This window comes from Lemur catta, chromosome 13 (genome assembly GCF_020740605.2).
Source record: "Lemur catta isolate mLemCat1 chromosome 13, mLemCat1.pri, whole genome shotgun sequence".
NCBI lineage: Eukaryota > Metazoa > Chordata > Mammalia > Primates > Lemuridae > Lemur > Lemur catta.
The window spans coordinates 19,819,462-19,963,640 of NC_059140.1; the positions used below are offsets into that span (position 1 = coordinate 19,819,462).

At 37.3% G+C, this 144,179-nt stretch overlaps 2 protein-coding genes and 1 long non-coding RNA gene across 6 annotated transcripts in view; 1 reads left to right on the plus strand and 2 right to left on the minus strand.

Moving 5' to 3' along the window:
• LOC123649180 overlaps positions 1-6,233 on the minus strand; it is an 11,511-nt gene extending 5,278 nt beyond the window's left edge. Inside the window, exon 1 of the long non-coding RNA XR_006738889.1 lies at positions 6,029-6,233. This is a non-coding gene — a long non-coding RNA (uncharacterized LOC123649180). The remainder of the gene's footprint in view (positions 1-6,028) is intronic.
• A 2,751-nt stretch (positions 6,234-8,984) lies between these two features.
• On the plus strand, positions 8,985-16,862 carry METTL21C (methyltransferase 21C, AARS1 lysine). Its single transcript, XM_045566906.1, has 4 exons — positions 8,985-9,120; positions 12,200-12,351; positions 15,460-15,577; positions 16,444-16,862. The coding sequence occupies exons 1-4, from the start codon at positions 8,991-8,993 to the stop codon at positions 16,836-16,838; spliced, it is 795 nt and encodes a 264-aa protein (XP_045422862.1). The 5' UTR covers positions 8,985-8,990; the 3' UTR covers positions 16,839-16,862.
• Positions 16,863-22,606: 5,744 nt separating this feature from the next.
• Positions 22,607-95,415, minus strand: TPP2 (tripeptidyl peptidase 2). Of its 4 annotated transcripts, XM_045567543.1 has the most exons (30): positions 95,149-95,415; positions 88,332-88,460; positions 79,963-80,058; positions 78,196-78,300; positions 74,841-74,965; positions 69,230-69,393; positions 67,512-67,666; positions 66,771-66,847; positions 64,817-64,944; positions 64,244-64,343; positions 60,363-60,511; positions 58,627-58,742; positions 57,944-58,112; positions 57,096-57,253; positions 56,015-56,091; positions 53,881-53,987; positions 51,206-51,360; positions 49,967-50,083; positions 49,725-49,825; positions 48,339-48,435; positions 47,080-47,217; positions 45,113-45,357; positions 44,802-44,880; positions 42,905-42,943; positions 37,412-37,563; positions 34,112-34,208; positions 32,944-33,074; positions 28,409-28,616; positions 25,365-25,484; positions 22,607-23,540 (listed from the first exon to the last, which is right to left on the minus strand). In XM_045567543.1, exons 1-30 carry the CDS (start codon positions 95,311-95,313, stop codon positions 23,451-23,453), a joined length of 3,789 nt encoding a protein of 1,262 aa, XP_045423499.1. In that variant the 5' UTR covers positions 95,314-95,415; the 3' UTR covers positions 22,607-23,450. The 4 variants fall into 4 exon arrangements, with proteins under 4 accessions (XP_045423499.1, XP_045423500.1, XP_045423501.1 ...); XM_045567544.1 differs by lacking the exon at positions 42,905-42,943 and having other exon boundaries at positions 95,149-95,391; XM_045567545.1 differs by lacking the exon at positions 95,149-95,415 and having other exon boundaries at positions 78,192-78,300; positions 88,332-88,416.
• Between the last annotated feature and the right edge of the window lie 48,764 nt (positions 95,416-144,179).

Below are 144,179 nucleotides of genomic sequence, written 5' to 3' on the forward strand. Positions count from 1 at the left end.
CCCCACAGGGGACACCCTTGGGAACCTGCTGATTCTTACGCATGCACAACCCAGAAAAGCCATGGCGTTATGCTCACAGGGTCACCTGTGACCAACGGCAAACAGGAACACATGGAAGCTGTTCCCCCCTTTGGTCCTCTGGGTGAGTAATTCTGAGATGCATTTCATGAAGCTCCTCAGAAGGCCCCACAGAATTGAGTTTCAGTTACCTGCAGCAGTGAGCAACTGAAAAATGCATCTTTAGCCAGGTGTGGTGACACACACCACGTCTGTAGTCCCAACTACTTGGGAGGCTGAGGCTGGAGGATCTCTTGAGCCCAGGAATTCTAGACCAGCCTGGGGAACATGGTGAGACCCTGCCTCAAGAAAAGCCAGGCATCCTTATATCGGCTTTTCTTTCTTCCTTGTTTCTCTTTCTGTTCCCTGGCATCACTTCTAAGTGAACCTCTCTGGAGGAACCCAGATTAACACAGGGTGTGATGAAGCAGAAAAACTACCCAAATACAACCATCCAGATATATTAAATAATTACCATTAACATTTTGCTTTTCTATTCATGCATGGGATCATAGCACGAGTGATTTTTAAAATCAAGCCTTTATTATTATTAATTTATGTCTTCCTTACTTCCATCTAACTCCCTCTTCATCAATTCCCATGAATATCTCAGGATATGTCCTGTACTTTTCTTCATGCTCGTGAACCCTCACCATCTGACAAGAGCACATGCGCGCACACACACACACACACACACACACACACACGATCAGTTGGGCGAGACTGGAAGTATGTGTGGTAACAAAACCTCAACATCTCAGTGGTTTGTTTATCCCATGGAGTTTTGTCTTGAGCACATAAGATATGCTGGGCACAGGGCAATGGCACCAGGCAGCAGTTGTCCATGAGATGACTCAGCTATCAAGGCAGCTTCATTGAAAGGCTCCCTCATTTCTCTACCCAAAGCTTCTGCTTTTACTAGGGCACAGGAAAGAAACAGGTTGAAGAACTAACTGCCCAGAAGCTTTTCCTTCGAGAACCCTGGTGGAGTAGGTATGTTAAAGGTATTAATTTTTCTAAATAGGTGAAGGAAACAGAACCTCGGAGATTGAATGACTCATCTGAGGCCACAGAGTTGGCAAGTGGGAGAGCTAAGCTTCCAAGGAACAGCCAGCTCCTCTCTGTCCCTTTTCACTTGGGTGGATATTTAAATAATTCAGCATATTTCTCCCAAACCTTGACAGCACAGCCTCATGGGAGAACATCTTTCTCAATTTGAGTCTAGAATGGGGGAAAGAATGAAAGGAATTCCCCACTGTGGCACATCTCAGAATAGCTCCACCAGGTAAACACATTCTTTCCTAAGAGAAATCTGTCGGGAAAAAATGATCTTTCTGAACAGTGGTCAACTGCTGTTGCTAAAATAGGAGCATGATTAGTTACAACTAAGTCTCCTCTAAAAAGTGCCATATCCCAGCAGCGGATGGTGACATGGAAAGAGCAAATGGTGTTGGAGGCATTTGCGTCTGGCTGAGACGTAGGGTGTCGGAGGTGTTGTGCAGTCTGTTCTTTCTGCTCCACAGGTCTCACAATAAAACTAGAACCGAGGGATCATCTCCCATCCTCATCCTCAAAACTGAATTACCATGAAGAGATGCTGTTTCCATACTGATACATTTATTTGGCTCCATTTATCCTAGGATTAAGGTGAGCTTCAGAAAGCTATCATTTGTTACAGTTAAAAATAAAAAGAATGTTACGAAACTATTTGCTATTCCAAAGATATTTTCTATGTCAGAATTTCTCATCCAAACCTATTTTGCAAGCATGACCTTCCTCCGTGATCACTATCACAGGCTTACCGGTCAGCCTCCAGACATTCTTGGCTATTTTGATAACATGAAACCTGGCAGTTGCTCGTTGTGATTTGCACATGGTTGCAGTTGGAGATTTTTCATAAATTATAATAAAATTTCTTTGAGGGGAAATCTGCTTTAAGCACTGGATTGGGGAAAAAAAATAAAAATAGAAACAAACAACTGAGTACATCTATTCTCCAAAATGCATGTTAGTCCGTCAAGGCAACTCACTGGTTCTCTGTCACAGTCACTTTATAAGGCGGATAATTTATGGACAGCCACACGGGTCCACGAGGTTAACTATGAGACTCAAATGCCCAGGAACAGGCATGTGCTATTTTTAAAATGAAGTGACTATAACTTCACCTGCTATTTCCAAACCTATTGGATTATTTCACTCAGAGCATTTCCCTCCTTCTTCACTGGTAATGTTTGTCATTATATAAAGAGCACTTAAGATGAAACAGAAGTACATTCTTCCACGTCCACAAATCTGACAAATTTTAGTTTACAGAACTCCTTTCTTTGCAGGGGGAGATTTAACACTGCAGCCAGTACGTGCGGGCTTTGATTGTTACCACAGCCAAAACCAAGGCAAGAAGAGTCCATTTTAAGATCCAGCCGCACAGGCTGTGTCTGATGGCTTGTACAGAGCTGGGTGGTCCCAGTCTTGCCATCCCACACAGAAGCATCAACAGACCCTTTTCTCTGCATTCCTAGGAGCTGCCCCCAGAAGTCTGGTCCATGAAGGGGCATTGTAGCAGCCCGGGGTCATTTGACAGAGGACGTTCTGACCTTCGGGCCACTGTGTTAGCAGCTAATTGAGGGACTAGAAGTTAGGAGATTGCATGATTTCACTGTGGCCAAATATTTTCTGCATAATGCACTGAAAAGCACTCTTGACGTTCATGGTTCCCAGGGTTCTTAAAGAAAGTCTAGTTCTCCAGTGAAACCCTTGCCTCTCTGGGAGTGAATTGCCAGCACAGTCTCCCTTATAAGTCAGTATGGTGGATACGTCTTATATTTGTGTGCTCAGCATCCCTTCCTTTTTGGAACTCTTGGGGACGATCATGTGAAAAGCAACGAGCCTCTTATTCCTGCTCTGGGATGGGAGCAGGAGGAGCAGCCTGTGATCAGCAGTGGTGAAATGGCCAATCAAGTTGTCATCCGTGGCCACCTGGGATCAACGTGCCTATTGAGGACGAAGCAACGGAACCAGGGCAGAAACAGACATCATCTAGTGGTTTGGACTTGCAGAAGAGATGGCTCCTTTCCTTGTGGTTGCAGTAGCTGAATGAGATGTTAGGTCGTCTCCTGTTGTACAGAGGGTGGGTCTCCATTTGGAAACTGTATTTCTGGAAATAAGAAAGTGTGGGTGGCTGGGGGAGCCATGAAGGGGAGGAGGGCCACACTGAACTCTTGCCTTCTATGGGCCCAGTGTCCTTTGACCTGTCAGCCTGCGTGTCATCATTTGGTGGGTGCTTCTCACCCCACCCAGCCCTGACAGCAATGGTGAGCTTATGACGAGTTAGACCAGTAGAATCTTCTTCCCCAGACCCTGAATCTTGACCACAGGCACACGGGGCGATGGTGACTGCAGTTGAGGCCTCCGACAGAATGTTTAAAGAGGCTGTCCATGAACCGCTGCTGCTGAGATCCCTAGAGCCAGAGCAGCGCTGGGTCCTTCATTTCTCATGGCCATGTGCTCAGCTTTTCTGTCTGATTCACTGAGTGACCCAGAATCCTTCCAAAGAACCCTGCTGATTCCATCCTCTGCTTAAATGACATACAATAGAGCACAAGACATTTATTTATCGATGACCTTGTGGGCACCAGGCACTGTGCCAAATTCTTTCAGACGTATAAAATTTCAATTACTTGGTATGATTGTGTAAAGGAATGATGGCATTTTGGGGGCTGCAGCAGATGCTGTCACAGCCTCGCTCGCCTCTCGCAGACACATCTGAGTCCCCAGCTGCTGGTCTCTGCATTTGGGCCTGAGGTATTGGTGTAAAAATGCCCCAGAAGCTCTCTGCACCTGGACTGGGATAGTTCTGAAGTGTGTGTTTTGCCTCATTTCCCAGCGTTTGCCCACGAGTTTAAGCTCCCATCGCCTAATGCAGCCGCTGGCTTCACCTGTTCCCTGGATCACGTCCATCTTCCCGGCTGTGTTGCTCATATTTCACGAATAAAATACCTTCACTGAAATTCTTGTCTTTGTGTCTGCTTCTGGGGCTAAGACTAAGTAAGACAGAGGCTGCTGGGATGCTTGGAAGATGTAGCCCAGCACTGGCCTTGTGTTAATCCCTCGATAAGGGGGCGGCGCTGAGAGACAGAGGGGGCAGGGAACTTACCCAAGGTCCCCCGGCTGGTGGACACCTAGGATGGCAGCTAGAATTCATCTCACATCACAGCTCTGACCCGTTGCCTGGCCCACGGTTGTTCCACCTCCGCACTGTCGACGTTTTGAGCTGGTGATTCTTGGTTGTGGGGGGCCGTCCTGTGCGTGGTAGGATGGTTAGCAGCCTCCCTGGCCTCTGTGCACTGGATCCCAGCAACACTCCATCCCCTATTGTGACAACCAAAAATGCCCCCTCCCCCAAATTGCCAAATGTCCCCTGGGAGGAGGGGCGGGCTCCCCCATGAGAACCACAGCCCGAGAGAGCCAGGTTCCGTCAGCAGCAGCACCGTGGCCTGGGCTGACAGAGAGGGCCAGAGTGACAGCCCACGCGTGGCCTATTTACTGACCCTTATAAGCCTTTGATCCAATCTTGCGTCTCCTGACTGCAGATCTGGCCCACTTTCCATTATGCGAGGCCTCCTGAGATCAATTGTTCCATTGCTCTACCTGTTAGAAAGTTCTTTCCTATTGAGCCCAAATCTGCGTCCCGGGAACTGACTTCATCAGCGTGCCTTCCAGGGCCACGCAGAGGCCTAATCCTTCTTCAGGGGCTGGCACTTCAGCTATTTGAAAACAACTCCCGTGTCCCTGCCTCGTCCCCTCCCCACCAGGCCCTCCCTGAACCTCTTGGATCTTCCCGTGGCTGCTCAGGCCCTCAGGGGTCACGCTCAACAACACGGTCCGCAGCTGTAACACCTACTGTGTGCCAGGCACTGCAACGTGTCAAAGAACAGTTCTCGGATGAGGAATTCAAACTTCTAGGTTCCTACTCACACATTTGAACAAGAATTTCCAGGGGCCTAGAGTTTATGTATTCTAAAGCTTCCAGGTCATTCTGCGGTAGCCCACCTACAGCCCCGTATTTGAGTACTTCTGATCTAACGTATTCCAGCTGCAGGCAATAGAGTTCTCATTTATTTCTTAAAGCAGCTACCTAAAAGATGACTTCTGAAGAAAATATTAAAAGGAAACTCTTAAACTGATAGGATACTAGGTCAAAGAGGTACATGTTTCTCAGTAAAATATTATTTTTAAAATTTATACCAAAAAAACCTAGGAGTTGACACAAAAAAATGCTAACTAGGTTTATTTCTCTAGAGGGTGGAATTAAATGAGATTTAAATTTTTTCCTTTGTTCTCTTCATTTTAAAGCTTGTGGAATGAATATATGTGTATATATGTGTGTGTGTGTATATAAAAATATGCATGCAAATATTCATATATGTTGTAATCAGTTTTTAATTATTTATAAAACTGTAACAATGACTACCTTTTTAGTACTTCTTATAGGGATGATGGCACCTGGTGGAAATAAGTGACAGAGAAGCAGAATGCAGTCATAGAATTGGACCCATTTTGGGACTAGGAAAGCATTAGAAAGATAGAGTTGAAAAGCTCCAGGTCATCTCCCTTCACGTGCGGATGCGGGAAAGGAGACTTAATAGTTATGGGACCATTACACATCCAGATAAAGATCCTGAGTGAAAAGAAACTGACATAAAGAACAAAAAATGGTGACGGCAGAGAAGCAAGTATCAAGGATGGATAAAAACATAAAAATAGGCGCTTATATCTACTCAAGACGCAACACCATTCATCCAGCTCACTGGTTAAATAATCATAAATGATTATTTCCCATTTGCCTAAGGCTTTACTTTACATGACCTAAAGCCTTATAAATGTTTCCAAGCTTCATAAATGAGCACATGATTTTCCTCCTTTCCTTTTGACTGTCCCTTATTTCAATTAAGTAAATATTACAATGGCTTACTTTTTTCTTGGAAGAGTTTCTCTGATTTCCTATTCTTGCTGCTCCTCCTAAACACCCATATGCAACTTTAAACCTTTGACTCACGTCGCTTCTTATGGATAGGTGGTCTCCTTTCTTCCTCCCACAAGTGCACCCTCTCGGGAGATTCCCGTGTTATTTCTGGCTGCCAGGATCAGGGTCCTGGGCAGAAGCCGGGGCAGGCACGTCCTCCCTGCAGCCACAGGAGTTTGGCGAATGAGCACAGAGTTTGTGCGTCTGTACAAAACCCCAACTACCCAACCCCCACTTCTTTTTAAAGTGAACCGAAGTCTGCATTTCAAATCATGCCACAGCAACTAGATACCACGGGGGACAGCCTCTGTTTTGCTGGAATGATATTTCTGGATCTTTCCAGGGCAATTCCATTTCACATTGCCAGGACTGTGTGTGTGTGTGTGTGTGTGTGTGTGTGAGAATGTGTGTGTGTGAGAGAGAGAGAGAATTCTACTTTGCTAGCAAAGTAACGTGTCTATGAGTACTGGTGGGTAATGCTACCCTAAATAACTTGGGCTTCCACTGGCTGGCTTTTGTTCCTAAAATGCTAATCCTTTCAGGTGTAGACCTATATAAAACATTGGGGATTATAGGTGCACAGAAACCTCAAATCTCTTCTGCTGCATAAGGTAAAGATACGTTTAAACTAACAGTTCAAAAGTATTTTGAGGGTACTAGCAAGGAGTTTAAGATTCTTCCAAAGTCCTTATTAAATACTAACATGTGAGGGAGATGAACTAATAACACTGAATTAATAACAGGCACTAGGTAGATTACTGTAGTTATCGTCTAGATTGCTTTTCATGCACAGCTGTCTTTGGGAAAAAATTAATTTCTCATATCAACTAAAATGATGGGGAGGGAGTCACCTCATTTCACAAAGAAAATTATCACCTGGTATTCGAATGAAAATAGTTCCCCTTTTCCTGCATGCAAAATGAAGAAGGGTCTTAGATTTAATGTGCAGCATCCCATGGTGACGGGTTGGAATTCTACATACGGTGTCGACACTGTGCTTCGACTCCATAGCTTTGGGGATACTAACCACAGTGGGTATTGTATGTGTGAGGGACTTTGCACAGGTCACCTCTCTTCCTTCCCACAACCACCATATTCAGTAGGTGTCATTATCTACATTTTCAACATGGATTCTACAAGGCAGAGCTAAGGTTTAAATGCAGGTTCCTCACTACGCTGCTGAGACGTCTACACTGAGGACCCGCTATGGACTTTTCAACAACCACTCTGCTATTTCCTAGGGGGAACAATTAACTTCCTGGAGTTGGGGGAAAGCTGAAGAGAAGGAGCAAGTAAGTATTTGCAAGAGGAAAAAAAAAAAATCTGCTGTGAACCACAGACTGGTAGAGCACTCTTGGCTGGTTTGGTGAGTTGGAAAATTGGGGTAAATATGTGATTCTAGAGCCAGTGAAAATGCCACATTCCTTCCACGACAGTCTCATTTCCTTGAAATCTGTTGCGTAGAGATGTGAAGGACACACAGCCTCTCCAGGTGTGTGCTGGGATTACAGACACCGCAGGGGGTGCTCTTTCTGGTGCTGTCTTTGTTCACGGAGGGCGATCCTCAGCAGAATGGCTGGATTCAGTGTTGGGTGTAGGTGAGCCGGTTAGTAACGCACGGCTGGTGTGTCCAGTTGCCATCCTCGGTTGGCTGAAACAATGTGATGGGGCAACTTGTGTGGAGAGTAAACCCAAGAGGGTAAAAGCACAGAGGAGGAAAATCATTTACTTTTTATAAAAAAGGAAACAAAAAACAAAGACCGGAAGATGTCACTATGATAGAATGGATTTATGACAAGCTAAATATTACGAGTCATTTCACAGCAAACAGGGCAAGGAAAACCAAAGTGGCACCAAGGCAACTCAGGCTGTGTCCTGTCTGGTGGGCAAGATTGGAGACTCTGCAGCTGGACGTCCCAGCTTTCATTCTTGGCTCCATCCCTAGCCAGCTGCATCTGGTCTTGGGCTGGTTTTTGAATCTCTCTGTGCCTGAATGTCTGTCATCTGCTTCATTGGGTTGTTGTGAGGATTCAGTGACTCCACTTAAAGGACTAGAGCCGTGCTCAGTGCCAGTGTGGCAAGTCCTCCAGCGGGGTCAGGCGTTATTGTTTTGATGCTACTCAATGATCCCAATAGCCAGGTCTCTAGTTCTGAATCAGGTATAATTTTTGTCCTCCTTTAATAACCCCTTTTTTGCTCTTCTGTTTCTCACCGCAGCCCTATGAGGTAGGCAGATATTATTATTCCCTTTCTGCTGATGAGGAAATGGGCACTGAGGGGATTAAGTGAGTTGCCAAGTGTTAGAGAAGGAGCCAAATCAGGCTCCTGGCCCAGCCCCAGCGCTTTCTACTATCTTGCAATGGAGCTTCAGATGAAAGGAGGGCAGCCTCGTGTTTGCTCCAAATCCCAGCTTCTCATCCGTGACGTCATTAACCCCATAATCCACAAGTTCCCCCAATGGTATGCAATCTGGGCAGGTTTTTGTTATTAATATTCAGTTCCAAAGGTTATTAGAAATACATGTGAGACTCCCAGAACTTAGTGATGTGCTACAATACTTGGGAGGTGGGGGTGGCGAGGATGGCAAGGAATAAATTTGCAAAATAACAACAACTTGCCATAGCCTCCTGAGCAACATGGTGCCTGTTCTCAGGCTACCATTGCTGTTTCTGCATTTCTTCATGCAGATGCGTTTGGGAATGTTTAATGGTCTCCCTGGACCGTGCTCTGCAAAACCAGGATGGCAGCTCCTTGGGTGGCTGCTTTGCTCACCCAGGGAACAGAGCTGAAAAGCAGGCGTTCTTTTGGCTTGGATAAGCTATACCTTTGGAGCCCTCCAGGAATGTCAGACTTGACTTGGGCCGAGTGACTCCGGTCTTGTCCAGTTCTTTCCTCCCAGCAGGCTCCGGTTATGGACGTGTGTCTGAGCTCCGTGCAGCAGCCCGGGTGCGTGGGGGGAGAACCGAGCTCCCCAGCTGGCTGGTTGGAGGCTGAGAAGGAGGGGGCTCTCCAGAAAGATGGCGCCGGGGGACCCCCGGGAGGTAAAGCCTTTCTCATCACCTCAACAGTTTTCCTCAGTTGCTTTCCTGGTGGTGACATTTTCAAGTAAACTTCAGTGACAGGAATTTCCATTTTCTTTTAACTCTAAATTTTTACTGTAATGAAACTTAGTAGAAAAATGCCTTTATGTGATCACAAACATAGCACTAAAAGTAATCTCTGTTTTTTCATTTACTTATCAAAGTCCACAAATTTGTTTTATCTTATGTATAAATCTAAAATAGCTATATTTTTGTAACAAGAACTTTTTAAAAAGCCTAGATTCATTTCTGTTTTTCACCAAAATGCATTCCTGGCAGCTTCGTCATACAGTGGATCCTTGTAAATCAAAGCATATTTTCCCATTAGGATAATTTAGCAGTTTAGGGTTGCATTTCTGGGCATGGATTCAGTAGTAAATAAACAACAGACATTAACAAATGAAGTCATAAAAGCCAAGATACAGCATTTAAAATGTTTACAATCACTTAAAGTTGTAAAAATATATCGCGATTCTATCAGGATGTTATTTGATTGAATTGTTTACATAAAAATGCAACTCTCCTTTACTTCTAAAGTCTGATCTCTCTAAAATCTGTTCTCTCCAAAACCATTGGCCAGCACAAATAGAATAAATGAAAATATTTAAAGTGCAATACACATCCATCTCTCTGTCTTTGTAGAACTTCAAAGAGTCTGTGAGAGAACAGTCGTACGTCCACATTGCTCACAGTGTCGACTGGGGAAGTGTAACTGTCAAGCTTAATATTTGTCAGTTATTTACTCGTGAAAGGATGAGCCATTGAAATCAGTCCACCAACTTTTCCTACAGTCTTGGGATAAAAATAAGTCCCCACGCAGTGATATGTGGGAGCATGGGCAGAAGGCACACTCCAGGTGATGGCGGGTAGGAGGGGGTGCAGGCCGGGCCGGCATGTCCCCGACGCTCTGAGCCACCCGCCCGGTGGTGTGCTGGAGGTGGCATGTATCGGTGCCTGAATTTTGAATGTTAAACATGGCCATTATTAAAATGTAAGCTATATAATCTTATGATTAAATAGGTTATATTAAAGACAAAGGTATATTAAAAAGCTAAGGTAATAAGTACTCAAAACTGATTATTTTACATTTTACTGCTATCTATGCTCTTGAGGTGATTTTTGTCTATTGTGCCCATGTGCTACTGCACATCTGCTCCCAGGGATGCCATGCTGGTGGGAGTACTTGCACCGGGCAATTGTCAAACCCTCCAAATCAGCGTTCTTCCCGGATCCTCGCCCCGCAGACTGGTTGTTGAACATTCAGCAGCATACCAGTGTCTACTCCTCTGCCTTTTTCAGTCTCCCAACCTGAGTTCAAAGTCAGCCTCTCAGCTCTAAAGTAGAAGCTAGGGCTTCTTGGGTCACACGTCAATACTGGGTTCGTGGTGTTAGATGTCAGTGGCCTCCTGTCATAAGGGGCAGGCGAAGGCTACAGGTGTCCCTCCCTCCCCTCCCACGTAACAGTAACGGGCAGTCTCAGGACTGAATTGGCTACTGTTTATTGGCAGGTTCTTGTGAGTTCGGTGAAGTCTCAGGTCTCTGGAAGATCACCCCGTTTTGGTCAGGGCAGAGAATTCACCTTTAAGTGGCGAACACACTAAATCAGAACTGTGGCCAAAAGCAACACCTGAAGAGCTAAGGGCGTCCATCATGCTAACTTACAAATGACTCGCTTCACTCACACTGTGGTCAAGGGCCATTTCCTAGTGTGCTGCGTGCTGATACTTTCGTCACACACAACAAAAGTGAATTTCTAGAAAAACAAAATGAAAATATACAGACATAAAATGTAAGCCCCATTTTTGGGTAATTAGATTCAACTGACATTGTCAAATTATTGTAAATATTTCTAAGTGCTTACTCCAAATTTCTGTACTTACTGTGAACCCGTTACACAGGGCCTGTAGACCAGCAGCACAGAACTGCTCTAGCGTGTATTGAAATCAGCGATACTTGAAACAGCTTGTAGGGCCTGCCCCTGCCCCTGCCCCTGCCCCTGCGGGTGCACTGCTGAGTAGATTTCTTCCAAGGGCCACTTCCCTTTGCCTGTATTCACTTTCCCTTCCCATGCCCCTCCTCTTGCACCCTGAGAGCATTTTTTCTGAGTAGAGCACTTCAAATGTTGACTTGCTCCTTCCAGTTTTTTCCCAAAGCCCACATTCCAGCCCCAGTTAAACATTTTCCAGTCATATCCCAGGCAACAAAGGCAGATTTCATGCAAATAAAACTGACCTTCCCAGACTCTGCAGTGTTAATTCTTTCCCACTGCTGGTGCCAACACCTTTTCCTCTGCTCCTGACGGCCACTAATATGTGTTCGAGCAGCATCCTCCTTCCTGACACTTACTCACCACTCTTTTTATCCTTAAACACTCTGGAAACCTGCAATGATTTGTGATTCCATGATGTCAGCCCAATCAGGTGTTCTGTACCTCTCATTTTATATGATATTTTAGAGCTGCTAGAGTGGGTCGTGGGTTTAGAGGAGTATTTAAAGCAGTAGTAACTTAATAGCCAGAGCTCATCTGACAGCCCCCCACCCCCTCCCCCCACAGGGCTGTAGAGCTGGCTGGGCTTTGGGTGGCCTGGACCTTTTGAGGAGCAGTTGTAGGAAGGATTTAAGGAACATGCCCCAGCCAACACGTGGGAATGTTACATCACTTCAAGACCTAAAAATAGCCAGGTCCATGTTTACCTAGTTCCTCCTTATCCAGATAGCTCATTTGTGCCGGTGTGCTGAAGCTAGCTTCTTCCCATCAGCAAAACATAGGTGGATCAACACCTCTTCCGTCTTCTCCTAAATAAAGGAAAGACCCGGGGCATACTTGGGCATGTTGTTGTCTTATTAAAAGGTCACATCTGAATTTCATGTCCCTGTCATCCCATATAATTCAGTTTTGTGCTAATTTGCAGGCATTGTCATTGATAGACTCACCCCTCTGTTTGTGGGACAGCCTATTCTCATCTCACCAATTGTACCAAGTGTGTATTTGCACTGGATGAACAAATCATGAAACCTATTTTATTTTTCTGCTTCACAGGTTCTAACAAGATAGAGCCAACTCTTCATAGCCTCCAGAAATTTGTTCCTACAGATTATGCCAGCTACACTCAGGAGTATTATCGGTTTGCAGGCAAGAAGATAGTCATTCAAGAATCCATAGAGAGTTATGGAGCAGTGGTGTGGCCAGGGGTGAGAGAACTGTTATATTTGTGATGTCAGGATTTCTGGAAATAATTTCGTACGTCTGTGTTGCCTTGGATAATTTGTCAAGTGCTTGAACATTGTGTGCTTCTCAAATTGAAGTTCAATTGCCCGGCCCCCTGAGGCGTGGTAGAATCAGCAAAAAATAGTACTTGCCCCAGAACCATTGGTTTTGCTTTAAGCTATGTTTCTTGAAAAATTATTTTTATATTACATAAACTTGACTATATCAGGAAGTAGGATGCAAAATCCATATGAATTGTTAAGCAAAAACCCCAGGTAAATTAGAGTTTAGTTGCAGTAGGCACCTTTGGGCCACACCCACTGACCTTCGGCCATTCATACCACTACAGGGTGGATATTTTAGCAGAAACGTTTAGGAAGCATTACTTCATCTCATGTTAGCCCTGCAATACCCCTGGAAGAATGGCATTCAAAGGGGGGACATATTCTGGGTTTAGAGCCAGAAACCCTGCCATTTCCATGCAGTGGGGTCAGCAATGTTCACTTCACCTCCATTTGCCTTCACTTCCATATTTAAAACGTGGGGTGTTGGTGATGTCTAGTGCCTGCCACGGTGGACGGAATTGTGAGAATTGAATTCGGGTTGTGAGAACTAAATGAAGTGCTACACATAAGTTCATATTAGCTGTAGTCATTGATGTTGTATCATTTCCACCTTATAGCTGAGGAAATGGGGGCTGGGACGGTTCACTGGTTTGTGAAAGCCACTCTGCTGGGGGCTCGTGCAGCGCCGGCTGGCACCTGTGCTCTTTCCACTGCAGAGGCTGTCAGTGCGTAGAAAGGCTCCAGATCAGAACTCCCTGATGGTTGGCAGGTGTGTGAATCATACTGCGATTCTGGTAAAATGCAGATTTCGACTCAAGAGATCTGGGGGTGGAGGGTGGCTGTGACCGCTTTTCTTGCAAGCTCCCAGGTGATGTGCATCTGCTGGTCCAGGGACCCGCGTCGAGCAGTCACGCTCAGAGGGGCCATGGGGCTCCCTCAGGAGGTCTAGGGGGTGGTGGCAAGTCAGGGGGAGGGGGAGCCAGAGGGCTCAAGGCTCTTAGGGCTCCCCACTTCCAAACAAGGAGGCTGTATACTTAGTCCTTATGCATAGAAATATGATTTCCTTCAAACAAAGGCTTTTCTTTGCCTTAACACAAGTTTGAAAGCCACCAAATGACTCCACAGCTTCCCATTATAATACTTTTGGCAAATAAACAACTATGGCAGTGCTATAGCCGCATAGCAGTAGAGTGAGAGATTAGAAATGGGAAAAAGAGTATTGGTCCACTTGACTGTTTCACCCTCAACAAGGCGTCAGTCAGCCTTTCACGCACCCAGCACTGGCCTCTCTTGAAACCTGTTTCCTGAAAGCTGCAGGAGGGTACACAAAGTGGGAAGACACCCTTTTCTCGTGTGGCTTGAAGTGCAACTCTGTGAAAAGATCACTTCAGAGTTCTCCGCCAGGACTGAGGGGCCTATCTTGCAATGTCAAAAGACACGGCTGTTCCTGGGAGAGCTCTGTCTCTATGTGACACACGGCTCGAGCCAGCCCTCCCAGGACAGGGCTCGGAACGGGGAGGCCGACAGCCATCTCCAGGAAGTCCCTCGACGCTTGTCCACTGCACACCTGTCCTCTGGATCACTCTAGGTGACCCTCTGTCCCTAATATGGAATAACCCCTTACAGCAAATACTTACCGTCTCTCCTTAAGAACTCCTTTCTGCAAAACTTTCTTCCAGTTCTGGAGCTCCTTGCAATGTGCTGCCAGTTCACCTGCCGCCCGGCCTGCAGCACCTCTCGTGCTAGGATGCCGGGCTCACTTCTCCCAGGCCCCAGGAAGTTGGTCTGACTCCTCAGTGGCTCCATTGCCCCCCATCCCTGCAACCAGTATATGCCTCCTTTATGCCGCTAACCTCCCAGGGACACGATTTATAACTGGTTTACGTGTCCCTCAGCCCCACCACTGAGTCCCTGGACAGTGGACGTGACTGTCACATTCACCTTTGCACGTGCCTGTTCAATATGAACAGATGAGGATGGAATGGAGTGACTTATGGGGTCAGGTCCTGGCCACCCCCACTCCAACATGGGCCCAAAATAGAAAGTGGAGCCTGGAGGAAGATGAGGGCATATCTTTAGCCAGGGCTAAGCCTATAAGCAAATTATAGAGCTCATTAAAAAAAACAAAAAACAAAAAACAAAAAATGCTCAGTGTTCACATTCCCAACTCTAGGCTATTTATACTCAAATTTAAGCCACTTTCTCATGCATAACTCTTCCTAACCTCTCTACTCCAAGGCACGGCTGGCTGGGCCTCACCGGCATAAATGTAAACACCTCATGAATCAGTGCAGATCGAATACCCTTTACTCTTTGGAGAAAGGTTAGGGGAAGGCAGAGGGACAGAATGAATAAAGAAGGAAAGGGACATTTGATTTCCTGTATAGAAGTCTGTATAGAAGATTTATTCACACATAGAACATTTAAAAAAAGTTTCCTTGCCACGACTGCTCAGTGTGGTCTATGGTCCAGCAGACTGCGTCACTTGGGGCTTGTTTAGAAATGCAGGCTGTTAAGCCCCACCCCAGACCTACTGAATGAGGATGCGTGTCTTTAACAAAATAAAATAACTGCCTAGTTGTCCAATACAGCAGGTAAATTCCTAACCAACCTGAATTTTGAAAGAGGAGTCAGAAGAGAGTGTTCAAGTTTACACAACATTCTTAAAGCAAGCTGGACACCCAACGTGATTAAACCAGCAGAAGGTGCTGTTTTTCAGCCTGATTTTTAAGAGCTGAGCTGATTTGCTGATCTTCCTCTTCTTTGGAGATTGGTCAAATCTGATGAAGGCAATAAAACAAATCTGTTTCTCCAGTTCCTTAGATGCAATTTATTATAATTTTTATATTCCAGAGGTCTAAATATGGCATTGAATGTATATAAATACATTCAATAAACTCAATCATGAATAAGCTGTAAATATTTAATCACATGTATTTTAGTATTTAACTGGAGGTGGCAGAAGGGGTCACGGCTGGTTTCCAATGTTCCAATGCCCAGGTGAAGACTGTAATAAATGTTTTTTAGGCTACAGCTTTGTGTCACTATTTGGAGGAACATACAGATGAACTGAATCTCCAAGATGCTAAAATACTTGAAATTGGCGCCGGACCAGGCCTTGTTTCCATCGTGGCCAGTATTTTAGGTTTGTTTGTTTATTCCTGACCTTGTTTCAAAAGACCTTTCCTGTGACATGATAGCAAGTGCTTCCTGTATGACAGGCCATGGTGTAGGCTCTTGGCCATGACTTCACTCAGTGAATGTCCCCACAATGTCATGCAGCAGCGATTACTACTGTTATGCACGGAGATAAAATAACTGAGTCTTAGAGAGGTTCATGAACTTCTCCAGTCCACCCAGTTTCCACGTAAAGGAAGTGAGCATCTAGAAGCCCGACTCTGAATCCCATCCCTGTTGATGGTCACTACCCAGGTGGGGTGAGCTGGGGTTCTCTTGACATCTGGTGGGTGGAGACCGGTGGGGGGGGGGGGGGCTACTAATCATCTCACAGCACACAGGACTGGACCACCCGCAAGAAAGAACTATCCAGCCCAAATTACACCAAATATGTCCAGCCTACATGCCAACAGGGCCCGGGTTGAGACATCTAGTACTATTAAATATTTCTGGCCGGGCAAGGTGGCTCATGCCTATCTGTAATTCTAGCACTCTTGGAGACCGAGGCGGGAGGATTACTTGAGCTCAGGAGTTTGAGACCAGCATGAGCAAGAGTGAGTTCCGGTCTTTACTAAAAATAGAAAAAATTAGCCTGGAGTAGTGGCACGTGCTTGTAGTTCCAGCCACTCAAGAGGCTGAGGCAGGAGGATCGCTTGAGCCTAGGAGTTTGAGGTTGCTGTGAGCTAGGCTGACACCACTGCACTCTAGTCTGGACAACAGAATGAGACTGTCTCAATCAATCAATATTTCTTGTGTTCCTCCCTGAGTATATGCATGCTATGGCTGCCCAAATGTTTCCAGGTAATTATTACAATTTTTCTCTTTTTCTCTTAGGAGCTCAAGTCACAGCAACGGATCTGCCTGATGTCTTAGGAAACCTTCAATATAATCTTTTAAAAAACACACTGAAATGTACAGCACACCTGCCTGAAGTGAAAGAACTGGTATGGGGGGAAAACCTGGAACAAAACTTCCCCAAGTCAACTTTTTATTATGATTATGTTCTGGCCTCGGATGTAGTCTACCACCATTACTTCCTGGACAAGCTGCTCACCACCATGGTGTACTTTTCCCAGCCAGGGACTGTGCTGCTTTGGGCAAACAAGTTCAGATTCAGCACAGATTATGAATTTTTGGATAAATTCAATCAAGTTTTTGATACGACACTCTTGGCTGAATATCCAGAGTCATCTATCAAACTTTTTAAGGGGATACTAAAATGGGACTAAATCAAACAAAATGCCGTTCAAAACACTAGTGTGTCTTTTGAGCTGTTAGAAACTGCATTAGCAATTAATGATTTCTTTTATAAGAATGAGGCAGTGGTGCATAAGAAATGCCTATACCTAGAACAAATGTAACTTAGTGCAGATATTTTCTAAAATAAGATTATCTGGCTAATCTAAATATCTACAAGTGATAATGTGAAAACACAAAAGTAGCTTTGTTGACATCCAAAAGTCTCAATTACGGTCAATGAATTTTACATGAATAAATTAATAAACAAGTGGATTTCCTCCTTGTTACTTCTGTTGCAGAACACAGTTTTAAACTTGTCAATAGTTTTGTCACATGATTTTTGAAACTGGGCTCGACAGGGTCACTATAGCTTAGTTTGAAGAATCCACTTACATAGATTTTTAACTGTAGCAAAAAGAGAGGATATTCAGTGACAGAAAATAGTTAATAGGCTTAACACTGATTAAAAGTGAGAAAACTGCTGGATGAAAAACATGCATGCTGTTCTACGGACTTCTTAAGAGAGTTTACAAATACTCTCCCTCTGTGTCAATCACCTGTGATAATGTGATAAGTTCAAGTTAAATTTCTGCACTGCCTGCTTTTCTCACAATAAATACTTTACACTTTGCAGGCCACATACTGTTTTTGCAAAATATTCTTTGGGGTTTTTGTGTGTGTGTGTGGTTTTGTTTTTTTGCTTTTACAGCCATCTATAAAAAGGTAAGAACCATTCTTAGCCCACAAAAACAGGCCCTGGATTAGATGTGGCCTGCAGGTCAGATTGTCAGCCCCTGGAACCACAGGCAATCTACAGTAAAATTACTGGAATTCATAAGAGTTTAGCAAGGTTGCCAAATGTCAATATCCAAAACTCAATTTTATTTATAAATTCTAACTACAAATAATTAGAATATGAAATTTATATAAAGATACCACTTAATTATAGCAATATCAAATACTTAGGAATAAATGTAACAAAAGATGTATAAAACTTCTACACAAATTTATAGCATTATTGAGACAAATTAAAGATAACCTAAGTAAATGGGGAGGCATGCCAAGTTCATGCAATGGAAGACACCGTAAAGATGTCAATTTTCTCCAAATTGATCAGTACCTTATGTGAAGTCATAGTCAAAAACCCCAATATGAATTCTTGTGGAATTTGTCAAGCTAGTTCTAAAATCCTATGAAAATGAAAAGGCTAATAAGAGTCAAGACACTCCTGAAGAACCAAGTAGGAAGATGTGCTTTACAAGTACTTTAAAGATGTAGTAATTGAGATAGCAATTAGTATTAGTTGCTGATACTAATATATATTGGTATCTATTTTTTTTTTTTAAGACAGAATCTTGCTCTGTCACCAGGGCTAGAGTGCAGTCGCGTCACCATAGCTCACAGCAATCTCCTGGGCTTAGGCGATCCTTCTGCCTCAGCCTCCCAAGTAGCTGGGACTACAGGCACTTGCAACGATGCCCGGCTAATTTTTTCTGTTTTTAGTTGCCCACCTAATTTTTCTTCCATTTTTAGTAGAGATGAGGTCTCGCTCTTGCTCAGGCTGGTCTTGAACTCCTGAGCTCAAGGCCTCGGGTATTTCTTAATACATGTACATACATACTGATATTTTTTTAAGTAAACTTTAAAGTCCTCTGCAAAAAATTAGTAATAAGTATCTAAGTTTAAGGGCCAAATGAATATTCTAGACATAATTGGAAAGATTTAATTGCATCTATTTTCTCCTTTATTGATACTGTCTATTAAGAACACGAGTAAGGTATTTGGTGATGAATGTTTCTAAATACTTTCAATTCCTCTGGATGGTGATTAAAATTTCTTCTTTTAAAATAAGTGAAAGTGTATCAATCAACTAACAGCAAGGCCTATGTGACAAAAACCTATTTCCAAGGTTTTAAGACTAAATTTAAACAAAATAAAAAGAGGAAATTATGACGTGTTCCCTAACCTCACCAGAAAAAAAAAAAGTTGACTAAAGCAGTAGCCTTAATTTCCTTCTCTTAAGCAAAGGGAAGGAAAATAAACACGCCATTTGCTACGTTCTCCCTTAGGATACAGAACTTACAAAATCAGGCCCCCAAATGTGGAAGAAAAGTAGGAAAAGATAGGATGTCTTTTATATCCAGATAATGTGTGGCAAGCACAGGATGTTCACCTGGTGATTCCTCATTATTTGACCCAGTTTTACTTGCTGCTGCTTCTCTCTCATGTGAAAAAGGGTGGGAAAGATAAGTCAATCTGGAAATCCTTGGTTTGTCAGTATGAAGCTCTGTAATCAAGTCAGTCGATTTCAGCATAAAAATAGAGACATATAGTAATGGAATAGAAGAGAGTACCAAAATGGACCCACATATATGTGGTCAATTGATTTTTGGCAAAGGTAATTCAATGGGAAAGTATGGTCTTTTAAACCAGTGGTGCTAGAACAATTACCCACGTACACACAGAGAACTCTGAACCTTCTCTCATACCATACACAAAAATTAAATTGAAATTGATCATGGACCTAAATACAAGAGTTAAAGTTATAAAAACTACAAAACTACTAGAAAAAGGATAAAATCTGTGTTACCTTGGGTTAGACCAAGATATCTTAGATATGACACCAAGTATAAATCATCAATGGAAAAAATGTTGAGAAAATATTTGCAAAATACATAGCTGAAAAAGGGCTTGTATACAAAATATATAAAGAACTTTCACAACTCAGTAAGACAGACATCCATCTGAAAAAATTGGCAAAAAAATTGAAATAGAAATTTTACCAAAGAAGATACACAAATGTCTAACAAGCTCATTATTTATTAGGGAAATGCAAATTAAAATCATGAGATACACAACCAGTAAAATGGCCAAAGTTAAAAAAGTGACAATATCAAGTGTTGATGAGGATGTGCAAAACCTACAACACTCACACACTGCTCGTGGGAATGTAAAATGGTACAGTCACTTTGGAAAACAGTTTGCTAGTTTCTTACTATGTTAAAAAGAAACATATCACATGACTCAGCCATTTCAGTCCTACATACCTACCCAAGATAAATTTAAAATATATGCCCCCACAAAAGACTTGTAAACAAATGTTCACAGCAGCATTATTTATATAGCCTCAAATATAAACAATCCAAATATTATAAACTGGTAAATGGACAAAATCACACAATGCAGTTTTTACTCAGAAGTAAAAAGGAATGAATGGATATACTCAACATGGGTGAAACTCAAGAACATTATGCTTAGTGAAAGAAGGCATAAAAGATATATCGTATGATTCCATTTATATGAAATTTCTGGAAAAGTCAAAACTTTAGAGATGGAAAGCAGATCACTGGTTGTCTGGGGCGAGCAGTGAGAATGGAGATTGACTACACATGGGCAGAAGGGAACTCTTTCAGACGAATGGAATTGTTGTAAAACTAGATTGGGCTGATGGTTGCACTAGAGACGTTAGACCGTACACTTAAAATGCTTAAATTTTATAGTATGTAAATTACACCTCAATAAAGTTAAAAAATCCCCCCCATGGTTTTTCCCAAATATAACACAAATTCTCTCTCAAATCCTCTACTTTTCATGTATACAGCACACCGGGAACTACCAAGAAAATTTTAGCAATGGGACGCTGCCTCCTAAGTCTCTTCTTAGACTTACAAATGCATTTCTTTCACAGTCCCAGGGCAAAGGGATATGATCATACACTTATTTTGTAAATGCACAGAATTCTGCCCTTTTAGAAAAGTTGGACTGATTGCAGTTATAAGAATCTTTTTCTTCCAATTTTTTAATTAAAGAAAAATTTAATTATGTGAAAAGTAGAGAAATTATACTTTAAATATGTGCAGTTTATTGTACAGCAACTAGAGCTCAATAATCTGCTAAATAAGTAGATGAGTATTGTGAACCCCTCCATCCTCTCATGAATTTTCAACTCACAAAAAATTTTGCATCACCTAAACCTCCTGGGAGAGGCCCAAGAACCTTTCATGTTAGAGCAGCACTAACATCTCCTTTTTCTAGATTCTAGGAATTTATTGTTTCCTTTTTTCAATTTATTACCCATTACTACCAATGCAGTTTTCTCCTCTTAGTTTACTGTGTTTGGACTCAAAGTTCAGAATTTCTTTCTTATTCCTCAAAAAAAATTCTTTCCATTCAAGAGACTTTTTTCCCCCCTTTTGTTGGGGGAGGGAAAGGATCCTATCCATCTGCCTACACAGGCTTCGCTGAGTTAAAGCCTGCAGGGAAAGACAAGACACATATATTCTTAATGCTGGGGTGTTGGGAATACAGAAAATGAAACATTGCTGAGGAGAAGCCTTGGTTAAATAATTTTTGAGTTGTAACAGACACATTGAATCCAACACCATAATTTTCTAGATGGGATCCATGGGGGTCAAGTGATTTGGCTTGTCAGTGCCTGAACCAGGACTAGACAGCTAAGACCCAGGATAGGGTTTCCAGCCTATGGACATGCCACCAAAGCTAGGATGGAGTGAGAAGGGGTTTGAGGTTTGTGGTACCTAAGAAAAGGACAAGCCTGGGCTCTTCTGGTGTAAAGAGAAGTTATACTAGGAAGCAGGTCAATATTAGTAAGGAGTGAGAAATCCCATGAGACGGCAAAACTACCAGTAACAACCAGGAACTACCTTTTATCATTGGAAAGGGGCCACAGAACCAATATTGACCACCTTCTGTTTACCTAGCTCTTTCAGTTGTCTTCGGTGGGTGTGTGCAAACATTGGCCACTATGACCGAAACAGGAAAACTGTCACCTGACTTTTTAAAGCACCATCTTACCGCCTGAATTATTTTTAATCACATAGAGACAAACAATAATGATTTTACTGAGGATACCTTCTAAAGCTTACCTGGGTCCAGCTGTTACCATGGAAGCCCAGTATAATGCAGACAAAAAGCAGCGGGTGACAGCAGCCTTGTATAACTGCTTCCAATTATAGGAGTCATAAACAGATGGGTATGGCTCTGTTCCAATAAAACAATTTACAAAAACAGGCAGCAGTACAGTTTTGGCTTGTGGGCCACAGTTTACTGATTCCTATTCCTTGAAATGGAAACACCTGGGCTGTGAAATAGGTTTCTGTAATCAATAATCAATCAGCAGTATGATCTTGGGAAGTCATCCTACCCTTTCTGAGCTTCTGGATTCCCTCACTGGACTAAATAAACCTGTATACATGGAGACCTGTACCTGTGCAGGTGAAAGTATGCATATGTGTACAAGAAAGCAAATGTGGTTGTTCATGGATGGTCTTTAGACTCTAGATGCCCCAGAAATTGTGTGCGGTTTATATGCATATTTCTATTTTCTCATAAAGGTTCTAATGCTTTCATGAGATGAAACAAAAATAGTTATGAATGACCAGACAAGATTATCAGTAGGTCTTTTGCAGTGGTAAATTTTAAGGAAACAAGATTAAAAAACCATACACACACCATTCCAATTAGATAAGTAACTATAGACTTTTTAATATGATTTACGTGTGTGTTTATTTCATGCATTAATGATGAGAGAAGCAGGTATTATAGCCAAAAGGATAAAAATAATAAAAAGTTAAACATACACAAAAGTTAATCACACAATAAGAACTGGAAATATACTCAAATAATTATAAGCCTATAAGAAACATTATAAAATAAATTATCTTATGTTTAATTTTTTGTCTGTGATTTAATATATTGTTATAACCCCAAATTTTATTTATGAAAAATTAAGACCAACTTTAAGAAGCTTCAATATTCACTTTTATTATTTATTAAAAAAAATTAAGGTATAGAGTGCGTATGGTGTACTGTGATCTTGGTTTTGCACATTTATTCACGTGTTTTACATTATTTCAACTTTAATAAACATACCATATGTGTATCTTTACAATACCTGATAAAGATTTAGCTGTCTGGCACTTATACATGTATTATTAGTTCATTCTGATGCTCTGCACTTCAAGAGGATGTTCAAATGACTTGCCTGTAATAATCCCAAGATGAAGATTTATGGAAACAGTTATGCTCCAGCAACTGCCAGGGATTTGTGCCATTTCCCCCCTGTAATTCAGTGTAAACGTTTGCCAAAAGACAAGAAAAAAAAAAATCTGGAAATGAAGTTCTTTTAATTTTTAGTCCAATAAATAATTTTAGCTACGCTTAATGTAGCTTTTTTAAGGCCTTCATACAATTGAAAAAAAAAGTTGAGCATGTTAAAACCCTGTTCTCATTTATAAAATAAAAAATAGAATTTTACAGGTTTGCAGTTAAAAGTTACTGTTCAAAACCTATCATGCATGTGTAAGCTGCAACCCAACTCAAAGGCCTGGGTGCTGGCAGGCAGGGCATATCCCTGAGCCAGCAATGGTGAGGCAGTAAGAAAACACCATGATGTCAGAGGTCTAGATTTACATGTATTAAGCCACACGCCAATGAATTCTCTCATAAATACACATCATTTTAATAATCAGTATTTGATAGTGGATGAAAACATGCATTAGACTAAAAATGCCACAAATTTGTTTTTATATCCATTCACTATAAAACTTCCTTTTTAAAAATTTAAAGTCTTGGTTTCTATTTTAGAATACACAATAATCAGGAGGATACATGATGGGGAGCCAGTTTTCAGTAAAAGATGCACAATGAGTCCATCCAAGTAACTTCATCAGCTACAACAAAACACAGTAACATATTACTAAGGGAAATGACAGATTTTCAAGCTCAATATTGAGGGTAAATTCTGTATTAAATATTCAGTAATAAAAAAGTAGTAGCATATAGAATCTTCCTTCCATCAGCCAACCATCAACCCACCCACCCACTCATTGTCCGTCCTTCCTACCAATCAACTTTTCTTAACTAACAACTAATCAACCAACTTTCTGCCTGATTATTATCTCTACCAAGTTTCCTTCTTTCCCTCTTTCCTACTAACCTTTCTGTCTTCCTTTCTTCCTTCCAGCTTAACCTACTTGTTCCGTTCCTTCCTACCAATCTAACTTCCTTTCATTTTTTCTGAGTGCCCACTATTAAGTCAAATCATCTTCTAAGCATCAGGAAAACAGCACCAAACAAACTCAACTCCCACTTTCAGGAAAAAAAAATAATAATAAGCAAATTAATAAATGGATGAATAAAGAAGTAAATAATATATTTATCAGGCATATAGTAAAAATAATACCTGATACAATACAAAGTAACTGGGCAGTTAGATAGTCAAGAAAGGATCTCTGAGAAGGTGACATTTAAGCTGAATTTGAATGACAAGAAAAAAAATCTCTGAAAATCTAGGGGAAGAGCTTTCCATATAGTTGTAACAGTTAGTGCTAAAATCCTTCTGGGAAAGGGTGTGGCTGCTTTAGCCAAGCAGAGAGAGGCTGCTGTGGCAGAGGCAGAATTTATAAGGGCAAATGTGGTATGAGACAGGGCTGGAGAGGTAGGCGGGAGCCTTCTAGGCCACAGGGGGAGTTTGGATCTTATTACAAATGTGATGGAAAATCACCAGTCATCTTTTCTGGCTGCTGTGTGGAAAATAGACAGTAGCGGGGCAGAGTAGAGGGGAGACAAGTTCTAAAACACCCCTGATGTGAGGGTCTGCGGGGAGATCATTGGCTTCTCAGACATAAGTACTCAGATTATATTTTATGTGATGAGAATCACACAAGACATATCAACAACTGGCTCCAGAAAGAATTTTCTTGATCTCATCAAAGATGTGAAGGAGCCAATTTTAAATGTTTTACAATTTGGACTGACTGGTGAAGGTAAACAGAAAAAGTTCTAAGAGCAAAGATAACTTATACCTTACTCTAATTATCAAAAGTTTTCAGAGGAACCTCCCAGTCCGTTTTACATCCCAAGCATACTTTGAATATAGAGTGTAAGTAACCCAGCTCAGCCCCTTCGGTGCATCTGGCACCACCAAAATCCCCTGCCTTCATACATGCAAACCAACTGGCCAAAGACAAGGTAAGACTACAGTAATGAGAAGCTTATAAAAAACTTGACAATTTCACACTTGACAATTAACTTGTGCAGAAAACTCAACTATAGAATTTCTCTGCCTATTTGATATATGATAAAATAATTAACAAAAATGGCCTATCATCTCAAATGAAGAATAAAACTCAATATAAACTTTAAAAGTCCACCATTTTAGAACTGATGTAACATGTATTTAAAAGGAATTGGTTCCTTCAAAAAGGAAAACTGTCTTCTAATTATACAAGATTCAAAATGCATTTTGTCCTTGCTGAAAACATTTGAGGCTAAATATACATTTTATGGATAGGAGTAAAAAATGTTCTTAAAATTCAAATAGTTTATTGACTGTCTCTCATGTATTTTATAGTTCAGATTACATTACTGAAAGTATAACTGGTCATGATAAAAATCAGTATTCTTATATATTTCTACCCCAAACTTTTCTAGTTATCTTGTTACTATGCAATATTGAAGTGACAGTTAACAGTGACATTTTAAAAATCACTTACTTGAATACAATTTTTCCAGTTTTCTTTTGTTGGTTTTTCTTCCACAAGTTTAGTTGCAAATTTAAGGCCTCTCCCATACATTTTATTTACTAATGCATGCTTATATGCAAATGTCAAAACCTAGAATATGAAAAAAGATAAAGCTTACTTACGATATGTTTACATTTTAAGGCACATAGCTTTAATAATAAAAAAATTAAGGTTTTAACAGAAGTATAGCTTTTAAAATGAATATGTTACATCAAGTAAATTTTTTAAAACTTTTTTTTTTTGAGATAAGTGTCTTACTTTGTCACCCTGGATGGAGTGCAGTGACATCATTGTAGCTCACTGCAACTTCAAGCTCCTGGGCTCAAGCGATCCTCCTGCCTCAGCCTCCCAAGTAGCTGGGACTACAGGCATGCACCACGATGCCTGGCTAATTTTTCTATTTTTAGTAGAGACAGGATCTCACTGTTACTCAGGCTGGTCTTAAACTCCTGAGATCAAGCAGTCCTCCCGCCTTGGCCTCTCAGAGTGCTAGAATTACAGGCGTGAGCCACTGTGCCTGGCCTTTAAAATTTTTTTAAAGAATAATTAATTAATGTCTTCAGAAGAGCCAGGTATTCCTCAGAACAGATCATTTATTTTGGGGAAGAAAACTAATATTATAAGAAATCACTAGCTCTTGAAATGCATTTTAAAATAACCTCTTCATGCAAAAGAAACCAGAGCTAACAAAAATAATTACAAAAACTGCAAATTGGGATAGGAATCCAAAAATGTAGTCACTACAAATCAGCAGTCCCAAACCTTTTGGCACCACAGACTGGTTTTATGAAAGATAATTTTTCCATGGACCCAGAGGTGGGTGGCGAATGGTTTCGGGATGAGTCAAGTGCATTACATTTATTGTGCACTTTATTTCTATTATTATTACATTGTCACCTGCCACTCACTGATAGGGTTTTGATATGAGTCTGCAAGCAATTGATTTATTACGGTCTCTGTGCAGTCATCTCTCTGCTAATGATAATCTGTATTTGCAGCCGCTCCCCAGTGCTAACATCACCGCTTCAATTCCACCTCAGATCATCAGGTATTAGATTCTCACAAGGAGCATGCAACCTAGATCCCCTGCATGTGCAGTTTACAGTAGGGTTCACAATCCTGTGAGAATCTTATGTCACTGCAGATCTGACAGGAGGCAGCGCTCAGGCGGTGATGCAAGCGATGGGGAGTGGCTGTAAATACAGATGAAGCTTCACTCCCTTGCCTGCTGCTCACCTCCTGCTGTGTGGCCCGCACATCAGGAGTTGGAGACTGCAGGTATAAATTACCAAAACCGCAAGTGAGGAAAAAAGTAAAACAAACAAACAAACAAACAAACAAACAAAAAGCATTAGATTATATGAACATGTTCCTTTTGTACAAGTTTTATACCTGTCAAATATACTTGTAATCATTTATTTATATTTCTGGTCTCCACTTTAGAATGTGGAGAATGTACTCAAGGAAAGGAATCCTGTTACATCTTCGGTCCCCAATACCTGGGCCTTGGATCTGTACCAGTCCATGGCCTTTTAGGAACCAGGCAGCACAGCAGGTGAGCAGCACATGAGTGAAGCTTCATCTGTATTTACAGCTGCTCCCTGTTGCTCTCATCACCACCTGACTCCGCCTCTCCCCCCACCCCCAATCTGTGGAAAAATTGTCTTCCATGAAATCGGTCCCTGGTGGCAAAAAGGTTGGGCACTGCTGTGTTACACTGATTTGTACTCTAAAGCCAAGTAAAGTGTTGAACAATTGTTGCCATAATGTAGTACACAGATAATATAATGCAAAGCTCCCAATATAGTAGTACTATTGCAAAAACAGAATTATCTATGACAATTTTATTATGATGGTCACCAAATGTTTATCGATCTCTGTTACATTCCTCAAAGACAGGGACCAGGTTATTATTGGTCTTTATGTTTCCAGCAGCCAGCAGTGTTTGGCACATAGCAGGCCCTCAGTAACTGTTAACAGTAACAGCAAACATTGTTGGGGACCTTCCAAGTGCTTAATACTCATTCATAACGGCTATATGGTAGGTAGTGTAATAACAAAGTGAGGCATCAAAATTTAGTAACCTGCCTGAGGTCATGGATAAAAGTGGTTAGAGGGAAACTGAAGGGGTCTAATTTCAGATCCAAATCTTAATCTCTCGTGCAATACTGACTCCTTCAGTTTCATGAATATGACTGAGTACCTGCCATAAAGTACCACTGTTCTGTAGTGGGAAAATTTGAAGCATATAGGAAGAATTTTTTCCTACTTCCTCAGTTCTTTACTGCAAATTATCATAATTAATCCTGAGAACAAACATCTATCTACTAAAACAAAATGATTTTTTCTCCTCTGGGCTGGGTGAGGAGAATCCTACTGATTTCACTTATTTTATTTCCTTTATCTCCATAGGAAAGAAAGATTGATAAAAACTTGTAGTTATATAACTTCTACTGCTAAGAATTATAGTGGAGAGCTAAAAGGATTTGAAATGTTTGTATAACTAAAATCCAAATAAGTTCATCAATGTTACTTTTACCAAAACTGGGTTTTAAAACTGATTAGCTACAAATCAAGATGAACAGTTATTTGGAAGTTAACGAGTTTTGAGGAAAATAAAGAATACCTAAACAAACAAGTATACTTCCCCCTCCCCCTCCTAATCTTCTACCACCAACAAATTAGCACATGAATAGATGTGGGGAGGCCTGAAGACAATTTCTATAAGACTTTATTTTAGCTTTACACATAACTGGTTTAACTAAAAGACTACTACATATATTCTCAAAGTGTTTTCAAAATTATCGTCGTTAAACAGCCACTTTGCACTCAGATAAAATAATGGTTAAATGTTTTTAAAACAGGTAAGACACATGTGGTATCAGGCTAAACAGAAAGTCTTCTTCAGCTTCTTCAGAGATGAGCCGCCTCCTCTTCTGGCAAGCAATGAAGCACAAGAGAAGTTTGTCAGGTAACTCCAAGAACCGTTGTAAAACAAGAAGCAGAAAGATTACCTTATTGTCAAAAAGATCAGTCCATTTTGTAGTTTCCCAAAATGTTTCTGCCAGAGAATCCAAAGTACTTTCCCCCTCCTCTTCTTTTCCTTCTATATCACTTGAAACAGCCCCATCGGGAGCCTGTGTGTGAAGCAGATGGTCTGCCAGTGCACATCCTTTCCTACAAAGGGCATCTACCAGGGTAGATTTTTGTTTGTCCATATCGCTGTATAGCAAATCAAAAAATATGTCACATATCAGTAAAATGTCTTTAAAAGAGTCTTATCTGAAATTAAATTCATGCATTCTTTTGCCGAAGATTTACAATGCAGAAATATTATATATTCATGTGAATATATTTGCACTGTTCATCAAATAAAATGCCTTATTATTAATAAACATCAAATGAGCCACTATAATACACACATGATTAAGTGAGTTACCATAGCTGTACCTGCTTGAAACAGAATGTCATAAGCAACAGAGTTGAAAGATTAATCGTTATTCTAAATTCTGTTAGCTACATATCTCTTAATCAAGCCAATATCTTTTAAGTCCTTAGATTTCTTATAAATGCAATTACTGTATTACATATTAGCCCATGTGTAGGCACAGAGGTTATTCTAGCCAAGAACTTTCATGACTAGAGCAAACAAATATAATGCTTACTTTGAATGAGTCAGCAACTGTCTTAGCATTTTAACTTATTAATTCACTCACACTCAAAACAATTCTATTAAGATACTGTTAATTACTGCCATTTTACAAAGGAGTAAATTGACTTCCAAAGAGATGAGAGGAAATTTGTTCAAAGTCCTCCAGTTAGGAAGTGGCAGATCTAGGCTTCTAAGCTCAGCAGTCTGGTTCTGGAATCTGTGCTCTTAATCTTAACCGTAAACTGCCTTGCTTTGGGGCATCCATCTTTGTTTTCCCCCAGTGCATTCCAAGTGCCTAGGAAAATGCCCAGCACAGAACAGACACTCAACAAATCATTTCACTGCTGAATGAAACAAAGTAACAACGTATACCCCAGGAAAAAGCCTCAGTCTCTGGAATGTTTATTTGAAACATTCTGTTCAACTCAACACATGTGAAGACAATGAGGACTAAAAGTGCTGAGGAAATGACAATGAGGCACTTAGATGTGGGATGAGTTGTCTAATAGTAAGAGTGGTTCTGAAGGAACCAGAGTGAAATGTGCAACCCGTGAAATCTGCTAGGATTATACAATCAACAAAATCAGGAGGAAAGACAATTATCAAACCAACAATTTGACGGCTGAAGGGCTCAGCCACTAATCCTGCATGCCTAGGAGTCCCGTTAACTGAAGAGGCTACATGGTAGGGAACATGAAGGCTAAGTATCATGGAAAATGCTGCTTCTGAAATGCTTCCCAAGACTGGGGCATTCTCAGAGGTTCAAAGCCCATTTGATCCTGTACCTTGAAAGCGAGTGGGGAGGCAGTGTGGATACTAGAGCTGCCAAATTCTTTCACATTTGCAGAGTTCATCTAAGAGGGCAGTTACCAACCTCAATACATTTGCAATGTAGATGAAACTATGCCTAAAAGATGCCTAAGTGTTTATCAGCAAAGTTTCAAAGCTTTAAAGAACCAACTTTCACTCCCTTTTTGTGGAAATGTGTCTGGAGACTGCTTGGTTACTCTGGACTGAAGAATCAAAGGATTTACGAATAGCTTTTTAGGATTTAAACGCTGTGGGGCATTGACAGAGCTTCTGATTTACTGAGCCTCACACCCCTCAGATGCCAGGTGCCATCCTTCATGTCTTCCTAGCAGTACTTCACTTATGCTTTACAACCACCCCAGGAGTCAGGCACAATTATTATCCCTATTTTGTGAAGAGAAAGGGGACCCTGGAACAGAAGTGGACTGATGGGCAAATTTCCTGATCCATGATAACACTGACTGATGGGTCCTGGCTGCCAAGAGAAGGGCTGGAAGGATGCAGAATTCAGAAGGCAAGCTGGAGATGACACAGGTGTTCTGTTCTCATCAAAGCCTGATTAAATTACCTGTGAAATCCCTTTCTATTTTAGCACCCTCTGGTCCAATAATCTAAATTCTCCAAACCTGGAATATTCCTTTACTACCTTCTTGTAACTTAGTACTGACTGGCTAAGGTTGAATGCCTTGTTAATGTATGAGGCTTTCCCCACTCAGAAGAAAGTTGGCTTTCTTTCCTATAGGCTTTTTACATTTTAAAATATTTATTATATTTCATGTATCTCTTAATCACTTCCTATTTGGCAATTTCATCTTCTGGATTATAAATTTTCTAAGATTAGAGAGGGTCTGCCTTGTTCATTTCTTAAGTCCCTCTCAGTGATGCCTTGCATGTAATATTTGCTCAGTAAACATCTTTTGGATTAAATCTAATTAGGTACCCATCAAGGTGATAACAGGTACATTTTGGGAAGCAACTTAATTTGAATCAGATACTTTAATGCTTAAGTATGTAAAGTGCGGTTTCAATTTACCTAAAACAGATGAGCAACAAAAGTTATCATTTTTAAGACTATAAAATGGCTATAATTTTTGACATGAGTAATTTAAGTGAAAGCAATTTTGCACAGAAATGAGAAATCAATGTTTAAGTCTGCTGCTACTTGCCAAAAGATAACACTTATATGAAATATTAAATATTTTCTGATAGCATCTTATCTTGAAAGCAATGGATTTCAAGTCTGGATGTGGTACTCTGTTCAAAAACAAATAACCTGGTCAGAATCCATTTCAGTCAGGCCAAAGCAAAGGCCTAGAGAAAAATACCTTAATTAGAAGGATGGACAAGCTGATCCAATGCTACTAAAACTTAAAGTAGCTTCACTCTTTGCATTTTTACAAGGTTTTATGGCTCCTTTCTAGTTTTATGCCAGTTTATTTCTGATAGCCATTGGAGTCAATGCCCAGCATTCTCCAAAGAGTAGAATTTTTATAAAAAATTGAGATTTAAAAAATAGTGAGAAAGAAAGACTAATAAGAAAACAAAACTAATATTGTATTTCTGCCTCACTTAAATATGGAATTTAATTTCCTCTGTGGATGGTAAAATTTAGAAAACATGGACCTTAATATTTACTGAAATTTTAAAATGAGCCATAACATCCTTTATTAAAAGGATTTGTTCTGTAAAATTTGGATTTGGACAAAAGGCTGCACTCAAGGATCCAGAAGGCCACATGTGGCCCCAAGGCTGCAGGTTCTCCCACCCCTGCCAGACAGAGTCTTCTCACCCCAAAAGGGAAGGAAAGCAACAAGGATGGGGAGGCAGGGTGGTGATATGCCTGTTTTTTTCCTATGAGAATTTTTGAGGTTATGTTCATTTTCTCAAGAAGGGAGTAGGAATTTAAGGAGAAATGAAAGGGACAGGCTTTGGAGACAGACAGACACTGGTTTGACTACTGGGTTTCCCACTTCCTAGCACTGGAACCTTAGCCAAGTCATCTAATCTCTCTGAACTTCAGTTTCCTCTTCTATAAAAGAGGGTTAAAAATATCCCTATTTCACATGTTGTCTGGAAGACTAAATTTAAATGAGACAATGTATTTAAAATGCCCCAAATAGTCACTTGTACATAACTGTCACTTAATAAATGGTGGCTACACCATTATTTATTATTACCATTAACAAAAACAAAATGGCAATGTTTTAAGATTCTTTTGGAAAATATAGAAGAGTACTAACAATGACCAAATAACCAATTTTAAATAAATTTTATTCTACTTGAAAATTACTGCTTGTAAGAGTTGTAAGATCCTATAATATCAATATAAACAAAATAATGGCAAGAGTTCTAGCAGTGTAGAATCCAAATGTTTTATGGAGAATGAAATACTGAAACTGGTAAAATTTTTTAAAGAAAATTACAGTACTTTCAGGCAACTGCAACAGTTTTAATTTATCAGTTTAAATGGCAGCTTGGTTCAAATGGCAGTTTGTTCACACCAACATATGGAAATGACACTCTTAGATGGAAGCAACCATACCAATCATGCACAAACCCTGGTAAGCTTCTCTACATACATATAGATAACATTAGGTGTTATGAACTATAAATTCTCCCCACATCATACTGTAAAGTCAATTCATAACACTAAAGTTGCCAGATAATAATTTTAACCTGATTTTATTTTTTATCATTTATTTCACTAAGCATTATAAACTAAATTTTAGGTTTATCATGCTATTGGTCAATAAATAGTTTAAAAATTAATTTTATTGTGTGGCATGCTTTTGCCTTCTCTATATGGTCCAGTTCACACAAATCCTCAATGGCTGGACTGTCTGATCACAGCTATTCAAGTCCCTCTACCTCAACAGCAAACGGTAGAGAAAGCAAACTACTTTTCTTGGGCTTAGTCTTAAAATTATTACAAAATTTCTAGGGAGGGACTATCCAAATACTGATAATCCCAATTATAAAGATACAACAAACATTGGAAGAGCATTATCTTCCATAACATTAGTCCCTACTTTTTAAACAAGTAACTAAGAAATGAGATGCAAGGAAGATTATTTACTGGTTAGGTACTTTTTTATAGTAGCTGCATCAGGCCTGGGATCAGTCTTCATTGCAATATAAACTGCGAGGGCTGTCTGATCTATATGAGAAATAACAGCATTTGCAGCTTCAACAATTTCATTAAGTCTTTTCATTCGTTCCTGGGGAGGAAAAACGAAATAACAAAAAATCAGTATATCAATCAGTACATGAAAGAATTTTCACTTCTGTAGAGTTGCAACTGAATTGTGAGAGGACTAAGTCATCCACTTGCAGCCTAGGGGCTCTGTGCCACCTCCTAATGTGGTTTTTGTAATTGCCAACATCTCTAGAAAGCTGGAGGTCAGATGTGAAAATACCTAATTTACATTCCCTGCTGGAGCTCAATGGTGATAGTAAGCAAAATATAAAGCTCATAAAAATGTAAAGTGTTTTTTTTTTTTTTTTTACCAAAGGCAACTCTTTTTCTGTGTATCTTAAGATTCTAGAAATGTGACTGGATACGTTATTACTCTGGTCCCACACTACATAAAAACAGAAGAAAAAAAAAGGACTAGCTGATGAAACAAATCCTTTCTAATCCATCATTAAAAACACAAAGATAAGAGTAAACAAAATTATAACCAACAGGGTCTACATGTGATTATCAGGGTGTTCTCAGAAATCTGCTTCTCTCTTGTTGAAGTCTTTTAAGAAGTCTCCTTTGAACACTTTCTAGTTCACTCTAAACCCTTAACGATTTTTAATTGATTATGGCTAGCACCTTCCTAACTGCCTTGACTACTAATGAAAGCTGGTCCATGTTAGGACAGTCTGGAACTATGGCCAATTCTCACAAACGAGAATCACTAACAAAATTAATGCAAAGTAGGAATAATTCTTTCAGTGAAATTGTTTAGATTTCCAACTGGCCAGGACCACTGCTTTCTGCACCTTGCCCTGTAGGTTAAGGTCACAAAAGCAATCCTTAGGGTGTCCTCTCTATAACTCTCACTAACCAAACATGTACAAGAACGCTAAACTAAACTCATAGTAGTGGTCAGGTTCTGTAATTACCTTAATGAAAACAGCTTAATACAACATTAAGTTTGAGAAAACACGTCTTTAATCAGTAAGAATAAAAGACTGATGTACTTTTATTCAAAACACAATCGTTATCTAATATTCCAACAAGATATAAAGAATGAACATGTCCAACCTTTTCAGCATCCAACTGATGAAGTCGTGCAACGTACAGAGGAAGATAATTAGGGTATGTTTCTTTCAATTCATTATAAATGTCACTAGAATCCAGCCTATGTATGTAAGAAAGAGAGAAACATTCACTTTTTTCTTTAAAAAGAAAATTTCTGTCTTCTGTCTTATTTAACATTGTTTGGAAATTTCCAGTCAATAAAATATGGTATCAATTTGAAATATAAGTATAGTGGTTGATAAGAATTATCATTTTGACAAGGATTTCATTATTGGCAGGTAGTATAAATGCTTACCTAGAAAACCAAGAAAATCAAACTGAAAATTATTTAAATCAAGAGTTCAATATGATGTTCAGATAAAAACATGCATCAATAGCTTTCTTACATACTAGCTGTAATTATATTTGTTAAAAAGGAGGAAAAACATTCACAAATAGCACGAAAGATTAAAAGATTTGGAAATATCTAAGATCTACAAGAAGAAAATTTTAAACTTTTCTGAAAATTCTAAAGTCTTGAATGGATAAAAAGGATATTCTATGTTCCCAGATGGGGAACCTGAATCAAACTATGGCAATTCTTCCACAGGGTTAAAACAATCCAAATTAATATCCAAATGGTAAATAACTAGCATCAGAGATGGTCACTTACATTAAATTCACTTAAAATATTATCAAAACTGCATAGTAATAGTATGAAAATCAGGTTAACTGGGATTTTGATAGTGGAACTTTTTATGAAAATAAATTTAACTTACACAACAAAATCTGTACCAATTCTTAGTACAAAATCAAGTTGTTTTTTTCTTTCTACCCCCTCCAACAATTATACAACAGCAAAACCAACATTTTCACTTTACACTTAAAACTACTACAGCTTAATTATAGAGAGGGTTTTTTTTTCCAAAAAATATTCTAAGGCTTCATAAATTCTAAAAAGGATCTCTAAATTCTTTGCTGTTTTCTTCTAAAATACCTATTGGGTCAAGAACCTTTTCAGTTTTTCTCCTTGATATTTCTGAATAGTCTAATCACATTTGTTATGCCTTTGTGAATAATTAGTCTTACTCTCTAACATCATTTGCATTAATTTCACTAACTCATGCATGTTTTACAAGATTTGCAATTTCGTTTTTTAAAAACAGATATATTTCACATATCATATAATTCATCCATTTTAAAAGTATATATTTCAATGGTTTTTAGTATATTAACAGATATATGCAACCATCACCACAGTCAACATTAAAACATCTTCATTAACACAAAAAGAAACTCCCATACCCTTTAGCTATCAACTCCTCCCCAGCCCCCACAGCCCTCATCAAGCACTAATCTACTTCCTGTCTCTAAAGAATTCCCTATTCAGGACATTTAATATGAATGGAAACATATAAATATGTGGTTTTTTTGTGACTGGCTACTTCTACTTAGCATACTGTTTTCAAGGTTTACTCATGCTGTAGCATGCATCAGTCTTTTTTTTGGCTGAATAGTATTTGAGGGTATGGCTATACCACATTTGTTTATCTATTCATCAGCTAATGGACATTTGGGTTGTTTCTACCTTTTGGCCTTTAATAATGCTGCTATCAACTTTCATGTGTAAGTTTTTGTGTGAATATAGGTTTTTATTTTTCTTGGGTATATAAAGGGGAGTGGAACCGATGGGGCACATGGAAACTATGCTTAATCATTTGAAGAACAACAAGATTGTTTTCCAAAAAGGCTTCACCATTTTGCAATTCTACCAGTAATGTCTGAGGATTCTGCTTTCTCCCTATACTTGCCAAAACTTATCTGACTTTGATTCTAGCTAACCCAGTGAACGTGAAGTGGTATTTCATTGCGGGTTTTATGTGCACTTTCCTGAAGACTAATGATGTTGAGCATCTTTTCATGAGCTTATTGGCCATTTGTATATTTTCTTTATAGAAATGACTATTCAGATTCTTTGCTCATTTTTAAAATTGGGACATTTGCCTTTGTATTACTGATTTGTAAGAGACTTTATAAATTCTGGATATAAGCTTCTTAGAGGTATATGATTTGCAAATATTTTCTCTCATTTTATAGATTGTTCTTTTCACTTTCTTCATGTTTACAAAATCCTACAATCAGCTAGAGACAGACCTAAAGACTTTTACTTCTGGTAGAGATACAACCTAGTTTTACCTGGAAAGGTAATTTCAATGTGAACTGACATTATGATGGTTCAATCTTTGAAAATTATTTTCACATTATGATGATTTTTGTTCCTTCTAAGACCATATAACTTGAATACATAGCTAAAGGCGACTCCCACAGAAAATTAGTGGTAAAAGAAATATTGCATAACAAATGGAAAAAGCAATTGATTCAGCCACATAGAAAAAATTTCTATTATGTAAAAAGTAAACTAAAAGTCAAAGAATAAGCTGGGGGAAAATCTGTGACAAGTATAGAAAAACATTAATATCTTTTATATTAAAAAGTTTAAATTGACAAGAAAACTCCAATGTCTCCATAGAAAAATGGGCAAAGAATATGTTCAATTGACAGAAACTATACAGTGAAGGATAACATCAAAAGAGCTCACCTTTGATAATAATTAAAGAAATGTAATTTAAGAGAACCAATAATGGCTTTTTTTGCATCCTGTGGTGGCATACATATACACTGCTAGATGGAGTATAAATTATTATAATCAATCTAAGAAAGCAATTTGACAAAACATCAAGATGACTTTTAAAAATTACCACTTGATTCAATAATTATACTTTTAAGATGCAATCAAAATTTTTAAAAACATCTTTATGTATAAAAATGCTCATCACAGCATTATAGAGAAAAGCTATGAACATATACCAAATAAAATGCTTAAATCAATAACACTGCATACATAGACCCAGTCATTAAAAATGGTATTTTACAGAGCTATTAAATAATAAAAAAGTAATTAAAGAACTAGGATACACTTTGTTATACTGCTACATGTACAAATACAAAGAAAAATAATAATAGGACAATGACAATCTTTGGAGTGTGGGCCAAGGTGATTTTTATTTGCTCTTTTTATACCTTCCAATAAAATTCTCTTCTAAGACAAAATTAGAATAAGTTATTAAAATAAAAATTTAAAAAATTTCTTATCACAAAAGGTAATTACAAAAATATAAATACAAGAAAATTTAAAAGCACCTGTAATCCTACTATCTACTGTTAACATTTTTGAAGACAGTCTATGCATATATACACAATACTGTTTTAAGTGGGAAAATAAAACTAAACATTTGAAGAATTAAAATACACTGAAAAACCTACTTTGTCATCCATTGAATTTTAAGATCTCGTAATGCTTCAGTAAACTCTTCTTTTAAATCTTTCTCTTTTTCTGCATCTTTTTCCTTATCTTTGCTGCCATTCTTAGTCTTTGTGGGTAGAGGTATTAGGTAGTAATGAACAGGGATTACATCCTATGAATGTGGAGAGAGTTTCTTAGATTAATATGCTTAATTTTACATACTTGAAAACCATCTTCAATAGCTAAATATCATGTAACAAGGGCTGCATCTAAGTTGTAGTACATTGTATTTCAGATTCTAAGGGTCACAATGTATCAAAAATTCCAATCTGCAATCTCAGTAATTTCCTAACAAACTCTAAAGTACTGATACTTCTAATGTCTCCCTTAAAATAAAAAAGAACAAATTTTTCTCCGTTTGAACGTACTTGGTATTCTTAGCATTACTTCACAGACTGATGACAAAAGTACACTGACCTTTCACATTTTAAATCTGAGAAGCAAAGGAAGTAAGTTAAAACTAAAAGGGGAAAAAATTATCTTTTCTAACTAAATTTAAGGGGACATTTATTCCTTTGTCCCATCAACAGGACTTACTGAACCCCTCTGATATGCCAGGTAATGCTCTAACAAGTGAAGAACAGAGCACACAAAGCCCTTTCTTGCTGTTACGAACATACATTCTAACTGGGGAAATTAGACAATAAACAATAAATCATTTCTGATATGACATGTGATATAAAGAAAATAAAACAGAATAAAGGCTAGAGTGACTGTTAAGGTAAGGGGAGGGAAGCAGTGTATACGAAGTGGTTATGGAAAACCACGCTGAAGAAATATCTGACCTAAATGACCCTATCTGACCAGTAGAAGATGAGCAACTGCAAAACCCTGAACATGGTATATAGTATAGCTCTATGTGCTAAGAAAGCAGGCAGCAGCCAAATTAAGTAGGGCTTGATAGAGGTAAACAAACAAACAAACAACAAAAACAAACATTTTACTCAAAGTGCACTAAGAAGTCTACCAGAAAGAGTTTTATGCAAGGCAGTGACATGGTTAAAGATTTTTGCTTTTTGTTTAACTCTGGATCCTATGTGGATTAAAATTCTTATTTTGTTTTTAATAATTCTAGATATTATGTGGAAAATGGATCCTAGAGCGTAAAAATGGAAGCAGGAAAATAAGTTAGGAAGCTCAAGAAACCCTACACTGCTTTGGATTAAAGAACACGCTGTAGAAATGGAAGAAAATGAATAGATTTGAGATACTCTTTGAAGGTAGAACTAATGTGTTTGCTGACAGTACAGTCAAATATGGGATAGAGAATAGAAAACGAGTAAGTCTAGGACTTGGTGCTAAGCATTCTATTACCCAGATGCTCTGTAAGTGAGAAAGGTAGGAAGCAAAAAAAATCTGGGGTCATGGAAGCCTTTAGGAAAACCCACTGTGAACCAAGAGGTAGCGGTCAACTGACCATGTAGCTGAGAGGTGGTGTACGATGGGGAAGGACATAATTGGAAAACCCAGCAGCACAGAGCCTGTTCATCACTGTGACAAGAGCAGTATCACGGGACAGTGGAGGCATAAGGCCCGATGAAGACAGACATGAAGAGAGAATGGGAAGTAAGTATATCTACAGTTTGAGAAGCAGAGAAATGGAATGTAACTAAATCTATTTTATTAGCACATTAAATCTTTAGTTATGAAAAGTAAACAATTATTTGGAAAATGAAATCACATGTTATACCTGCTAAATTTGTTTCTGATACAATAACTGGGTGCCCTTAATTAAATCATTATTTATTAAATCAATCTCTCAAACTCTATCTTCAGGTTTGTATTAAGGCTGCTAAATGAAAATATTATATTCATTTTAATTAACAAAGTTTCTAAAATTAGAATAAATTATGTTACCAAAAAGACTTTTATTGCCCTAATCACGGTAATTTCAGAAGAAACATTGCACAAGTTGAGTCCAAAACAGTATTGCAAGCCCCCACCTTCCCCAAAATAGGATTTATAGGTGTATATGTAAATATTCCCATTTTTAACAATTTTCACAATTAAACTCAATTTGGGGGTATAAAATGAGATAATGGTAAATATGAACTACTGTTGTAGTATTCCAACACAAAGTAACAACTATCTCCACATGACTCATTTAAAACACAGAAAACCACCTGACGTGAGATAACCATATAAATCCATTTGTACCCATTCAGTATCACTCTCCCCCTGAGGTCAGGGAGCCACAGCCTGTAAACAAATGCCTTATGTGAAATGTGGGACTGGGAAAAAGGAGGAGGTCTACTGCTCGGGCTAGCTTTCAGGGCCTGGCCACCCATCCTTCTCTCCATCTTGAGGTTCACTCTCCAGGGTGGGCACTACCCTGAGCAAAGCCAAAGTAAGGTGTCTGCAAAATTCTAAGCTGATTGATTACCTACCACCAATTTCATATAGAAACAGACTTTCTCAGTGTCATCTGTATAGCATAGACAACATATCTAAGAATTAAAAGTCTAAGTGATCTCCAATATTTAGTCAACATAGTTCTATTCTTTTTGGAATCAAGCTTCTTTATTTACTCTCCAGTGTGCTAGAATGTCAATGCCACTTGCCTGGCAGCCCCCATTCACTCTAACATAAATGTGTTCTCATGCCTCCTTGCCCTATCAGGGAGAGAAGTATGACCCTTCAAGGCAGGAAGCTTATGTGAGGCAATTCCTCCTCTGAAATTCTCAGGTGAGTTATTTGCTATTTTTGTTTTAGTACAGAAGAGAGAAAATAGAATTGAACTTAAAAATGAACAATCCATTAAAACTAATTTATGATTAACAATGAATTCTACTGAAGACCTGTAAGAAGTAGGAAGAAATCATATATGCGGGCAATCTTGAACTATCACTAAAAGCACAGAGACATGGAAAGTTTATGATGAATTATCTCAGGAAAAAAATCAAGGTTTTGTAATCAGCATTTTATATAAATATATCAAATTAGCAATTATAAATGTTAGTATAATCCTATAAAATATTTTAGGACAGGAACTTTTTATTATTTAAAACCATGAACCTAGTAGGTTTCGTTTCTAATCAAAAGAAAAATGGCGCTATTTTTCATTTGTTTTATCATGGTCATTTGTTCTTTTTGCCAATAAGCATTTTTACAACTTATTTCTCAAGGGCTTAACGTAGGGTCAATTTAACAGAAATGAATGAATTTGTACCATAAATCTTGAGAAATGTTGATTATGGCTTAAAAAGACAGTCAACAAGAAATCTTCAGGGGGGCTGTGGTGGCTCATGTCAGTAATCCTAGCACTCTGGGAGGCTGAGGCAGGAGGACTGCTTGAGGGCAGAAGTTGAGGCCCCATCTCTACTAAAAATAGAAAAAATTATCTGGGCATGGTGGCATGCACCTATAGTCCCAGCTACTTGGGAGGCTGAGGCAGGAGGATTGCTTGAGCCCAGGAGTTTGAGGTTGCTGTGAGCTAGGCTGACGCCACAGCACTCTAGCTTGGGCAACAGAGCAAGACTCTTTTTCAAAAAAAAAAAAAAGAAATCTGCAGAGCAGAGTAGAAAGGATATGAACAGTTCTCTATAACATATATTTAATAGTAAGTTAAAAAAAATCATTTCACATTCCAGCTATTCACCATTGAAAGCATCTCAATAGTGTGCAAACTGAATATTTTCTAGAGTCAGATTAATCCACCAAACCAGTAACTACTCTTTAAGCAACATAACTGACCATCATTTAAGTTGGTTTAAAGATTGTAATTTCTTTAGTTTCTACATTATTAATAACTACACATTCAAAAACTTAAAAGCTTTACACAAACTATTTTAAAGATTTATATCACCTTTGAATGCTATTTATGACCTGCTAAAAGTAACTATACTCTTTTCATATTACAATAAACTTAAAAAAGGGCAAGGTATTTTTTCAAATCAAGTCACAAACTCAGAGAACAAATCCATTAAGGATTATGTGCAAAATGTTATTTGGTATTTTCATCAACTAAAAATTATACGTATTTCCTTTGTAATGTGACTATAAAACTCTTAATACTGATTAATTTTAAAATAAAGCTTTACTGTGTACTTGCACTGGAGATAGGGAGGAATAAGCAGAGGTATCTCTAGTTGCCCAGTTCTTCATATGAAGCTTTACTAACCATCAAGTAATAACCTTCCTACTCATTGACACTTTCCTACCTCATACAACTCCATCCAAGTAAAAATCCAGGAAAACTCCCAAAAGGTCAACCATAACATATAAAAGGAAGAAAAAAAATTGGCCATGGCTCTTGTGTACCTATCTTCTATTTTTAATGAGTTCCTAGGATACCTTTTCCTCATTCTCTAAAGCAGTGGCTTTCAAACTATTTTCACAATGAGCCAAAGATACACACATCAATACATAAAATGCAATTACAGTTTAAGGAGTCTGATGAACTAACATTTCCTACTTTTTAAAAAAATGCTGGTAATATTCCATTAAATAAATTTACATGGCCCCAAACAGGTCAAGACACCCAGTTGAGAAATACTGGTCTTCAGTCATTTATCTTGAAAAATGATTCCTAGTGGTGCATTTTGTTTGAACAAAATGTTTACCATTATGTAATAATATGGACTTTCAGAAGACATTTTAATAAAGGAATTTTAGCTACTATAAAATGGTGACCCCCCCCCAGTCCCACATCATTATAAATTAAAAAAACAAAGTTATTTTTTGTTTACACCTTAGAACTCTGATTCTCCCACTGCAATACTTTCTGCTTGAAGAAATCACTAAAATACGATGTCAGCAGGTCTTCACCAGAGAGCTCATCAAGTGTGTCTCTTTCTTTAGAAAGTAGACATTTTCTAAATAGTCTAATGTAGAAATTTTCTTTTTTGAGTTAAATTTGGCTCTCATAGTCAATCAAAGATTGCCTAATAAACTACAGGAAAGTCAATCAGACCACTTATAAGTATGGTCTTAAAATCTCTTTGCACTCTCACTGTGAGCTTTAATTTTTGGTCAGCAGTCCTTCCTTCTGTTCCTTCTATGTCCATTGCTCTGCCCTTCCAGAACTAGGATAGGTGCAAGAGCAAGGAATAAAGTTCACTTTAAAGAGCTGCAATATATTATAAATCATATCATCCACTTTAAAAATGCTTTTAGATTTAAAATTTACACTCATCTCTCTGTAGGATTTTAGATATGCAAAATTTCAAATAGTTACTAGGCATCATATTTGAAGCAAGAAATGAATAGCATTAAAATTTTTCTATACACAGTAAACAGGGGTCTTCCAGGAATTTATGGTTGAAAAATAAAACCTTTAGAAAAGCAGTATGTCAGCATTGCTTGCAGGGATAGCTAAGAGCACTATACTGCAGAATGTAAAGAAAGGAAACTAAGGGAGATATTTAAAAAAAAATTTGTAATAGTGACAGAAAAAAGGTTTAATATGCAAATAAGGCTTTAAGACATCTTTTTTAAGAACTGGCAATCAGTACCTTTTTAAATTTTCCTTGTCGTTTTGCTGCAGACTGCCCCTGGGAGTTAGAACGACATTCTGTAAGAAAACATGCATAATCTACACAGGATGGAGACACCACCTCTGTCTAATTTTCTTCCAGTTTACGTTCCACCTGTGTCACAGCACTTAGAAGGGTCAGGTCTCTGATCAAAATGGCATGCTTTTAAGGAAAGCAACACTGCCACTTTAATTTTTTAAATAAAAATGCACTCGAACATGTTATTCCTAAGAGTAAATCTTTTTCAACTTTTTATTTGAAAAATTTAGATCAAAATCCATTAGTGATGAAAACGTTTTTTAAAATATTAAATTTAGCTGATGGTCTACAGACTCTGATTTTAAAGGATGTCATGACAATCACACAAGCCTATGCATTCTTACAAAAAGCATCATTCAAAGTTACTGTGAAAGTCAAAGCTAAGTAAAAATCAACAGTTACTTTCCCAACTACCAAAAACAAGAAACACAAAAATACTGAGGAAAGATTAAATAAACAATGTGATAGAAATTATAACAAACTCAATAGCTTTAGATTATTGCTCTCTCTCAAGAAAATCTACCCTGATAATAATAATTATAGTTAATACCACATGTTTATAATTTAATATCACAACTGTCTCTGAAACAATTTAGGTAGGAAGTAGTCACTATTTCTGAATTGCTAAAAGCATACCTCTACTAACAATGCTCTTTTATTATACTCTTTACAAGGAAGAGGACTCTTTGTAATAGTCATCTGTCATGTGAATGAAAAATTCATAGCTGAAGCAGCTATGCTTCTGGTGATATGAAATCCATCAAAAATGACTACCAGGATTTCTTAAATCAGTGCATATATGAATTCCAATATCATTAACAATTGACTTACTTTAAATTATACTGAAGTATGCATGTATAAAAAGTATAAACTGAAATGAGAACCAAGAAATGTCAGAGTAGGCAACTTTTTCTAAGCACAAAATTCCCCATTTATGCTTCAATGACAGTAGATTAATAGCCTTGGGTTCAACAGCAGTAAGAAATAAATATAATTTTTAAGATGTATGAGAGATCTACTAATTTTGATAATAGCATTTATAGATTCCGCATTAGGTGGTAGACTGACTTAGCTTCGTAAGAACTAATACTAAAGAGAAATGCAAACATGTAAGAATGACAACTTTTACTGCACTGAGCTAAAATGATTTTACAAAAAAGGGGATACATCTATATAAACACCATTCTCACAATAAATTTGTAATGAAAACACAGACAAAAAAAGAAAAACAGGCACCTGTAAAATTGTAACATTTATCTCCAAACTACAATCAGCATCATGTTTCTAATAAAAAGCATAATTTTGAAACTAAAAGGCAATGCCAAAATAAATATCTCATATTTTCTATTATGCAAAACGCCAACAAGAAAAAGGTCTGTACATGTGTGAAAAATACCATTCCTTAGTAATAATTATTCTAATTTTTAGAAGCAATCCAAGAGAATTTTATTTATTCCTATATCCATAATATTATGTTGGTTAAAATTCTATAACATTTTAATTTTGAACATCCCATTTACTTAAGCAAAGTTTGATTTGGATCTACATGTTTCACAGGAAGTTTGTGTGTATTAGCCACATGAGCTAGGACAGGTTCAGGGCTCAAGTATTTAGGCTCGTGAAAAACAACAATAAATATTTGAATATATGACTCAATTTAAAAGATAACCAAATATTAATTGACCTTCACTAGTAACTTGAGGGAAAAAGCTATTAGAATTTTCTTTCCAGGGATATCTTCTCTTTTATCCATTCTGAAATATGGAATTAATTCCCATCTTCAAAGAAATGGAAATTTTGGAATAGGTAATTTCAGTGTAAATAAACTAATACTTACAGCTTTCTTTCCAAGTTCAGTCTTTGACAATGTTAAGGATCCTGCAAGGTAGCATCCAGGTCCTGCCCCTTTAGGTATTCTAGTAAGAGAATTCAAAGAGGGGGAAATAAAGCAACAAAAGAGAAAGTTTCACAAAGATAATTAAGGGGAAAAACATCAAAACAATTGAGTGAATTCCCATAGCTAAGATTTCAAGAATCAAAAAGGAGAAATAACATCAGCCTAAAATGATAAATGACAACATACTATAAATTTAGCCTAATGTATTGTGTATAAGATGGGCAGTAGGTATAAGCAATGTTATCACTTACTTATCATCAGGTAAGGAAGTAACAAAGAATGGCTGGTTATATTTGGGTGGTAATGTCAAATTGCTTGATTTCTTCTTTCCCAGAAGCGCAAGACTATGATTTTCATGAATATCTAAGCTCAAGGTATTAGACAATCTATGAGAAACAATAAATGGAAGATCTTTAAGACGTTCCAAATCACTGATTTGCTCATGGCGAATCTGTAGCCGAATTGTATAATCTCCTTTCTCCAGTTTCAAAGAATACTAAAAATAAAAAACAATATTTGGGTAAATTAAGTTTAACCAAGTAAACTGAAATCACAGTTAAGAGGATAAGTGAAACAGTTACCACTTTCAGACTGCTTCAGTATGTGAGGTACAGTGCAAGCCACTATACAAACATCTACCTATACACAAAGACCCTAGTGTGCTGGTGAGCAGACAGGCTCAGGGACATCAAGTGAGTTGCCTACACAATACAAAAGTATAAAGGAGTTGGAGTCGGGTCTAACTCCAAAGCCCTTAATTCCTTCCACAACAACAGAACACTCCCGTATTTTTACCAAAAATCAGTGTCTGCTTAATACCGATAAGACCCATGATTTTCTAGTTCATGCGTCCTCAGAGATGTGTATGAAACAATGCCAAAAAGTTCACAAAATTGTGGTGGGTCACGCCTGTAATCCTAGCACTCTGGGAGGCTGAGGCAGGAGGATCCCTTGAGCCCAGGAGTTCGAGTGAGACCCCATCTCTACTAAAAATACAAAGAAATTAGCCAGGCAACTAAAAAAAAAAAAATTAGAAAAAATTTGCTGGGTGTGGTGGTGCGTGCTTATAACACACATGTGTATACATATGATGGTTGGTTGGTTTGGTATATATGTCTGTGTATATATGTCTGTATGTATCTATTTATTTAATTAATTTATTTGAGATGGGGTCTCTCCATGTTGCCCAGGTTGAAGTGCAGTGGCTATTCACGGGTGCAATCATAACACACTACAGTCTCAAAATCCCAGGCTCCGGCTGTCCTCTTGCCTCAGCCTCCTGAGAAGCTGGGACTACAGGTATGTGTCACTGTGCCCAGCTCATCTTTATAATATAACCAAAATGCCATCACAGACAGGAAAAACAGGAAGTCAACAGAGATCAAAAAATAACAAATCTACTATGCTCCATACCAAGTTAACATGTACAAAAGAACAGGATGCTATACTCTACAGCAGCAGTTTCTTCTGAGATTTAAAAAGTGACCGAAGTAATGGCACTGCAATAATCCAGTCTATAATGAGATGTGGCTGCTGCTTGCTTTGAAGGAAAAAAGGATGCCATTCCTTGAATGACTAACTGGAAAAAAACCTTCATAAATTATTTTCATCATTCAGCATAAAATTATAAATGATACAGGAACTATTTCATTTCTTTGTAAAAATATTTAGGTGTAAAATTTCTATAAATTACATGATTACAAGATTTTTTCTCTTCAATGTGACAGCACAAAGCATGGTGCCTCACACATAGTAAGTGTGCAATACACAGCTGTCCAAGGAAGAAGTAAATTTGAAAGTACTAATAAACTGAAGACACAGGGCCACTGCTATAGTGTTCTCTTTATCCTATTCAGACCTGGGATCATTTCAAGGTGCTCACATCTGTCTGATGATTTGCTTTCCACCTTCAGACAGGTGGAAGCAATACATGTAGGAAGGAGAAAAGCTATAAACAAAAAGCCATCCTGATCAGTGTCTGCAAGCATTCTTTGTCCTCTTCCCCAAAACATGATTCATCACAACTACATGACAGAAAAAGTTGTCACAATCTGTTCAACAACTACAATAAATAACAAATATTCTGATGTTTAAAAAGTACTAAATGTAAAACTATGGCATTTAAAAAAATATGAATATTACTATAACAAGAAATTAGAGTTTCATTAGTTCAGGAAACAGCTTCTGTTAATTCTAAAAATTTCAGAGAATCTTATACCTGATGTGGATAGGCATCGCCTGAGCCCATCTGTCTTTTGTTCTGGTCAAAAATAATCCACAGCTGGCTGTCAAATTCTGATTCATACAATAATTCACAAAGTAGTGGGCAGCTTGGAGTTACTTCTCCACTCTTAGGCTATAAAAAAAAATAAGAATGATTACTTGACATGGTATGAACTGTTTTTTGTTTTTTTTTTTTTTGAGACAGAGTCTTGCTCTGTTGCCCAAGCTAAAGTGCCTAGCTCACAGCAACCTCAAACTCCTGGGCTCAAGCAATCCTTCTGCCTCGGCCTCCCAAGTAGCTGGGACTATAGGTGTGCATCACCACACCCAGCTAATTTTTTCTATTTTTAGTAGAGACACGGTCTCACTCTTGCTCAGGCTGGTCTTGAACTCCTGAGCTCAAGCAATCCTCCTGCCTCGGCCTCCCAGAGTGCTAGGATTACAGGTGTGAGCCACCACACCCGGCCGGGTAACACATGATTTCTAAAACAGATTTTCAATACTGTTATTGACATCAGACTTTTTCATTTAAAAATATTAAAAATACTTTCTCATGCTAAAAAAATTGTGAAATGTAGAACATCTAGTATTTTGGCACTAATAAAAGACACTTTTATAGAGTTTTAAAAATACAAATCTAGCTATCTTTATTCATTAATAAGTAATATATATTTATTAGGACCTCTAATGACTTCATAAATTTGAAATGTGACAATTTATTGAAATCAATCATCTCCCTAACATTAAAACCAAATTGATACTATGTTTCAACAACAGTTTTATTGAAGTCTCATCAGTCCTACAAAATTCTTCCATCCAGCATTTCCACTGGTCTCAATTACTTTTACCACTCTTCCCACCTAGGAGCTATTCTGATCTTTCCCTGTCCTGATGCCTGCTTCACAGAAAGCAGGCAGGCCCAGCACCATGACCAAAAGGCATGTGGTATTTCTGAGACATCTAACTGTCCCTGGATCAGATGGCACCTCTGGCCAGGTATCAGTATTAGTGATTATAAAAACTAAGGCTCAAAGCCAGGTCACCACTAAATTATACTTTGTGACTTCACACCTGAATGGTACTTAGATAATCATAAATTATAATTTCCTAAAGAGTAAGATCAAATTAATTCCATATTAATTACTTGATTCCACTTACTTATGTATCTCATATATATACTTTCTACTTCTGATTTTATGAACCATAAACACAGAAATTCATCATAAGGGTATACTTTATTAGGTAAACACTTACCTGATGAAAGTTGTATGTCAGGACCATCTCATAAAGTTGACGATTATTTGGCAAAACATCCCTTGATCCTAAAGGTTTTGTTTTTGCACTCACTGGCCTGTAATGAGGGAATCACATAACTGATTTAACAGTTCATTGAATTAGACAAATAAAAGCGTAAGTAACAAAATTTATAAAATGACAGATGAGCATTTCTGAAAATTGTCCTTTTCAGTATACTTCATAATATTTTAATTAGTAACATATAATTCTTTATTGACTGAACCATAGCAATACAGTTTAAACCTCACAATAAATATTACAAAGGTAATCTTTTCATGATAAAAACATTTTCAAGTGCCAACAAATAGCTCTTAACACAACCAAATCCCAACATTAGGGTGACAATCTCTAACAGCGTTGAAGGACAAGTTTTGATCTGAACCTTTCTATCTAAACTGCTGACAGCACTACCCATGCACAACATAGCCCACCCCAGCTAGGCCACCCTAGCTCCCTGGTGCTGCTCACCACACACCAGGGACCACACTCAGCCCTCATCTTGACTGAGTGAATGGTATTTATTTACTTTTAGGAGTCCTCTGAAGCAAGTTATTAAGGTACAGATTTTATAAAGGAAAACACTGAGACTGGGAAAATAAGTTTTAAATACAGTTTGAAATGTTGATAAAACTTAATAGTCTACTTTAAATTTAGCTCTAATTTTGAGATTTTGGGGGAAAACATTAAGATGACAGAAACTGGATATACCTGCTTCAAAAGTTGAAGTCTTAAGTTTTATTGCTAATTCTAGAAGGCAGTATATCTTTACACATTATTGTGTCACTGACTACTATCCTGAATTGGTTATCTTAATGTACTTATTACTAGGCTTCATGCTGATATGAGTTAAGGTCAAATTAAACAATAAAAATCAGGTATCTTTCTACCATAGTGAGTGTGTGAACATAGGTCAAGGTGCCTTGCTTTCATAAAGGGGGCTGCTGAGGCACCAACAGCAGACTACAGTACTTAAGTTTCTACCATTCAATAAAACTTTTTAGTACTGCAGTTTCTGAAAAGGACTGGACAAAGATTCAGAAAGTAATGTCACAGGGAATGTTAACTGGTTATTTTCTGGCAAGAAATAAAAAGGTTAATGCCCACTGATCCTAAGTAGGCTTGACTGGGATGGACTATCTATCCATTATACTTAACCAGCTTGTGCTGGTCAGGTGGGACAGTGAGGCTAGAAGTTGCTCCTGGGGCTGCCTCCCAGAGACCTGCAAAGATACATTCTCATCTCCAACATTCAGATGGATTTAAAAAAAACTCTTTTCAAAAAGTGTAAGAGATTCCCCTCAATCAATATTCACTATTTGTAGCCCCTAAAATATGGAATGGTACCGTAGTGTTTGGACCCAGCTCTTCAAGGTTATGCAGGGAGCCAGATCTTCATATTTCAAGGAGGACTGAACATCAAAACGGTTGATTCCTTCAGATGCATGCTACAAAGGATATTTATCACATTACTTTCTTAAACTTTTAAAAAAGATTTCCCCATTACAGTTTAAATCAAACCAATGAAATTACTTGTCAATAATAAAAATAGTTGACATTAAATATGATGTAAATGTTGTAGAACTTACAATGTTTAACTGAGGAGCAGTACACACTATCCCATGGAAAGAAATGGTATAATCAATATTGACATCACTGAGACTTGCCCACCAGCGAGCAATGCAAAATTCAATTGCTTTACCACCCTGCAAAAAAATAAATTATAAAATATGGAATATAAATATTAGCTGTTTTAGAGCAATTCTATGCTTTTAAACTTTCCTATTTGTAGTAAGAAAATGCAAAGAACTTTTATCAGCTATGCTAAGAGACAAATCACAGTTGCATAGATAGGATGTAGGTATTTAACTATATATTTGCCCATAATCTTATACTTTTTGTCATGAAAGATCTGAGGCAGCTTTTGAAAGCACAATAAAATAATGGTGAAAAATAAGATGGAATAAAAAATTAAGACCAAGAGAAAAATAATTAAGAATAATGACAAGAGAAAGGGTACTGTAACTCTGTAAGTTATATTCAATAGCCACAGTTGAGTTTTGGGCTCAGAGATGACTGCATGGTCACATTATTCTTATTAAAAAATAAAAATAATAAAATAAGGACAAACTGTTTTAAAAATCACTAAGTGTTTTAGCACTAAGTTTTAAATCAAATTTTCTAGTAATCAGTGAATTAGAAAGTTTAAAAAGATGAATCATGTAACAACGATCCATAGAAGAACACAAATGAAAGTAACCAGAAACACAAGAGATAAAGGGAAAAAAATCACACAACCAACAGAAAACAAAAAGTAGAAGTTTAGGAAAGAACATCAGTACCTTCACCTTCTGTGGAAAAAAGGCTAGTCATCACTTCTAGCACCAGAAATAAGAGGGAGATCTCACATTATTTGAGATTAAACTTAGACATGAAACAGCAGCAACTTATCCTCATAGATTCTTAACAACAGAGTATTATAAAATAACTGACATACAGAAAAGTCTTAAAGAACGAAATAATCTATTTTGCAATGAGGAAGCAATCTAAATCAGGGTCTAAATTATGAGGTATCACAATCTACCAGACTAGCACTTTTCTTTGACTAAATTATTCAAAAATTAAAGAGATGAATATTTACCTTCAACAGGTTTCAAGTACCCTAATTAGACTTCCTATCTTCCTACTTCATTTTTGGACATTAACAAAACATACAGTTCCAATGTGCTCTGAATAGAAACTATAAAATCAAATTCAAATACTTAGTCTTAGCCCGTATCAAAAAGGAAAATAATTATTTTAGAATTTCAAATTGTAATTAAACTTACTAGGACAGGAAAAGCTTCAGTCAGTGTTCCTTTTTCTGGGAGGGAACAAAACTTATAGAATTCATGACTTCGATATGCTCTTTGCTTCACAAGCTGTACTGCATGAAGAACAAACTTGGCTGACACCTCAGAAGAACATGAACACACTGTAACTTCTAAAATAACAGGGAAAGAAGCAAAGTTTTAAACTGTTAAGACTTAAAATGGACATACAGTAGTTTTAATAATTTCTACTTGATTAGGGAACATTATATCAAAAATAAAAGGGTATTCAAAGGAAATACGAAAACTTCCTTTAAAAGAATCAACAGAATATTAATAAAGCTAGAAAGGTATAAGATTTTCTTTGGGAAATAAATTGGTATAAAAATGAACCACCACCATGCTACAAACACCAGGAAACAGCAGCTGTCCACAGATGCACACAGTATTATCTTAAATAGGTACCTTTTAAAATCCCTTCTTGTTTTAACTGAAAACCAATCAATTCCTGATATAGAGGATTATAATGTGTTGTCATGCCTCAATTCCATTAGTACCTATTTATTCAACTTCATTAATAACTTTTCCTAGTGTCTCCCTCTTGTGTCCTGTTTGCATCTAGAAAGTATGACCATGAGAATTACATGTGCTTAGCTTTACTCTGAGACAGAGCTGGAAAGAAGCCAAAATCATTGTGAAGCAAGATCAGCAACTTATCTAAAGAATACCTGCTTTAATTCAAGGGAACTGAAGCAAGGCTCAATCCACTGGTTCACAAAGCCAAGTGGGCACAGAGCTTTTGAAATCTCGTCAGTTGCTAAGAATACAAAATCTAATCTAATGTTACCACACTATTTCTAATTATTTGAAACAGAAATCATCTGTGGATTTCTAATCTAAGACTGTTAAATGCTCTAAGCTACTTCCATTCTAGATCATTTGATAAATTATTTAAAAAACTATTTTCAATACTTACCTAAATAAATCATAATTAGGGTATCATAATTACTGACATTTACCACTAAACAATTTCAATTCACCATTAACCACAGATTTTTATTCTTTAGTATTAATTACCCATGTACATTTTACCAGAACCTTGAGCTATAAAACTTCAAGGGGCCCTGTGTGAATGACACCACAGAGATGTTCAATGCAGCACTTTCGACTGTAGCCCTTTGAAAAACTGTCAAGTGTATGAATATAATCTCAACATGGATGAGCTATGAACCAAGGACTTTATAAAATCTCTAATCCTTTCAACAGGAGAATAAACAGTATTTATAGTTCAAACAGAAGTTCAGATAATTAAGAAACTGGCCCCAGGTAATCATTAGTGTATGGCAGAGTCTGGATTGGAACCTAGACTTGTCAGTGTCCACAGCCCATGCCTCACTACTACTCCATGGTGCCTTCCTGTATTCCAGGCTCTCTTAACTGCAAAATAAGTAAGCGGTTTGGATTAGATGCTCCTCAGGCACTTCCTAGGAGAAGAGGTCTCTAGAAGCAGGGTTCTTTTCTATGTAGCTCACCATCATAGCCCTTTGAAAAGGGCCTGGCACACAGATGGTACATATAAAGATGTTTAACAAGTGAGTCCAGATTATCCACAGAAGGCTATCAGCTTCAACAGCTCCATTGTTACCCAGTGTGCATATTAACAGGCTATACTGGACCCTGTTCAATTTGTTGATTTAACTCTCAGCTTTTGCTATTCATTATTTTGCCCTTACCCAGTTGTACACAACAAGAATAGTCTTCCATTTCCTGTGCTATCAAGTGACGGACAGACGGACTGCATATAGACAGATGGCCAGAAGACGGTATGGGGAACCACAAAGACAATTAGCTCTTCCCAAACTAGCTCTCGTATGATTTCATTATTTCATTTTTAATAAGCTCTTAGATGTAAATACATCTGTATTTGCATATGAGTATAAAAATACATTCCTAAGTCAAATATGAGCCATTTTTACTAATGGCACCTATCTACCTCATAGATTCTGATGGGACTAGATGAGATATAATCTGTGTAAAGCGCCTAGCAGAGGGCCCCAACCCAAGAAGTATCGATAAGGTTGGCTACTAATTTAAATTGGGTGACACTTTTTTGATTGCCCACATTTCTTTCTTTCTATCAATGTGAGTGAGCTCTGACAGCTTACATTCCCCACCCCCAACACTGACTTCTGAATTACATAATTAGGACATAGAACTTGTGAAGGAAAATATGGTATATCCATACCCTTTTATAAAAGCATGACATGATTACTTTCATAGGACTGTAATGTATAATTCAATAGCATTATTTTAACTAATCATTTACTCTCAAAATTTCAGAGACACGAAAGTGAAAATCTTTTATGAACTTTCAATTTGTTTACAGAGCTTCAAAGATTGAAACTCCATTTCTAAAATTCTAGAAGTTTGACAGTTTCATGTTTAAGCAACAGCTGTTCTGGTTAAATAGATTTGTAGCATTTTTAAAAAAAAACAAATCTTAAGATGGCCTAGATAATATGCTGTATGAGCCAATGCAAAATAATACTAGATTTAAAAAAAAATTTAAATCTAACAGTAAATCCAAGGTATGAGAAAAGTATGTGTTGCTAATGAATAAACTTCACATAAATCTTCATACAGATAGAATGTACATGGAGATAAGTGGTCAAGACAGACTTTATTTTACTTACCAGCCCATGTTGCACCCTCAGGAACCTCAATAAAATGCCTTCGAATTTGACCAGGTTTAAAGTGTACATCTGTAAAGGCTACATCATAATGTGATGATTCATTTACTCTGAAAATAAAAATAAATTATTAAATGTGATTCTCTCATAAAACAGCTTTATATTTATAGTAAGCCCACTGGTACTCTAGATTTTATTGAATAAATATAAAAGAACAGTTCACTAGAATAAACACGGGGACTTAAAGGCTGGTTACAAAACCGTATGCACAAACATCCAGTTTTTGCAACATGCTAACAAAGATAACCTCTTGATATTAGATAATTCTTTCTACTTGTCTATTTTATAATTTGTAAGATACATACATACACACACACTATAAAAAAAGCTCTTTTTTGTTAAAGGAATTTTATAACATTCACAGAATTTTCCAATTACCAGATTCCGAATGATAGTGAGTCCTAGATATTAAAATCAAGGGTAATGTTTTGTGTCACTGATACTGTCTTACTGCTATAAGACTGGTTTTAAATTAAGTCCCTCTTGTAGCTTCAAAATGCTCCCATGCTGTAAAATAGTAAAGAAGAAAGACAAACTACTTTCGAAGCATTTTTGTAAGCAATCAATGAAACATAAAGGTCAAATGTATAACCACATGCCATGGAAACTAAGTAGATTCTAGAGACAAATTCTTGCCTGTATGACAAACGTTTAATGAGTGCCTACTATACAGGAGGCACTGTTATCGGGAGCTACAAATATAACAATGAAGAAAACCTGAGCCTTTGCCCTAGACAACCTAGTGGGGAGAGAAAAACCATCAGAGGCATTTAACATAAGATGCTGCTGGTAGACAGTAAGCATTAGGGGGAAATGGGTGAAGAATATACTTGTTCATTCAAAAGGAACCTAGGAATGCTTTCTGAAGGAGATGATATATCAGCTGATTCCTGAAGGTCTTATAAATTACCTTGTCTAAATTCCTACTGGGCTTTGAGGGAATATATGGCTGAGAATTTAACTGTTGTGCAATTTTTCCATGTGTATGCCACCTTTTAAGTTTAATGTACTCAATTTCAACCTATGTTTCTCATGGGCTTAGACCTGTTACATACTTAGTATTTGCCCAAATAACAAATTCAACAGAAATTGTTAACTTAGAACTTTCACTTGTTTCCAGTACTCTCATACTTCCAATCTCACCATTCATCTACTAAACAATTTGCTTTGCTTTGTACATACTGTATAACAGGCTCCATGTAGGAAGGAGTAAAATACAGACCCTGTGTCTTCAGTGGTCGCACAATCAAATGGCATAAATTAATTAAAAAGTTATAACATATTAGCTAATGTCTGTTCAGGGGCATGTAGAAAATGCCACGAGGCAGAAAGAAGAGACTCCCTTTATCCAGGGTGGAACAGGAATGTGCCTGGTCAGTGAGTTAAAAGACAGGCAATCAAAGCCAAGGAATCAGCTGTACAAATGCACAAATCCCAAGGAAACTTGGAGTATCAGAATCAGTGAGTTGGTTAAAATGTGTAATTTGTTGCATGGAATGACAGGAAACACTGGCTGGGGCTATAATTACAAGGGATCATTGTTAACTATTTTAAGAAGCTTGAATCTGATCCTTGGAAGTGCTACTGAAATATTTTAAGCAGGAAGTAAAATGATCAGATTTCATGGCCCCAGGGTGGATAAGATGGAAACTTAGAAGCCTAGAAACATTAAATGCCTAGAAAAGTGGAAGAACCAGGAGAAAAGAATAACCCCAGACACACTGAAACAAAAAAAGCAGGGATGGAAGGGGATAAAGTAATATTGTCAAACCCTGCAGAGGAACTGGGTAAGATGAAAGCTGAGCTATCCTCTCAATTGGGCAATGAAGAGGTCATCAGTAACCCTGACAGTTTTGATGGAAGAGCAGGGCAGATGCCAAGTGCCATCACTCGTTCTCACAGTTAACAAGGAATGATATGGCTGACTCACACCACCTGAAAATGCTAGCCAGTAGCAGAATTAAGACTACATCCCAGATACTTAGTTCTGGACCAGTGATCCATTAAAAGTCTATACTACTCCATAGCCATTGAAAACTGCAATGTAACAGTAAACTGTGAATAACCCGTTACTTACTTTGCTGCTATAACTGCGGTGATCGGAACTCTGAACAGAGGACCTGCATTAGGGGATGCTATATCATAGCCACATACCTCGAAAAAAGAAATGTACCTTTCAATATCCATAAACAAACTTTTAAAAGAGGGGAAAAAAAAGTATAATCTTTTCACAGAATAAATTAATTCAATCTTAAAAGTTAAAGGTCCTAAGTACAAGATGATACCAATTTCCCAACACTAAATCACACAACAGCAAACAGACCAAACAAATACATGTATAACAATCTCTAATTCAGACTAAAGGGGAAATGAGGCATCAAATACAAAATAAATAATTTTAATTACTCTCAACTGAAAATCAGCTCAAATTAGTATTACAGACAACTTTGGAGGTAGACATACTGTTCTATGCTTACTTAAAACTACTGTTTAATAGATGCTTTAGACATCTGAGTATTTAAAGGTAACTGCAGCCAGGATTAGCTGACTAAACAATGACCTAAGTAAAAAGGTTCTGCTGTACCAATTCTCTCTCCCTTTGCTGCCTCACAAAAGGACATGACATTTTTATTTATTTATTTATTTTTGAGACAGAGTCTACGCTCTGCCCAGGCTAGAGTGTCGTGGCATCAGACTAGCTCACAGCAACCTCAAACTCCTGGGCTCAAGCAATCCTCCTGTCTCAGCCTCCTGAGTAGCTGGGACTACAGGCATGCGCCACCATGCCCGGCTAATTTTTTCTATATATTTTTAGTTGTCCAGCTAATTTCTTTCTATCTTTAGTAGAGACGGGGGTCTTGCTCTTGCTCAGGCTGGTCTCGAACTCCTGAGCTCAAACGATCCACCCGCCTCGGCCTCCCAGAGTGCTAGGATTACAGGCGTGAGCCACTGCGCCTGGCCGACATGACATTCTTAATGTACTTCACTGCTTAAATGGATACAGACATACCAGAAGAGCAGTAAAATTTTGGAAGTAAAAAGGTCTAGCTGTTTCTTAACAAGAAAGCAATACATTATAAATATACTTGGGATAGTTTATTTTTAACTTTTAAACATTTTAAAGAGTAAAGAAAGTAAAAGTGAAGACATGTCAATACCTCTGTATAATGCAATCCTTCTCTTAAGCCCCTGGGATCCACACGTATGTTTATGTGTCTACATTGATTCATGAGTTCCAAATGGCTGGGACACTGAACCCAAGATGAATTTGAAGTTAAAGCTAAATGAAGCTGAAGGGATATTTTTTCAGAGTTTTCTGGCATTAAAAAGACCAAAAGTTAAAAATTAGTATTTTTTTCCTTTTCTTCCATTTTAAAAAGTTGTCGTCTCTCAAAAACATTCAGCAACTTAGTTTAATTGACTGTAAAAGTACCCAAAACATGGCTTAAATAAAACAGTCACAGAATCTTCCTTACGTTTCAGTACAATCATGATCCAATCATACTTTCACCAAACACTGGTATGACCTTAAAATACATTTTAGTGGATATTTTTCATTACTGTGTGCAGATAATAGCATTCGACTGAATGAAGACTACCAAATACAAAGTGAAGACTACTTTTGTTTATACCTAATTGAGCTGCAATTCTCCCTGGCTGCTTCTACTTTCCACTTTCCAACTGAAAGCTCTATCTTCTACCCAAGCAGTTGAGTGGGAAAGAAAAATAATTTGATGTCTTATTATCTACAATGTAATAAAAATATAGGTTACTGAAGGCCCACTCTACAGTTTTTCCTCAGTAGTCAAGATGTTAATTGCACTGCTATTGAACTGGGACCCCAAACTGCTCTACTATTTTCCCTTGAATCTATAAGATTTAAAATAGTCATATTGTAAATTCATGCTTTCTTTTCAGAACACTGGCCCAAACAGCATTTCCCTATTGTGATTATCATTCAAACCACAAATGTGAATCTTTCAGCTTATCGCAGCCTATATCTGACCTGTGTTCTCTGGAAATACAGGTTCAATGCCAACACCGTGATCTGAAGGTGCAGCCACCTGGACAGGATCTCGGAGGTAGATGCCACGGTTGTTTCCAACAGTAACAGTGAAACCTAATTTATTAGCGAATGATGTATTCTGAACGAGGTAGTCATAGGCTTTATCAACCTAATTAAGAGAATATAAATGGCTGAAGTCAAGAAAATATTTTGTTGCAATTTTTCAATCCACTTGATTTCAGTTCAAGCAAGTGCAAACAAAAAGTTTCCACACCCAACCTCTCTAAACCACCCATTACCCCAACTAAGAGGACAATTTTATATTTTTAGACACCAGTTGCATCTTCCACTCTGCTCTTTAGTCACACTGTTCTCACGATCAAATTTAAGAACTGATGATCCCTGTGACCATTATGACTGACCAGTTTTTGACCTTCTCTCCTTTGAATTTCCAACCTCTACATGGCCTCCATCTGTTATATTTCTCCATCTTAGTGCAACGAATTTATCTGTAACTATAAAGTTTGCTTTTGTATCCTTTCTACTTATAGTTCTACTATGGCCATAGAATCTACAATTTAGATACACTGAATCACTGCTATAATAGAAAATATTATTCAGTAACATCTAAGACATTATCTTAATGATGTTTTCCAACCCATTTTTCATACAAGCAACAATACCTGAATAATACCATGTCCTTGGGCAAATACTTCTATATTGTCAGCTTTCACTGCAGTGTTTTCTAGAGCTCTTCTGACTGAGTGCACTGTATAGTCAACATTATTAGCTTTCAGACCTAAAATTAAAAAACAAAAACAAGAAAAGCAGTGATAGAGAATTCACTATCTGAAACTCTAGTTCCCCCGAACCAGTATGATGACATGCAGACTCTCTGGTTTTAATGTCTTGTGTTTCAACACTCATTTTTTAATCTCTTTTCAAAGTGACCTGAACAGTCTGAGTCAAACTGCTTGCATCACACTGAGACTTCACTCCACAAAAGTCACTCCATGTCCATTTTGCAGTGGCATTAACGCAGGTTATGCAGAGGTAATATAAATGTACAATCACACACCTAAAGGCACTGGACTGACATTTTTCTTTAAAAACATTTTCTTTAAAAGAACATGGTTGTTGGCAGTCAGTGGTCTTCAACACAATTGCACATTATAAACACCTGGGTGACTTAAGCAAAAAGGATGCTGAGATCTCATGACAGACCAATTAAAGCAGAACCTTCGAGGACTGGATCCCAGGAATTCCTGTTTATTACAAGCTTCCCAGGTGATTCTAGGATACAGCCAGGTTGGGAAAAACATGGAGGCCATCAATTTGTAAGCCTTGTTATCTTGACTGTTGTTAGAGATAAAAGATGATTACTATACCATTCTTCTCTCCAGAACTCATCAAACTAAACTATGATATTTTAAGAAATAAACAACACAAGCATGGAAACAATGATGCTAAAAGAGCAAATCAAGAAAGTGACCAATTTTGTCAGTGAGAAACTTAAAAAAGTGAAGCTCCATCAGAGGAAATGACAGATGAGTTGGGTTTTATAGAACGTATAGGAGTTTGCAAGGCCAAAAAAATGACAGAAAGGACTTCCAAGCAGAGAAAGCAGTATACCCAAAGATGGAGGCACGAGAGACCTTAAGATATTTGGTGAGGTTGAATAGGACTAGACACTGGGTAGAGTCACATCAGGGATTATTATCCTAAGAGTTTGGACTCAATCTGGTAAATGATGTGGAATTGACAAGGGCTTCTAAGTAAGTGGTATATAATCACTGGCTTGTGTTGGTAGTTCTGTGGCACCAGCGTGAATGGACCACTTTGGGGAGATGTGGTGAGCAGAGGAGAGAGCTATGATGGTTAAGGAAAGGGGTGAATAAAGGAGGCAGGGGAGAGACAACTGGAAGAGGGACATTTTTGAGGTGGGAGCTTCACAACAGCTTGGCTATCCTGACTCTGAGTCCTAGGTTGACCCCGATGACACCCTATTTAATACTGCACACCACCCTAAAAATCCCTACTTCCCTTTGTACTTCATTTTGCTCCACAGCATTTGACTTCTGATGTGTAACATAACGGTTATTTATTTTGTTCAAAGTCTGTCTCCCTTAACTATAATAAACTCCACGTGGGCAGTTTTTTGATGTTTTATACAATAATTTAGTCCCAGAGCTAAAATACTGCTTGATAGTCATTAAGAGTAGACAGCCAATAAATATATTGCTGAATGAATGAAGACAGATTCAAACTGTCATTATTATATTAATTACTTTCTACCTTAAACTTTACTTTGTGCCCTAGGACATTACCAATTCTACCACATGTTTTTCCCTAGAGAACTTCAGAAAACAAAAATATTGGTCTGCAATAAGGTAAGAGAATAATAAGCAACTGTCCTTACCTGAAAGTATCAGGGCAATACCTCCACACGCATTAGGGGAAGACATAGACGTCCCATTCATTAGCTGAGTCCCCCTCAATGTCCAGTTAGGAACAGAGGCAATGGCTCCTCCTGGTGCACTGATACTCACGCCAAGGGCCCCATCAGCACTAAAAAGAAAGCCATTGAAGTTTGCGTATGGTGGTGAAAGTTGGGGACACTTGAACATTCTTAAGGCGGCTACTGGTCAAATCAATTATAGTACAATACTATGGACCATTTGCAGTCATTACAAATAATGACAAAGATACTATTATGGAAAATCAATGAGGAAAACGTACCCACTATAGCTATTTCCCCATATGCAGCATTTATTTTTTTCCTTATAAGTGAACAGAAATCTGTGTGTCTGGGCTTACGTGTGTGACAGGTCAAAGGGTGTCAGATATATTTACAGAGAGAAAATAAATGAGTGTCATTGCTCAGACTCCTTAATTAAAGTACTTCTCTCTTATCTGTAATAAGTAGACTTCCCTTTAAATTTAATATAGCATTGTACAACAGAAATATAATGTAGGCCACATAATGTAATTTTAAACTTTCTAAAGCCACACTTTGAAAAACAAGATTTTAAATAATACATTTTATTTAACCAGACACATCTGAAATATTATTTCAACACATAATTGATAGGAAAAAAAGAGTTTACATCCTTTTCTGTACTAAACCTTCAAAATCTGGTGTACATTTTATACTTAAAGCACATCTCAATTCAGACTAACCTCATGTGAATGGTGGCTGGCATACTAGACAACTCAAGTCTAACAGGACTGCCTAATTAAGGGCTTCGGCTAAGCAAAGTCTAATGAGATAAAGCCCTCAAGGTTCGTGATCACATTCTCATCCAACACAAGCTCTGTCCTCTGTCCTAAGTAAAGAAATAACATATCAGCATACTTTCTCCTCCCTGGAAAAGTGGCCATAAATTCCCTAGAGGTTGCTAGACTCTCCCTCAATCATTTTTCCCCTAACTGAGTGAACTATTTTTGTTCCTGACTAGGAATCAATCCTAGGGCAATTAATTTGGTTTCACATTTTTTACAGAGAGCTGACAACAATGCAATTTGAAATGGGTTGGTGGCACCCCTTTTAGTGAAGATCTTAGAACCAATATTAGGTAAAAAAACCTGTTGACCTGTAAAGATGTTCACGACGTATTGCTGAGTGACAAAAGTAGGTTATAAAAGTGCCTAAATAGTGAGATCTCCCATTTATGCACACGAGAATGACAAAAAAGATGTTCATCAAAACGTCACCCATACGTATCACAGATAATGAGATTTAGGGTGATTTTTACTTTCTTGTTTGCACCATCTATATTGCTTAATGATGTTCATAATGAGAAATGGGTATTTTATAATTGGAAAAAAATAACTAGAAGAGTCATGAATTCTTTTTTTTTTTCACATGGCAAACTTCATAAAGAGAGACATGAATTCGAACTGACCAATTCCTATTGCTCTTTATTAATTTTCTACTAGACTGTTAAAGTGGCAAATCAAAGTATTTCTAGGTATTTAAATCAGTGCTAGAAAAATGAGTTGGATGAAATGTAAATAAGTGTTTCCTTAAAATTTAAAAACACCAGTGATATTTTCTTCTAAATTACAATATACAATTCAAAAACATCAAATTCAAAATCTGTTTATGTAGACATTATTTGGTAATATGTCATTAAGAAATATGCTATAAATATATGTAATTTAAACATTTGTACTCCCATAATATGCTGAAATTTAAAAAAATTAAAAAAAAAAAAAAAGAAAAAGAAATATGCCACACTTGCAGACACCTGGATGTAAATGCTGCATGTCTGACAGTCAGTGCAGGCCAAGAGGCAGTGTTTTTCAAAGAGTACAGAACACACTGTGCAGTGATCATTAGTCAATGTTTTACATATTTTATACTGTATAATAATTAAACCAAACAGTTCGCAATAATTCATGTTTCAAATATAGTAAACATGAAATAAATTCTCCCAATTCTGAGAACATTTGGTTTGTGAATCATTATCTGCTTTAATCCCAGCTTCTCCCATAATTTATGAACTCCTTGGTGTTTTCTTAACATAATTCTTTAAATGTTCTACGGCAAATAAGATTGGCAAACGCTGGTTTAAACATTCTCTAATACTTTGTTCTTCATTAACTATAAGACAAAACTTAAAATTTCAAAATCAATTTTAGAAGAGAATTAAGTTTAGTTTTTATTTTATTTTTTTGTGACAGAGTCTTACTCTGTTGCCTAGGCTACAGTGCCATGCCATCAGCCTAGTTCACAGCAACCTCAAACTCCTGGGCTCAAGCAATCCTTCTGCTTCAGCCTCCCGAGTAGCTCGGACTACAGGCATGCGCCACAATGTCCAGCTAATTTTTTTATATATTTTTAGTTGTCCAGCTAATTTCTTTCTATTTTTAGTAGAGACAGGGTCTCTCTCTTGCTCAGGCTGGACTCGAACTCCTGAACTCAAACGATCCTCCCACCTGGGCCTCCCAGAGTGCTAGGATTAAAGGTATGAGCCACCGTGCCCGGCCGAGAATTAAGTTTATTAATTTGATACTTTTATTAACTGAACATAAAACAAATTTTTGCTAATTTTCCACTCTCCTTCCCAGTCACTCTTATCCAGCGATGTTAGCTGGGCTGACAAGGGTGGTCTATGGAGATGGTATAAGGCGAAGCTTTCTGATCAACCACGGCCTTATTGTTTTCAATGACAGTTTATAAAAAACTGCAAATTTATTCTTTAAAAAGCAAATTACCTTAGAGAAGACTAGGAAAGTATTTGTAATTCATAGAATTGAATATAACATTATCACATCTGATCTGATCCCAACCAATTTTCCTCATTTTATCTTCCAATATTCCCTACTACCTCTTTTATACTTACACACACCCAACTCCTAGTTATTTCCTCCAAAACTTTACACTAAAACCTGCTTATCTTTGGTTTCATGTTAATTCTTAGCATATCTGTCTCTCAACATCCTATCCATCCTTCAAGACCAACTTGAATACCATCTCCTCCATGAAGGGTCCAAGTGATTGCTCCTACCTCTGTAGTCTCATCATCCCAAAATGACATTTTGAATTCAGATCACAAACTGTTCATTTATGCCTTGCCTGCTGCAGGCACTAAAGTATCTGCTGAACTGAATTCAAAGTCTATTCTTTTTCTAAATTAACTCCAAAGAAGTAGAGATGAATTAAAATAGGCTTTATTTTTCACAAGGTGCCTGTACCACTGATGTCATAATGAGGGATTATATAAATTCGGACTTAATATACCTCGAGAAAGATAACCAATTCCTGGAATCAGATAAATATAGTTCATAGAAGGTTTTAGGGAACCAAAACAGATGAACTTCATTTGCCAATCAGAATTTGCTTACTTAGCAATTTGCTTACAATTTTGCTCACCCAAAATTGTTCAAAGCAGGTCATAACTTAAAAACATGAACACTGGTATGCAGGCCCTATACTGTGATGCTTTACAAAAGCTTAGGGATTTTGTTACCAACTAAGTTCAAATATCAAAATTATTTAAAACAAGGCCATCACTACTTTTTAAGGATTCCTGACTTTTTCTTTAGATCCTCATAAATAAAGGATTATGAATACAGCCATAAGAATCTATACTCAGAATAGTTATGTTATCCACCTAACAATGAAGCAATTATTTTATTTAATTATCTGTCCCTGAGATGAGACTGCTAATCAAAATGAAGATATTGAAAAAATTAAAAGCCAATAGAAGGAAACATCATCTAAAATTCTGCCCTTCCCAATAATGTAAAGTTTAACCAAATACATGTAATGGTCCTTGTACTACTTGCACCTACCTCGGCCCCCTAGAAGACCATGTATATTGATTTGCAGGCAATTTCTCTCTCAACGAATACTCAGCAACCATCATATCAGGAGAAACATAAGCACCAACACCTGTGGAATGAATTTTATCATTAACAAAAGAAAGCCAAATGTGTATCTTAATTCTAAATCTACTGTTCACTGGGGTAAATTGCTTAACCTCTCTACGCTAGTCCTGTTTTATAAAACAGAAAGATGAAATTTAATAAGGAAACAAGGAAGTTTACTATGTACCAGACTTTATACTAAGTACTTTGCTTTTGGGTATAAAAATAACTATCTTCCAAAATTATTTAGTGTATTAAATATAATAACGTATCTAAAAGTATCATCTGTACCGCTATTAAACTACTTTCTCCAGTCTACTTTAAATTACAATAAACTCGAGATATTCTGGTTCCCATACGAGACTGTAAATTTCCTGAGGACACAGTTAAGGTCTACCAGTATCTTACATGCAGTGGAAATAAAATTAACATTTGTTTAACTGTCATTTTTTGTTTGCTTGTTTTTAAACAAATCTATTTCTAAAACAGGAAACTAACCTATCACACTTGATGTAGTTCCACCTGGACAACCGACTGTAGAAAGGCATGGACCGTTATTTCCAGCACTTGAAACATAAATTATATTATGCTTCCACACTGCTTCATTAATTACTTCACAAATTCTCCTGAAAAAGAGAGAATTCCTTTGAACATATAAACTGTCTCATTTTTCAAGAAATACATTATAATATATAATATAATGTGAAAAAATTTTCAAATATAGTTTATCTCATAAAACAAACTAAAATATGGGTTCTAAATTGTAGAACTGAACAGTAACTATAAATAAAGGAGTGTACATTAGAATCGCTCAGCAGACATACTCAAACTATAAACATTCTGCCGCTATTCCCAAAGTGTTTATAGTACCAAAATCTTGTTCAAATATACGAGTACATAAATTTTGGCACTTACACCCTTGGTGGAACATGATACAGCCATTCTAAGTGATACACTCCAGATGGGTTTTAGCATAGAGGAGTCATGAGGACAGATTAAATGTGGGAAAAACGCTAGATGCCAAATTTAATATATACGGGAAAATATACTACAATACTAAAATCTTAGCAGTGACTGTGGCAATAGGTGTTTCATTTCCATACCCCACTTAACATAAAGTATTCAGAAGAAACTCCTCAGATGATTACTCTACATATTTGTGAGTAGGAATTGTCTGACTAAAAGAACAACCTTTAGGGCAACAGTAAATTAGAACACTAGGAAAAACCTAGGAATAAGATTTTCAAATATAAGAAATCTGGTTAGAGCTTGACAGTAAACTAGAAAAACTATTCGATATTAAAAGAGATGAAGTTAGATAACAATGAAGAAGAAAATGGAGCTAATATAAAAAAGGTGTAGGGCCACAGGACTCTTCCAAATTATAAGCTTGAATATCCGGGCAAGGAAAACATATTAGAGAAAGAAGAATTTAAAAGGATGAATAACAAAGAAGGAGAGAAAGAAATACATGTACGTAACTAAGACAATAAAGTGACAGATGTGGCAAGATTGCATTAAAGAATGAAATGACTGAGGATGATAGGGTGCATGTTACAACATCAGTAAGGTGATGTCTCCCAAGAAACCCAGTACCAGTTATTTGAGAAAATTAAGTAATTTGATAACAGCAAACTACAGGGTCTGGCTTGGTAAAATTTCCACTCTAATAAGACATTCTTCAGAAAGCAGATAATGGGTATATTTGCATGGTTTGGTGGTGGGAGTAGGGGAGAGACTGTCAATAAGTAAGTAAATACTAGAGATAAAGTAATTTCAAATAGTTATTACCATGAAGAAAAAAGGCAAAGTAACATAATGTCAAGGTCACAATGCTGGGTTTGGCAGAGAAAGACACTGAAGATAAGACAAAGAAGAAGAGGGGTGTGTGAGATACACTGGGATGTATCAAGGAGACATGGACACTGAAGATGTGGAGACAGTGAATATACACAACCAACAGAAGTTTTGTAGATCAGGTGCAAGGTCACTGTAGGGTACAGCAAGTCTGGGGGTCTGTCAGGTATGTAGCTTCAGGGTGCTAATAAAATGAATAATTATAATGATGGAAGGACCATCAGATCTAATCTGGCTGGGAAGGAGGTGAAGATGCAGTGGATTAACAGTGAAAAAGTACCAGGGAGGGTCTGTGGGTTGCAAGTCTCAGAAGAAGGGTTAGGGTGGAGTAATCAAGTAAGAGCTACAATGGACAGCAAAGGAATGCTTGCAATCAAAATTTCAGGCACGGTGCAATGAATGGCACTAAACAACATCAAAGATATGACCACAGGAATGGGGGCAGGGGAGCCTGAGGCCCAGGAGACATACAGTTATTATCTAAGCACTGCGACTGTTCTTTTTTCCATCATGACATTTAATCCATTTATGAAAAACATTTAAAACTCCTTACCAGCTAAGTTTCTATGGCTAACGACTAGGAAAAAACACTCACCCAGAATTTGGCCAGTGAGTTGCTTCTCCATAGCTGTAGTTGACAAGATCACACTTATGATTTATAACTTCTATCATCTATTAAACAGATTAAGAGTTTAGACAGCAATTTACAGAAACAGACTAGGCAGTAGAATAAAGGTATATATATAATCCTACAGTTTCTGAGACAATCTCATTCTAATTATAAATTACTTCCAGGCATATCACTATGTGTTTGAACATTATAAACAAACAGAAACAAAAGTAAGAGGAGATACATAATAGTCAAAAAATAAAAACTAACATTTCCAGAATGGAGTGGGTGGAGTTAGAGGTAGAAGGAATAGAACGGTCCTTACTAGATTCTAAAATCACTCAAGTTGAAGTAAAAATAGAATTTGTGTGTTAAAATGAAGTACTAGTTGAGGTTTTACATTCCCCTTAGTCTGATGAAACAAGCTGGGTAAGAGGTACTTCTAATTTTTTTGTAACAAGTATCTCAAAATTGCTTAGTAGGGGATTTACTAGAAATGACAAGTATAAAATAATTTTTTCACAAAGGTTAAGCCAAAAAACCTTATCCTAATAGTTTTTAATAAAAATGATTTTGAAATAAATACATTTTTTTCTTTTTAAAACAAAGTCCTGTACACAAAATATAGTTCAGTGTATTCTCAGTAAACCAGGAGTACTTTATAAACCTAAAAATATCCAAGATCATTAATCATTAATCTTCTAAATCAACAACTCAAATACTCACAGCTCTTATGAGGCCTGTGCCTGTTTCCATTGTGCTTAACCTTGTATCACCAATCTTGATGGAAAGAATTTGAGCACCAGGAGCTATCCCATTCCTTTCAGGTTCTTCTGGAAAATGCCCAGCAGCTATACTAGCTACGTGTGTCCCATGAGCTCCTAGAGACAAGAGTGGGGGTGGGTGACAAATATTCTCACAGACTGAAAGTTTTAACCATTTGATTCAATCTGCATATTATTTACCATGATAAAAATAATCAAACATATACTCTGATCTATATATCTTAAGATAGATTATCTTAAATGTCTTGCCAATAATTGAAAAAAAAATCCTTGAATTACACCCACTATACTGCTACCCTGATCATTGAAAGCAAAAATGCAAGTAAGAAAGGAGAGAAAGTATTTGCAATATACATGAAAAAAGCTTATATCCAGAAATATAAAGAATCATTAAGATTGAAAAGAAAAAAAAGAGAGATTACTTTAAATGTTTACATTTGAAAAAGCATTTCAAAGAAGAGGATATCCATATAGCAAATAAACATATGAAAAGATGTTCAATTTCATTAGTAATCTGGGAAACATAAATTAAAGCCACAATGAGATGCCTCTACATATCTTTCAGACTGGCTAAAATTTTAAAGACTGACAACAGCAAGTGTGGATGGGGGTGTGTGCATCAAACATTGCTGGTGGCAGTGAAAGCTGAACACAGCCACACCCTATGACCCAGCAGTCCCACATCTAGCTACATAGCCCCCAAAATGCACGTACATGTAACTAAGACATCCACAAAAATGTTCATGGCAGCATTGTTTATAACATAAATTCAAAAACTTAAAATAACCTCAAGATCCATTACTAGTAAATGGTTACATGGCATACTAATTCATAGAACTGAGCAATACATATGAATTACCACTAGGAGATGAAGCTCACAAAAGTCACACACAAAAGCACATATACTGAATTAATTCCATTTATGTAAATGAAAAAAGGCTACACATGTGAAAGTGTCACTATTTTATCATTTCTGACCACAAAAACAGCAACATCACATGGTACAAACTAATGCGGTGACAGCAATCAGGATAGTAGTTAACTTTGGGAGGAGGGGTAGGTTACTGATTAGGGAAAAGCATGATGAGGACTTTCATACTGGGGCATGTGCACAGGTTACATGCAAATATGCCACTTATATCAGGGACTGGAGCATCTTCAGATTTTGATATCTGAGGGAGGCCCTGGAACCCATTCCCCACAGATACCAAGGGACAACCATGTTTCATTGTAAGAATAACATACAATTTTTTAAAAAAAATATTCTTTTGGTTAATGGTATTTAGGTAGTTTCCAACTTTTTGGAATTTGCACAGAACACTGTTAATGAGGATCCTTTTATCTGAATCTCTGTACTCATGGGTGAAATTCTGAAGGGTTAATATTTGGAAGTGAAATTACTGCTCATATGATGAATTATCTTAATGGATTTTCTGATGTTGGACCATGCTTGTATTTTTGGAATGGATCCTACATGGTTATGGCTTTAAAAAAACAATATCTTAATAGTGAATCAAATCACATCTATGATTCCAGACCCAGTCCTTTAGTTAGGATCTCTAGATTAAAATTTTCTCTAAGGTTGCTCTGGGCTGTAGGAATTAATCATCTTACCACCTCATAAATATATCTCTCATTAGTGAATCTGAAAGAGAATACCTCCACTGGTTACAATGGAGAGCAGGTTTCCATCATCATATATATTAACAGAGTAATTCAACATCTCAGCTGTGCCAAAAGAGCCATATTCTTGGGCCTCTTTGTAGTTTCTCAATACAGTAGATTTACTCAAGTCTCCATCTTCATTAGAATCAATGCAGGCTCTGTTAATCAAAAAGAAAAGGGGATATCAAAATTTATCAATTTTCTTACCTTCCTAAAAATCATGTTAACAGTTTTGCTCTGCTACCTTCTTACTATCCTACAACTTCTACCACAACAAATAACTGCCTGGTTTAGACTGTTTCATAGAGTCAGCAGCACACATTAGGTAACACAGCTTACAGGAATCAGTCCTTACACCATGCACAAAGGGCTTTAAGAATACTGTCCTTCCCAAAATCTTAGGTAGAAAACCATCTGGTCACTTAAGAAATCAGAATCAAAACTTGGGCTAGAGTTTTAGAGCAGTTTAGGATGGTTTAGACACATAGCACAGGCTTTACTTCCCGCTGCTTCTGTTAGTACTGGCTTCATGAATCTAACAGCTTACACGTGCTCCTTGACACTAATGAACTTCACTGAGCTTTAGACCTATAGTTACAATAGACTTAGGCAAGTGTTTATTTCTTACAAAAAGCATTTTCTACATAATCTGATGCCTGTCTTCCTGTTTGCTCTTTTCTCATTTTATTAACATTTTAATTTAAAAAATATATATATTCCAAATATATATATATTCCAAAAACTTTAGAAGATAGTCTGATTAAACCTAAATAAATTTAAAAAGTCATAAATTAAATGCACACTGTTTAAGGCAATATTATGTTTTTAGCTGTTAGACCTTAGTACATATTTTTTAAAGTAAGAATTGTGTTTTAACAAGCTAAGAAAGTCAGCCAAAATTGCTAAAATGAATTATTGGAAGCCCACGTACAACACAGAGAGGGCATTTAACATAAATAATGAAGCATATGTTCCATTAACAAACTACAGGAGTTTGGAAAGACAGATCCCTGAAAGTTTGTTTTTATGCATACCTTAATGTGGTATCTTAAAATGACTGACGGTGTTCTAAAGACATAGAATATACCAAGGTATAAGAAACTAATCACTTATGGGAAAAATGAGGCAAAGAGAAAACAAGTAGCGTAGCAAATGCAATCAGGACTGAGGTTAATAGGTAAAAATGCCACCAAATCTTCCATATGCTATAGCGAGTAGCATATATGGCTTTAAAATGTATATAATTGGCCAGCATCCATCCTGGAGGCATCTATGATGTCTTGTCTCCCCTTAACCCATCTAACCACATAGTCTCATGTCCCAAAGATCTTTCAATGGCTCTTGGCATTGAAACTCCACGGCAAGTTCCCTCACGATCTACTTACTTCCCTCACCTCCTCTTCCCATCATACCCTCTGTGGCCAAAACAAACTTCTCCCAGTTCCATTAATGGTCTCTGGATCTTTTCCCTAAACCTTCCACACCCTTTCCTACCCTCTTTGCTTAGCTAACTGCACTAATCCTTCAAGTCTAAACTTATGATGTTACTTCTGGGAATTCCTTTCTGAGACCTCCTAGACTCATTCAGATGTTCCCAATACACACTTTCATAGAGTCTAGGATCCATGGAGTAGCTTCTACAGAGTCTTCCTGGTACAAAGAAGGTACTCAATAAATATTTGCCCAATGATGAAAGAAATAATGAAATCAACATCTTTAATAACATTCTCACAGCAAATACAGTGGCACACTTCATAGGTCAGTTTCTTATAACTGCCATCAACATGGAGTGACTCAATAAATACAAGCATTACATCAAAACAAATTATTAATTACTTCACTAAATAACTCCACATACAGCAAATATGAATGCAGTGGAAGGTTATAGCTTTCTGAAGGTCTGATTGGCCTAATTCAAGGAGTAGTTGTTAGAATTACAGAGAAAGGGAATATGAAAATGAGGCTCATAGATAGAATATGTGTGAGAGTGGGGGGGAATACGAGGAAGAGCTTATGTTTTATAAATTTCCTGATATTTTCCACACATTTCTTTGCCCATTTTCTATGGAAAGAACCCACAGCTTTCATCAAGAATCTCAAAGCAAACATGACATAAACAAGGTCAAAAAACCACTGAAAAGAAATCAATTAATAGCCTTTCCTTTGTGTAATCCTCTGTACATACTGTTTCTCTCAAACAGTAAGTATTTTCTCCATTTTTAGTGACAGTGAGTCTGACAGTATACAACCTGACAAATACTCATAGTAGAGTTACATTGGGTTACCTGAGAAGTGAAGAGATATTGGGTTAAGATTAGTGCAAATGTGGACGGAGGAGGGCAGACTGGACATTCCTTACAAAAACAAAATAAAACAAAACAAAAACACAAGGTACTTAAAGAATAGGTCACTATCTCCCCTAAGAAACCTTTGGCATTTCTGAAATGAGAACACTTGCAGACAGAGATAGATTCACCTTAGGTACCATGGGATCATCAAGATTCTCCTCAAAAATTTTGGATCTCACACCTTTCACCACTCACAAAAATCAACTCAGAATGTAATATAACAGACTCCAACCTGAGGCATGAAATCATAAGAATTCTAGAAGAAAATGTTGGAAAAACTTTTAAAGATATCAGCCTAGGCAAAGAATTTAAACCTGATCAAATGAAAAGCTTCTGCACAGCCAAAGAAACTATCATTAGAGCAAACAGACAACCTACCAAATGGGAGAAAAATTTGCATGCTATACATCTAATAAAGGGCTGGTAACTAGAACCTATATAGAACTCAGGAAAATCAGCAAAAAAAAATCAAACAACCCTATCAAAAAGTGGGCAAAGGACATGAATAGAAACTTTTCAAAAGAACATACACTAATGGCCAAAAAACATATGAAAAAATGCTCAACATCTCTAATCATCAGGGAAATGCAAATCAAAACCACAACGAGATATCACTTAACTCCAGTGAGAATGGCTTTTATCAAAAAGTCCCAAAACAACAAATGTTGGTGTGGATGTGGAGAGAGAGGAACACTCATACACTGCTGGTGGGACTGAAAACTAGTACAAGTAGTTCGGAGATACTTCAAAGAGCTAAAAGTAGAACTATCATTTGATCTAGCAATCACACAACTGAGTATTTACACAAAGGAAAAAAAAAACCACATTCTATAAAAAAGACATTGGAACTCAAATATTTATAGCAGCACAATTCACAACTGCAAAGATGTAGAAACAACCCAAGTGCCCATCGATACTTAAGTGGATTAATAAAATGTGGTATATGTTTACCATGGAGTACTACTCAGCCATAAAAAAAACTGAACTACCTCCTCCTATATTATCCTGGATGGAGCTGGAGCCAGGATGAAGTATCACAAGAATGGAAAAACAAATGCCACATGTACTCAACATTATATTGGTACTAATTGATCAAAACTTAGGCACACATATGGAAGTAACATTGATCAGGTGTCGGGGAGGGGCATGGAAGCGATGGGTGAACTCACACCTAATGGGTATGGTGTGTGCTCTCTGGGGGATGGGCACACTTATAGCTCTGACTCGGGTGTTGCAAAGGTAATTTATGTAACCAAAGTGTTTGTACCCCCATGATATTCTGGAAAAAAAGAAAAAAAAATGGACCTAACTCTGAGATCAAAGCCCTACACGACATACTGTGTTATGCAAAAAAGTTAAATTATTTCTAGTAGCCCTTGAAAGTATAATTCTGCTGTATTTTTCACTAATGATTATAATAAAATTTTCTAAAATGTTACTCTGGATTTCAGATTTTATTTCACTTAATGTTTGATTAAATTTCATTTCCAATACAAAAGTTCTTTAAAAAAATCTTAAGAGTAGTTATCAACAAACTGCTACAAGTGAATCACTCTATCAACTCCCTTGAAGACCAATGAAACCTGGAAAAACACACTGGCACTCTGGACATCGTGACTCAAAATTTCTTTCCATTAGGACAAAGTAATGTATCTGCAGTGCTTTCAGAACTTGGAGGAAATACTTTAAATGAAACCACTTATCGCCTCACTACACAATCGCTACTAATATTTTAGTATTTTTTGTTTTTAAGTCCTTTGTAGTATACGTTCCCACATATACTCAGTTTCGTCTTTAGCATTTTCCTCACATTTAACCTTCCCTCCTCTCCAACACCAAAATTCACCCAAGGTTTATAAACTTGGAGTGACTGTATCACCACATGGTAGATACCCAAGATTTATTAAACTATCTATCTGAACAACTTTTTAATATTACAAACATTGTGATCAAAACTTTCTGTATAAAGCTTTTGTAAAGAAATTTTTTGAAATATGTATGCACCTACACACACCAAAACAACATACCTGAATACATACAAAAACTACATTAATATTTAGTGTCATCTGGACTGAAATAGTCATATGCAGATATTTTTATTAACATCTTCAGTCCCAAATGGAGTAGGGATTTCTCATTCAATTGGCCATTTTATATAACTTTAATCAGAGATGAGTTAGCACACCCAGATACATGGGAGGAGAATCCTCCTTTAAAAAGGGTACATCATAAAGGTGAACAATCTGAGAGCAGTAATTAAGTAGTCACATCATGTTCTGCCACATCTTGTGAAACAATGCCCTGCATTATGAGCAGGAACTCGAACTCAAATAATTTTTGATTACCAGTTTTAAGGAAGGGTTCCCCTGGTTTACTGAAGGAATTCTAAAACACACATATGGCTAAATACGTTAAGAACATCTTCCTGTTTTCATGCAGAGAGTAATTTAAGACACACTAACCAACTCTAAGAAACATACCTGCAGTACACAAGCCATGAAGAAAGAAACTGAAAAATGTACATGATGGGTAACTGGTATAAATCACATTATTAGCAGTAGTGTAACAGTAGAAACAGCAGCAGCAGTAATAGCTTCCATTTGCTGAGTGCTTACTATGTCTGAAAACATCAGATTTAATTTTCACAAAACTCTGTAAGTACTTTTATTATCCCAATTAACAGACGAGGAAACAGACTAAAATAGGTTTAATTTTGTGTTCAACGTCATACACCTAGGATTCCAACTCGCAGATTAGGCTCTTAGTCACTGTATTATACTGCCTCGCTTCAACTTAGCAACACTATCTCTATTTATAAATCTTCAACCAACTTTCCTTCTTTGCTCTTAAAATATCTCTAACAAATGCTTTCTTTTCAACATTCACTTGCAGTTACTTTCCAAATTGTCCAGCTTCAATTAGGAAGATCTCCATATATACCAATGGTCAATCTGCTAATATCTAATTAATGAAATAAGTTTAAGACAGATAAAGGTCAGGTTTAGAGTCAAAAAAACTAACTAGAAGAAATTCAAAAGGCTTATCCAAAACTACCCAAAAGCTACCTTTCCCTGGTGGTCTAGAGGCTAGGATTCAGCGCTTTCAAAACTACCCAAAAGCCAACTGGATTTTCAAATAGTTTTTCTGAGTGCTATCACATAAAGCAAAACTCTGTGCACCTCTGAGGGTTTAATGTTCATCAGAGTAGATAAAAACATTTTCAAATGAAGAAGATCTATGAGAGAGATGAAGTTTACCTCCAGGCTTCACCATCATGCCATACTAAGCAGTCATACACAGGGCCAGGATCACTATATTTTTTCTCAAAAGAATTTAGCAATTCCACTTGACTTTGAAGCTCTTCCTTGATTAGTTTATTTGTCTGAATCAATTTAGAAGAGAGAATAACATCAGTACATTTTGTGCTTCAGAAGGCCGTGTTAACATATAAACAAAGATACAATGTTGCCCAATAGCAAAATCATTTTATCCCAGAAAAATGTAAGAAAATTTTCTTGTTGTACTTATACAACTTATAGTTCACTTTAATGAAGCAGATGTCAATTAATATATTAAACATTAAAAAAATACTTCTAACTCAATCTCATTCAATGACTAGCTTGGCCTGCTTTGGTAAAGACACTTTGCTATGTGTTACTCACATATAATCTGTATAACTGATTTCTTAAAGTACCTCCAAAATAAAATTGCTGTAAACTAGGTTATCTATTGACTTAGATTTTTATATTAGGACCTTTCCTATCTCAAATTTATTTCTTAAGAACCCAAATAAATTAAAACCATGAACTGTTTTATCTCTTTTAGAATCTGCTAAGTTAAATATATAGAAAAGTTTAATGTGGGTAAGTAAAACTTTTATTTTAGCTCTGTGGTTGTGAATAATGCAAGTGCTTCAAAATAAGATTACGTACAAACTGGACAACAAGCGACCCTATCAGGTGTTACTCCCACCCCCAAAAGAGTTCTCTAACATGCAGTATCAAAAAATGTAAGTTAGATATTCAAATAATTATGACAAAAAATGACAGGTTTAAATAGAGAATAAGTTGGCAGTATAAAAGCAAACAAATACTGAGATTGAGACAAATAATATATTAAACCCCTTAAAACTATGGTTCCCAATCCCCAGGCCATGGCCTGGTAGGAAACAGGCTGAACATCAACACCTGAACTCTGCATCACAAACTGCCCCCAACCCCAGTCCCTGGAAAAATTGTCCTCCATGAAACTGGTCCCTGGTGCCAAAAAGATTGGAGACTGCTGCCCTAAAAGACACCCAATTATAGTCTAAAACAACAAAAAACACCTCTAGATTCACTATATTACTGTTTTAAGATCCAGCAGGGGTTGAGAAATCATGGTACATGGGCCAAATCTAGCCTGTAATATGGTTGTATAAATGAAGTTTTAATGGAACACTGCCATGCACAGTTACATATTGCCCATGTTTTCATGATACACGGGTAGTGCCGAGTAGTCATAACAGATAGTGCTGAAAATGTTTACTATCTGGCCATTTACAGAAAATGTTAGCCACCTTAACAGCACTTAATATTGTTTGAAATCTATTTTCTCTCTATGAATAGTTTGGTATGAGAATTATCCTAGAGCCAAGAAATGTGGATTCAAATCCCAGTTCAGTCACGTATTAGCTGTGCAATTCTGAGCAAGTTACTTGTCTTTATGATAATCCTCTGAGGCTGTCACAAACTGGTAGGACAGGATGATTACCTTGGCCAGTGGTAGCAAACTTCACTGCAAATCACAATCATTTGAAAGGCTATTAAAAAGATTCTATGTCTCACCCCCAATTATTAAATCAAAATATTAGGGAATAAACCCCAGAAATCTGAATTATTTTTAAAATAATTGAGGTGATTTGGAAACAACCATCCCCTTAGTATCAGTTTCACAAATCAGCATGTATGAACCAAAGAGTATAACCCTGTATGTTTGAAAACGAGGACCATGAGGTCTAATGTTGAGTGAAAATAAAGTATTCTGAAACCCTCTTTACTTATAATTGTAAAATGTATTAGGTCGAATCATAGGAAATTGCTATTATTTAACCATTTTTGATCAACAAAAATGGCAACTTAACATGCTTTGACCTAAGTTTTTTTGAAAACCACATACCTTATTAGATTGCTTTACATTCAACCTAAATAGTCCTAAGTGGACAAAAATTTGATTTTCACATGCTCTAAAAATTTTGTTTCGCTTCATTTTTATTTATTCAATATAGGCAACATTTACTCCTCCTTAAAGGAAATAGCCAATTACATAGACATTGCTGGTATTTAAAATGTAATAAAATGAATAATGAAATTTAGGTATCTCTTTATTATAAAGTTAGCTAAATATATGTAGCACCTAAAATACTACATTTAATATGTCTAACAATGAGTGGTTGAAGAAATACAAATATTGATGTAATAGAAAATTGCACAGGTGCTTAAAAAGGATGATATACATAGATTAAGTAAATAAAAATTAAATTTGTATATAGGTACACATAGGCCAGTGGTTCTCAACCCCAGTTGCACATTAGTTAAAGCTCCTGGGGAGTTTTAAAAATGTCTCCCTGCTCCACAAGGTTTTAATTTAATTCCTCTATAGAACAGAAGCACTGGCAGTTTTTAAAGCTCTTCATGTGATTCTAATAGTAGCCAGACTGAGAACTACTAATATGATTCCGTTTTTGATTAAGGAAAGTTACATGCATGCATTAAAAAAACAATTTAGAATGATAAACACCAAGTTGTGGTGGTCATCTCAGGGGGCTGGCATTATGAATGAAGGCTTTTCACTTGCTACTTTACACACTTGCGTTGTCCAAAGTTGCTGCAACTAGCACATATTATATTTTCATAATAAACACCAAGACATTATATTCATCTTATAAATTGATTCAAAAAATTTTAATGGCAAGGGTGTAGAACAATGGGAATGTTCATATATTTCTTGTGGGACTATAAACTGGTACAACCACTTTAGGACCCACCAAATGTTTAAAATAACATTATTCTTAACAGCCAAAAATTGAAAAGAAAGCAAATAGCAATCTGCAGAATAAACTATAGTGCACCTATACAACAGAATATCATAAAGCAATGAAAACTTAAATACCCCACAACATGGATGAGTATCATAACATAATATTGTGCAAAAGAAACTATGAATAAAGGGATATCGTATGGTTTTATTTTACAAAATTCAAAATAGTCTGAATCATTCTATGGCGTTGTAAGTTAGGACAGTGGCTGTCTTTGGGGAGGAGGAAGGGAGCAATGATGGAGGAAGGGAGGGATTTCAGGTACAGCTTACATGGCAGTATTTTTAACTATACACCTATGACTTATGCACTTTTACCCTATGTGTATTACGTGCTAATTAAGTTTTTAAAAAATTGATAAATACATATGTAAATTGACTTCAGGATAAATGATAAAGGAAAAAGTAAAATTAACCAACTTAAAAGAAAATTTGTGAAAAAAGAAAACTTATAAAAACACAGACTATTCGTTCTTTAAGAACTCTATAGTAATATGGTTGTGTGATAATGTTTAAATAAAAGCGACTAGCACCAACTTGAGAAGAGCCATTGTTGGCAACCTCAAATTCTTCCTGTTTTCTACAGGCTTCTGCAAGGGCCACTCTATGAACAGGGTCCCAGATCTTTTCCTTCCGTTCTTTCTGCAAGGACAGAAAAATTACGTTACAATTAGGCTGACAAATATTCAGGTAAACCTAGACAGTTATTTATATGTGGATCTTGTTACCAGTTGTGATGCTACACCACTCTCATAGAGATTTTTAAAAAGTGTTTCTAATGAAGTAGATAAAGCAGTGGATCAATTATTAAAAATTGGTTAGTTAATTCATCATACCTAGGTTTTAAGACGTTTACCAAGATACATCCAAATGTATTTTTATATATCGTATTTCCCAATTTAAATCCTTCCTTTTTCCAAGAACATATAGTACCACATCAGAAAACTGATTAAATTTCCAGTCATTGAAAATAAGAAAATACTGTATTCCGGGCCCACACAAAATTGGATAGTGTCATAAGCCAAGGGCAAGCCGAGGACTAGAGTACAACTGCAGCTGCATTGACAGACATGCAGGCTTCTTCAACTTCCTCCCTCTCTAGGTTATTTTTTTTCCATTGTCTTTGACTTGACAGGGTTCTATGTTACTAAAATACTTGAAGGAATCCTTTCCAGTATTAATAAAATAATCAACTCAGCTAATCTAAATGAAGAGTCAACTTTCACTTATATTTGCATGCTAATTATACCTTGTCAATGCAGCTGATTAAATTTAATACAGTGCATAATAATGCTATCCATGTATTTCAGCCAGAAATTTAAATAAACAACAAGTTACAAGGATTGAAACTGACAAAAGGTTAAATATGTAATCTACTGAGTAACTTCTCTTGCTTTATAGACCCCTGGGGAAGCAAATAATATAATAATACTGGGATCATATGAAAGGGCCCATAAGTCTTATTCATTTTCAAGGATTACACCTTACCTTACAGTTGAAACCCTGGACTTGTACCAGCTACTAGTGTTACTGCAGTCTTTTAAAGAGGCACTGTCCAATATGGTAGCCACTAGCCACATGTTGCTGTTTAAATTTAAATTAAAAAATATTACATAAGGTTAAAATTTCAATTCCTTCATCCTACTAGCCACATTTCAAGTTTTCAACAGCTACTGTGGCTGGTATCTACCATAATGGAGCAGACACTGAACACTTCAAACATTTTCCATCATCACAGAAAGTTCTACTGAATAGCACTGTTTTAAATCAGGCTCCTTAGTGCTCTACTTATAACTCTTATCTTTCTAATGACAAACTTGTGTTTCTTATACTTCAGCAGTTTAGGTCTGATTAACCCTTCCTTAATATTGAATGATGACTAACTGGGAGCAAGAACACTAAACACCAAAAAAAGAAAAAAAAAAAGGACAAATTATCATGGAAACTGTAAGAACAGAAATAAGGAGGTCTGGACTTTAAATCAACTGTCTTTAGCTTTTTTCAAGTCAGTCCTTTAAAAATCCAATGAAAGCTATATCCTAGCTCCCAGAAAAACACAAGTACCTAAAAATTTGAATATGATGTCAGTGTGCTCATAGATTCTCTAAGCTTATCCATGTATTCAAGATTAAGAACCACTAATTTAAATGGATAACACTCCATTGAACAGAATCCTTAAGCAGTCATTGTTTGAAAGCCATTCAGCCCCGTAAATAAAATTTTATGAAACATTCCTTTTTCTTCAGTAGAAACAAAACCTGAGGAAGAAAATATACAAGTCATTGATACCAGGTTGTATATTACCTGTATCCTTTCCTTGAGAGCCTTAGGATAGAAGTCATAACCATTTTTTATGCCAATATGATATCTGCCTGAGGGATTTGTCCAGCTTACAGGAATCTATAGAAAAAAGGTAAATTGTTCATTTGCACATTCTTCTCAATTCCAATGATACACTACTGAGAAAAAAGTATTTTAATTCTACTCTAATAGCTTAACTTGGATAATACTAGAGCAACATTTTTAATACTCTTAAGTAGTCACTTAATATCTTTATAGCTTCTTTTTTCTCACCCATAAATAAGATGGTTCAACTAGAATAATATCATTCATTTACACAATGCTTCAGTCTATAAAGTGCTTTCAACATACACCACCTCATTAAACTGCTCAGATTGTTAGTTCTTAAATATCAATGACACTTCAATTCCCCCTCCACCACTCTACCACCTGTCAAATGGCTGGGAGGGGAAGAAGCAATTTACAGAACCTTCTCTATGCTCAGATTTCCTGTTAAGAAAAAGAATTTCACTGTCCTGCACATCACCACAGGGATAATGCATAGATACTAAACAAAAGCTCTTTGAATTCTTAAGAAGAAAACTCTATAAAATCATGTTAATTATTTATAACATCTTATACTATTTTTAACTATTTCAAAGTATTTAAAAACACCACTTAAAGCTTTTGATTAACAGAATGATACAAAGAGCATGCCCAGTTTGCAAATAGAAAGCAAAGCAGCAAAGACAAATTAAATTACTTGTCCCAACAACAGTAAGGTTGAAAACTGGAACCTAGTTCTGTCATGAAGACCAAAAATTCAGCATAAAGGATATGCGATTTCAAGTCAGATAAATCTGGCTGTGAACCCAAACTCTATCATTACCTAGGGGACTAGGGAGACCCACAGGCTTCTACTTCCTTAGAAAGAAAATAATCTTCCTTGGGAAGAAAACAATCCCCACCTTATGATTCTTGTGAATAATAAAATGTACTGAGCATCAACCAACTTGAAACGTCAATCAGGAAAATGCAGAATATTCATATTCTATGCAATCATAGGACCCCATCATCAAAAACAGCTTTTAAACGTATATAAATTATAAAGCTGACTATCAACCACTCTGGGCTGGCTGACTCACTAATCCTAACTTGTGAAATATCTTTAACCAACTCATTCCCATGTCCTTCATCCAATTATTTCACAGGTAGAAAACTTTTGGATGAAACATAATTCAAGACAAGAAAATAACCATTTGTAAAACTTCAAGGATCTACTGAATTGTGACTTTTCAAAGGCCTATGTGTCATTAATCATTTCTTTTTTTATTTCAGCATATTATGGGGGTACAAAAGTTTAGGTTATGTATATTGCTCCCCCCCAGTCAGAGCTTCAAGCGTGTCCATTCCTCAGACTTATTAATCATTTCTGAATCAACTGACTGTCTGGAAATCGTGAAATTTCAAATACATTCGTGTACAACCTAGCTTTTTTCATTCAAAAATTTATCAACCTTTAGAAAATAGGAATTATTAACTAATGTTTTCTGCAACAGACCATGACAAAACAACAATAATAAAGTATTGCAGCAATATAGAAGTAAGCAGTCACTAGCTGGCAAATTCAAAGAATATTTGACAAGTATCCCACTGCATAGGCAGCCTCGTAACCCTCAGCTGGTGGCAACTTCTTTGTTGAAAAGAGATTACATAAAGCCATGAAATGCCAAAGGATTAAGTGGAAGAACTAATTAAAATAACTGTAAAATAAAAAGGGGTTAAGACATATTTAATCACAACTTCTTAAAATATATAATAAAAATAATCCAAGACATAATTTATATTTAATTATAAGACCAAAATCTTCATGGTCCATGGAACCAGATACTTCTTAAACCATGACTATATATTTTCCTTACAGTGAAGGCAGACTAGTTACAAAAATCAGATAAAGGTTATAATCATGGTTATCCTATCTAACCTTAGCTAAGTTAAAGTTTACTTTATGAAGCATTATAGAATATGTTATTTTATCTATTTGAATATTCTACATAGATGAAGTTACTTTTGGTTTCTTTAAGAATCAAACCTTTACATTTGACCATTTAAGTTGTTATCTTTAAAATGGTTCTAATTACATGGTAGTACAATGTAATAAGACTGATTCTCATATTATATACATAATCTCTAATTATCAGTTACACCTCATTTCTCCAACTCTCTTAAAGAATGGATGTCTAACAAATAGAACATTTTAGTGAGCCAAGTATCATCTGAGTGTTATTGTACTAGGCAGTGAAGTCCTTTTAGAGGTGTATTCTTTTGCTTCAAAACGATTTCAGCCATGCCAACCTCATGCACTCATGTGTCCTCTGGCTATCTCTTCATCTAAATACTGTGCTAAATCTGGCTGGGTCATTCATCATGCCTGGATTTACCTTTTTTTAAAAAAAAAATATTTAAGGCTAAATACTGATTTAAAAAAACGACTTCAAGTTAAACGTGGTAAAATTAAAAAAGCACTGTGTTCCCTTCTAAAATGCTCCTAAAATTAGAATAAAGGAGGGAAAGGAGGGGAAAAACACCCAAAAACCAAAGGGACAAAGAGAATAGGAAATTAAGACCTTAGAAGCTCACATTTTGAAGGCTTCAAAGTGAAAAGAAGGCACTAAAAATTAGTGGGGAAATTGTGGAATATTAATATATGGTGTTGGGGCAACTGGGTCTTCTTATGGGAAAGAGAAAATAGAACTCCTATTTCAAACTAAGCATATAAAATCAATTCCCAGGTGAATTCTAGAACAAATATGAAAAGAAAAGCTGTAGGACTTTTTAGAATATCAGAGAATATTTTCATCATTATGAGGTCAGGAAAGTTTTTTTGACATAAAAACCCTAATCAAAAAGGCAAAGATTGATAAAACATCATACATAAAGTAAAAATACAAGTACAGAATGGGAAAAGACACCTGTAACACATATAATCAAAGGACGGGTAAATGGATTATATAAAGAAATCCTACAAATCAGTAAGAAAACAACAAACAATTCATTAGCATAAAAAAGGCAAATGTACTTTAATAGGAACTCAGTGCAAATGTCTAAACATACTAAAAAGCACTTAATCTCAGCAGAAATTAGGGAAATGCAAAATTGAAACTATGATGTGATATGCCTGGATTCCCAGCATATTTTCAAAAATTAAAAGTTTGAACATACCAAGTGTTAGAAGAGTAGTACAACTATTGAAACTCTTACACACTGCTAGCAGAAGTGTGTTTTAATATAAACACCTGGAAAAACTGGCACGGTCTAGTGAAATTGTATCCCTGTGACTTAGCAATTCCACCCCTAGGCACACGACCTGGAGATGTCCACACATGTGTGCACAGGATACCTATACAACAGCGCAGAATGGACCAAATGTGGTATGTGCAACCATGGCATACTACACTGCAACGAAACCGAATAAACCACTGTTACACTTAACAATACAGGCGAAGATTACAAATCTCACAAACACCACCAAGGGCGAGAAGACATAAAAGGATATAGAAATGAGACTGTCATGTAAAGTTGAAAAATAGGCAAAACTAACAATACATTTTATGTGTCCACATAGGTGTGGTAAAACCACAAAGGAAAGCAAAGAAATTATTATCACAAAAGTCAAAATAGGTTATGATAGGAGAAAACGCAGGAAGTTTCTGAGGTAAGACAATATTGTTAGTCTTGATCTATGGGGTAGATACAACTGTGTTAGCTTTAATTGTTCATTAAACTGTACAGATGTGTTTTATGTACTTTATGTATGTATATTTTACAATAAAAAGTTTTAATGTTCTATTCACTTTTTTCCTTTTACTTATGAGAGTACCAATTGCCCAAAGTAACTTACCACTAGGTTTTTCAAGGAGGCCTTGGAATATCACCATCCTAAGAATGAGACTACTAAAATGTTCAAAGCACCTAACTAGTTGATCTTAAACTGGGCGATGAATAAGACATCACCTGTCAGCAGTTTATGGGGCTATTTAAAAGATGGGGAAATAGAATATACATTTAATTCATTTTAAAGCATGACTAAATCAAAGAAACTGGAAGACTTTATTGTGCTGCTTTTTGTTGTGTACTAAAGAGTTGGACAGATTCAACTAGCTAGAATCCCTGTGAGTAGTGATTCTTCTTTTTAATGACTACTGCAAAATATATGAACACCTGCACATCTTTGGAAAAAAAAATAACAGAACATGTGTGTGGGTACATTTTATATATGGATGGAGAGGGGAGTTGTAACCAAAAAGACTGGTGGAAAGTTGGTACGAGGAGCAATTAGACTCCCACTGCCCCATCCCACATCCTGCCTAAACTTCACCCACCAGGCAACTCTCCCTATTTGAACCAGAGAGATGCTAGGATGTTAATTTTCTGAAGAGGTTTACATAGCAAAGGAGAGAGAGGCCCAGGGGTATAGCTCAGTGGCACAGCATTTGACTGCAAAGGAGAGAGATGAGACATACTGAAGAGTCTTGCCATGAAATCACCCCAAGCGCCTTCCACGGCATGACTCCCTGAATAACAGCGGCCAAGTTTCTCTCTCACTCTTCCTCCTAAACCTCAGGCAAAACAGGCTAAGGTCCTCTTTCAGGTAACTGAGCATATCAGTGGGGGAAAAAAATACTGCAGACTGACATTCTGGGGTCCCCCCCAAAACATTGTTGTTACCCTACAGTGAAACCCACTGCCAAAATATGCTTCACAAGCAAAGAGAACTTCCAATCACCGTTCCTTGTGCTTTGCTAAATACATAAGAGACAGCCATGGATAACTAGACACCTGAGGAAAACATCTAAAGTAAAAAGCAGAGAATAAGGAAAGAGAAAAGGAAGAGGAGGTTGCCCAGAAAGGAGGAGGAGGAGGAAGAGGAGAAGGGTGAAGAAAAAAGGAAAAAGGAGAAGAGAAAGAAGCAGATGAGGGGACTAACAGGAGAAAAGGAAGAGGAGGGAAGAAACAAAGAGCAAACAACTTTAAAGACAATAATTAATATTCTCATAGAGATAAAATGTTGCATACATGAGATAAAAATATGCTCTGAGTGAAAATAAAGGGGCTTTTGCAATTAAAAATAGGCAAAATTGAACAAAGTTTACACAAGGGCTAGAAGACAATGTTGAGAAAATCTTGGAAATCTCTCAAGAAGGAAAAAAACAAAAGCAGTGAAGAAAAGGTGGAAAAACACGAAAACTGAAGGATCAGTTCAAGAGGTCCAATGTCCAATTAACAGGAGTTCCAGATAAAAGAACAGCAAAAACAATAGTGAGGAAGTTATCTAAGAGATGATGCAAAAGAATTTTTCAGAAATAAAGGACCTGCGAGTTAAACCCTCTTCATCCACATATTAATTCCACAAATAAAGACTAAGACTAGGGAAAAAACTCAAGAAATAAAAAGCATTAGTGTATTACTTAAAACACTGAAAATAATTTAATGTACCAAAACTTAAGCCCAGTGGAGTCAAAATCAGCAAGGGCGAGATGGGACAAGGGACTTAACTTTTCTTGTTAGAAGCCTAGTAGAAATATTTATCTTTTCAAACTATGCAGACATATTGAACATAATTAAAAATTAAATTAAAAAACCCAAAATGATGAGCTTAGAATTCTTAACAGTAGAGCTAAAGAAATCTGTCAAGACCAACCTTATCAATTTTTAAATTTTATACGTTAGCAATATACGCGGGTATATATAATTCTACCTTTGAGCACTAATGATATTATTAGTTCATGTGGTTTATCTAAAGCATGGGTTACTAGAGCTATTTTAAAATAAATGGTTGAGAAGAATATTTATATGGTTCTAAATCTGTATGACTTACTAGGAATGCTCTCTAGTTTCCTAGAGTAAACATAACTCACAGCAATCCCAAGTTTCTCTTTGAAACATGTTCTAAATAACAAGGTTGACTGGGGAAAGACAGGTCAAAGTCTAGAGTAATCCAGAGGTGTGGAAACGAATTTCCCTGCAGTTTTTTTTTTTTCTTAATAAAAGCACATGGTCTCTTAACTCAGACTGCTATAAGAAAATACAGGGTGAGTGAGTATCCCTTATTTGAAATGCTTGGAACCAGAAGTGTTTTGGATCTCAGATTCTGGAATATTTGCATTATACATACAGGTTGAGCAAACCTAATCTGAAATATGAAATCTGAAAAATGCTCCAGTGAGCATTTCCTTTGAGCATAATGTTGATCCTCAAAAGAGTTTCATATTTTGAAGCATTTGGGGTTTTAAAGGGTTTTGGATTAGGGATACTCAACCACTACATATGATGCAAATATTCCAAAAACCAAAACACTCTGGTCCTAAGTATTTCAGATAAGGGATACTCAACCTGTACCATAAACTGGATGACTTTAACAATGGAAATTTATTTTCTCACAGTTCTGGAGGCTGGAAATTCCAACAAGGTACCAGCATGGTTGAGTTCTGGTAAGAGACTTCTTCCTGGCTTGCAGAGGCCGCCTTCTTGCTGTGTCCACACATATCCTAGAGAGAGCAAGCTCTCTGGTGTCTCTTCTCATGAGGATACTAATCTCATCCTAAGGGGCCCTACGCTCATGAGCTCATCTAACCTTAATTACCACCCAAAAAGGTTCAACCTCCTAATGTCATCATATTGCTGGTTAGGGCTTCAACATATGAATTATGCAGGGACACATTCAGTCCATAACACATGGAAAAGGAAGCAAAACTTGGATATTAATGCCTGTCATCTGCCCGTAATAGGCAGATTTCTAAGATGACCCAGGCCTTTGTTTAGTACCTCCCCTTAGTGAAGGCAGGACCTGTGAATATGAGACATCACTCCCATGATTATGGTATGGTATGTAATGTGGCAAAAGTAAAAAGATTTTGCAGATGCAATTAAGGACTTTGAGTTAATCAAAAGGGAGATTATCCTTGATGTGCCAGAACTTATCAGGTGAGCTCTTTAAAAGAGGAACTGGGTCCATCCCCAAGGTCAGAGATACTCCTGCTGGCCTTCAAGAAGCAAGCAATCACAAGTTTTACAGCTGCAAGGAAATGAATTTTTCCAACAATCAAATGAACTTGGAAGAGGACCCTGAGCTTCAGATGAGGCTTTGACCTTGACTGCAGTCTTGTGAGACCCTGGGCAGAGACCCATAAAACGCCATACCTGGACTCCTGACCCATGCAAATAGTGAGATAATAAATATAAAAATGTATCAGACTTTAAGTTGTTCAGCTTGTGACAATTTGTTACACAGCACAGAAAACCAATATGCTGCTATAATAAGTGTATCTAAAGGATAATGCCTAAACATAATTCAGATAGATGGGAAAAGTTAAACTATAGCTCTTCAGGATATCTAAATAATCACAATTTTATATTCCAAACTAATTCTGTTTGTTGCTTTAAAAGATAGAGCACCAAATCACAGTCAAATTCTTGCCATTCTCTATAATCATTAGCTAATATCTCATGATCTGCTCTATGCTTGTTTGTAATTATTTTTCATGTTTAGCTTACCCAAGTCCTTCCAGCAAGGACACAGAATAAGACAAAGCCAGTCATTTAAGTCTATAGCTATTACATCCTAAATGTGTTTTCATGGTCAAGTTTGCTGGGAATATTAGGAAGGGACAGGAAAAGATGAAGGCAAAACCATCATGCAATAGCTTTCTCCACCTTTCTATAGAATAGAATTTGGCAACCCCATTGAAAATAGTAACTCAATTCCAAGTACCTTTCCAAACAATAAAACAACGGCTTCTTCTAAGATGGCCCTAATGATCCACACCTACCGGTATTCATGCTCTTTGTGAAATCCTCTCTCCTTAACTGTGTGCTGGATTTATTGACTCACTTCCAATGAGTAGGATATAGTCAAGTAATAGATCGCCACTTCAAAGATTGCTTTTATAAAAAAGACTGTGACCTTCATTGTGGGCACTCTCTCTTGGATCCCTATTCACCTGAGTGATGGCAGGCAGCTGCCATATTGTAAAGCAGCATTGTGGAGAGGCCCATGTGGCAAAGAACCTAGGCCTGCCAATGACCACTTGAGTAAGCCTGGAAATGGAACCCTCGTCCCCCATCCAAGCGGAGCCTTCAGATGAAGCCACAGCTAACAGTTTGCAACCTCATGAGAGTTCTTGAACTAGAGGCACCCAGCTAAGTCACACCCAGATTCCTGACTCACCAAGACTGTGAGGTAATAAATATTTGCTGTTTTAAACCATGAGATTTTTGCGTAACTTGTTATACAGCTATAGGCTAATATCCTACCACCAAATGTAAGCTAAAAACATTAGATACTTTGAGGCAACAGTACAAAAAAAATTCAAAAAGAAGATAACAGCTCCAACCTTAAGCACTCTTCCTGAAAGACCAATAATTTCACCATCTTTTGGCTCGACCTCTGTAGCAGTATTCACATCACCACTTCCTGTTGTATCAATGATATCAATGATTTTTGGTTTTCCATCAGGTGTAACCTGAAAATTGAGACAATTAAAATATGAATTACAGATTTTAGACTTTTATCCTTAAAGAAAGCAACATAAACTCATATATAAGTGTGTGTGTATAAAATTTCTCACAAAATCTGCATTCATTTAAAAAAGAGAATTGAATTCTTTTAAGCCAAAGCCTGACAAATACTAATAAGAAAATTTAGTCCTGGAAACACCATAGGATCCTTCAAGTGGTTTCACACATTCACTTAAACATTTACTGAGCATTTATTATAGGCCACACCCTGTTTTAGGTACTGGGGCTACAGCAATGATCAACACACAAAAATCCCAGACCTCAAAGATCTTATACCTAGCAAGAAAGCAGTCAATAAACAAGTACATAAGATAAAGAACATGTTAGATGGTAATAATTACTATGGAGAAAAATTAAGCAGGGAAGGGAGATAGGTGGTGTGGGGCTTTCAGTTTTAAATCAGCAGGTCAAGGAAGGCCTGAGAAGATAACATTTGAGAAAAGATCTGAAGAAGGTGAGCTTTGGGCTGAACAAGTACAAAACTTTAAGGGAAAAAATGTTTAGTAACATTTAATGGCATCATTATAGGATGCCACACTAGCACCTTAAACACAACAAATCCGAAGTTGAAACTTAACATGACCTTCAAAAACCCATTTTTCTCCAGGCTTTGCCATCTCAGGAGTCACTACACACCCAGTTGCTAAAGCCAGAAACTTAAAAATCCTTCTCCGATTCTTTACTCCAGTTTACTCCTCACATCAAAGCTATCATGAAGTCCTGTTAATTATTTCTCTAAAACACAGTTCAAATCCATCTTCCCTTCTGATTTTCACTACCACTATTCTCACTCTTCAAACCATCATCAACTCTTGCCTTCATTATGTGGATCACCTCCTTAGAGCTTCCACCATTTGCCCCAACCAAATTAATGCAGGTTGAATATCTCTAATCCAAAAATCTGAAATCCGAAATGCTCCAAAATCTTTTTTAGAGCTAACATGACGCTCAAAGGACACATTTATCGGAACATTTCAGATTTTTGATATTTAACCTGTATCAAAACAAGCTATATTGTATCAGTCCTCTCCTTTAAACTCATCAATGGATTCATGAAGCACTCAGAATACTCCGTATAAAAAGTCCTGCACTACCTGACCCCTGCCACCCCAGTCACTCACAACTCTAACCACGCTGACTTCCTTTCAATTCCTGAAACATGACCAACTGTTTCCTGCCTCATGACTTTCTAAGCAGGGTCATTCTGCCTAGAATTCCCTATCCCTTCAACTGTTCTGCAGGATTCCACCTTATCTTTCAGTTTTCCATTAGTGTCATCCCTTCCTGATGACTTCCAGAGGTTGCCATCCTAAACGAGTATTCTTTCTCACCATACCTTGCTTCTTTCACAGCACGTAATTCAATTTCTAACTATACAGTTAGGTGATTCTTTATCTACTTCCTCAATTAGAATATAAAGCTCCATAAGGGCAAGAACTATGTCTATTTTATTCACCAACATATGCCCAATATCTAGCAGTGCTTGTTAGGCACTCAAATATTTATTTAATTATTGCATGACCTGACATTAATTACTTAGCGCTAAGAAAGACTGATTTTTATGAGGTATGGTGTCTTGTCAGCCCACAAATTTTCATTTGAGCCATAACACCGCTACAGGTAACAGTAATACTACATTGTCATACTGTTTTTGTGGGGGGCGGGGAATCATTTCTAGGCTACTTCTGGATTAGCTTTGCAAAAGGAATTTGTTGCATTCAGGATGCATGCACCGAGTTACCAGCAGGAATCAGACATACAGACAGAGACTGAAAAAAGATGACACCAACCCTCAATAAAGAAACAGGAACATAAAAAATGTCAGCAGTGTGAAAGAGCAAAGTCTTCAGACTCCTCTTTCTCCTGGAGAATTCCTAATTTTTAAGACAAAGCTTAATGCCTATTTCTGTGAGTCTTTCTGACCAACATGCACCCCTCCCCAACACCAAGTATTTCCTCTGCAATATCCTCAAAGCTTTGGAATTAAGGGTATACCCCACAGAAGGAGAAAGAAATGTGGAGGAAACAAAGCACACACATTTTTTTCTTTACAAGACAAAGCAAGGGAGTAGCTAGCTAGTGGACCCCAAATGTCTCTTCAATTATGTTGCCACAGAAAAACTGAGGGCCTGATAGCTTCAAGTGCCACAAAGGCCTCCCAGGTACAGCTGTTACTTTTATGTACGGTAATTCTTAAGTTGGATGTTTACTTCTTGGGAGCTGTCTACAGCAGTAACAAATGAGAATTCTAATACTCAGAAGGCTCGAAGTCATAATTTTTTAAAACAATCACTGTGGAAACACTAAACCGTGATACAATTACGACAAAACTTAAATCAGATACTGATTTGAAGAGATGGGCTATGTATCTCAAAAAATAAAATAAAGACAAATGTAAGGAAAAAAAATCTACCAAAATGAAAATGGAAACAATTAACAGGAATACTACCCTGTAAACTAGCTAGGTCATGTACTAATAATGTGAGAAAATACTTTAAAATGTATTCCAAATAAGTACATAATTTGAAAGATACACAATTAGCACTAAGAACACAAATCATCCATTTTTATATTCTCATTCAATGAGCAAACTTCAGTGACTTGAGATCAAGAATAACAAGTGGTCACTAACAAGTCAGACAGATCTCTCTGATTAGAAACCTCATTATCAATATGTGCACAAAGGAAAAAATGCCTAATGGGATTTAGTGGCTTATTTACCATCTATTTCCACAAGCTTTACTTACAAGGATCTCTCTCTCTCTCTCTAAAAATTCTCATTAAAAGTTCTTTTTTTGTTTTTCAGAAACAGGGTCACACTGTGTCACCCACCTGGCACAATCATAGCTCACTGCAACCTCAAACTCCTGGGCTCACGTGATTCTCCTGCCTCAGTCTCCTGAGCAGCTGGGACTACAGGTGTATGCCACCATGTCTGACTAATTTTTTTTATTATTTAGAGATGGAGTCCTATGTTGCCCAGTCTGGTCTCAAACTGCTGGCCTCAAGTGATCCTCCCACCTCAGCCTCCCAAAGTGCTAGGATTACAAGTCTGAGCCACCACACCCTATTCTGTAACTTTTACTCTGAGAACATAGCGATGAACAAATAAGAAATCTTTGCTTTCAGGAAACTTACTATCAGTTGGGAAGACAGATGAGTGGAGAGATAATGACAATACAGAACAACAATTAATAGAAGTAAGGACAATATGAAGCATATAAGAACACAAAACACAGCTTGGAGGAATGAGGGAAAGCTAAGTGAAAGAGAGGTAATAAAATTAGTAACCAATTATATATATAATACATAACTTACTGTACTCTTTACTATATTTTAGTGAATGTAAAAATAGATTTTTATAGGACTACTTGTAACCTTTTACTCCACAAGGAAATGCTCCTTCATTGTGCACATATATATATATTTTTCCATTCAATGAAAACATTTAACATTATAAGCACATTTCATACAAAATGAATTTTGATATATGGTTTCAAAGAATGTTAACCAGGAAAAAGGTACATAAACAGAAATACTGAAATGACGTATTTTAAACGTTACTGGGGGATAAGAGCAAATTGCTATGAGAAAAAAGGGGAAAAAAATGCTAAATAACTGTCAGCAGGGATCATCTTTGAAGCTTCAGGCCCTAACGTAATGGCTGGTATGTACACATAACTATATGGAGGGGGGTGGATTTAAATCAGTTGATTTCCCAAAAAGTAATGGGGTCAAGAACCAGCTGGGTCTTAATGGATTAAGCGGTTTACAGGTGATCGTAGAAGGCTTGCAGAAAGATTATACACCACATGCAAACGCATGTGTTGGGAAAAAGACCTGAAACATCTGGGTGAGTGGAAAAGCATGAAAAGTTCAGGGGAGAGGCACAGGATGAATGATGGGGGATGGAGGGGTGATGGGCAGAAGAACTGAGGCTGCAAGAGGTGAGGCTGCTAGTGTTGAATGGTGAAGGGCCTTATATACAAAGTTCACATTTTTTGGATTTGTATGCAAAAGCAAGTGGGATTCCAAAATGGTTTTGTTTTTTTAAGGTAAATAACTTTGGCATTGTGACGGACAGATCAAAGAGAAGCAGGACTGGTGGCAGGGAGACCTCCTAGCTACTACATATATATATTCTGATCTAGTCCAAGTTCCATTTTGTCTGTGAAAAACAACCGTTCCAGCTCTCACTGGCTGTCACTGCCTCCCATTGCCCAATCTCTGTAACAGTTACAGTCTGCAAGACTACATCATTGAACACAACCTTTGGCACCTGGCAGGTGCTTGAATATTTGCTGAGAAAATAATTATTTATGTAATTATTCCTTCTCTCGTGCTGTCCACTCCCCACCTCCCCAACACACACTTTTAACATGTCCAGAGAGCTGTCACAAAAGAACTGGGCCCAAGAAGTCATCAAAGAATGATACAACCCACTGTGTTCTTGAAAGTTTTCACTTGTGCCTCTAGTCCTTTTCTCAGATGTTACCTGGCTTTCCAAGTGGCCATTTCAGCCTCCTTTTCCTATTTCATTCTTTCCTTCCTTTTAATTTCTATTTACCTTCTAATCTTAATGATGTATACACAGATCTCAAGATAAATTTCTCAGAGGTAAGAGGGAAAAATTCCTTACAAATTCACTCATGTTTACAAGCCACCTTACTGAATTTCTTTTCACCAGTTGTGTTTAGATCAGTATCAGAGAGTTAAAAGTTGTTAGAAGATAATGAGTTATGTTTTCATTTGATTTTAATATTTTAGTGCTTGAATATTTATGTTATTACATGCAAAATCTAACACATATTTACCCTTCAGATAACTGATTAAAGATTCAGCATAAACTCCTACTAAATATCCTTGCTTGAAAAAATTAGTGTTTAATACTTTCCCTGAGCACTTTAAAAAATCACATGTAATTTATCCTCCCATAATCAATTTTCATAGCAACTCTGTGGGGTGAAAAGCATTGTTACTTTAAAGAGAGTAACAGAATAATCTGATTTGCAGATCTGGAAATTGTAGGAACAAATTTCTATGTAACGGTACTTCTCCAAACTTTTCTGATCCTCTTATTATCCTGACAAAAGAACCAGTGAACCACTTATCCCAGCTGTTCTCCTCCCACTTATCCTATAAAAAGTAAACACACTCCACAGCAGAATGGAAAGCATTATTACTCTGAAATAAAGCCTCAATGAGGTGACGGCTGTCATTATTTCAAGTCTTAAGAGTTATTAACAACAACTATATAACCACAGTTAGCAGGAGGGAACACATCACCTGCTCCTTCTAATTCCTTAAAGATGTGTGTTGTACTCCACAGAGGTGCTTCTGAAAAATTAACACCAGGAAGCAAGATTTCCCGAGGGTTTCTATACTGTCAGACTGCCCCCCATCATTACTTCCTGACTTCCAAAATGCTGCCTCAGTTATCAGAGAGCACAATAAAGGATCCAGAGAAGGGACATTGGGGGCAGTAGGAAGAAAATTATTAAACCTCAGTGTTTAGTGCAGAAAGGGGGATAACATACACAGATGAGCAACAGATAAAAAAGAGTGATGAGCATACAGTAGGATTAGACAGGGAAGACTCTGAGACATGGATCTTGAACATGGTGAAATTTTGTTTATCATTAGATTTCCGTAAAAGGCTACATTACAAAAATTAAACTTTAAAGCCTTTAAACCGAACGTTTTTAACTGAGAAACAAATTTTTTTCTAAAAAATTACCTTTCGGTGTAGTATCCTGATCTAAATATTTTACAGCTGCCTAAGGCAAAACTAAAATTGTGATTAAAGCATGTCATCTTATGTTTTTGAGGTTTAAATAAAAATACAGAAACATAATTTCATAAGGCCCTCAAAGTTCGCAAACAACAAACTCAACTGGATTCTTCTCAGGTCAACGAAGACTATGCCACAAGATTGAATGACCCTAAGCAAATACACTGCAGATCGTTTAAAAATAGAATACACAAATCTACCAGAAGAAACAATTCCGGAAGTAGATAACTTTATCTTCTGAAACCCGGCTTTTGAGTTTAAAGACTATTCTTCCCAAAACCAAATCTCCCGAATCCTAAAAATTAAATTCTGATAGGTCATTTGCCTATCTGTTTTCTCCCCCCCCACCCCAATGATAAAATTGTAAAATTTTTGTTTGAAAATATCCGGCAAGGACCGGTGCTCAAGACACGAGGGACCTGCAGAGGAAAGCGGCGTGGTGGGAAGGAGCCCCGAGGTGTCCGGCCTGGCAGTGCCTAAGCAAGAAAGAAGGGGCATCGCTGGGGTGAAAAGCGGACCCAGGCTCCCCCAACCAGCTGCGCCAAGCACACTGCTTTTGTCTGGGCCACGAACGGCCCAGCCCGGGCGCCCAGGCTCTGGGCCGTCGCCCAACCTGCGCGTTCGGCGCTCGGACGCCTCCGGGGCCCCTTGGCGGGCGCGAGTCCCTCTCGCACCCGGCTCTGCTCTCTGCCTCCTCCCGGCGCCCAGCTCTTGGCGCTACCAACCCCAGCACAGGCTCGGCCGCAAAGTGGGGCTTCGGCCCGCCAGGCTCCGAGACTGGGTCCTCGCCCGCGTCCCGGTCCCCTGCGTCCCCGCGCCCGGGCCCTCGGGGGCTGCCTCACCTGCATGCCGGGAGCCCCGGGGTCGACCCCTGTGTCCAGGACGGCGATGAGCACCCCCCGCCCGTCATACTCCGGGTAGCGGCAGAGGAAGGAGGCGGCCCCGGTCTCTTTCTTTGGCAGGAGACCGTGAAAAGGGAAGGGCTCCTCGGTCGCGGCGGTGGCCATGGATGCAAGCTAGAGGACGAGGAAGAGGCAAACTGCCAGGCTGCGCGCGGACAAGCTGCGCGAGGACACCCGGGTGGCCGCGGGTCGTAGGCGGGGGCGAGGGGCGGGGTCAACACGCCTCCACCAATCCCGGCCCGCCAGAGGTAGGAGACCAATCACACGCTGCTACGTAAGCCAACGGCGCCGCTCTCGGGAGCTAGGCCCGAGTGCTGCCCAGGCTGCAGTGGAGGGGGCGGAGTCTGAGTGTATTACTAGAGGGTTCCGCTTTCGATCCTGGGGTCTTAAAGAGACCCACACTTGGGATTTTTAGGAAAGCGCAAGCCTCCTAGCAAAGGCCCTGGTGTCCCGGACCGAAACGCTCTCCGAGAGACTGGGAAGGAAATGGACCACCAGCCAGGAGTAGCGGGAACCCTCCGTCTGGCAAACGAGGTTTCCGAACTTGAGGTGGTGGCTGAAACTTTTCCGTGCGGCTGCTGCGGGTCCCAGCCCCAGTGTGCTGACCCGGGGAAAGGGAGCCTGCTGATACCGGCGAAATCCCTAGACCTACGTTTTTGAAAGATCTTAGATTCAGTGGTGTAGGTTTGGGGTTCCCCTGTCTGGTTGTGCCCCTTCGATGGCGGTGGGGGGAACGAAGAATAGGGTGGGGATAGGCGATAGTTTCAGTCAACAGGAAGTGGGTTGTTGGCCATTCTGTCGCCTTTGTAGCCTGTAACAAAGCACGAGACTGAAATGGGCCCCTCCTATCCTCATTGCCTACCCTTGGCTTCCGGGATTTCGAAAAAACATTCTTTTTCTTTCTTAAATTAGAGTTCCTGATTGCTCCTTACGGCTCTCAGCTCAGTTTGCAGTTTTTCAGATTCACAGTGACTGCCATCTAGTGCACCAGGCTGCACAGTGGTCTTCTAATGATCTTTATGTCTGCGTTCATGCCAGAGTAATGCCTGTTTTTGTGCCATAGACCCCTTTGGCAATCTAGCGAGGCCTGTTTCTCAGAGCAATATTTTTAAAAAGATAAAATGAAATATGTAGGATTACAAAGGAAATAAATTATATTGAAATATAGTTATCAAAAATATTAGAGCCAATTTGTTATATAGCCATAGTTTCATACGTGAGTATGGAGTTATGTGTGTGCTGGTTTTCGCATTAAATAACAAGAGCTAGCGCCAAGTCTAATAAAATACCGTACTTTCAAAATGGTGAACATAAATATTTTGAAATATTTGTAACAACTGCACTGTAAGAAACCGATTTTTGTTGGTAACGGTAACTAACAGCTAATACTGCTCTGGTTATTGACTACATTCGTAATTGAGGGAAACATTTAATTAAGAGGTTACCCCTTGTATTCTATCTGTGGACACTAAGTTAAGAATGCCTGAAGGGAAGCTCTGTATATGCCAGTTTCCAACGCACAGTATCTAGGAGATCCTCCACGAAGTCTCAAAAACTGCTCTACGGCTGTGCAATGGTTTAAACTGATTCCTTGACCATTTATTCATTCCATAAGCCTTAGAGAAGCATGTTCTCTTTAGTGGAGAGGAAAAGGAGAAAAGTTAATGTTTTCCTTCTTATTCTCAACTATGTTTATATTATTTCTAGGAAAGAACTTCAAATTAACAGGAAAATAGAATGACAAACTCTCAGAAAACATTGAGTATAGAGTTTATAGTGACAGAATAGAATGGCTCCCAGTTTCAAATGAATAGTCCAATCACTTCATCTTATACATGAGGAAACAAAGCTGGACAGGTTAACTGACTGCTGTGGATTACAAAACGAGTAAAAGAAAAAGCTGGATTTCTGTTCTCATAATCTTTCCCCATTATTTTGTGCCACGCTATGTTGCCAGAGAATCACCCAATGAATAAATGGGGAATGAATTGTACGTGATGAAACCAAAGTGGCAGACTTTTTATTAGACTGCTGTTAAGTGTTCAAGTTTTTTTTTTGCTTACATATCTTATAAACATGTTTTAGAAAAGTTATCCCTTTGTACAGTTATAAGATAAAGTCTAAATTTGTCATAAATGTAAAAAATTATAAAGGATGTAATTTCTAGCATATTATAAATATTGGTATTCTTTGATGAAACTTTTACATCACTTATTTAAATATAGCCAGTTGAATGTAATTCTTTGATACTTACCATTGTCTATTTATAAAATACCTGAACATGTTCCATTTAAAATTAGCCAGACATATTACATCACTATTTTTTCTTGAAGTTTTATTTCCATTCTACACAGAATATTATCCTTATGTAATTTGCATTTATAATGGAAAGGCATATTAATAATTTATCTGTAAGAAAAATAGGTATATTAATATTTTAATTTTAAAAATTTTCCTGGGATCAAAATGTTAAAAGTTTTGAGTTATCTTTCAGTTATTATAAAGTTGATCAAAACAACATGAATAAGTCTTAAGTTTTTATTAAAAATTATAGAACAAAAAAATTTTATTGAAAATGCAGCTTTTAAAAAAGATGCATGGTATGAATGTTACACTTACATTAATGACAAGACTAGTTAACAAGGACAAGGTTTCCATGTCTGTTTCTCTTGTAAAATTGGAACCATCAGTTGGTAAGCTCTTAGGAAGCAAAACCGGGATATGTAAGTATTATGTAATATGCCTAGAAGGTGACGTGAACAAGATTCAGGAGCACAGCCACTCCCATTTTAGGAACCACCCATCTGACGACTGTCATCTTTTGCTATAACCTTTGCCTAAATTGGAGAAAAGATGGATTGAATGAGATGAGCAGCTGTTTAACATAGCACGCAGCAGAGTACTATATGCTGTTATGCTCTGGTATTTATTCCCTAGCACTTGTTCCTCATAGTAGATTCTCAGATATTTTTAAAAGACTATAACCTTTTACTAATTGTGGTCTTACTGAAAATTATTTTTTTCCTAACCACTATATGACCACAGCACATTATGATAAAAAAAGATGCATGGGATTGGTTATTGGACTCTGATTAAAGTTTTACTGACAATATTTCAAATTGTTCCTTTATTTGATGCCCTAGAAGTTATCACACCTGCAGGTGGTGCACAATAGCGAGATTCTGGATGTACATCTTTTTTCTAAAAAGTGGAAGATGGAGATGCAGCTGTGAAATAGATGCAAAGGAGATGAGTTATATCCTTCCACCACATGCAGGGGCAGGCAGATAAGTTTAGAAAAGAGTAGATATGTTTAATCATCTGCAAGTTGATTTTGTTGAAATTATGTGACTTTGTACCACAGTTTGAAAACCATTATTTTATATAACTCCTGAAATCACTAACTAAATACAAAGTCATTTACTCTTTGTCTTCAAGTCATAGCATTCTACATATTATGTGTGTTTACAACATTTCCTTATTTGATTTAATGACACTTTCAGCTAAGGGGAATCTTTCAATGTTAAGTCAGTTCGTGCAATTTGACAAACAACTTGACAGTTCATTGGTTATTGGAAGAAAACAAAGGACACTTGGAAAAAACAACGAACATATAGACGATCTGTAGTAATAGTAGATAATAAAACAAGGGCTTAGCATGGGGAGAGGAGGAAGGAGAGGAAAAGACAAAACAAGGTTAGTAGACCAAGGCGTGTCACCTTGTGCAGGGTAAAGTAATAGGCTGGCCGCACAGAAACCTCCCACGCAGCATCGCTCACAGCAGGAAGTGCGTGGAGGTGTCCTCCAGGAGCATTTTTTTCCCAACACCTGCCCCATTTGAGGCTGCAAGCCAATGCACAGGTGCGGTGAAAGGCAATAGTTTCCTAGGAGTCACCGTCTTTGCAGCTATTGCCGCACCATATCATTTGGAAAATATGTTGAAAATCAGCTTCCCAAAACTGTGTAGAGATTGCGTAAGTATCCAACTCGTCCCGCTGCTGATCTTTGACATCCTCGTCAGCATTTGCAGCGAGGCCACACCTCCCGTGGGCGGTTCCCCGTCCGTGATTGAGTGCAATAGGAATACTGCAGCAGATTGGTTCCTGGAGGAAGGGGAACTTCTCTGACAGTTGTCTTAGGCTCGAGGACTCCCCAAGGGCTTTGCCAAGTTTTCCCTAGACTGCATGGTAGTCTAGGACTCTTCCATTCAAGCTTCTCTCCCTCTCTCTTTACTCACGGTCAGACTTGCATCGTGGCCTGGTGCCTTTCCTAGCCTTTTGTGTACCTCGCACAGGCACCTCAGTAGAATCTTTGCTCATTTTAGTCTTGTCTGGGCGTCCCTTTCTCGCAGGACTTGAACTGAAATAGCTGACACCAAAAGAAACAGGTTCAGATGCCTAAAGCTTCACCACTGCTGCCCCCTAATGGCAAAAGCCTACCAAAGATGCCCGCTTCCTAGTCGGTTGAGTCCAGAAACTAGGTGGGCGAAGTCAGGTGCCTGAGCCAAGCTGTAAAACAGCCCAGGAGATGAAGTTCTGACTTCTTACATGGAGAGGCAGAACTGACAATGTGGGAAAATTCATAGACATAGGAAGGCCTTCCAGGAGATGCCAACAAATCATGACAAATATCCATTATGCCAACATGTATATGTATGTCAGTATATAGACATATATTCATTTAGCCTTGAGCCTTTATGACTCTAAATCCTTAGAGTATCTTTGCTATGCTCCCACTTTCTATTCTTTCTACTGCCAGATCAAAGTTGGTGATATAACATCAAGTTCTAAACACTTGAGCCTCCAGTAATAAATGGTACACTAGGCAATTTGGACCATGCTTCTGGTGAGAATGAGAAAAAGCAGACAACATATGAAAAATGTCTGCTTGAAATATACCTTCCTGAAGGCATCCGGGAGCTAACCGCGTGGTGAAGAGTTTCTGGAGAAGATGAAATTCTGAGAGGTAAGCCTAACATTTGAGACAGCTTTGCCGTCAGGGCTTCTGCTAATTCTTAAGGCTGTAACTGAGAGACTGAGAAGCCTTTTTACAGACTTCCAGGGCTATGGGTACAAGGATGAGGCCACAGCCTGCCAAGAGTCAGGGCGGCTACGGTAAACTTCCTACATTTTGGGTTGAGACTGCACCCCAGAAGTAAAGTACTGCACCCCAGAAGTAAAAATGACTTGAAAGTAAACCTACACTGGCCCTTGGAGGGGTAGCCCATTATAAATAATATTAAGTCCTGAACTTGGATCAAGGTGATGATTCTCAATTTTGGATGTTCATTGGAATCACCTGGAGAAGCTAAGAAATATTGATATCTGGGCCCACAGATTCCCGGAATCCTAGAGATTCTAATTTAATTGTTGTGAGGTTTAGCCTGTGCACTGAGATATTTTATACCCACCCAGATTGTTCTAGTAGGTAGCTAAGGCTGAAACCCACTCGGTTGGTGGTGCCTGGCAGAAGCAAAGTACTTTAAAACACCTATGCTTACTACATTCAAGAAGATAAAGCAAGATTAAGTTGAGATTTTTGGCAGAAAACTAAAACTTAAAAAAAGACATAGCCAATTTAGAAAAGAGTCAACTGAAAAACACAAAAACAAAACCAAATTAAGAACTCAGTGAATGAGTTTAATAACTATTTTCATTTAGCCAAAGAGAGTTATTGCACCAGCAAATAGATTGTAAGAAAATGCTTGAAAATACCTGGAGGTATAAAAGGATGAAAAACACAGAGAGGAAAATAATCATAGAAGTAATAGTGAAAAGTTGTAACAAACTTCTGGCAAAAGAGAAAGAGAATGTGGTAGGAGCAATATTTGAAGAGATAATTTATGAGAATTTTCAAAAACTAGTGAAAGGAATCAAGCTGTATATTCAAAAGATCCTATGACCCTGAAACAAGATAAATAAAAATAAATCCACATCTAGGGACATCATAGTGAAAAAATAGAAAAAAAAAGACAAGAGTAGCTAGAGAAAAAAGACTTTCAAAGGAGCAGCAATTGAGTAACACCTGAATTCTCAACAAAAACAAAGAAAACCAGAGAACATGAGATGACAGCTCACCAATGCTGAAAGAAAATAATCGTCAACCCAGAATTCTATAGCTAATGAAAACATCTTTCAAGAATGAGGATGTGATAAAGACATTTTCAAAGACGCAAAATGTGAGACAGTGTGTCACCAGAAGGGCAGCAGAAAACAAATACTAAACGAAATTCCTTAGGCAAAAGAAAAACGATCCAGATGCAATGTTGGAAATGTATGGGTAAATCTAAATTAATATTGACTTAGGAAACAATAATAATATTAATTATTGTGAGATTTAAAATACATTTGAATTAGAATACCTGAGAGCAATGGCAAAAAAATTGGAGAGGGGGACAAATGGAATTAAGATGTCCTAGATCCATTTTATTGCCTGGGAAGGGGATAAACATACCTACTCGGTTAGACTCTCATAAGTCGAGGATGCATGTCTGTAATCACTGAAAAGATAGTAAAGGAAGCTATACCATACAATCTCTAACCAAAGGAAATCTGGTGAAGCTATTTAAAACTTAAAGTAAACTTTAGGGCAAAATGCATTAGTAGAGCTAAAAATTGGCACTTAATAATAAAATGTTCATAATAATTAATAAAATGATTCTAAATTAGTATGAACCAAATAACCTCAAAATATATAAAGCAAAAGTAGGTGAAAGACAAGACCCACAATCATAGTGGAAATTTAACATATTTTCCTCAATAACTGATAAAACAACAGACAAAAAATTAGTAAAAGTGTAGGTAATTTGAACACTACTCGTTTTTCAGGTTGCAATTTAGTTGTAACTTTTTTCAGGAAGTTTCTCCTGATTTCCTACCTGCCCCCACTTCAATCTACTTCTTCTCTTGCATGAGGTGATCACTGCTGCTCTATGCTCTTAAGTGCAACCTGCACTTCTCCATGTCTCGCTAATCCCATCAAACGCTCCATGAGGGCAGTGACTATGTCTCTCTCATCGTTTGCTGTATACAGCACATATTATACTGTCAAAACTATTTGTTGAATGGAGTCAAACAATATTAGTTTGCACTTAAAAAAGAATGTGGTCATTTGTATTCTCCTTTGATTTATATCACCATTCTCAAATAAGTATTCCATGGGGAAATAGGTATTCCATTCTGGATTATCTCTGGATGGAATGCTGGTATTATTGTTGCTAAACTTAACCTCCAAGACTCTTCATATAAAGAAATGAGGTGAAATAAATATATATATATATATAATTACTTTGTTATCTTAGACACATGTCTAAGTTATCTAGACAAAAAGTGTATATATGTATCTATGTATGTATGTGTGTGTGCATGTATATATTATATATACAAGAAATATATATATGTATCTCTGTGTGTATACACACACACACACACACACACACACATGCATAAGAAATTATACCAAAGAAATCTCTAAACACCTCAATATAAAGCAAAGCTTTCCAGCCTTATTTATCCTCTCAGCCTCAGGACAGCCTGAGAATTTGGCTATGGAGCCTGCAGGGTTGTCACAGGTTGTGAGTAGTCTCAGCAAGTTTCTTCAGTGTGCCATAGAAATATTCTCATTTTCTGTGGGTGCAATGATGTAGGAAAGGTTGGGAAACTCTGACATATGGCATATATACATTCAGTCTGATTGCATCCGTCATTGAAGGAACCCAGGGGAAAGCTAGTGGGAATAAATTCTCAGTACGGTGTGTCTCTTTAAGATGTACTTTGTTGCCCCCTCGCTGAAGGGCAATCATTTACTCTAAAGCCAGATAGAAAAGGATTTAGATATGGCTTTTGCTATTAAGAAATTTATTACACAAAATCTTTTACTTTTGAGCAAATTCACCTAATGAACATTCCCGTTGTGGTCGCTCTATCATCTCTCCATAACCGATTGTGCCGAGGGCCCCACTTATCATGCCGTGGTCTCTGAGCCAATCCTTGCTCATCATCTGTAAACTAGTGTGTAGGAGTTGAGTTCCGGCATAGCTGACACATTCATTGTGGTGACAGAGTTTACTAATGAGAAGCCAGACAGCTATACAGAATTATAAGGAAAATGGGGAGCAAATTCTAAAAATTCAGATTGTAGAGGCCATAGACTGCTAGGGTGAGACAGTGTCAATTGTCCATCCATGTCTAGCCCTGTGTAGAAGTCACTGTTGGAGGAAGAGGAGAGTTGGCTTTGGGATGCTGGAGATCTGAAACTTAGTCTTGGCTCTTTTTTTTTAAAGATTTATTTTATTTTTAATTGACATATAATTATACATATTTATGGGGTATAGTGTGATGTTTTGATATATGTATACAATGTATAGAATCAAATTAGGGCAATTAGTGCTTAAAAAATAGTAGCTGAACTACACCATGTCCTCCCTGGGTAAAGAATTGTGTTCTATCATACTCAATTATTTCTCATACTGCTTTTAACTTAGATAAGTTCTCAAATCTTTGTGCATTAGCCCAATTTATTTTAATATCAAATGTTCACAGTATTTGGTTATCACTGACTGCATAGTCTTTTCAGCTCTATTGCTTTGGTATTCTAAGTGAGAAAAGAAAAGTTACAGCAAAACAGAATAATATTACACTTTGTAGTACCACAGTAAGTAGGAATGCCCAAGAAACATCTCATCTTGAAGAGTGTAAAATTCTCTAGACTTCTTTAAATTGTGTAACCTTCTAGAAATGCCTTATACATATAAAGTATATTTCCTCTTCCTTTTTACACAAATGGTAATATACTGTACTCATTGTTCTGCACTTTGCTTTGTTTTTTTCTTTACAAAACTTCCTGATGAATATTAGTACACAGAATTATGATTCTGTCTTTTTAGTCCTGCATACTATTAATTGTTTTGGACATGTCATTGTTTGATCCTATGGGTTTGTTTTTAAATCTCCTCTGAAGCTGGAAATAGGTACTTTCTTGCAAGTATAGTTGTTTCCAAAACATAAACCTTTCAGGTAATAAAAATTTTTATTTCCATTTATGGCTTAGATAAGGCCCATTCCCATGCTTAGAGGGGTTCAACCAATAGTCCCCGCTAAGTGAGCAGGAAGGATGTAACCCACCTACTTTCTGGCCATAGAGAATCAGGCCAGGAGTGGACTCCTGACCTGAGACCAAGAGAAAGAAGCAGATAGGTATGCCATGTGTGGTAGAGGCTTAAAGGGAGGGTCTGTCCAACCAGCTTCTCTTTTTGGGTTGATGTGTGATTCCCTTGTATCCTTGTGTTAAATGCTCTTACTTGACATTATGTGGAATTGTGTCTTACTCAAAAAAACTTTAACTAGAACAGACATGTGGTACTTATTTTGTTTCACCTCAATTCCTGATATATTTTAATCAGCAGAAAAAAATACTCCCACTGGATTCTACTACAGTAAATCACCATTAGGATGGCAAATATTTATTCAATCAGACAATGAAGGAATTGTGCAAGGAGTAATTCCCACCCTCCATTGCTTCACTGCAGGAAGCACCTCGGAGTCTCTTGGGTCTCTGGATGGGCTCATGCCTGGGCTTGCCTAACTGGGACCATTGTTATGTACAGCACCTGCACGAGATTTCATAAACCCCATCCATCTGCCCACACTTGGAATGCCAGAAAAACATGTTAGGTTTAGGATTCCAACTAAAGGCTAATCCCAGTGATCATCCTGAACATCTTGAATTGAACAAGAGGCTGACAACTATGGTAGTAAAAGCAGTTAGACAGAAGTTAAAGAATCTAGTCTCCTAGGTCTAGTTCTGCCACTAATTAGCTACATGACCTTTAACAAGGCCTCCATTTCCTCAACTATAAATCTGGAAGTTTTATAAGAAATGAGAAAAGTGAGTTGAGTTAAATGAGAAAAAATACCTTCCACGTGGCAATAAATGAGTACTATTATTATAACATGGCTGGTATGTAGTAGAGACTCAATAAACTAAACTGAGACTGGTCATAGCACTCCACTACTAAAGTTAAGACTTAAGTAGTCAAACATTATTTTTTTTAAAAAAGGACTATTTAGTTCATAAGAAATGTTTTTTTAAAAATCATTAGGCATATAGTAAAGGGATCTTACCAGCCTGTTTCTTTGAGGTAAATAGATCAAATTATTTCCTCCAGGATTTCTGAAACCTAATATGGACAGATAAGTTTATACTGTTTCCAGAATTTAATTTTTTAACAACATACATCTCTGATCTTGTGGAACTATTCTTTTTTCCTTTAAGAAAAGAATGACAAATGGAGCACTCATTATAAAAATCACTTTGTGCGTGTGTGTGTGTGTGTGTGTGTGTATGTGTGTGTACATGAACTGGGGTTTCACATTTTGGATGCCAGACTCAGAATTCTCTGAAGTCTTCCTAAACCAACTATTAATATAAATATTTATTTAGAACAAACCAGTTTCCAGTAAATTCATAAAGTGTTTTGGGGTGTTTGGGGCTGATTTGGGGAATATAAAAGGAGTTAGGGAGAAGATAGAAAGTAAAGAGACTTTAAAAAAAATAAAATCTTTATTAATATTCTCAAAGATTTTGAATACATATTGGTTAATGTAAAACAAAAAGTTTAACAAAAATTACATTATCTATGTATGTATATAGTGTACACTATATAAAATATGCACACATATACACACACCCCCCATGCCCACATTAAAATCAGGAAGCAGTTATCTCCTGAATACTGAGAAAAATATTTCCTCAACCAGTGTCTGCAAAGTTGCCCAAAGGGTCTGAATGACGAAGTGCACTTGTTAAAAATGCAGACTACCTATTGAATCAGAGTTTCCAGTGGAGAGCCATAATAACCTGTGTTTTTAAACAAAGATCCTAGGTAGTTGTTAGCATCAGGGAAGTTTGAGGAACACAGACTTGCTGTACTCAGTGCTGAAATAGCGCTACAGTACAGAGAATTAAAACTGGAAAGTTTCTGTGGTGGTGTGCCAGTTATCAGTTTATTGCTTCTGGTCTCCAAATGCCCCCTTCTCTGCTCTGCTTTGTTATACTCAGGCTGGACCTCGGGAACATGTCTTCCTCACCAGATGCCACAGTGTGAAGCTTTGCCAACTTTCTATGTGTGTTGTCTCTAATTTAACCCTACCATTGTCTAAGAACCCAATCGGATTAGGCTCCGCCACCTTGGAGACCATTCACCCTAAGTCCCCCACACTACTAAATCCGAAGGCTGACTCTCGTCTTTTTATCTGACTGTTGGCAGTAGTATTTGGCACAGTCGAGGGCTCTTCCTCTTCCACAGTTTTTCTTTCTTTGGTTTTCAGAACATTGCTTTCTCCTGTCATCTTCCTGTCTCAAGGCTTCAATCTCCTTTGCTAGTTCTTTTTTTTTTTCTAACTTCTGAACGTCAGCATTCTCTAGGACTTAGTCCTTGGACCTCTTCTCTTTTCCACCCACACTTACTCTCTTGATGATGAAATCTAATTGCATGGTCTGAGTACCATCTGCATGCTGAAGATTCTGAAATTTGAATCTCCAGTTGGGCCTCCCTCCTAAACTCCAACTGCCTGTTTAATATCGTCACTTGGATATCTAGTAAGAATATCACACTTTACATGCTCCAGACTTAAATGCTGATCTTCCCCAAATCTGTTCTTCTTCTAGTATTCCTCTCCTAAGTTACTGGAAACTTCATGCTTCTGCTCACTCGGGCAAAAAATCTTGTCTCCGCAGTCTCTTGTCATGCATCCTGCCCATCGGCAAAACCTATTGGCTCTATCTTCAAAATATCTTCAAATTACTTCTCATCACCTCCACTGCTAACTTCTTCATCCAAGCCCACATGATGTTCTGTCTGCTTTATATAGGAGCCTCCTCTATCAAGATAGGCTAGGTTATGTTGTAATCAAAATGACTCCTCCCTTTCCCCAATCTTAGTTACTCACAACAACGTGTTATTTCTCTCTGGCTTGATCATTCCCTGACATCTTCTGTTCAGGCTGTGGCTGATGGAGCATCTGTACACTAGGGCATTGCTAGCTGCCTATATGAATGAGGGAAAACAGAGTGTATGATACGTTGGCTCTGAAAGCTCTGCCTGGACATCAAACACATCCCCTTTGCTTCCATTTCATTGGTCAAAGCATGGACATGCCTGTTCAACACAGCAGGGATGTACGGCTGATTCTTACTAGTCATGGTAGTTACGTTCTATAAGTTATAGCAAACATTGAATTCGCAAACACCGAACTGTTGCTCCTAGGCTGGGAAATACAGGATTAGGTTCCTGTGAGCTTCTGGTCACAACATGTTCATCAGTGGAAACATCCTTTGTGTTAGGTAGGTTCATCTGCCAACATCCTTGTAAAACAAGCCAGTCTCATCAGTGCTGAAAATGTGCTCTTCCACATAACCCTTTTCTTGTACAACACTTAGCAGGTATTTTTTTTACTTCTGTATTTTCATATTGGGGGAGAAATCAGCCTTTATCCTGGGACTGATTCAATGGAAGCTTCTTGTTCCATAGGGTTAAAGGAAGCCTCTGAGGGAATAAAAGCCGGTGTAGTTGCTTTGTATGCTGTGATGGGTAGAAGGGATGAAGGGAAGTGCGAAGGCCCCTTACGCCCTCATCTTGCCTCAGACTGGGTCCTGGAACCCTGGGTGGAGAGACTATGACAGCAGCTTTGTGGGCCAACCCAGGCCCAACCCAGGCACTTCCTGCCTTGGGGCTCACAGTGGCCTTTCTAGCCCTGCTAGCTCACCTGCTCCAGCAGGGGGTTTTCAAATTCTTCCTCAGCCTCCTGATCTTCAGAACCTGCCTCAGCTGCAGGTTTAACATTTCTGGTGCCATCTGGCCTTTTGAAAGGAGCCAGCTGGTGCCAGCTGAGAATGGTTTAACCCTTTCCTGACCCTAAGGAACATGACACACATTTCTTTGGCTTTCAGCCTCAAAACAACGCTGTGCACTATGCTTTCTGAATCAGTGGTCATCTCATCAGTCCACAAATTTGGCCTCCTTTCCGTCTTTTCCATAGCTTTATCCCACACTGTAGATGTAACTTCAGCACTTTATGGAGTGGCCTCATACACAGATTGATGAATCTCCTCTTCATTTTTCTGGATGTAACACATTGTTGATTCATTAACATTGAAGTCATGGCCAATAGCACTAGAATTTAGGCCTGAATGAAGTTTATCTAAGTTGTATTTTCTGCATAAGGCACATCACAGCCTTCTTTTGCTTAAAAACACTAGGCAGCGCTTCTACATAAGGGCCATTTTAAACAGCAAAATTACCAATAAAAAGCACACACACAAAAAAGCTAAAAACTTGGCATAAAGTAGAACTTGAAAAAGATGTGGATTGTTTTCTTTTTGGATAGTGTGTTGGATTTGTTGTTTGGATAGATGTTTGGATAGTTTGTTGGTGGTGTATAGAAATGCAACTGTGGTTGCCAGGAGGCTTGCATGAGACTTCTTATGGTTGTGATAATCTATTTTAAGCTGATAACTTAATTTCAATTGCATGGGAAAACTCTACACGTTTACCTACTCCTCTTTCCACACTTCATGTTATTGATATCAGAGTTTATTTCTTTTTATATTCTGTATCTATTAACAAGGTTTTGTGGCTATAGTTATTCTTAATACATTTGTCTTTTAACTTTATAATAAGGTTGAAAGTGGTTTATATGGGGCCCTGAAGCCCTGTGGTGAAGCTGAACTCAGATCACAGCCAGGATTCAGACATGCACAGCTGCATTTATGGCATTAACACGAGTCAAAGAGTAAGAAGGTGATGATGGGAAGTTGGCAGTCTACAATGCAGATAGAAAGGAGAGGAAAGTGCCTGATCTTGCAGACCACATTGAGCGCTGCACAGAGAGTGGAAGAGGTGAGTGGGGTGATTTGGCCCTTGGATCCCTGATGTGTGCGCCCATGCTGAAGAGTTGGACTCTTCTGCTTCCCTGTAGAGCGGCTGAAGAGGGGCTTCTGCTTGGTGTTCTTTACCCTTTCAACTTTCAGAGGTTGTACAGTACAGTGGTTAAGTGCATAGACTGCAGCTAGACTCCGTGGGTTTGAATCCTGGCTCTGTCACCCATCTACCCTGACCTGGGGCCAGTGACTTAACCTCTCTGTTCCTCAGTTTACTCATCTAGAAAAATGGGGGTGCTAATATAACAATAAACCAATTCCATAGAGATGTTGCAAAAATTAAATGACTGTGTAAAGTACTTAGTACCATTCCTGGTAAATGGTGAGAGCCAGAAAATTTTGCTTAAATGGCTGTAATATTTACTACTGGCCACAATTGATAGTAAACTGCAAATCTACACATTGCAGGGAAGCATGCTGTTGTGGGAGCAAACTTTTAAAATACGTGTCTTTTTTTACAATTACAATTCCACTGTAATTATCATTAACAGGAGTACACATTTCTTGGTACTTTTATCTACATAAAATTTGATCCAATATCTGTGTGTGTGTGCGCGCGCGCGCGCACGCACGCACACGCCCGTGGATGAGTAAATCTTAGAAAATCAAAAGCAATTCATTTAGATTTTCTTTTTTTTACTCAGCATTGGTTTTGCAATAGTGCCACCTTCTGGTTGAAGTCCGCCTTTACAAGCCAGTATCTTGTCTAGACTTGTCTGACCGCAGTGCTGGGTAAATTGTGATTTTTGTGCGGGGGGTGGGGGAGGGTGGAGGGGATACTTGAGTGAGCCATGGTAAACCAATCCCAGCAGACTGCTCCTTGAAGACGTCGGCCTGATATGTGCTAGAAGAAGAAAAAGCATACAGAATTCAGGACAACGTAAAGAAAATAGAACTAAGAAGTTATGATAAGCATATAAATACACCGATAGTGTGGATTGGAATACTCATTTGCTTCTGATTGATCAGTTCTCCTTTGGAAATACACAGTGGAACTGAAAAAGTTGCAGAAAAGGCCAAATAAAATGATTTTGTCAAAAGACTAGGGTTTTTATGAGTTTTGAATAGAGGGAGGGAATATAGTGTTCCGTAACTGTTCTGGAAAAATAATCATGGTAGTGTGGGGCAAAGGCAGACTCTTGAAGACAAAAGTTATAAAGGATAGTGCCACACTCTACAAATTATAGCAACTTTATGTGACTAATTAGCATGAGGGGATAAGAAAAATAAAATATTAACATACTACGTAGTAGGTATTTTATGTGTATTATCTAATTTAATTTTCACAGCAACCATGCTGTACACTTGGTCTTATCACCCCCTTTCAGATATGAGAAAACAGAAGCTGAAAAAAGTTAAGTATCTTGGTCAAGTTTGTAGAATTTATAAGTGACAATTGTGTCTCTGACTCCAAAGGCTGTGCTCATGCAAGTGTAGTATATGCCCTGTCACCCATTTTCATTTTATTTTACTATCATTTTTTAATTTTTAGAGAAAGAAGAAAAAAGAGGCAACATGAGCTAATATTCTTTCAGCATTAACTTTGTGCTATGCATTATAGTAAATGCTTTTACACGTGTGGCTTCATTTACTTTATAAAAATAATATTAATCACAGTTTTTTTTTTTGGAGCTCATACATGCCTCAGTTAATTGTGTATTCATACTGTTGTTTGTCTTGTACAAGAACAAGATCTTCCCTTCCCTCTTCCTTTCTTTCCTTTTTCCCTTTGCTTATATCCACAATCCTCAATTCCACCTCCTTAGGGTGCAATTCTAACACATGCAGTAATACTCTTTTTGCAGGTATGTGCTATTGTAAAATGTGTATTGCTGTCGTATGTGCCTTTGTTCTAACTTTAGTATGCTGCATTATTTACTTGTCTCATATTGTGTCTTACTTTGCTCACTCTACACTATTTTAAAAATCCCCATGTGCTGCGCTGTGAACACCACTCAATTACTTCTAATGGCTGACTAGTGCTCCCTTGTACACTTGTGTCTTGGTTTACGTCTCCACTCCCCAGGGATGGCAAAGCAGTGACCCTATGCACGCCCTCTCACAGACCTGGGCGGGATTCACAACGAGGATTGACACTCCCTAGGCCACAGCAAGCAGTCCCCATGTGCTTTGACGGAGACCTATCAACTGTTCTCTAGAACGGCTGCCGAGAACTCGCCTGCAGTACGACAGCCCTATAGCCTCATCTCTCTGCTAGCAGTGAATTATCCAGCTTTCTAGTTTCTTCCTGTGTGATTAATCTAAAATGAAACCTCATTGTTGCTTTAATTTGCAATTCTGATAACCAATGTATTTGAACTTTTCTGCATAAACCTAGTGGCCCTTTGTTTCCTACTCAGGTCTTTGGCCCATTTGACTTGTTCTTATTGATTTGTAGGAGAGCATCACATAGGGTCCTATTATTTCCATTTCTAGACAGGCAAGAACTGACTCTCAGTGAGGTTAAGTGACTTGTCTAAGGTAACCAGAGTAAGTGGTGAAACAGATATTTAACCCAGCTTTATACCTCTGCAAAGCTGGATATTAGGGGACAACTTGTTGAATTGTCCATTAACTTTGTTTATTAGGTTAAGAAAACTTCAGAATTTTGATTGCTGAGAAAGGAAGATGGTCCAAAGCAGAAGAGTGAAGTTGTCTTTTATCTATTTAATACCTCTCTTCCTTTCTCTATCCTATATTCTTCTCTGGAAAATAGTTCATTTTTCATGAATTAAAATCAAAAGATTAATCACCCACAACATGTCATGCCCCATTATCCCTCACTTGAAAAATATGTATAAGTATCTAAGTGTGTAACATTCTCTTCTGGAAACCATGAGAAATAGAGCCAGCACTGGGATTTTATATATTCTTTTAAATTTCTGTCTAAAAGACACTTTAAAAGATCAGTTAATTCCTCCTGAATTGTATATAATCATATAATCTGTACCTATATTGATTATATTCTTTACATAATTCTTGTTGGAAGGTTACAAATATATAGACTGTGGTTTATTATCAAATTTGAGTTCATATTTAAGAGCATGTTTTTAAGGAGATATCATTATTCATCAAAATAAGTCACTTATCTCTGTAAGTAGGAATAATGATAATTTAAAATTAATTTATGGTGAAAAGTGTATAAGAAGGAAGCAGGCAAGACATTTAATATTGTCTCTTGGGATCATCAGAGCTTTACTGCTATTTTTTAAGATTTCTGAACATAAACTTCATTAACACTTTAGTAAAAACCAACACTATTAACATAAATACAATCTTGAATAATTAGTAAATAGTAAATGTATTGATTATAAAATAAGGTATTAGTTCATCTTTTTTAGCTTGTAAAATGGTTGTTACCAGAGGCTGGGGAGTAGGGAAATTGGGAAGATGTTGGTCAAAGGACACAAAATTTCAGTTATACAGGAGAAATAAGTTCAAGAGATTTATTGTACATCATGGTGACTATAATTAATGACAATATATTGTATACTTGAAAATTGTTAAGAGAGTAAATTTTAAGTGTTCTCTCTACCAAAAAGTGATATGTGAGGTAATGCATATGCTAAATAGCTTGACTTAGCCATTCCATAATGTATACATATATCAAAACACCATGTTGTACACCATATATATATATATACAATTTTTACTTGTCAATTAAAAAGAAATACACCTCCCCAAAATAGGTATTTACAACTATATATTCCAGTAAACAAAACAAAATTTTAAAGGTATTGTAATATTTAAAAAAAATTGAAGTTCTAGTTTGGGAATTGTTATACTTAGTAAATATTATAGTGGTGATAGTTTACAGTTCCTTTTCTTTACTTTTCACTTACTGATGAGTCCTGGATTCATATTTCATTGAAGTATATTGATTATATTATTAAAATTATTCATTTGTCATTTCTTTCCTCTTTATTTAAATGTTAACAAACAAAACTTTGAAAAAAATGAAGCTTCTATAAGAGTTAGGAACTGTGTTTCATTTCTGATAACAGACCTGAAATAACAGTGACATAAACAAAAATAATGGCTTGTTCTTTTCTAAAACATCACAATCAGATACAGTCAGTCAGTTCACAGCTGGCATGGTGGTATCGGAGAACCAGGCTCCTTCTGTGTTTCTGCTTTGCTTTCCTTATCACCTGGGTTTTCATCCTTAAGTTTTCTTCCTGGGTGATTGTGGCCAATGGAGTGCTAGAACATAGCCATGTTCCAAGAAGGAAGACAGAAGAAGAGAGAAGGACAAAAATGTTAAGTCTGTCAGTTGAGTAAATACCTTTCTACTTTTACTTATATGTCTCTGGCCTTCTCTGTCTGGAAGGGAGCCAGGGAGATATTGTTTAGCTGGTCTCACTGACACAATACAGAGGCTGTTTAATGAAAAAGAAAATAACTATTGGATAGGCAATTATCAGCATCTAGCACAGCTCTTAATCATCTTTTATTCGTACAAGGTCACCCACCATGAATGTGTATTTAAATATATTTAATATCATCTTAAGTAACAAAAATCTTAAAAAATTCCAGGTATTAAAAAAATTCCAACCTATAAGGAAACTTATAGTGATGGAGACACACTTCTCGATCTCAAAATCTACTATACCATAGCAATCAAAACAGCATGGTACTGTCACAAAAGCAAACATACAGACCAATGGAACAGAATAGAAAGTCCAGAAATAAGTCCACCCATTTATGGTTAACTGATCTGTAACAAAGATGCCAGAACACACAACAGGGAAAGAACAGCCTCTTCAGTAAATGGTGTTGATAAAATAGGATATCCACATGAGGAAGAATGAAATTAGACCTTGTCTTACACCACACGCAAAAATCAACTGAAAATGGATTAAAGACTTAAACATAAAACCTAAAACTCTAAAACTACTAGAAGAAAACATAGGAGAAAAGCTCCATGACATTGGTCTGGACAATGATCTTTTGGACATGGCCCCAAAAACACAGGTAGCAAAAGCAAAAGCAGACAAACGGGATCACATCAAAATACATAGGTCTGCATACCCATGGAAACAATCCACAGAGTAAAGAGACAACCTATGGAATGGGAGAAAATATTTGCAAAATATAGTCTGATAAGGAGCTAATATCCAAAATATGTAAGGAATTCAAGCAACTAGAAAGAAAGCAAATAACCTGATTAAAAAACCCAAGCAAATAGAAAGAAAACAAATAACCTGATTAAAAAAATGGACAAAGGGCCTGAATAGACATTTCTCAAAAGACATACAAATAGCCACCAGGTATATGAAAAAATATTCAACATCACTACTTATCAGGGAAATTCAAATTAAACACAGTGAAATACTGCTTTACCTGTTAGAACAGCTGTTATCAAAAAGTTGAAAGTTAACAAGTGTTGGCGATGATGTGAAGAAAACGTAACTCTTGCACATTGTTGGTGGGAATGTAAATTACTACAGCCATTATGGAAAACAGTATGGAGGTTCCTCAAAAAATTAAAAATAGAACTGTCATATGATCTAGCAGCCCCACTGCTGGGTATATACCAAAAAGATATGAAATCAGTATGTTGAAGAGATATCTGCAAGCCCATATTTATTGCAGCACTATTTACAATAGCCACGGTATGGAATCAACCTAAGTGTCCATCGATGGATGAACAGATAAAGAAAATGTGGTATATACACAATGGAGTACTAGTCATCCTTAAAAAAGAAGGAAATTCTGTCACTTGTGATTATATGGATGAACCTGGAGGACATTATGTAAGTGAAATAAGCACACAAAGACAAATACTGCATGATCTCACCTATGAGTACATCTAAAAAAAGCTGAATCCATACAAGAAAGTAGAATGGTGGTTACCAGGGGCTGGGGGTGAGTGTGGAGATGAGGAGATGTTGGTCAAAGTGTACAAACTTTCAGTTAGAAAGACTGGAGATCTATTTTACAGCATAGTAAGTATAGTTAGCATTTTATTGTACACTTTAAAATTGCTATGAGAGATTTTACCAAAATTGGTACGCATGTGCAGTGAAGGATGTGTTAATTAGCTTGATTTAATTATTCCACAATGTATACATATATCAAAATATCATGTTGTACACCATAAATATATAAAATTTTTATTTGTCAATTTAAAAAATAATTTAAAAAAGCCTAGAAGGGACCTTTCAACAGGCTCTGGTCCAGTTTTCACTTCCGTAGAAGCTGCCTCACTGAGTTGGGCTGAGGGTGGGCTTGTTAGAGACAGACAGATCAATTCTCATTTGGTTATTCATTCATTCAATAAACAATACTTAGCACCTAGTATAGTTACACATTATACTATTTTGGGGGGGAATAGTTACTATATTTGTATGGTGGTTTATAATTTATAAAGGACTTTCATCTATGTTTTACCATTTAATCCTCATGTAACACCAAGAGATAGGTGTTATTTCTTCATACTGTAAATGAGGACATTGAGGAACAAGGAGGTTAAATAAATGCAATTCATAAAATCAGTGTGGGTCAGATGGTCAGATCCAGGACGTAAGCTGGGGAATTCCATCTCCTGTGATTTTTCCACTCTTCTGGCTTTAGAAATTGGATTCTGTTGCTAATTAGAGGACTAAGACAATTCTTTCTCTCTCTGTCTCTCTCTTTTTTTTTTTTTTTTTGAGACAGAGTCTCACTTTGTTGCCCGGGCTAGAGTGAGTGCTGTGGCGTCAGCCTAGCTCACAGCAACCTCAGACTCCTGGGCTTAAGCGATCCTCCTGCCTCAGCCTCCCGAGTAGCTGGGACTACAGGCATGCGCCACCATGCCCGGCTAATTTTTTTCTATATATATTTTTAGTTGTCCAGATAATTTATTTCTATTTTTAGTAGAGACGGGGTCTCGCTCAGGCTGGCCTTGAACTCCTGACCTCGAGCGATCCACCCGCCTCGGCCTCCCAGAGGGCTAGGATTACAGGCGTGAGCCACCGCGCCCGGCCTCTCTCTTAAAAGAGGGTGTATGTAGATCAGGAACTGCCAAAGCTGGATCTTTTGGGCCACCAGGGAATCTGCTTAGTTTTCTTATAAGCATTTGAGTGTAGCCATTTGAGTTTATCTAGACTGATAATTCTAACCCTCCCTACCTCTAGCCTTTTCCCCCTACTATGTGTGAAGTATAAAGTTAAAATCTGAGACAACTGCCACAATCATACCCAGATTTTCACAAAAACTCCTCCTCACTTTATTTTGGTAAAAATAATGCATTACAATAACTTGTATTCAGTATGGCTATTAAGGTTTAGCAGCAACGATTACTTACTGCTAAATTCGGGTACAGGATATGGACAGTACCCCGATTCCACCATTCACTTTCTCCCTCAGAAAAGCTTATTAACACGAATGAGAGTTTCTTTGTTATAGGAAAACTCTTGAATTCACTCTGAAGGACAAAGCTTAATGACTTCTCCACTGCACTGGATCTTGGATATAGTCTGAGAATAGGAATAAGACCCCCCCCCCCCCCCCCCCCCGTCCCTGGCCCTAAACTGCGCCTGATTGACACAAAGGTGACACTATATTAAGAACCACAACTTACTGGACACAAACCTCACAAATGATCAAGAGAGCTTCTATTGAGATGCTCAGGTTCAGAATCTCTGATCTAAATGTCCTAAGATCAATGACTACAGATACACTATTTATTCTCATTTATTCAATCTTTCAAAATGTACTGAAAGCATCAACAGTCTTACAGCAAGGGTCACTAACAGCTTACTATTAATAAATTAATATCTGGATGCATGAAATCCTTTGTCATACTATGATACGTTTAAGCAAAAACACACACAAATTCTCAATCATGGAAAATAATAAAAGGGTTTCTTCTGAGGCAAAAATGGGTGCCAAAAAGAGTTAACTGGTGATTTTTGTTTGTTTGTTTGTTTCTAAAGCTGCCAAACTTCTCAACAGGAAACAAAGCAGACAAAGTGTTGATCTCATTGTGAGGCACACAAACCAGAATTCAGTCTTGTATTGATATGTGAATATTAAGAAAATTTACATAATTTTTTTCTTTTATTTCTTCTCCAAACCTGATGACAAGCAAAGCTTTTAAATTCCATACACATATTTACATATTCACTTGTAAAAACTGTTCATGTCATCAGGATGTCAGTTAGTCACCAAACTTAAAAGTAGATTTGACAAGCCAGATGTGGTGGCACATAAATATAGATTTCCTTCAAAGAACAAGGACCTGAGCAGTGTTCCAAAGAAGGAAGAACCTGTAGATGTCTCCAGTTCATCTTCTATATTTGGACTTATGAGATCATTAGTCAGCTATATTATTTATCTCCTACACAAAAGTATTTCAAGGTCTGTGGGAGTTTTCTCCAGTTAAGGTTAATCAATCTTTATTACTTTCAATTTATAGCCCCCAGATGCTAAAGTTGGTGAAGACTTTTCTATTTAAGAAAAGTTGAGTTCCTTATTTGGCCTCCTTTAACCATTCTCAAAGACCTGAATTCACACAGCTATTAAAAAATGAATAATAGGGAGACTTAGATTTTTTTGAAAGTCCCTGAGAAACATCTATAGCATGACATATCATAATAAAGTAAGAATAAGGGGAAAATGTTAACAGGTTTAGGCTTTTGAACTCAGTGTGTGTCCACTAAGCCTTTTGAGAGTCCATAAACTCTACATTTTTAAACTGAGAACTACAATTTAATTTGTTCAGCTAAATAAGTCATTTACATAGGAAGAGAGATTTTGTGCTAAGCCCTAATTTATTATAAAACAAGGAGTTATTTTTAATATAATTGCATTTCTGCTTAAAATAAAATCTATTATACATTTTATCCTAAAAATGAATTATCAAGCTAGCCTCTATGCTTCCATGTGACTCTGGCTTGTCATTACGAATGCTCCACACGACTGAATTGGATTCCTTTTCTGTAATTACAAATCTGGTCTCCCCACCTTGGATTGGTATCCTCAGATGTTATCATTGCCAATACAGTCATCACTTGGTAAACTTAGGAGATTGGTTCTAGGACCCCATATATATCAAAATCAGTATATACTCAAGTAACCCAGTTAGAACCTGCGTATATGAAAAGTCTGTCCTCCTCATACACAGGTCCAAATCTTTTGAAGACTGTATTTTTGATTTGCATTTGGTTGAAAAAAGTCACATATAAGTGGACCTGCATAGTTTAGACCCATGTTGTTCAAAGGTCAATTGTATTTTCCTCACTATTTCTCATCAAATTGATGATGCAGATGATATGATCTACAATTTCTTTACCAGTTAAGTGAACCATCTGACTTGAGTTCCTTTGTCAAGTCCTTCCAGAGTCCCTGGGGCATCGTGGCTTCTGTTGGTTGGTTTCCATCTCCACCTCTGGCTGATGAGTCCTGTTCTCCAAGGTCTAGCTGAAGCAGTGCCGTCTGTTTATGCCCCTGTTCTCCCCAGTCCTGTCTCTAGCATGTCCCTTTCAGGACCCTTTCCCTGTTAGCAGCCAAACACAGCAGCAAGATCTATAAATTTTGATATCTGTGCCTATACGCTAATTCCACTTTGCAGCAAGCCATGGGGTTTGCCTTAACTTAATTTCTACATTAAGCTGCTTAAATTTTCTCAAAACTCACTACTTACATTTGAATTCATTCTGTCAATCAACAAATCTTCCTAAAATATATCATTTAAAAGCCTCCTGCAAATGCAATCCAAATAAAAGGTTCAAGTTCAAAGGGGCTTTCAGTACACCATCTCGAGAGACTCAGTGGTGGAATCTCATGGCATAGAGGCATTCATGCACAGTCTGTAGTAACAGTTCCATGCTATGAACACTTTTCAATATCTTTGGATTGAAAAGAAAACCTAATATAGATAATGATTTTTTTGCATGACTGTCAAGGAAAAAGGAATGGATAATATTTCTGGGGCACATAGCGCCAAAGCTTAATGAGAGTAAAGATTAGAGGAGATACTTTCTTCTGACACAGTAAAGAGATTGAAAAAGTGTTTTTTATAGGTTTTTTTCTGTTTAAAATTAGACACACAGAAACCTGTAAAGCAGGTAAATAGGTGGGAGTTGGGGCTGAGAGATGGGGGAGAAAAAAACACAAGCAGAAGATGGAGCAACTATATTTTCATTTTAGTATTTAGCAAGACAATGATGTGGTGGAATTGACTGCACTGAATGTAAGGCCATCATCAGAACGCTGCAGCGAAGTATGGCCACGCTGAGCAGAGGGGAGGAGCACAGCTGTCAGGGACAGCTGGAACAGAATGTTTCTTGAATCACAAGACTACCATGCAATGAGATTTACACATGTAACTTCTGTACATGATCCTTATCAGACTCTCACCCACAGCTCCTGTGTCTTCTTCGTCTTCTACAGCTCTTCATTCCTGAGGCATTGCCCTCTCTCTCCCCTAGATTTGACCATTTAACTGAATTCCCCAGGATTTTTAGCTCCTTGGTTGGGGGTTAAGGAATGCGGCCATGCTGGGAGGCATGCCTTCCATGGCAGGTGTCAGCTCAGTAAAGACTTTCTGCTGTTAGGCAAAGCCACGACTGCAGTCATATCTGCCGTGTGTTGTAAGATGTCTTTGATGTAACAGATTCTTAGGTTTTCTGAGCAAAGTGCCTTGAGCAGAATAGGGACTCCCTAAATATTTATGATTAATGGTTTCTAGGAGTTGCATTATCCATGTCATCTTTGCAGCCTACTGTTCGGGCTGGAGAAATGGAAATTAAGAGCAAACAAGCAAGTCCCATATTTCCAAATGGGAACATACCTAAGGGAAATGGGCTAATCATAAATTTCCTACCAGACTGCAACTTCCCATTGTTTATGCTGAATTCTGTTGAGCATACATATGTGACGACTGCTCAGACGATTCCCTGTGACACCCCCTCAAATGGGAAGGCATCTGTTTGGTCTCAGTTGGGAAAGCATGCTAAAAATGTCTTGTCTCTGGCGTAAAATCAGCTTATTTGAACTGCATACAACTCCCAAGTAGATGTTTCCTACTGTTCTTTTTTAGTAAAGTATTTCATTTGTAATCTATTTCTGGACAATGTAGGGACTTTACACATTGCATTTAACGTAAATCCTAAGGTGAGGACAAGTTTCTGCTAGTTAAAAATAGTAATAGTTTTAGTTACAATGTAAAGTGATCACAGAGAAGAGTTTCTTAACATTTGGGCAGATTTACTTTTAAGATAAAAATCATGAGGACACATGAGTATATTAGTTTAGCAGAAAAATCTCTTCTTATTCTAAGTTGAAAAATGCCATTAAATAAAATTTATGACAAAAGGAGGATTTTCACAGTTGATTTTTAATAGTAAACTGAAAATTTATTTCTAAGCAATAATAGTTCAAGCTTTTTGTTCCTAAAGCAACAAATTCACTTATTTGGTTAGAACATGTACCACTTTTATGATAAGGGTGCATTAACAGGTTGCCTTTTAATGCTTTAATGATACATGAGAATTTACTCCTAATGGATATCTGTAACAGCAAGTATTTATGTGACAAGAAGAATGTACGTGAGCATGGTGACATTATAGGTATAAATGGTGCCTAAAATAATAACAGTGTTGGCATAATAGGTATCTTGATAGTGGAACATCTCTCCCCAAGAGAGACGTTCTGGTAAGTTCTCCAATTTAGTTTGCTGTCATGAGAAAATTTATGACTTTTATACCAAAGTGGAACTGGACCCACATTTCATAATTTGGTAGGTTATTTCATGCACTTTTGGTGTTTCTGCCAGATTTGGGGCAGTTGTGGCTTCCCCGCACTGGTCAGCTATGTTCCCTTAATACCAGGATGAGTGGTCATATTTATGAGGATGAGATACGGGGATCACTGGCAGTGGAAGGCAGGAAGCAGAATATCATCAGTGGGAGAGAAAGAATGTGTCCAGGTGAGAGGAAGTAGGCTGGGGTTTGTGGGAAGAACGTGGGACAGGGAGGTTAACAAGGCTGGTGGAGCTGCTCTGGAGCACAGCCTTTGCAACCAGTGGTGCCTTGGACAACTCCTGATTTCCCCAGCCACCTTGGGGTTGCCACAGTTATGGCAGAACACACTGGGACATGCCTCTGTTTACTGAAGTATGTGCAACTAGGCTCTGTGTTACTTAGGAAATTTACTAAAGATGCAATGGCTTTCACCTGATTAGTTGAGAGCTGTCAGCTCCAAAGGAGTCTAAGGAAGTATTGACCTTCCAAAACTCTGTCAGGGAAGAGACAAAGCAGAGTCTGAGGACTGATTGGAACCTGGGACACAAATGACATCAGTGACCTTTTTGCCCTAGTTCTTAACTCTGTATGTCGACTCAGTATGTTGTCTTCATTCTTCTTATTTCATAATTTCACACACTTCCTGCACATGATAGGAAAGGTGGTCAATGTATTCTTGAGCTTTACATATCATGGTTTTATTTTATGCAAGACTGCCCTTTACTCTCTCCAGTATCAAGTCATATGTTTTTTGTATTTTAATGCCAGAGGGGTTAATTTGAATTTCTGGATCAGATGGTCAAAAATCCCAAGAAAATCCCATCAGATCAACTTAGCTGACAAACCCATTGCTGTATAAATCAACTGTGCTCAGAGGTTCAGGGTCAGTAAGAACATGGAGCTGCTACACTACCCATGTGATGAGGAGCAGCCCCATGGAAGGTGCAGCCTAGATTTTGGCTATAGAAGTAGGATCATTCCACTTAGTTGTGAGGCAGGAAGTTAAATCTTTTTTTGTTTTTAATTATTGCTATCTGAATTATCCCAATTTTATTTTTACTAAATTCTCAGCCTCATTTTTTGTTTCTCTTGTTCTTATCAAAAGTCACAGTGAGTAATAGGAGCTAAAAAGATATTTGCTAATTTGAATGGGATTTATTTTCATGTCAATTTTGACATGTGAATGTATTTTACAATTTTCAGTTAGGAATTATAAAAATTAACATTTTGAATTTTATTTCAATATCTGTCACAAAAAAATTTATTTTGTAAGGAGCCATATTCACTACGCTCTGTATTTGCTTTATGCGCACAAGTGAAGTTCAGAGATTAAGGAGAGCATCAATGGTAAGGTGGCTGTACAAAGTGCAAAGTGGCTATTTTGTGTTCTTTGGTGCTGGACCATGGTGATCCACATCGGGTGCCTCTGTTGTACACCAGGGATCCATGGATTACATAATACCATGTCATATGAAGTAGGCTTTAAGGAGGAAAGAGAAACAGGCAGAGTTATCAAAGAGAGAAAGCATTGGTCCTACCCCCTTCATCCCAAGAGAAACATTCTCTGTTGGACACACAATTTGGAGTTGACTTTTAGCAGAGAGAACATCCTACTAGGGGTCCCCTTTCTTATGGAGCAAAAATGAAAGTAACCCTGTCAGTGGGTAAGCCAGGCAGTCTGGATTTGGGTGCCAAATGAGCAAAGGAGTTTTGTGGGGAAACAAGATGCTCAGAACTTGGTGACTTTGAGGGACCTGGGGGACTTTGAGGGATCTCCCGTAAGCCACCAGTACTTACGGGAGGATGAGTTTGGAAAAAGCTTTCCTGCTAGGATAAGAGGGTGCTCATGCTGCTCTTTCAAGCTAGCTCATTGTCACATCAGCCAGAGTGGGACCTGACAGTTATTCTGGGGGGTGAGGGACTATAAAGGTACAGAAGAAGACAGCTTTTAAACTGAGGGATCAATGTGCACTGGATGTGCTCCATTTACCCCTCCAAGTCCACTCTCCATCCTTCTTCACCCTTCTCTGTGCTGCAGGAGACTGACCTTTATTGTCAATGGGCTTCCTTCCTCCCTAGCTTTTGGTGAGTGGCAGGCCCTGGCAGAGATGGGATGGAGGTAAGAGAAGAAGGCCAGGGTATTCATTTTCATAGATTCGCCCTATTTGGATCTCTGTGAGTTGTCTTCATCCTTCTACCAAAGGCGCGTGTTGGTTTTCACTCTTCTATTCTAACTGTTCTCTCTGGTCTCCAGCACATTCTCCCAGATCTTGCTCCTTTGCCTGCAGTGATAATTGCTCCTGAAGGGCTGACCCCTGGAGGCCCCAGCTGGGCCACGCATGGGTTCTTCCCTGATATGGGACCTGGATGGCACCTATGGCTTCCACATTTGTACTCTACTGTTGCCCTGGTCTTCTAAGCCTTCTCCAAATTAGAATTTCTTTAGTTCTGATTTAACTTTTTCTTTATATTTAATGATCTGAACTTCTATTATAAATCTAAAAAAATAACATTTATTGAAAGCCAACTATGAGTCTAATGCTATGTTAAACATTTCTGTCAATTGTCTTTTACATTTTTTCACAATAGCTATGTAAAATACATTAGGAATCTCATTACAAGGCTCAGAAAGATTGAACTTAATGCTCATGTCTGTTTTACATGGATACCTACACACTATTGACTATTGCCATGCCTCTTAAATCCTTCATGAAGCAAGGAAAAATAATTTACTAATTTAAGTGAAAACAAGAACATATTCAACTTTACATTCTTTGTCAGTACTGTGCATTGGAAGAAGAATGTTATGGGAAGTTAGCACCAAACAACTATGTAAGAGCCAGTGAGTTTAAGCTGCCCATTTTAAAATGCTAAATTTTTCCCTAAACTCACTTTAGGTTTTATCCTTAGAGAGTTCTCAGCTATTGCTTCTGACTATCTTGGCTCCATCTTTACAGCTATCCACCATGGCTTCTGGACTTCTATGCGTCTCTTCATCACAAGCATCCACCTATCTGCTTTTAATTTCACCCCCTCTCTCTTCCTTGGCTCTGCTCTGCTCTCACAACCCTGGTCTTTCATGTCTTGGAGCACAGCCAGTCCCTCCGCTAGCTTTTGAGTGAATGAAGGCACCTTGTAGGGGTAGATCTGGTTTCCTTCATATTGGGGTTGGCTAGTGGATGTTGTTTGTGCAAATTAGAATACAGTCCTGAGCTTGGATGGCGCATAGTTTGGCTGGAGGGTGCATGGGTTGAGTGCCTGTCTCACTTCCCACCTTATTTAGGTATCGTTGCTCAGGGCCACACAACCTGCACAATCTTGCATGGTGACCCTCGTACCAGTCACCTACCCTTATATCAGACAGCTATAGTTTGGGTCAGCTACATAATTTCCAGGGTTTCTCTGCTGCTCTAACCTGCTATGGTATCTGTTGGTTTATTTCTGTAAATCCAGAACCTAGTGAGCTTAGGTGTGGGGAAGGTAACAAAATGCCTCTTGGACCAAAGATTCTAGTAGTCTTTCCAGTAGTCTGACATGGTTCTTAAAATTTTCTTCAGTACTGTGTCTGATAAGTTCATTATAATTTTATCTGTAAGAGTAAAACATCGGAAACAAACTAGCTATCTGTCTGTTGGAGAATGAGTAACTGATCCACTTGATGTCGTGATGAAAAAACAATTTTGACGTTTTGGACAATTGTTGCTGATAATAAGTGTTAAAATTTCAAAAACATTTTCTAAATTCTATATATATTGCGATTTCTCCATAAAAATGTGTACAGGGTGACTTGAAGAAAATATTTAAAACTCTCATTATTATACTGTACAGTTATGGATGGGTTTTTCTAACATTAGAAAATTCTAATATGCTTCTTTTGCAATTACACAATAAAATTCCTTTAAATTCATTTTCTTATTTTTAAAACATCTCTATTAAATTGCAAATTTATTACTTGTCAATATAAGGACTAATAGATGGTGGTTTATAAGCTCAATCAAGTAGAAAATCTCATAAGATCTTCTTACATAAGAGTGTTGCAATTCCAGGTTGAGGGTGTAGAATTCAATCTATTCAAATCAGACAGTAAAAACATAGGTTGGATTTGGAAAGGTAGTGCAGAATCTCACCAACTTAATCACAAAAAGTTTTGATATAAGAAGTTACATCATGCTAAATCTGTAAGAAGCTGCTCAGAGAATGGCTCACACTGAATCATCCTGGAAGCAGCTCCCAGTTCCTGCATGCATATCATAAGCCTAATTGCTGTCACAGGCCCAAGATAGGTAACTTTGTTTTTCTTAGATGAGGGATTATACTGCACCCTTGGGAAGGTTTTCAAGTAAGAATAGAGATGATAAATAAATTTATAATTTTGTATAAGTTGGATCCACATAGGTATGACAATAAGTTCTCTAACCATTCTGCTTTTTTGCCTGCTTTTTCTTTGTATGTTTTTAAATGTTTAAAATAATTAAATGTTTATGTTAAATGTTTAAAATAATTAAAAGAGTGGGTTTCAAAGTATATACTTGGACTCTTTAGGTCCCTCAAGACCCTTTCAAGGGACCTGTGAAGTCAAGACTATTTTTATGATAATATAAGATGCTACATGCTTTATTTTCACATGTTATTTGCCTGTTAAGGGCCTGCAACTTTTAAGGAAAACAACTGTTAGTTTGTTGCCAATCGTAAAACTTCAGCTTTCAAGAGATAATTAGATCTTTGTGTCTTTCATTGTGAACTTGACAGCTTCCCAGCATTTACTGAGATTGTGGTAATATTAGCACACATTTTTCTGATATTGTGAAATAAAATATGTCCACATTTGGAAGAATTACATAAATCAATGAACCAATATATTCCAAAAAAACCAATGCATGATGTTACAAAATCATTCATGGGTAAAATAATCTCTTTGAAGTGCATAATAGACCAATGGATTTTAATGTTACAGAATATGAAAGGTAAAGTTCATTAATACAATTTCAGATTCTACATAGCAACTAACCTTTATGAAATTATCACTTGTTGAATTTTGGTGTGATATAAAAGAATAGCCAGAATTATTTGAAAAGGCTATTAAAAATACTCCTGCCTTTTCCAAATACTTATCTGTGTGAATCTGGATGCTCTTTGTATACTTTAACCAAAACAACACATAACAGAACATTGAATACAGAAGCAGATATAAGAACCCAGCAGAGCTATCCTTCAGAAATGAGGGAGAATTGAAGTCTCTCTCAGACAATCAGAAACTAAGGGAATTCGTCATCACTAGACTGATCTTAGAAGAAATTCTCAAGCCAGTCCTAAATCTGAAAGCAAAAAGGACAATAATTACCACCATGAAAATATTCAGAAGTATAACACTGATTGGTGCAACAGATATATTAATACAAAAGAGAAAGACAAAACAATAAAAACTTATCATTCCAGAAAACCACCAAACTACAATGATAAACAATAAGAGAGGAAGAAAGAAACAAAGAATATATAAAACAACCAAAAAAACAATTAGCAAAATGACAGGAGTAAGTTCTTGCCTGTCAATAATAACCTTAAATGTAAATGGACTAAATTCCCTCACTTAAAAGATGTAGACTGGTTGAATGGATTAAAAATGATCCAACTCTATACTACCTACAAGAAACTCACTTCATTTGTAAAGACACATGTAGACTGAAAATACAGGGATAGAAAAAGATATTTCATGCAAATGGAAATCAAAAGCAAGTAGGAGTAGCCATACTTAGATAAAACAGACATTAAGTCAAAAACTATAAAATGAGACAAAGAAGGTTATTATATCAGGATAAAGGGATAAATTAAGCAAAAAGATACAACAATTGTAACTATATATACATTCAACATTGGAGCACTCAGTTATATAAAGCAAGTATTGTTTGATCTAAGGAGAGAGATGAATCCAATACAACAATAGTCAAGGACTTCAACATTCCATTTTCAGCACTAGACAGATCATCTAGACAGAAAATTAACACAGAAACTTTGGATTTAAACTGTACTTTAGACCAAATAGACCTGACAGACATCTACAGAACATTTCATCCAACAGCTGTAGAATACACATTCTTTTCATCGGCACATGGAATATTCTCCAGGATAGATCACATGTTAGGCCACAAAATAAGTCTCAATAAAATTTTAAAAACTTAAACAATATCAAGAGTCTTTTCTGACCAATGGAATAAAACTAGAAATCAATAAGAAGAACTTTTGAAACTGTACAAATGCATGGAAATTAAACAAAATGCTCCTGAATGACCAAATGGGTCAGTGAAGAAATTAAGAAGGAAATTAAAAAAATTTTTGAAACAAATGAAAGTAGAAACACAGCATACCAACACCTGTGGGATACAGTAAAAGCTGGATTAAGAGGGAAGTTTATAGCAATAAATACCTATGTCAAAGAATGAAAAAATATTTCAAATAAACAACCTAATGACGCATTTCAAAGAACTAGAAAAGCAAGAACAATCCATACCCAAAATCAGTTAAAGGAAAGAAACAGTAAAGATCAGAGGAAAAGTAATTGAAATTGAGACTAAATAATCAATATAAAAGATCAACAAAACAAAAAGTTGGTTTTTTGAAAAGATAAACAAACTCGACAAATTGTTAGCTAGACTAACCAAGAAAAAAAGAAAAAAGACCCAGATAATTACAATCAGAAACAAAAAAGAAGACATTATAATGGGTACCACAGAAATACACAGAATCATTAGAGACTATTATCGAAAATTACATGCCAACAAATTGGAAAACCTAGTGGAAATGGATCAATTCCTGGACACATAAAAGATACTTAGAATGAATCGAGAAGAAATAGAAAACCTGAACAGATCAATTGTGAATAATGAGACTGAATCAGTAATAAAAAGTCCCCCATCAAAGAAAAGCCCAGGCCCTGATTGCTTCATTGGTAAATTCTACTAAACATTTAAAGAACTAAAACTAATTCTTCTCAAACTCTTCCAAAGGATTGAAGAGGAGAGAATTTTCCTAAACTCATTGTATGAGGCCAGGATTACCCTGATATCAGAACCAGACAAGGAAACAACAACAACAACAACAATAAACTGTGTCATTATGCCTAATGAGCATAGATGCAAAAATTCTCAACAAAATACTTACAAAATGAATCCAGAAGCACATAAAAAGATCATTTACCATGATCAAGTAGGATTTATCCCTGGGATGCAAGTATGGTTCAATATATACAAATCAATAAACATGGTACGTGACATTAACAGAATAAAGGATAAAAACTATATGATCATCTCAATAACCACAGAAAAAGTATTTATAAAATTCAATATCCCTTCATGATAAAAATTTTCAGCAAACTAGGTATAGAAGGAGCATACCTCAGCATAAAAAAGACTGTATATATGACAAAGCCACAACTAACATCAGATTGAATGGGGGAAAGCTAAAAGCTTTTTTTCTAAGAACTGGAACAGGGCACTCTCACCACACTTATTTGACATAGTACTGGAAGTTCTAGCCAGAGAAATTAGGCAAGAGAAAGAAATAAAGGGCATCCAAATTGGAAAGGAGGAAGACAATTTTTCCCTGTTTTCAGATGACATGGTCTTCTATATAGAATACCCTAAAAGATCCACCAAAAACTTTTTAGAATTGATAAATGGATTCAGTAAAGTTGCAGGATATAAAATCAAAATACAAAAATCAGTAGTGTTTCTATATACTTGCAATAAACTAGCAAAAAAAAAAATCAAGAATGCAATCCCATTTACAATCGCTACAAACAAATAAACAAACAACAACCTAGGAATAAATTTAACCAAGGAGGTGAAAGATGTCTACAAGGAAAACTGTAAAACACTGATAAAATTGAAGGGGACGCAAGAAAAGGAAAGACAGCAAATGTTCACAGATTGGAAGAATTAATATTGTGAAAACTACAATGCTATTAAATGTGATCTACAGAGTCAATGGAATTCCTATCAAAATACCAACAACATTCTTCACAGAATAAAAAAATCCTAAAATTCATATGAAACAACAAAAGACCCCAAATGGGTATTTCCAAAGAAATCTTGAGCAAAAAGAACAAAGCTGGAAACATCACACTACCTGACTTCAAAGTATACAATGAAGCTATGGCAATGAAAACAGCATGATATTGGCATAAAAACAGACATATAGACCAATGGAACAGAATAGAGAACACAGAAATAAATCCATGTATTTACAGCCAACTGATTTTCAACATAGGAGCCAAGAACATTCTTTGGGGAAAGGATATATCTTTAATAAATGGTGCTGGGAAAACTGGATAACTAAATGCAGAAGAGTGAAACCAGACCCCTATCTCTCACTATATACAAAAGTCAACTAAAAATGGACCAAAAATTTAAATGGAAGTCCCCAAAATATGAAACCACTAGAAGAAAATGTAGGGAAATGCTTTAGGACATTGGTCTGGAAAAAGGTTTTGTGGAGAAGACCTCAAAAGTACAAAGAACAAAAACAAAAATAGACAAATGGGATTATATCAAACTAAAAGGTTCTGCACAGCAAAGGAAACAATCAACAGAGAAGGCAACCTGCAGAATAGAAGAAAATATTTGCAAACTATTCATCCATAAAGGAATTAATTCCCAGAGTATATAAGAAACTCAACAATTCAATAGCAAAAAATCAAATAATCTGATTAAGAAATGAGTAAATGAATTTAATAGACATCTTTCAAAAGAAGACATACAAGTGATCCACAGGCATATTAAAACATGCTCAACATCACTGATCATCAGGGAGATGCACATAAAGACCAGAGAGATAGCATCTCACCCCAGTTATAATGGCTATTATCAAAAAGACAAAAAATAACAAATGGTGGTGAGAATGTGGAGAAAAGGGAACTCTTACACACTGTTGATGGGAATGTAAATTTATACAGCCATTATGGAAAACAATATGAAAGCTCCACAAAAAATTAAAAATAAAACTACCATATGACCCAGCAATCCCACTACTGGGTATATATCCAAAGGAAAGGAAATAAGTATGTTGAAGAGATGTCTACACTCCCGTGTTTGCAGCACTATTCACAATAGCCAAGGTATAGAATCAACATAAGTGTCCATCAACAGATGAATGAATAAAAAAATGCAGTATAAATACACAGTGGAATCTTATTTAATCATAAGAAAGAACAAAATTCTGTCATTTGCAGCAACACAGGTGAATTTGGAAGACATTGTGTTAAATGAAATAAGCCAGGCACAGAAAGGTAAATACCACATGTTCCACTCATATGTGGAAGCTCAAAAAGTTGCTCTTTTAAAAGTTGAGAGTACAATAGTGGTTCCTAGAGGGTGTGAAGTGTAGGAGGCAGGGGGTTATAGCCAGAGGTTGGTTAGTGGATATAAAAGTACAGCTAGATATGAGGAATAAGTTCTACTGTTCTATAGCACTATCAAATGACTATAATTAACAAAAATTTATTGTATATTGTCAAATAGCTAGAAGAATGAATTTTGAATGTTCCCAACAAAAAGGATAAATGTTTGAAGTGGTGGATATATTAATTACCCTGATTTGATGATTACACACTGTATACATGTATCAAAATATCACACTGTAGCCAATAAGTATGTAAAATTATTATGTCAGTTAAAAATAACGGTAAAAGCAAAAAAAAAAAAAAAAAAAAAAGAATCCAGCTGTCTTCTATTAAGCCAAACATTAAAAATATTTACAAAAGTATAAAACAATGCTACACTTCCCATTCATTATTTTTGTTTTTGAAAATACAGTTTTTTAAATAAAATTTTGATTTTTATGTTAACTGCATAGATAAATAAAAAATTTAGATTTTTGTTTTAATTTTAATACAGTAAATGCCAGTAGGTAAAACACAGAAACAAATGGTCTTTGAGATTCTATATACTTTTTTAAGAGTTAAAATGGTCCTGAGACCAAAAGGTTTGAGAATCAACAAGCTGAGAATCTGACTTATTAATTTTTCATGCTGATTTATTAAAGACACAGAAGTTTCCTAAGGGCCTCAAAAAATCTTCCTTGTTAGATTTGTAAGTCTGTTTTTTGAAGTATTCAAGAGAATCATATTTTTGCCTATGTAATTGTAATTTGAAATATCCTAGGAAATTTATTAAGTATATAAGTGATGTTGATTATTTAAGGTAAATTAATGTTACATTTACAAATTAATTGAATGTTAATTAAAGAATCAGTGACACTTTTGTTTACATTTTATACAGAATTTACTAGTTTGATTTTATAAATTTAATAACAAGATTTATAATTTTAATGCTAAAGGCAATATATTTTTAAAAGTTTAAAATTAAACTATTAATAAGTTACATATTATTTATTTATACACTAGTGGGTGTATTAATTTTTCCTATGCACAACAAAAATTTAGATATTAAAATATATTTAAAAAACCCATAAACAAGCATTAGGAGAGTACAGATGGCTAAGAAAATAGGATACAGGACAGACATATTTTGGTAAAGGGCTAAGAGGTATTAGAGGTGTCTCCAGGAAGAACCCAGTAAATGGCATCCCTAGTGATGAGGTTATCAAAAACGAGATACCACAAGGACACTGCTGGGTGCACGGAAATCCTAGGAAGGAAGAAAGCCCAACAGAGGCAGTGCACATTGAAGATAAACTTCATCAACAGAATCAAATGTAGTTGGGTTTTGCGCTTAGAGATTCATATCCCTTCCTCTCAGGGGCTTTGTTACAAGCAATTATCCCCCAATTGTGATTTACTTATGGCCCTTTCTGCCTACACTGACACACCACCCCATAACCCTACACTGTAGGCTCTGGTTGTACTGAACTCTTTGCCTTTCCCTACATTTACCATACTCTTTCACGTCTACCTACATTTACATACACTATTCTAATTGAATATTAGAAGTTCTAGTTGAATACTAGGAGTTTAAATCCTATACCAATAACAATTTGCTATTACAGTATTTAGAGATTTCTGCAAAATAAATTACTCAGTGTTTTAACAGAGCATGTGTAAATAAAAGCAATATGCCACAGTTCTCTAGAAATGGCCTGTGGTAGACTGAATCTCCAAAAAGATATGTACAAGTACTAACCCCTGAGAGATCTGTGAATTTGACTTTATTTGAAAATAGGTTCTTTGCAGACATAATTTAGTTATTGCTGTTGGGATGAGATCATCCTGGATTTTAGGGTGGGCCCTAAATCCAACGGCTGGTGTCTTTATAAGGGAAAGGAGAGTGAGATTTGATACAGAGACACAGGGAGAAGGCCACGTGAATACAAGGCAGAGTGTAGAGTTTCACAGCTGGAAGACAAAGAACAACAAGCAACCCCCGCAACCACGAGAAGTTGAAGGAGGCAGGGAAGGATTTTCTTCTAGGGCCTTAAGAGGGAGTGTGGCCCTGCAGACATCTTGATTTTAGACTTCTGGCCTTCAAAACTGTGAGAGAATATTCTGGGTTATTTGAAGCCACCAAATTTGTGGTAATTTGTTGTAGCATCCCCAGGAAAACTCCTGAAATATGGTCTTTAATTGAACAAGGATAGACTCATCCATAATCATATGCCTCTTTAAAATAGGGTACTATTTTCAGAATTATATAGAGTCATCTTCGTTGAAGCTATATTTAGAATGTATAATCTCAGGGCTAAAGTAATTTTCTTAATATGGTTAACAAGTCTCGTAACGGTCTGATATTTAACTAAGCCTGAATGTACATTATACATATTATATTTTTGGTCTCTGCAAATATCTCAAGGTGGTAATGACTTTTTTTAAAATTTCAGACTATTATGGGAGTACAAACTTTTTTTTCAAATGAACACATAGCTTTTGGTCGGGTTTTGTCTTATTTATTTATAAAGTCTACTCCTATGTCCTGTCTTGATTTCCCCTCCCTATGGTCTGTAGTGCTTCCTTGTCTGGACTACATATTTTGGCGTATTAATTAAACTTGCTTTTACATTGTATAACATAATACAGGTTAATCATGATTAGGCAATAATAGCTACCATTTATTGAGCACATAGTTATGTGTGCATAATATATGTCATTTCTAAATCCTTCAGCAGTGCTGCAAGCCGGTGTTATCTCTGTTTTATAAACGAGGAAGCTGAGATTCAGAGAAGTTAACGGACAGCCAATATAGGACAGAATCATAATTGAAGTTGGTTGTCTCTTTGACTTCAGAGCCTCAAGCCTTTCTACAGGGCTATTTGGCTTCTTTAGAAATTTCTGTAAGTCAGTAATTTGAAAAAATTTTTTGAAACAATACCTCTCATATGTTTATTTAACCTACAATGTACCTGTCCCAAAACACAGGTAGCTTTAGGTATGTATAATGATTTTTCTAACCACTAGCAGTTATGGAGAAATAGAAGGCAGAAATAAGAAAAAAGTAAAAACTTAAGAGAAGTCTCCCAAAGGCAGCGAGCTGCCCGTGATGTTCATTGCATGCAAATAAGTGAGAGCTCACTCGCTTATCTTCCCCTTGCTATAAAACATCTTTATTCTTAGGACTTCCAAACGCCCTTCTCTTCCTAGTCTCTTCCAGAATTAGTGGCTCGGGTCTCATTCCCTTATAAAACAAAGCTCAGGCCCATGTCTTCCCTTCTCAATCCCTTGGTTCTTGAAATTATATGTTGTTCTTTTTATTTTGGATTTTTTTTGATTAGCCTCTTGGGGGCAGCAATCCCTCAGTACTGAGTGACATTTTCTCAGCTGGGATGATGTTAGGCTTCAAGTGAATCAGTGGCAGCTTGTTTTGTCTTCTGTAGTGGAGTTTGTTGTGATGTCACTGTTTTAGTGCTATGCTTCAATCCACAAACTAAAATAGTAAACCTATGAATCAAATTCAGATGCCTTTGTTAATTAACAAAGAACAAATTTGCATGTTCAATGAAAGGAGCAGTTGATAAATTGGCTCACAGCTTAATTTAGCTCACTTTCATTTTTCTGAAAATCTATAGAGCAAAATTTATTTTTTTCATTGTCACCCCAAAAATTGGATTGTTCTTTGTTTTATGTGTTTTGTTTCTATACCTGACTGTAACCTCCCTGAGGCCAAAGGCTGTAAGGTATATTTTTCATTTCTTTTTTAACTAGTCCAGTGCTCATGAATGTGTTTATGTAGGTACTGAATAGTGTGAAAGCTATTGGCTTGAATTTAGTTCTTCTGATGAACACTAGAGTGTCCATTTTAGGGTAAGCATAATGCCAGATAGTAAGAACACAAAGATAGATACAGTCCCTTTATTCTAAAGGAGCTCACATGTCTTATTTATTTTGTGTCCTAAATCTTTATGTATTGATTTAAATAGGTGATAGAGACACATAGTTCCAAATTAGAACAACATATAAAGGATTTACAGTGAGACATGCTCCTTCCACTTATGTCTCCATCCAACCACCACCCCTAGTCCAATCAATCCTCATTTGGTAATCATTTTCATTAATTCCATGTGTATCCTTTTAGGTTTTCTTTATGCAGGCAGAAAAAATACATGTATTTTCTTATTTTCTTTATTTTTTATACAAAAGTAAGCATATAAACCAACCTGACCTTGTTTTTTCACTTAATGTACTCTAATAATAGCTTTATGTCTGTACATGGAGTGTTCTTACTCTATTCTTAAATGACAACATACTATTACATTGAGTGAATAATTGTTTAACCCAGGATTTCTCATTTTAAGCACTATTGAGATTTTGGGCTGGATTTTTTTTTGTTGTGGAGGTTATCCTGTGCAACATAGGATGCTTAGCACCATCCCTGGCTTTTATCCGCTAGATGCCAGTAGGAGTGTACCCCTCCCCAATGTGACAACCAAAACCAAATCACTCCTGGTCGAGGACCCCTGTTTTGAACAATTGTTTAATGAGGAACACTTGGGTTGTTTCCAATCTTTTTATTATCACAAATTATGCAGTAATGAGTAATCTTGTATACGTGTTATTTTTATGTGTGCAGGGATAGCTGTAGAATAAGGACTAGCCATGGAATTGCCGGGTTACAGTGAAAGTACCTTTTTAATTTTGGAAACATTGCAAACCTTCTCCAGTCAGCCATGCATTCAAAATAGAGTTCAATTTATTAAAATTCCATTTTGATCCATGTTTTCAGGAACCCAAATAACCTGCAGGTGTGATATGTTTTCAAACTGTTATTTTATAGTTTCTTCTTTCCTCCTTCCATTAATTATAAAAACCAAACATTAAGTTACAGTTTATTTGGGGGAAGTTGTTTCTTCCCTAATATCTCCTAATAAATGGGTTAAGATAGTGATTTCACTTACAAAATTCCTTATTTATAAAATGAAAACATTTCATAGAGCAGAGTAGTTTGAACACAGTTTAAAAGAATCCTTGAAAATTTATGTGTGTTTTAGGACTCTTTCAGCTTCAAACACAGAAATCCCAACTCAGGTAATTTATGATCTCACCATCACAGAACATCCAAAGCAAGGTGGATTTCAGGGTTTGGTTCAGCGGCTCAACAATGTCATCGGGATACAAGCTTTTTCCATCTCTCTGCTCTGACATCCTTGGTGCTGGCTTCAGCCCCAGGCTGGTGTCATGATGTTGCAGCAGACTGTCCCCACCTGTCCCCCAAAGGTCAGAATCCTAAGCCAGTTGCTGGCAAGGAGAATGATGAGATTATAAGGGAGACAAGAGTGGAGTCAGTTTCCCCTCTGGCCCCTGGCTGCCTAAAGAAAGGCGAACTAAATGAACTAATTTGTGGATCTATGAGGAAGGAGGAATGGGAGAATTGCGTGCTGGCTAGGCAACCATGATCTTCGGAGAGTTTTTTTTTTCCTTTTTCTTTTTTCCAATTGTATGTCTCTGTGGAAACTGCTTCAAGCTTTTCTCAGGATAGCATCATATGTCAAAAGAAAGTATTTCTACTTAGGCATTTACAAATAGCTAAGCACAAGTTCTGAAATCAAATTTTTAATCTTTAAAATTTTTTAAATTAAACAAAACAGCCACATTTTCCTAAAACTTAAGAAAATTCTTTGGGTTGAGATATACTATATCTCATGTGAGAGGGTGATTTAAAAATAACTAAGAGATTATTGAGGCAATATGTTACCACTGTAGTTACAAAGCATTGATGTTCATTGCATAAAATAACTCCACTCTTTAATAAAAAGAGTAAAATTTTCTCTGTCCAAATGGTAAGTGATATGGTAGTGATAATATATATGTATGTATATAAACACACACGTATACCATATATATGTATGTGCACACGTGTGTGTATATATATACTGTAGATAGAGAAATATACGTGTCAATGTGTGTATGTATATATCACTATAGTTCCATTATAATGATAATAGAAGTCTACGTTCTCATGTTGATAAAATATTATTTATTTTCTCCTAAAACTCTCATATGATTGGCAACTTTTAGTCTTCTACTTTGTTAATTTTTCCTCCTATTTCTTCTGGTTCAGTCTGACTCTAAGCCAAGGCGTGCTTTCTTTGGACCGTATCCTGAGGCTGTTATGGTCCTTGCGCTCTATTTGTTAGAAAAAGAGACAAAGGAGGTGGTTATATTTCACTCAGAAAAATAATATTATAATGTCAGGAAATATTGAAGGGAGTTGAAGAGACGTAAAAGAAAACCAAATTTTGGGATATTGTTTCACTAACATTTGTTAGCCTCAAATTATTTTCCATTTTTCCATGGAGGAATTATTTAATCACAATAATTTTCATTTCTAGGGCAATTTAAAGTGTTTTGTGAAGGTTTCACATTGAATTATTATTATTAACCTCAGGGAGCAGAAAAATGTAGAGAAACAATGTGTAAATGGAGTGAGGTCTTTAAAGCTGGAGAAACAAACATGAGAATATCAGCTATTTTAGAAACAAGGCTTTTAAAATAAACAGCCTTGGGATTCATAAATACAGAAGCTTGACACATAACAAGGCTGACTTGGGCTTTAAATATTGAAGGGATAAAATTAACGTGTTTAAACACACCTGAGGTTCAAGGCTGTCCTTACCTGTATTTTCCCATTTTAAAATGTGAATTAGGCATTCCAGTATGTGTGAATGACACCCCTTTATAATCACTACTGTGAGCCCCAAGGCTAATTATAAGTTTTTGTAACATGCCATTGATTTGACATCTTTCCCTACTTCTCTGCTCAAACCTAACTTTCCTCAGCCACCCCTTATTAAGAGTACTTTAGAGACCTCCAACTCTAGTCTTAAAGATATTTGGGCATCTTTATATACAGTCACAATCATTTATAATGATTGATGTTTGTCTTTCACACTTGGGCATGAAATATTTGAAGACAAAGGCTGTCTTTTGTGTCCATCATCGTGTGCACAGTTTGTAACACATGGTATTCAATAAATGTATGGAGGAAACAAAATAAAGAAGGGCATGAAATACTTTTCCAACTCAGTTTTTCTTTTAAACATTTCTATGGTTGCCTCTGAAACATCTGCATGTTAAATAGTACAAGGATTTCCATGTCACTCTAGCAAATACTACTGTCCTCTTGTTGAATTCTTGTTAGGAGAATGATGTGATGTCTCTTTCAGGTGGTCTACAATCCCAGTGGAAATTATATAGATAGTTTAAAACAAAACAGATTTTCCCTCAAATATTCAGATGATGAAGTCCTGAGGATATCCAAGCTGTTGTGGAGACTTGTAGATTAAGCATGTTTTGTTTAAGTTAGGTTGAATAGAGAGAAGAAATGGTTAATCAAAGATAAGATACAGGCCAGGCACTGTGGCTCATGCCTGTAATCCTAGCCCTTTTGGGAGGCCAAGGCAGGAGAATTGCTTAAGGCCAAGAGTTTGAGACCAGCTTGGGCAATATAGCAATGACTAGTCTGTACAAAAATTAAAAAAAATTAACCAGGTGTAATGGCATGTGCCTCTAGTCTTAGCTACTCAGGAAGCTAAGCCAGGGAGGACCCCTTGAGCCCAGCAATTTGAGGTTGCAATGAGCTATGATCATGCCATTGCACTCCCGCCCAGGTGACAGAGTGAGACCTGTCCCAAAAAAAAAAAAAAAAAAACCAAAAACCAAAAACCTCAAAAACCAAAAAACCCAAACCAAACAAAAACACTTTGGGTAATGTCCAAATTTCTTTAATTTATTTTGGAATCAAATAATCATCAAGTCTGGTTTCTTTTCTGTTAGGCAGATACAACTGAAACATTTGTTGTTTTTGAGTCACGCAAAAAATTGTGTTCAGGTTTGTGATCCATAAGTTTCAGGGAATTAGATTCACTTTCGGTGACTAAATGATAGCAAACCAATTGGTCAGTTGGTGAGTGGGTGAGGAGAGAGCCCTAAAACAGACAATTCAGGAGAAAAAGAAGCAGCCAAACTATTTATGTGGATATAATGTCTGTGAGACTGGTCTTCATGCTATTATCAGGATCCTTGTATACAAATAGCAGGATTCAGGAATCTCTTTGGCTCTTTAGAAAGTGATCTGAGGCTTAGGTCTTTGTCAGTAATTTGTGGTACTGCCTTTAATACAAACCATGGAAGACTGCCATGAAAAGGTAGTTATTATTTTGAAAAGATAGCACTGCAGTGCATATACATAAATCAGACATCTCTGGTGGATCAGCTAGATGACGGTGGGGTTGCTGCAGCCGCTTGGCATTGCTAGGCATTGAGGGATAAACACTCTGAAGAAGAGAAATTATGAAATAAGTGTTGAAATTAACTTTTGCTTTAATTTTTTTTAAATCTTAAGATGAACCTGACTATTATCCAGAATGGCAAAGATAGATCTTCTGTCAAATGAATAAGCCGTAAAACATTTGCTTGAATTTTCCATTTCACATTTGTGTCCTAGTTAAATGGAATATATTGTGAAATGAAAACTATTTCATTTAAAAGAAATAATTTTGCCAATTTTTCTTGCTTTAGCCTTGAGTAATTTTGCTATTTTTGTCATATAAAACATTTAATTAATTATAAGACATTTGTCCTGTGCTATTACCTTTTCAATCATCTAAACATACACAGACTATAATTACATAATTAATGGCTGTTAAAATGTGGATGCTTACTTTTTAAAATGTTCAATTAAATTCAAAAAGGATGATATGCAATAGAAATGTATTTGCTGTATCTCCATTAGTGCCATCAAAGTGAAACAATTTCTAGTCTCGTTACACATTGTGGTTTTTTTTCCTTTATTAAAATGGAGGAAATAAAGCAACTATTTTCCTATCAATTATTCTCATAATAACGTCAAAATGTTTCAAAATCTATCTACAGGTGACTGACCTACTGAATATCACTTTAAGAATAAAGTATAAGAGAAGAAAAAAATAATGAAAAAATATTTTAATGAAGAAATGATCAGTTTGCCTCTTCGAATGAATCTCGTCAATTAGCTGCTCAGTTTAGATAAAATTCAACCAGAAAGTCATCTAGAATCAAATTCTAAAGCAAATTTTATTCAAAATAAGATCAAGTCTTAATAATTCTGTTAACTGTGATCTTTACTTTGAATCTTAGCTATGGCCTTTATATTTTTTATTAAAAATAGTATATGTGAAAAGAAAATTAATAGTCATTCTTTTGCTTACACTCTCTTTATATCCATTATTTAGTTTATAAAAATTCAGAAAAGTTTTGTATACACAAACTGGTGCAAGGTCCGGGAGGAGGGTGCTACTGCCATCTAGTGGTTGGATGCCAGGACCAACCAAAATTTGCTGAATGACAAATGCAGCCCTCTACAACCTCACAAGTGCTGAGGTTGAGAGGTTCTGGAATAAATCCTTTAGGAGGAATTTCCCCAAATTAGCTAAATGTAGTCAACAGAAAGACAGCATAGATTAGCAAAGGTCTGGAATTCAAGTTCTGGCTCTGCTAATTAATAGTTGTGCAGTTTCATGTAAATCCCTTAATCTCTCAGTTTCAGTTGTCTCCTTTATAAAACCTATTGCATATATTACTATGAGGATCAAATGAGATAATGTGTATGAACACACATTGTAAACTGTAATGTTAATTAAATTGAACCGAAGGCTTTTTCCAGTGGGAGGAAGATATAGACCAGAAGTGGGTGTAGGATGCTAAAAAAGATTTGAGCATCTGATTCAGCTGTCTGAAAATAACCAGATTCTTTAATGTAAATCTGATTTGTGGTTGGAGATTTTTTTCCTTAGTGTTTCTTACATCCTTTCCTGTAACTACTTCATCTCAGCTTTTTTTACTTCAGTCACTGCATGAAACAGAAATAACTTGCTCCTGGCTTCTCTCTATACTAGGGGTTGTCAAGCTTTAGCCTGCATCAGAATCACCCAAAGGTTCTTGTTAAAGCTTTATAAAACACAGATTGCTGAGTGCCACCGCCACAGTTGCTTACCCAGTAGGTCTGAGAAGGACCGAGAAATTGCATTTTCTAACAAGTTCGCAGGTGATGCTGATGCTGTTGGTCTGGTGACCACATTTTTAAAAACTACTCTCAGCCCTATTATTAACTGGAGGACAGAAGACAATGATTAGATTGCTAATTTCTAACTGTCACTGGCAAGCTTTGGCTATGCACATTTCAGTACCTCATTGCCAAAACTCTTTTGACATAAAGAATAGCTTTTATTTCCCTGGCAAGTGAAGCCATCTCCCATAATTATTTATTCCTTGCCTAAAAAGGCCCATTTATTTCTCTTTCCTATTCTCAATGATGTTAATGATTTTACCAATTTAGTATTGATAATGGCTTTGGCTGGTTCTCAGTTAATTGAGGCCACTCTAGTAATCACATTTAACAGTAGAGGATGTACACTTGGCTTAAACAAAGACAGGATGTGCTAATGTCTTTAGATAAAGAATAGTTTTTGTTAGTCAATGTTTGTCCTCAGTCCAGGAATTACTGCACTATAAAAAATAAAAACATGAAAATGAAGGGACAGATGTGACCTGAAATCTTTGTGTGTAAATGTACATGTGCACCATGTGGCTTATGTACAATTTGCCTCAGAATAAATTGTGTTGTTTGCTTAAAATGCAGTTTCGTATGCCCCATCTCAGAAGTGAGGGTGCGCATGTACCCCATGCTGTAGAGGGTCTCTGAGAAAGGGCCCTGCACATGCTCTGCCCAGGCTGAGCCCAGGGTGGGTAGTACAAAACCTTCCAGATGCATTTGGGGATCTGATTGCAAACAGCATCAGGAACCTGCCTCTATCCGGTGGAGAGTCCTAGGTGTGCCTGGCACCATGCCAATGCAGAGCCACATAGAGGAACAGAGGTGGCCTTCAGTGGTCCAGTCAGAGTGGGACTTAGACGGTCCCAGAGTCTCCTGTGGCCCATGCAAGCGTCCCACAATTTCTCAAACACCCAGGAAACGTCTGAGAGATGGCTGATAGGCTTGAAGTGGCTTTGCCATCAAATGAAGAAACTGTCAGGGCTGGTGCCGCCCAGACAGAGACGTTCATGCCAGGAATGTAGGTTCTCAGGGTGCTTGAGCTTTGACTCTGTGCACAGATGAGCTTCTCTGCAGGGGTGGGGGGTTGTGGTACAGGAGCTAGAAAAAAACTGGAGCCACCTATGGGGGAGGGGGAAAGAAGTGACCTGCAGTGTGGAGCTGAGAACCCTCTGTCTGGACTCATACCCGCATCTCTGGGCACACTGGGGACACATTGTGCTTGCAGCCACATCCAGATCTTCAAGTCCACGTTCTCACATATTGAGAAAAAACCAGATTTGTAGACAACCTCTTTAACTTCTTCAAGGAAGGAAGTCCAAAACATTAGAAGCATGCAATGGAACGATCTCTACGGGGGGAAAAAGAAGTTAAAAAAAAAAAAAAAAAAAAAAAACCACCGAAAAAACCAACCAAACAAAAAAGTAGAAGCAAATTTACAAAGATTTATTCTGATAATAGTAGGCTTCCTTGGAGTCTAGATTATAAATCCCGAAAAGTAGTCATTAAACATATCAAAAGCTTGAATATATTAATATCACAGATAAACTGTGTATAAATTGAAAGTACCCTATTGGGCTGAACGTAGCCTAGTGCCTTTAATGTTCCAGGTATGTCTTGTTAGGTGGTAGGAACCACCTGAGCCTCACGCACCACCAGGAGGGATCTAAGAGAGACAGAGTATGTGTTTATGTGTGTGTGTGCGGGTATGTTTTAGGATGAGGTTTCCAAGTTGCTGCATAATAAATTCCGTAGGTTTGGATTTCTGTAATGCCAAAGTTTTCAAGGAGGCTGCAACAGGAACATCCCAGGTGTTGAAACTGAACCAGGTAAGCTATGGAACTGTGTTGTGCTGTTGAAAGTATAAAATTGTGACATTAGCAGATCTGTGAAATAAACAGGTCTATTACATTAGGGGAGAAATGTGGCAGAGTAATGTTGTCAAGTATTCAGCGTAGCTTCTCTCCCACTATCTTTTTTTAATTTCAAAATATTAAGGGAGTACAAATGTTTTTGCTACATGGATAGTTTTTATAATGCTTAAGTCAGGGCTATTAGTGTGCCCATCACCCGAATAGTGTTCTTTGTACCTGATAAGTAGGTTTTTCCTCCTCCCCTTCCACTGTGTTTTCATTCCATGATCTCTGTTTGGACCTTGAATCATGAGGTGTGCACCCCTCAGAATGAAGGAAAGAAGAACGTCTGAATTGACTGATTTGGCCAACAGAACAATGCCCCCCCACATGTCCACGTCCTAACCTCCAGAACCTGTGGAGATGTTTCCTAACAGGGTGAAGGGACTTTGCAGATGTGCTTAAGCTGAGGATCTTGAGACAGGGAGATTTTCCTGGACTTTGTGGACGGGCCCAACACAATCACGAGGGTCCTTCTAAGGGGAAGAGACAGGTAAGAGAGCGAGAAAAGAGGATGTTGCAATAGAAGCTGAAGTTGGAGTGATGTGATCGCCGACTATCAAGGTGGAGGAAGGGGCCAGGAGCAAAGGAATGTGGCACCTTCTGAAAGCTGGAAAAGGCAAGGCGACAGATTCTCCCTTCAGAAGTGACACAACCCTGCAGACACCTTAATTTTAGCCCAGTGTAGTCCATTTTGGATTTCTGACCTCTAGAACTGTAAGATAATAAATGTGTGTTGTTTTAAGGCTCTAAATTTGTGGCAATTTGTTACAGCAGCAGTAGGAAGGTAACACAACTGAATTTGAGTTTTAACTCAGAACTCACCAAGCTAATATTTTCTGAAACTGGACAGAATGGAGGTTTTAAAGTGGAGATTAAGCTGAGTAGTAGAAAAATACCTTGACAACTAGCTTTAGAGACACTAATTTACAGGAAATGGCGGTTTGAAGGTTTAAAATAGAGAATATTAAGCAAGGCAGCATTCTTTTCTTATTTCTTTGAAGGCATAGACTATGTGGAGTAATCGCATTCATATTTCAGTGTACTTCATGTGCTGTAGTCCCAGTAAACTGAATATTTTAAAATATATATTCCAAAACACCCATTGAGGATGAAGGTATTCCACCACAGGTATTGTTACATTATCTTACAATCTGGAAACTTAAAAAATTAATTTACTCTACATGTCATAAATGTGCAATTTCACTGACTTTTAAAATGATCTACAATGGTGCGTCAGTGGGCATTTAATATTTTCAAAATCATAACTTCATGTATTAACTGTATTCTGTGATGAGAGCAGTCATAGGCAAGGTAATAGTCTATATGTCACATAACTTTCAAGAACCAGATTTTTTACCTTGTTGTGACCCTCCTCATGTATTTCTCCAATTTTGTTGGTGAATTCATAGAAATTAAATATTGGAAAATGGCTCTTGAAGCCCGGCTAACTCCATTTGACCCTCCTCATGTATTTCTCCAATTTTGTTGGTGAATTCATAGAAATTAAATATTGGAAAATGACTCTTGAAGCCCGGCTAACTCCATTTCCTAAGTTAATAGTAAGAGGCCGTGGGTTGAGTGTCTCCAAGTGTCCGGGACTAGAATGTAGACATGTCAAGGGCAGGGAAGCTGAGGTCACCAGGAAGAAGCAGACGACATTTTCCCTGGCAACAGGGAGGAGCAGGGGACAGCCGGTGAGAGCGCCGTGCCAGCAGGGCACCGTGTGCCCGCAGCAGGTGGGTGCCTGCAGCTCACGCCTTGCTCACTGCCTCTGTTGCTTGCATCCCCGTTCTCCCCAAACATCCAAAGTAGCATGTCTTTCCTACACCACTTTCTCATCTTTGAACCTCTCCACAACTTGATGAATCTGTTTCCGCTGATGTGCCAGCTGCTCCCTACGGGTCACATTCTTTAAGGCGGCC

Excerpts from the sequence above, each read along its gene's own strand:
- METTL21C (XM_045566906.1), top strand. The coding sequence starts at position 8,991 with ATGGACGTGTGTCTGAGCTCCGTGCAGCAGCCCGGGTGCGTGGGGGGA. Across the intron at positions 12,352-15,459 it reads GAGCAGTGGTGTGGCCAGGG|GCTACAGCTTTGTGTCACTA; the intron begins GTGAGAGAACTG and ends AATGTTTTTTAG. Across the intron at positions 15,578-16,443 it reads CATCGTGGCCAGTATTTTAG|GAGCTCAAGTCACAGCAACG; the intron begins GTTTGTTTGTTT and ends TTTTTCTCTTAG.
- TPP2 (XM_045567543.1), bottom strand. The coding sequence starts at position 95,313 with ATGGCCACCGCCGCGACCGAGGAGCCCTTCCCTTTTCACGGTCTCCTG. Across the intron at positions 60,512-64,243 it reads TGGTCTTCTAGGGGGCCGAG|TGCTGATGGGGCCCTTGGCG; the intron begins GTAGGTGCAAGT and ends CTTTCTTTTTAG. Across the intron at positions 37,564-42,904 it reads GACAAGGAAAATTTAAAAAG|GATGTAATCCCTGTTCATTA; the intron begins GTACTGATTGCC and ends CCACATTCATAG.